This window comes from Amblyomma americanum, chromosome 4, assembly GCF_052857255.1.
Source record: "Amblyomma americanum isolate KBUSLIRL-KWMA chromosome 4, ASM5285725v1, whole genome shotgun sequence".
NCBI lineage: Eukaryota > Metazoa > Arthropoda > Arachnida > Ixodida > Ixodidae > Amblyomma > Amblyomma americanum.
Window position 1 is genome coordinate 54,736,123 of NC_135500.1, and position 144,179 is coordinate 54,880,301.

The window sequence follows — 144,179 nt, forward strand, 5'->3', positions numbered from 1 at the left end:
GCGACTTTATGCAGCTGTAGAGGCGGCAGCGCCGTTGTCTGTTGTTTTGACACGGCACCCTGTCTGTTGTTTGACACGCCGCGCAGCAAATAATATGAAGTTCCGAACACCGACGGAGCATGTCGATCCGGGGTGACGCACTCGATATGGACGATTATTGCCTTCGTTGCAGCCTATAGGACTACAGCGTTTTCACATTTATTTCGCAAGAGACAGTAAAATACATAGAAACGCACTGAAACTACGAAATAACAACAGTCGTTAGAAATGCGTGCCGTGCCCGCACGCGAGAACACTGCTCGCTAACAGATGACGCGCGCACGCATCCAAACTCAGTGTCAGCCGCCGCGCAAGTGTTAAAAGATTTAAGGGCGCTGTGCGCTCAGAAGGGAGGCCCTTGGCTTGTTCCTGCATCAAACACCACCAACAAGCCGCTCTTCGAAGTTTCGCCACTTTAGCTGAACGGAGCGAGTGGCAGTGACAAATTGCTTAGGCATATGGGGGTCTGAATGGGCCGTTCTATTTTAAATATCCCGCCCCTGGGCATATTTTAAAAATTGTCTACTTTGTGTGCTGAGACTGTGTAGGCACGAGATTTACATGCGGTGCGCCTTTCTCGCAATGCAGCCTACATTTTGTTTGTATCAGGTGGCGCGCTCGTGAAAAAATTAATAACGCTTCTATGCAACATAGCTTATGAACTCCCGTAATTTTTAGACGGACACTGAGTACAAGCAGAAGTTGTCCGGTCATCATCATCATCAGCCTACTAGCGCCAACTGCAGGACATGTGCCTCTCCAATATCTCTCCAATTAACCCTATCCTGTGGAGCTGCGACCACACATGCCGACGAACGTCTTAAACTTTTCCGCCAACCTTTCCGCCAACTTTCTGCCACCCCCGCTACGCTAGCCTTCCCTTGGAATTCGGTCTGTTACCATTAAGGACCATCAGCATGAAAGAAGGAAACCTAAGGAGAGGCCGGCCCTCGCTATCTCAGCTTTATGACAAAAAAGTGTGCGGGAAGCCACGCGAATTCGCAAGGACTATTGGGAGTCTTTGGCCGACGGCGTAGCCAATAGTAACCTTGGGCGCAGCGTCGTCGTCTCCTTCAGTGCCTGCTGCACTTGAGCAAGCGCGCTGGTGTGGCCGCCAAGTAAATTTTTTATTTTATTTATTTATACATACTGCAGCGCAATTATATGCGCTATGGCAGGAGCGGGAAAACACACAAAAATGCAAGGAAACAAAATGCAGCAAAATGTAAAAAGTGAGCATTACAAAAAGGTAAAATCACAAATGAAATATCAAACAAGAAAGGAACTGTTAACGACAGGGTAAGAATACACAGCTATTATGCGTCTTCAACGGCAGTTACAAAGTTTTGAAATGGACAAGAACGAATGGACCCGGGTAGAGAATTCCAGGCTTCTATTGAACGGGGAAAAAAACTGAATTTGAACAAATTAGCATGCGCAAAATACGGTATCAAATTAACCTCGTGATGACTTCTTGTAGATGATAATGGTGCAAAGTTAATGTAGTGGTTAGCTGACAGCCTTACTGAGGAATTGACGACACAATGTAAGAATTTTAATGATTCAGTGTGGCGACGGACAGACAGCGTGGTTAAATTCAATGAGAGAAGTGTAGAAGAGGGTGAGAAATCGCGATCATAACGATGACATATAAAACGCACAGCTTTCTTCTGGACTGCTTCTAACATGTTAATTTCGAATTGCTTGTACGGGTTCCACACTACAGCTGCGTTATCAAGAACAGGGCGGATTAGAGATTTATACAACAGTAGCTTTGTGTCTTTTGGTGAATTGGGTAGCGTGCGTCGTAGATAACCTAGTTTTTTTAGTGCTTTATTACATACGTAATCAATGTGTTTAGACCAAGACATGTTATGCGTGAATATGACACCAAGATATTTGTACTGCGAGGCCCTATCCACCACACGGCCATTGAAAGAGTAACTAAAATGGGAAACGGAAGATTTGTTACAAAAAGACATGGGGACGGTTTTGTCGAAATTAATTCTCATTTGCCAGGTACTACACCAACTACAAAACATAGCAAATGACTCTTGGAGGTGACGATGATCATTAGGGCCATTAATTACTTTGTATAAAACGCAGTCATCAGCGTAAAGACGAATGTTAGAAGAAATGTTATGCGGCAAGTCATTTATATATATTAAAAAGAGTAGTGGTCCAAGGACGGAGCCTTGAGGCACACCTGACGTTACATCAACAGCAGTAGAATGAGAAGAGTTATAGGATACGAACTGGGAACGAGATGAGAGAAAGCTAGAAATCCAATCAACCAAGTGAGGATTGTTTAGTAGAGCATTTAGTTTAGCAAGAAGCTTGGAATGTAGAACACTATCGAATGCTTTCGAGAAGTCTATAAAAATGGCATCAACTTGGTTACCGACATCGAGGTTATGTAATATATCATGAGCAAATTCTGTTAATTGTGTTACCGTACTAAAACCACGCCTAAACCCATGCTGAAAGTTAGATAGCAAATTATTGGATTCAAGAAAAAGCATGATGTGTTTATGAATGATGTGTTCCAACATTTTGCATGACTGTGATGTCAATGAAATCGGTCTGTAGTTCGACAAGCACTGTCTATCACCAGATTTGAAAAGAGGGAGCACTTTGGCTAATTTCCAAAAAGAAGGAACTGTAGCGGATGATAAGGACTTGTTGAATATGATGGTCAGATATTTCGAACACCACATGGAGTAACGAACCAGGAACGCATTATGTATTCCATCTGGGCCAGTACATTTCTTAACGTCGAGGTTTAATACAAGATTTAGGATGCCATCAGTGTTTATGACAGTATCACTGATTGCTGGACAAGAAATTATATTAGTGAGTGGCGGAATGACGTTGTTATCCGGAACGAACACCGAGTTAAAATATTTGTTGAAAGCATCAGATATTACAGCAGGCTCACTGATGACGTCATTATCTAATCTGAACGAAGTGGATGAAGTGTCACGAGGTAAGATGGATGACCAAAATTTTCGGGGGTTAGTTCTTAACAGATCGCGCAGGTGGACACGAAAAAAGAAATCCTTGGCCATGCGCAACTTAAGATTAAGTTCTTTTTTTGCCTTGTGAAATCTGTCTAAGGTTATGGGATCGCTGCTTCTTCTCGAACGCCTTAGCCTACGAAGGCGACGAGATAAATGCAAAATGTCTCGAGTCATCCAAGGAACATTAGTATTTCTTTTCTTAGTTTTAATAGGAACAAAGCGTTGGACACAATTCTTGACAAGACATTCAAAGTAATTAGTAAGAAAATTTACGTCGTGGCTTGCTGAGAAAGCAGAGAATGTATCGAAACGATCAGCTAAAACCTCAATAATGGAATGGTCGTCAGCACGAGTGAAGTCAGGAAAAGTAGTAAACAAATAGGGTGATTTGGAGACTGGACAAGAGAGTGAAACTAACACGCCTTTATGGTCTGAGAGCCCATCAATTACTTCACAAGAGAAGTCAAGGGGACGTCAGTTTCAAAAATTGTGACGTACCCGCCTCTACTCAGTTCTTTCCTTCCTCCATGACCATCGGTTATTTTGCCTTCGCAATACATGCCCTGCCAAAACCCATTTCTTCCTCTTGATTTCGACTAGAACGTCGTTAGCCCCGTTTGTTCCCTCACCCACTCCGCCCGCTTCCGGTCTCTTATTGTTACACCGATCATTTTTCTTTCCATGGCTCACTGCGTTGTCCTGAACTTAAGCTGAACTCTTTTCGTTAGGCTCAACGTTTCTGCCCCGTAGATGAGTACCGGTAAGATAGAGCTGTTGTACCCATTTCTATTGAGGAAAATTGGTAAACTGCCTTTAATGATCTGAGAGAACCTGCCATATGCGCACACCCGATTCTTATGCTTCTAATTATTTCCCTTCCACGATCCGGATCAGCTGTCACTACCTGCCCTTGTATTCCTTTGCAATTTCCAGGCACTCACTGCCAATTGGGAACTGCTGTTCCCTTGGTAGACTGTTGAACATTGCTTTGGTTTTCTGCATCATAATTTTTAGACCCAGCATTCTTCTCTGCCTGTCTAACTCATTGATCATGATTTGCAGTTCATCTCCTGAGTGACTCAGCAAAGCAATGTCATCTGCGAACCGCAGATTATTTAGGTATTCTTCATTAACTCTTATCCCCAACTGTTCCCAATTCGGGCCTCGGAATACCTTCAGTAAGTAATTCCTCTTATCAGTAACTCCTGTCTGTAATTGGCCAGCACTTATCGACGTATACCCGTTTGACAAACTTTTACGAAGGGAGCCAACAGTCACCGAAATCAAGCTGCATAGGGGAATGTTTCATTTTTTTAATGTGTAGTGCTGATCAGTGGGATAATAATACATTTATCGTTTAAAGAAAAATACTTATAAAGCAGCAGAAAAAACAACCATGCCGCCGGTGGGGTCCGAACCCACGACCTCCGAATATTGAGTCCGGTGCTCTACCAACTGAGCTACGGCAATGGCTGTCCAATCTGCTGCTCTAGTGGGTATTTATGTATAGTGGGTGTAAACGAACCTTGAGAGTGTTCACCAGCAGCACCCTCCTTCATAGCGGCGGACGTAGCACGTCCTGTATTACCGCGAGTGTGACGTGTAACGTCATCTAAGGGCGAAGGTTGAAACTGTGCGAAGCCCTCTTATGCTACCTATGGCATAAAGACTGCCAGAACCGAGACCCTCGTTAAGCTATTAGCAGTCAAGGTAAATGAAATGAGGGGCTGGTTTGACAAACTTATGAAGGAAGCCAACAGTCACCGAAACCAAGGTGCATACGGGAATGTTAATTTTTTTTAATGTGTAGTGCCTACCAATGGGATAATAATACTTAAATTTACCTATCGCTTAAAGAAAATTACGTATAAAGCAGCAGAAAAAACAACCAAGGCGCCGGTGGGATACGAACCCACGACCTCCGAATATCGTGTCCGGTGTTCTCTCTATATATATGTTGAAAGGGGGTTTGTGCACAAATATGTCAGGGGAAAGAATTCACGACGGGCGACACAAAACGACGAGCAGGACGGCGGGCAGCGCCGATGGCCAGTCCATAAACAAACCGATCTCGTGCAGCGCGGCGACGCTTTGTCTTTCATCGGCGCCTCGTCTTCATCGGCACTTGGTCAGGGATCTGCCTATGCGCCATCAGGTGTGGCCGTCATGGTTCGCTACAACTGCCCCGGGAACGAAGAGGAGCCACCATTGCGACCTACGGTGAGGACAAGAGGAGCGGGTCGTAGTAGGTCTTCAGGCGGCTGGCGTGGACGGTTTCTCTGCCGTGATGGCGCAAGTCCGAAGAGGGATGCAGCGGCTCCACGATGTAATTCACAGGCGACGTCTGCTGGACGACGCGATAAGGGCCGTGGTATTCTTTACGGAATTTTGACGACAATCCTGGTGGTGTGCATGGAACCCAGAGCCAAACTAGGAATGCTATCGGAAAAACGTGTTGCCTGTTATCGTTATCGTGACGATGCTTTTGGCGGCCTTGGGATGCCGAGGTAAAAGAGCGCGCCAACTGGCGGCATTCCTCCGCATGCTTTAGGACTTCGGAGAGTGGCGTCCTCTAGGAGGCGTCAGGAGTATATGGCAAGATGGTATCCATCGTGGACGACGGCTCACGCCCATACAGCAGGAAGAAAGGGGTAAAACCGGTGGTTGACTGCGTGGTGGTGTTGTACGCTTACGTCACGAAAGGAAGGACAGCGTCCCAGTTGGTCTGATCTGCTGCGACGTACATTGTGAGCATGTCTCCGAAAGTACGATTGAAGCGCTCGGTTAGCCAGTCAGTTTGGGGATGGTAGGCAGTGGTGGTGCGATGTACGATGCGACATTCGGTAAGCAGAGCTTCAATGACGTGGGAAAGGATGACGCGGCCTCCGACACTTAGGATCTCGCGCGGCGCGCCATGGCGAAGAACAAAATAATGCAGCACGAACATCGCAACTTCGCGGGCAGTAGCAGCAGGAAGGGCGGCTGTCTCGGCATACCGGGTGAGGTGGTCGACGCCGACGATAATCCTGCGGTTCCCGGAGACCGTACAGGGAAGCGGGCCGTAAAGGTCAACGCCAACACGATCGAAGGGACGTGCCGGGCAAGAGAGTGGTTGCAATGGGCCGGTCACACGAGAAGCCGAGGTCTTCCGTCACTGACAGGCGACGCACGATCGGACGTATTTCCGAGCATAGGCGTACAGGCCGCGCCAATAGTAGCGTTGAGAAAGTCTTTTGAATGTTTTCAGAACACCAGTGTGCGCACACTGAGGGTCGGTGTGGTAAGAGGCGCAAATTTGAGGTCGTAAATGGCGGAGAATCGCGAGAAGCCACCGCCGACCTTCAGGCATGTAATTGCGGTGGTATAAAATTCCTTCCCGGAGAGCAAAGTGCGGAGCTTGATGCCGCAATTTTCTTGAAGGCGCAGCGTTTGTGACGAAGACACGGCGTCTATTAGGCAAGCAACCCACGGGTCTTTCCGCTGGTCCGCAGGCATATCAACGATGGCAAGAGACGAAAGCACGTTATCTGTCGCCGAGGAGCAGGCAGCGTCGCTGGGAATGGGAGACTGACCGAGACAAAATCGGCGTCCATGTGCTTACACCCGGAACGGTAGATGACGCGGATGTCAAACTCTTGAAGGCGAAGAGGCCATCGAGCGAGGCGACCGGATGGATCTTTAATTGACGATAACCAGCAAAGCGCATGGTGGTCCGCGATGACGTCAAACCGGCGACCGTACAGACAGGGCCAGAATTTCGTTAATGCCCATACAATAGCTAGACATTCCTTCTCCGCGACGGAATAGTTGAATTCAGCTTGGTGAGCACGCTACTCGCATAGGCAACTATGTATTCTTCGAACCCATCTTTTCGCTGAGCCAAGGTACGGGATCGATACCCCGCACCTCCACCAAGTGAAAGGGGGTTTGAGCACAAATAGGACAGGGGAAAGAGTTCACGGCGGGCGACACAAAACGGCGAGCAGGACAGCGGGCAGCGCCGACGGCCAGTCCAAAAACCAAGCGATCTCGTGGAGCGCGGCGACACTTCGTCTTTCATCGGTGCCTCGTCTTCATCGGCACTTGGTCGGTGATCTGCCTATGCGGTATGAGGCGCGGCCGTCATTGTTCGCTATATATATATATATATATATATATATATATATATATATATATATATATATATATATATATATATATATATATATATATATATTGATACGGGAATAAAAGAAGAGGCGGAGAGCGAGCGCGAGCGGCGAGCGCGCGGCTCTAGCACGAGGGAGATAGAACAAGAAAGCTTGGCCGCCGCCGGTCGTGCTTCGCCGGCTCTCCTCCGTACTGCTGCTATATTTCTCTGGGCGGGCCCGTGGCCACCCCGTGGCATCCCACACCGTAACATTTTGGTGGCAGCGGTGGGATCATGCCGCTCACCCGCTCCCGGAATCAAGCACCCGACGTGCCAGACGACAGGAGTCCACCACCAGCCGATAGCGCCGACGACGCGGCGGCCGGCGCCGCTAGACCTAGGCGCTCGGAGGGGCTCGGCTCTTCGCAGCAGCCGGACGCCGGTGTTGAGCGCCTCCTGGATACAGTCACCCAACGGATGGACGCATGGGAGGCCCGTCTGACTGCCCAGGCTGGGGAGATGGAAGCTCTCCGCCGCGAACTCCGTCGCCTGGTGCCAGCCGAGCCGAGCACAGGTCAGGTGCATTTGGGCGTCCCCGCCGCCGCTGTTTACGGCTCTGCCGTCGCTGGGCCTGCGGTCGTGGCCGCCAATGGCGGGCTCGGCGCGGGTGCGTCCTCGCCGCAGTGTTCGTTGGACGTTGTGGAATTGCCCACATTTGACGGCACCATCTCGTGGGATGCTTACCGCATCCAGCTGGACGGTATTGCGGCGGCGAGAGGCTGGGACGAGCAAATGAAGGCATGGATGCTCGTTGCAAAACTGAGGGGCCGCGCCACCGAGCTGCTGCAGAACGTGCCGCCCGACCAGCTGGGCTCTTACACTGTTCTGGCGGGCCTCCTCGCCGACCACTATGGTGCCTCAGGTCAACCCCGTGTGCAGTACCACCGCCTGCGAGCCCGCCGTCAAGAGCCCGGGGAGACGTACCAGGACCTCGCCGCCGCCATTGAGCGCCTGGCTCTGCAGTCGCTGCCGGGAGCGCCTCAGAACGCCGTGGCCCTGGTCGGCACCGAGGCGTTTGTCGACGCCATCCGACTCCCCGAGGTGCAGCGCTTGGTCCGCTCTGGCCGTCCTGATTCCGTCCGCGCCGCCATGGCGCTCGCCATCGAGGCGGAATTGACTTTGCTGGCCACGCGGGGGTCGCCACCGTCTGCCGAGCGCAGCGTCCGGGTGCAGGCTCCTCGGTCCGCAGCCCCAACTGCGGCCTCTATCCGACGCCTGCGTAACGACGTCCGCATGACCTGCTTCCGCTGCGGCCTGCGGGGACACTACGCGAGGGACTGTGCCGGCCCTCCAACGTCGGGAAACGATTTGGCGGAACTCCGGGGGCACCGTTCCGTCCCCACACTCCTTCGTTCTCCGCGTCCCCTCCTTTCGTCGGCTCCGATTACCACTGATGCTCCTTACGTGCTCGTCGACGTCGCCCTGCTTGACCGGCACGTAAAGGCCTTGGTTGACACTGGAGCGGCTGTCAATGTACTGCACAAATCGTTTGTTGCTAACGCGCCCCACCTGCTTCTGCCAGCCGCCAAAACCCGGCTCTTAGCTTTTAACGGCACACCTGTGGAGCAAGTCGGACGTGTCGTCGTCAACCTGACAGCACTCGGAAATACCATCTCCATCGAGTTTGTTGTCGCAGACAGCCCTTTTTGGCCAGTGGTCCTCGGGTGCGGGTGGTGCCAGCAAGCCGGAGTCGTCCTTAATTTTACTAGAACCAAACCACGGGCGAGCCGAACTCTCTGTAGGCCGGGCTGGCTTAGCCGGGTTTCCAGCCTCGGTGTCGCCCTGTGGCAGTCCCTGGTGTCGGCGACCAAGCGTGCCTCAGCATCTCTGCGTGACCTCGCGACGAAGTGGCCGTGTCGAGTCAAGCCGTTCGACGTCACTACAGTGACTGTGGCGTCCGCCGTGACCCTGCCACCGGGTGCGGCAACGTGGGTGTATGCCAAGCTTGACAGTCCGGTCACAGCAGACGTGCTGTTCGAACCCATCCGGTGTTCAGCTCCAGCCCGTCAGATGACCTCCCCTCGAAGCCTTCTGCCTGTGCTCAAAGGAGAGGCCCACGTATTTATACTCAACATCAGCAGCGTACCTCTCGCGCTGACTCCCGGCACGCAATTGGGTACAGCCTCAGTTTTGGACCCCGGGTCACCAGTGGCGTCTCTGCAACCTGAAGCCCCGCCTCGCCACCCTCCAGCGCCGGCGATCCTATCATGGGAAGAATTTAACTTTGGACCCAGCCTGACCTGCGCGGAGCTCGCCTCTCTGAAGACCTTGCTGCTCGAGCATCGCAGTTGCCTTGCTCTCAGCGCCGGTGAACTCGGGTGCACTTCCTGGGCTCAACACCGGATCAACACCGAAAACCGCGGGCCCGTTCATCACCTACCTCGCCGTGTAGCGCCAGCCGAACGGAGAGTCATCCAGCAGCACGTGTGCGACATGCTTGACCAGGGAATCATTGCCCCTTCTTGTAGCCCTTGGTCCTCCCCTGTCGTCCTTGTGCGCAAGAAGGATGGAACACTCCACTTCTGCGTTGACTATCGGAAGCTAAATGCTATTACTAATTGCGACGTGTACCCGCTGCCTCGCCTCGACGATGCGCTTGACCGCCTGAAGGGGGCCCGTTATTTTTCCACGCTAGATCTGCTCTCGGGCTACTGGCAGGTGCCTGTTCACCCCGATGATGCGGAAAAGACGGCTTTCGTGACTCCCGACGGCCTTTACCAGTTCAACCGTATGCCCTTCGGTCTCTCGAACGCTCCAGCCACCTTCCAGCGTCTCATGGACCGAGTCTTAGGCCATTTGAAGTGGACTATGGCGTTGGTCTACCTGGATGACGTAATTGTCTACGCGGCTACAGTTGAAGAACACCAGAGACGCCTCAAACTCGTCCTCGAAGCCCTTACCTCTGCTGGGCTTCGCTTAAAACCAAAAAAATGTTTCTTCGGTTTCGCGGAGGTGACGTACTTGGGTCACGTTGTGAGCCGGCATGGCATCCGTCCCGACCCTGAAAAGCTAAAAGCGCTTACAGCTTACGAAGCTCCCACCACCGCCAAGGAGCTCAAAAGTTTCCTTGGATTTGCTTCGTATTTCCGTCGTTTCATTCCGGACTTTGCCAAGCGCAGCGCTCCGTTGACCGCCCTGCTGAAGAAGAATGCACCGTCGAGTTGGACGCAGGCCCAACAGCTCGCGTTTCTTGACGTTGAGAACGCCCTCCTCGAGCCTCCTACATTGGCCCATTACGACGAATCGGCCCCCATCGTCCTCCACACGGATGCCAGCCAAGATGGGCTCGGCGCTGTCCTCCTGCAAGAAGACGAGTCTGGTGACCACAAAGTCCTAGCTTATGCCAGCCGCCAGCTTTCCGACGTTGAGCGCCGCCGCCACTCTTCAGAACTCGAGTGCCTCGCCGTTGTCTGGGCCGTCGAGAAGTTCCGTCCCTACCTGTACGGCCGTCACTTCACCATAGTCACGGACAGTAGCGCTATCACTTGGCTGCAGTCCGCCAAACATTTGAATGCCAAGATTGCACGCTGGTCCCTGCAACTTCAAGAGTACAATTTCACAATAGTGCATCGGCGCGGCTCTGCCCATCAAGATGCCGATTTCCTTTCTCGCCACCCTTGTTCCGTGACGGCTTTTACGGACCTGAGGACTGCACAAACGCAAGATCCCGCCATTGCTGCCATAATCCACTCCCTTGGCACCGCCGCCGGCGCAGGCCTCCGCCAACTACGCCGGGTCTATCGAATGAAGGACGACCTCTTGTGTCATGTGAAGCGGCTCCGTGGTCGACCACCCGTCTGGTTGCCAGTTGTGCCGGCAACACTGCGGTCGCAAATCTTGCGCGGCTTACACGACGCTCCCACGGCTGGTCACCTTGGTCGCGGCAAGACCTACGCACGAGTGTCGGAACGGTTTTGGTGGCCTAATATGTCCAGAGATGTCAAGGAACACGTGGCGTCCTGCCAGACATGCCAGTACAGAAAACCGTCCACAGGTGTACCCAAGCCACCCCCGCAGGCTTTTTCGCCACCAAGTTCACCTTTCGAGCTGGTTGGACTGGATCATTTGGGCCCGTTTCCGAAGACGCGTGCCGGCAACCGGTATGTTCTGGTTGCGATCGACTACTTCTCCAAGTGGGTCGAAGCACTGCCCGTTCCAGACACGTCGTCCGCTCATGCCGTCGCGTTTGTGGAACAGCATCTCGTTCTTCTGCACGGTGTTCCCCGGCGCCTCATCACGGACCGTGGGAGCTGCTTTATGTCCCATGAATTCGAGCGAGCCCTCCGCTCCTTCGGCATTGCGCATTCCACTACATCCGTCAATCATCCGCAGTGCAATGGCCTCGTGGAGCGTGTTAACCGTACCCTCACGGATATACTCGCATCCTACGTCGCTCCGTCCCACACAAACTGGGATCGTTTTGTTTCTGCTGCAGCTTTTGCAGTCAACACTGCAGCGCAAGAAACAACGCATGTGACGCCGTTCTCAGTCGTCTATGGCAGAACGCCCTCCATCCCTCTTGACGCGCAGTTGGGCCTTCCCCATCCTACTGCGTCACCAACTGAATCTGCTCAACGACTTCATTCCGCCCGCCTCGACGCCCAGCGCAACCTCCTCACGGCTCACGCGCGTGTGCAAGCGGCCAACGCGGCAGCACCACCACATCCCCCCTTCCGGCCCGGTGACTTGGTCCTCGTTCGCCGCACCATCCGTGCGACTGGCCGTGCCGCAAAACTCTTGCCCCGATACCGCGGCCTTTACCGTGTCGTTGCCCGACTCGGCCCCGTGACATACCGCCTCGAAGACCTGCCAGAGCATCGACCATGCTATATATATATATATATGTCGCGGGTGCAGAGCTACTATAGTCGTCCAAAAAAATCAGCAATAAGATTCCAAGGCACGGTGTCGCAATATTCAGTCTCCCTGCACAATAGGAGCGCTATCGCGTGCAGGATTAAAGGAATACACTAAACAGGAAAACAAACGCAGCCGTTTTATACAGAAACCACCAGTTAGGATATGGGTCAAATTGAGATAAAGAAAACAATAACCAATTCACACACAACACACAGAATAGCCAACATGGAAAATTTTCGCATATTCTTGAGCGTCTCGGGTACGGTGAAGGCGGTCGGCGGCCAGGGTGGAACGCAGGTCGGAGAGACGTGGCGTTGCAAAATCGACGGGGACGGTGTCAAGCCACGGTGGTGGTGGTAGTGGTTTTATTAAAAATAATAGTAAAAAGGAAGGAAAAGATTTTTGCTAGCCCCGGCATCTGCCATCGATACTGAAGCACCTGAGCTGGGGCAGCGGAAATAAAGGACAGCAGGCAGAATGAAGAAATGAAATGAAAGAGGTGAGGGGACAGGAATAGAGGACAGGGGGCAGGAAAAGCATGGAGGAATACAGGCCAGCACCTGTGCATCCCGCAGTTGGGCGCCGAAGGGAAGTGCCTCCAAGGGAAGAGACGGGCCACGACGACCACGAGCTGGGCACCGTGACACGAGAAGCAAGAGGCTTGCATCGGTGATGCAAGGGAGGTCAATGGCAGCACGGAGCCAACGCCCGACGTCTGACACCTCCACGCTTGAATGACCGTCCTTCCTTCCGCTTCTTTCCTCTTCACCTCGGATTTCAGCCAAGCGAGCTCTCCTCCCCGCGTGCTGTGCAACCTTTCCTTTACTTCGTCTCGCAGCTACCACATTCTCGTCCATTCGCTGAGCAACGCTGACCCGGCCTTGCGACACTCCACCGTCAAAGATCTTTGGTGCCAATCTGTCTAAGTAGAACACCACATTTCCTGAATGTGTTTCTGACACCGACCGGCAAGAGCAGCGTGCTGAGTCTGGCTTGCTGACAATGCAGCGTATAGTTTCAGGAAAATCAATACCTTTACCTTCCCACTGTCAGAACCCATAAATAACGTAGCGTCCCCGTTCACCAGTCAATGAGAAAACATAGCCAAATTAGCAGTCCCGTGACACCGGCAGGCTCGGCTTCCGTGCTCATCCCAAGCAGCCTGAAATGCAGCGAAAAAGTGGCTGTAGTTTAGTTCTGGTTAAAGCTGGAGTGACGCAATAGCTACAGCTTGCCGAGTGGAACTCGCTCAGTCGATTGCAAAGTCAGCCTTTCGCCGCTGTGTTTCGCTGAGCGTACCTTCTTCATCTTCATCCCTGGACGTGGATTCTCTCTCTCCCCCTCTCCGCTCTTTCCCCACTCGGTTACGCAGGCACGCCGCGCCGCCGGCAGCTGCCATGGTGGCCACGGCGCCGCCACGCTGAAGGCTCGAAATCCTTGAGTATTGCAGGCGCGCGGCGCGCAAACCAGCTTCGTGCTCTGACGTCACTGCGCGCATGCGCAGAACTGACGATGCGGGCGGCGTCTGCTTCGCCTTCGGCGCAGCGGCGAGGCGCGCACACCAGCTGCGGGTTATGACGTCACTCCGCGCATGCGCACAGCTGGCGGAGCGGTGGTGCCACGGCTCAGCACGCAGCCAAGCTGACCTCGCGAAGTGGCTGGTGTTGTATAGCTATCGCTACAAAACAACAGTTCTCAACTTGCCGCATTCAGAAACCGCAGGAGCACCACGCACCGCGCGACAACAACCGGCAGGCCACAATGTGTGCGTGCCCCTTCAGGAACTGTGCATTTCAAGACAACGGCCGGCATGGACAGCCTAAACTGCTTGCAATGCAGTATAGTTAGGCAAAAAACATTTCCCGCCTTGCTGTTGCCAGAAACCGCAGGAGTTCATCGTCGAAGAACAACATAGGCCCAAAAGAACCCAGGGTCTTCGGGATTCAACACCCACGCTGTACGCTCACTCGCGCCGACGACCACCTCCTAGCTTTGTGGTCGCTTCGTTGGGGTGGGTAATGGCTCTTTCTAGTGCTACCCTCTGCGGGGATCGCTGCTCAGAGCCAAGGATACTAGGAGGTGGATGTGGGAGGGAATGGAGAAGTCATGGAACGAATCCACGGCAGGCACCAAACACACAGCATGCGCTAAAGTTCAGGCGGCGTGTCATCCATCACAGGGCAAGGCCGGTTGGTATCCATCGTGTAAGGTAGGGCTCTTCTGTTCGGACACATTCTACGGGACCAGTAGATAATCCAAAGGAAGGAGCACTCGCGCACGCTCACAACAGCACAACTCCATGGAAGGTAATGAGAGGAACACGAATGCGAACGTAATACGCACGCTTGGAAAGGTTAGGATATTCAGTGGGGGAGAGCGTTGAACTGGCACGGTAAAAGCAACGGGAGGGCTGGCGGAAACGTGGCGCACGCAGGAGTGAGCGCAAGCGGCAGGAGCGAGTAGCCCAATGTGTTCCTCCAATGAACACTGCGATGCAGTCCCACCAGGAGCATGGCCAAAGCTGCGGCTTACCACGGAACGCACACGCCACCACGAAAATCACCCACAGCCAGCGCCAAGCCGCCTAGCACCCGCTCGAAAGTAATAGAGTGCAGAGTGAGATAGGAGCTCCTATGAGGGGGATACACTCAAGCGTCGTTGAGAAAGGCGATAGGGAGAGCAAGGGCATGAGGGAACGACGGCAGTAAGCGCTGGCGACAACAGGAGAAAAGTCCGAGGAAGCACTCAAGCGAACAATACTAGGAAGATTACTGCCACAAATTGCGCAGCATGCGTCCAAACGACCTCGAGTCCACCCGCCTTTGCTGCCAACCCCAGGGACCACTCCAACCACGGCAGCACTCGCTGTCGACGCCAAGGAGCCTGCTTCCCGAAAAAAGAAACGCCTAGAGAACCCCCCCCCCCCCAGCACTGTGGAAAAGGCGGACACAAAACTGCGGAGAAATGTACAGAGGATAGGGATGTTAGCGGAGGAAGAGGGACGGTGCGCACAAGAAAACAGAGAGAAGTTCGCCCTGAAGTAATCTAGGTGTTGACGTAGTCTAACGGTGGTGAGGAATATCTAGAGGCTGAACGTCTAGGAGGTAACACGAGTAAATAGGAATCCAGTCGGCAACACAAAAAGCACTGCTCCGGGGCAGGGAACTTCGCGTTGATTAGAAAAATTTTGGGTGCGAAAAAGTATGGGAGGCTCAGGAGGTTGAAGCTTACCCCTTAGGCGATGCACAGATGTTGCTGAGCTTGAATGGTTTTAGAGCGCGGCCTAGGAACAGCTTTTCACCGTAGAAAAAAGTCCAGCAGGTGCTGAACAGGTAGGTCTGGTGAAGCGATGGAGTGATGAGGAGGACTGCATGTAGATGGGAGGGCAGAGTGTGGCCGCCTGAGCGACCGGTGACGGCCCGGAAAGGCCTGTTCTTCAAGGTTCAGGAAAGCGCTGGTGTCAGCGGGCGAAGGTCCTCAGCAGGCGGGACCGCGCTTAGGGGCCGCAGTTCTTAGAAGTGGTCCAAAGCAATCAGGAAGGCGTGAGGGAAGCGGAGCGCCGGAGCGATGCGGCGACGCGCGCGCACTGGTGGGGAGCTGGCGAGCAAACGAGTGTTCGGTACGAAGCCCGAGAAACCGGATGAGCTAGCGACGAAGGTCCGCTCTGGTCGGAAAGCAGGAGAAGAAAAGAATCCTCGTAGCTATCGTCATAGTTTGGTTCTTCCCTCCTATGCCGGGTCGCCAGCGCTCGTGGCCCGCGATGTTCAAACTTGAGCGCGCATCCGCCTTCTCGCGCATGCCTACGCTGATGCGCCGCTAAACGGAGGAAAAAAAGCTCAGCTGTGAGCTTGTGAGCTTTAACCTGAGTTGAGCGTTCACCTTGTGTTTGGCGCTCTTTCGACCGAGATGTTGCGCCATTAAAACCCACAATCATGATCATCAAACTCACCCGTGACGAATTTCCTGGCGTCCTGAAGGCCAATTTTCGCCGAGTGTCTTTTCTTTATGAAATTTTTTCCTCTATGATTGCACCGTCACCAGTGTAGGCGTCTCTGTGCTCGGACTCTCTTAAAAGGAAGTCGGCTGAAATCGGCGAAGTGGCTTTATAGGGATACCTGCTGCACTGTCTCTTCTAGTACATTGCACCTCGGGCGAAACCATCGCCGCCGTTAAGGATAGGAGGAGTAGGTGTGCGAACTGCTGGAGCCTAATAGGAGCCAACCACGACCCATGCACGACGCAGTGACGACGCGACATGTTAGTGAACGGCGGCCTGTTTTTTGCACTGTTAAAGCGGTAGCGTTACGGAGATCATGTCGCGGAAACTCGGGCGTTATAGTCTTTGGCTGGGAGCGAAAAATTCACGAAAAATCTCCATAAAACTAACCTAGCTGGCAGATCGGACACCTAGGTCGCGCAACATTCAGGCGTCATTAAAAGCTGCCCACCGGATTGTGAGCAAACTGGAGTAGGCAAGGTGGCTGTTAAATTAGTGATTAATACTAGAGGTTGCTCATCAAGTGAAACCTGCAGGCCGCGCTATCCACGCCGGTGCCAGCGCCTGTCATCGGAGGGCAGTGGCGCATCGCTTTACTGCTCCACAACTGCGCTAGGAATTGTACGTGGACTCCCGAGTATCGATGAATGGTAAGTATAAAATGACTAATAAACATATATGCTGAATAACCCATTAAACTATCGCGTCATAACCATTAGGAGGGAGCATAAGTCTCCCCTCCAATTTTTTATTATCAATTTTCTCCGCATTACTTTCAGCTGCGCTTGACTAAACTGTTAGGTTATTTAAAGGCTGGGTTTGGATATCCTGGTCGCTTATTAACACCATAATCAGTAAAAGCAAAAACGTTGTTTTACGCAGATTTCTGCCTCGGAAATAGAGAACAAGCTCTCTAATTTCTTATCACACATGCAGTGTTCTAGATCTTGCCACTTTCGTGAAGCATCAGTTCCAAATAGCTGGAAAGCGATTTTTGTGAAACGCGTGAGGCGGAATATGATACACTGAAGCTAATTTCCCATCGCATGAATACGTCGTACTCGGGAGTTTTATTTTTCGGTCGGGACGCAGAGAGGAATGCGTGCTTGCTTATACGGAGGTTGCAGGAAAGGGTCCTGGTGGAGATCACGCACTGAGGACTTCCCGACTTCGGACTTTATTGTTGCTTTTGTTTGGTTTAAGGGGGTTTAACATCCCAAAGCAACTCTGGTTATGACGGGCGCCGTAGTGAAGGGCTCCGGAAATTTTGACCTCCTGGGTGCTCTAACGTCCACTGACTTACACAGTACACGGGCCTATAGAATTTCGCCTCCATCGAAATGTGACAGCCCCGGCCGGGATGGAACCTTAGTCTTTCGGGTGAGCAACTGAGAGCCATAACCACTGAGACACCTTGGCGGACAGACATTATTGCATACATCTATCGCCCATCTAAGACACCATTTTTAGAAAGGAGATGCGGCCGTTCAGTCACATGTTTAAAAGCTTAGGGGAAGCAGCAATCGGGGGCGTGACCAGACGTGTCAACCCCAGCTCCTATGCACCTCGCGTCTTCGTGCCTAACTCCAAAGTAAGATCCCCTTCACTGCGCCATACAACGCACGGTTTAGCTTGTTCAGGCTAGAATTTTGCAAACAGACCACATTTGCCGGCCAGCTTTGTTTTATATTACGTTTGGGTGGAGTGCTTGCCTAATTCGACCAAAATTAATTGCAAATATTCATTGTCTGCTGCGACGGAAAACAAAAACAGCAAACTTTCTCAGCAATGATGCCGGCAACTTCTTGACATGCTCTCCAGACGAATGAGGGCTCTATCCTGTAGGGAGGCTTTGGAGAAACGCATGGAAGGAAGGCAAGGTTCTTGGAAGGGGAAAATCGTGTGCACACAATGTTTTCTACGCCCAATGTTGATGCAGTCGTCGATGAAGCACGCTCAAACCAACTGCAACCGTCTTCACCGCATTGAGTTTCGGCGCAGCTTAAGACGGCAGGTAACGACAGAGCACTCGTTCCACCGATGGACGCAGATGGCGCTGCCAGTACCACTGGTGTGGGAGCTTGCTGTTTTCTTGCGGCGTCAGCGCAGAAGATTGATATTTTCTATTAATCCTAACCCAGTCTGGCATGTACCCCCCCCCCCCCCCGACGCAATAAAAAACGATCGAAACTGACTGCCAAATGCCACATTGTGCGAAATGTGCGACCGAACAAGCGGGCGGATAGGCACAGAGAATTGTTTTTGATTTTTCTTCTTAGACGCGGCATTCAGTACGATGAGCGCTAGCAGGTCTTCAGTGTGCTTTTTCAATCGCTGCCTATCCTTTGAATGCGGCTGGTGCGAATGGCGAATGCAGTTTAGTTTTAGCAGGGATACCATGACGGTTTATGTTTTTTGTTTTACTGTGGTCGGACTTTTAAAAATACTTTTAAATAGCAGAAAATACAAATAACAATCATCAAAGTGGAACAGTAGGTTATGGGAGACAAATGAAGAAGAGGGAATGGGACTGAAAGGGAACAGGTAAGAAAATTGTATGCAGTAGTCGTGTACAACTCAAAAACAAAGTGGCGTTTCTCCGTCAAAAGACTCCCTTCCAGCCAATGGCGTCGACTGATTATCATGAGCCTACTAGCACGACAATGCAGGGAGTAACAGATGAAAAGGTAATAGTTATCTTCATCCACGGTTGTGGTAAGTCCCCACCTTGCATTGTCACACCGCTGCTTGCATTGTGACGCAGTAGGCTTGTGAAAATCAGCCGACGGCATTGGCTGGAAGGGGTTCCTTTTGTGGGAAAAGTCTCTTGTTTGAGTTGTATCCGCCTATAGTGAATGATAACTGAATTCTTCCTGGGCTGTGTTACGTTGTTTACAGCATGCAAGAGTTGCTGCGGACATGTATTCCGGATGTCTGCACTTGTTTGGTTATTTCTCGTTCCGCTTGTTGCATTGGCCTGAGATCAAAATTCTTTGAACAGAATCTATGAAGAAAATCACATCCCTCTGCCATAAATTTTTTTTTGCGGGTGCTGTTTAAATGCAGCGTAAAAAGGATAATAAATTTAGACTGACAAATATGGTGCCACAGGCTTGAGCGTATTTATCGCACGCATCGCTCCCGGACTCGAGGGCGTTCGTCTTCTTCCAACTCAATGCAGGCTTATGGTTCTTGCCTTCCACCACATGTGCAGCATTCAGGAGACGACGCTCTGTCGGCTACATCCAAGGCACTCCCACAACGTGACTAAGTGCTGCGTCGATGCTGCAGAGTACCACCACAAGTGCAGCTGCTATTGCGCACGATGACGAGCCATGATGTCCATAAAGTTTCTTACTATACACTAGAGGCAAAGCTGGCGGCTCTTCACTTCATCCACCATGGGTGCCCGAGGCATGCCGGGAAGACAGCACATCGGACTGACTGGCTCGCTGGCTGTGCTGCAGACTGGCGATTTTTGGTTGTTCAGTTTCGTTTTCATCATTGTCTTTTTGCTTATGTTTTGTGCGCTTTGTGTTCGCGTAGTGCCGCTACGCAAACAGTTCATTTGAGATCCGAAGCATCCGAAGGCGCATGACCCGAAGTGATCTCAGGAGAATATTTGGTGCCTGCTAGGAATAAATTCTATTTGCCCCCTCACTGAGAGCCATTTACGCAGCTAGCTGGGTTTTGCCTAGCGAGAACTTGTGCTACCTGTACATTGAAATGTGAAAGAAGGGAAAAAGTATTTTTTTGTGTGTGAACTGAGAACTCAGCATTCTGCTTCTGTGACCATTCTGCATATTTCTCGTAGGAGTCTCGGAGACACGTTAAAAATGCTAACTAATTCGACAAGAACCACTTATGTGAACCGTGCTCGCCGAGTCTTGCGTTTGGTTCATTTCGGCGATTGGCGTTGGACGCTCATTGCATGCAGGAATGACTTCCACTTCATGAATTAACTGACGCAAATACCCGCATATTACATTGATAGCATGAACATGGCCGTCAATTACCTGTCGTAGGAGAGGTTTTCCTTCCTAATTCATGTTTCTGTTGGCAAAATCTGTAAACGCCTCGCCAGGACATGCCGGGAGCCGGTATATAGTGTGCGAAAACTATTTCTCATAGAAGAGCAGGGCCTCGGGCAAGTTTCGCACGGCACGAACATATCCTGTGCACGGACATAGGGTGCGTCCTGCAATAACAGTGTACACTAATGAAACATTTATTGTTGATAATGCGAAAGCGGAAGCTTCTAATGTGCGGTATCTTAAGAACTAACATTTTTGCAAGAATATTTGCTCTAAAGACTGTGCCTTATAAACGCAAAAAAATATTTCTCATAGTTCGCTATATTTGGTGGTAAGAAGAGAAAGCCCTCTTTTGCAATGGGGAAATTTGGTGGTCGTTCAGTTCAGTTCAGTTATTACCTTGACGGCCCCTTTGTCCGGGGGTGTTACATAAGGGCTTGAATTTCATTGAAATGAGGAAACGAACAGCGAATATTATTTAGTAGTTAAGGCGACCGGTTACACGTTCTTGAAAAGTAGACGATAAAGCGATGTTGACGATGTTGCGAGGTAGGCCATTCAACATAAGGCATGATCATAATCATCATCCTTTCCAGTCCGTTGCTGCTCAAGAGCGAAATCCGGAATTTACGCCAGGAACTCACTGAGGTGAAGAAGCGGAGACGATACAGTCCAGAAGGTGGCCAAGTGCCTAAAATTGGATCTCTCTGCTTTTGATATAGATGTCGCGCATAGAGTTCCGGTTAAAGGATCAGGGCTGCGAAACATAATCGTGAAGTTCAACTCAAGGTGTGCGAGGGACAAATTCTTTCAAGCAGCCAAGAAAAACCGATTGAACACAAAAATGCTAGGCTTTGAGGATAACGATCTAATCTTTGTGAATGACCACCTCTGCCCTGAAAACCAAATCTTGCTAGGCAAGACCATCCAATTGAAAAAAGAAAAAGGTTGAAAATTTGCCTGTGTTTCAAATCGCAAAGTCCTGGCGAGGAATGCAGACAATTCGAAAGTCGTCCATGTGACATGTGAAGATGATCTTTCAAAAATTGTCCAGTAATTTATTCCTAGCCGCAGCTACCTCATGGCAGCGACATGGCGTTCACGAAGAATGACAATAGTAGCTTGCACATATTCCACAGCAATATACGCAGTATAAGAAGAAACTTGAACTTGCTTCTTGCTTATCTTTCTCGGTACCAAAAACATTATGATGTCATTGCAATATCTGAAACTTGGCTCAGAAAAGGTGAAGATGTTGTTATTCCTGATTATCACAGTTTGTCATCCACGTGATTCACTCTCGCGCGGTGGTGGTGTAGCCCTTTTTGATCATAACAGTAGCACATACTCAGCATTGCCCAATGTCTCCTGCAGCGCATCTATCGAAGCCTTATTTATCAGACTGGACAACTCTGTTATCATTGGTGTCGTGTATCGACCACCTTATCCAGCCGTAGTTGTATTTCATCAAAAACTTGAATCTATATTTTTAGCGTAGTATCACGACACAAAGGTCTGGTTAAAATTAGTGGCGACGTTAACATAGACACAAGTCATACAAACCATAGTGACTACACGTATCTGCTAGAATCCTTTAATCTTCAAAATCTAATCACTGTCCACACTAGAATAACAACTACTTCCGCAACTCTCATTGATCATGTTCTAACTAATATAACCTCGACTATTATTGCTGGGGTATGCAACCAACCCATCTCAGATCATCTCCCCACCTACGTAACGGTCAAAAACGTCATAAAACCGAAATTAAAGCATGCCAAAGTAAGTACGAGGATTGAATACGCATTGCTGAGATCAAAAATCCAGTTAATCGACACTAGCATCATACACCACGATGACGTCGACATTGAATTCTCTAATCTAATTGGCACTCTGACTTGCGTTAAAGCTAGCAGCAGTACTAAGATGTCGGTTCGCTCATATCAGGTGCCCGTCTCACCATGGATGACGGAGAAGATTTTAGCAGTATTGCAGCAGAAAGACTTTTGGTAGCATAAATGAAAACAGCATAAAGATAGCAGCTATTACTTGGGTCAGTACAAAAAGATAAGCAATAAATCCGTGGCAGTTATGCGTACACGAAAAAAAAAGAATACTATACACGTTTATACCAACAGAGCTCCGGTAACTCTAAAAAACTATTGGAAATCGTGAACAATGTAATAGGCAAGCCACACAAACAGACGTTTCCTGAAGTGGTTGATCAGAATGTTGTAAACAGCTTTAATTCATATTTTACTACCATTTGAATATCTTCACGTACCAACGTAAATAACACAGATATAAACTCTTTGCTACCAAGCCCACTATAAAACTCATTTCGTATGGATGACATTGAACTTAACGAAATACACTCAGCATTAGCAACTATGGATAATAATAAAGCTGCAGGTATGGATGAAATTACAGTATGTATGTTGAAAGAAAATATTGATATTCTAGGTCCAATATTATGACATGTCTTGAATCACTCACTTCAAACCGCTACGTACCCAACGTCGCTAAGAACCGCCCGAGTTAACCCAATATACAAGGACGGTGGTCGCTCAAGCCGTTCTAGTTATCGACCGATATCCGTGCTCAGTGCCATTAATATACTTTTAGAGAAAATTCTTGCGAATAGAATCAATAGCTTTACACAGAAATACAACATAATTTGCCCACAGCAACATGGTTTTCGGCTAAACCATTCAACGTCATCAGCTGTGCAGTCTTCAGCTCACATAATAAACTGCTTTAAATGATAACAAACTTGTAGCTGTAGTCTTTCTCGATTTAAAAAAGGCTTTCGATACGGTCGACCATTCCATCCTTTTGTACGAGCTAAAGCACTACGGCTTTAGCGAACGGATTTTCGATTTGTTTTCTAGTTACTTCAATCAACGACACCAGATAGTTGTCATAAATAAGGTCTCATCGTCACCACAACGCATTCATACAGGCGTGCCCCAAGGGTCTGTTTTGTGACCAATGCTTTTTTCTATACACTTTCTCACCTTCCACGTGTATTAAAATTTGGAGAAATGCTGATGTATGTAGATGACACCGCTATAATAATTACAGGTAATAGCATCGAGGAAATACAGTACAAAGCAAACGTAGATTTGGCAAACGTCTCTAAATGGTTTTTAGCTAACAAGCCCACTGTAAATGTCAAGAAAACAAAATATACTTGTCAAGGCGTTTACTTGAAGTACAGGTCGGTTGGTCTTGGCTGACCGGCGACACGACGGGCACACTCACAGGCGTCGTTCGAAAAAACCCAGCTGCACTTCGTCTGCTTCTTCGTTGTCCCGCTTGAACTCGTCCGCTTCTTCGCTGCGCTGCGCCTGTCGGTCCCATTACAATTACTCTCCCTCCGAAAAAGGAGCCATCCTGGCGACTTACGGAGAGGAGAGGATGGGTGGGTCATAGTAAGGCTTGAGGCGATCAACGTGCACAGTTTCGCGCCCCCGGCGACGGTGGTCCGAAGAAGGAACGAGCGGCTCAACGATATAAGTCACCGGAGAAGTCAGCGACGGCGCGAAGTTTGGCAGGGTCAGGAAGAACGCCGTCTTTGGAGATGACATGGCCTAATATTGTGAGCTGCGTTGCACCGAAGTAACATTTTTTCAAGTTTAGTTGGAGGCCGGCGTCAGTAAGGCTAGTGAGTACGCGCTGAAGGCGGTGCAGATGGGAAGGAAAATCTTTGGAAAAAACGACAATGTCATCTAGGTAACACAGACAAGTTTCCCATTTGAGGCCACTGAGAATAGTGTCCATCATCCTTTCGAATGTGGCTGGAGCATTGCAGAGGCCGAATGGCATCACATTGAACTCATACAAGCCGTCTGGGGTGACGAAAGCGGTTTTCGGCCTGTCGTTCGCTGCCATCGGGACCTGCCAGTAACCGGAGCGTAAGTCGAGGGATGAAAAATACTCCGCTCCCTGCAAGCAATCCAGTGCGTCGTCGATTCGGGGTAGAGGATAAACATCCTTGCGTGTGATCTTGTTGAGACGGCGGTAGTCCACACAGAACCTGATGGAGCCATCTTTTTTCGTCACCAAGACAACAGGAGAGGCCCAAGGGCTGTGAGAAGGCTGTATTATGCCGCGCCGAAGCATGTCGTCAACATTGTCACGGATGACGCGGCGCTCGCTCGGCGAGACTCGGTACGGTCGCTGACGCAAGGGAGCGTGGGTACCAGTGTCAATTGTGTGAGAGACGGCCAATGCGCGCCCCAAGGAGGGCTGGGAAAGGTCGAAAGAGTTGCGGAAGCGGCAGAGAAGTTCCAAGATTTGGTCGCGGTAAGCGGACGGAAGGTCGGGAGCGATGTTACGACGAAAGACGTCGATGGAAATCGGATCGGGCGCTGTCGCACAACAGGCTAAGGCAGTAACTGGGGAACAGGCACGGGCATCGGAGAACTCGGAAGCAAGAGCAGGGTCCAGTTCTTCAATAGAGCCGAGGCATTCGCCGCGAAGAACAAACGACGGGCAAGAAGATGGGTTGGTGACATAGATGGCGCAGTGACCATCGGAAATCGAGACAACGGCGAATGGAATGAGGAGGCGCTGATGGCGAGTGGCCGCTGCGGTAGGTGTGAAAAGAACAGGGCCGCTGAGGAAAGAGTCGGGGCGGAGCGGAACGAGGGCTGAAGAGGAGGGAGGTATGTCGGTGTCGGCAGCTACAAGAAGCTTAGCGGAGCGCACAGGTAGGTCACACAACGAAACATCACACAGGGGAAAAAGCTCAAGTTCCGCACGGGCACAATCAATCACTGCACGGTGGGTCGAGAGGAAATCGCAGCCGAGGATGACATCGTGAGAGCAGGCGGTCAGCACAACAAACTCGATGGTATAGGCGATGTCGTTGATAGAAACGCGGACCGTGCAGGCTGCGATGGGGTGAATGCGCTGAGAGGTGGCCGTACGTAGTTAAAAGTCAGACAGCGGCGTTGTCACCTTACGAAGTTTGCGGCGAAGAGCATCATTAATTACTGACACGGCAGCACCCGTGTCGACGAGCGCGAGAACGGGGACGCCTTCAACAGACACCTCAATCACGTTAGCAGGAGAACACGGAGGACTTAAAAAGTTCGCAAAACACGCAGTTCTTGCCTCCTGAACTGCGGCAGTCAGTTTTCCTCTGGGAGAGGGTCCGGGCGGCGGAGCATCGGAGAAATGGAACGTCGACGAGGGGAAGGCGAGCGGCGAGCAGGGTACTGGGAGCGATGTGTAGAGGAGGCAGAAGAGACATTAGGCAAGGGCGGCCCGGAATCGTAGCGGAAATTGCGCATGAAATCGCCAGAACGAGGAGATCGCTGACGGCAAAAGCGTGCGACATGGCCCGGAAGACCGCAGGAATAGCATATCGGTCGATTGTCCTCCGTACGCCAGGGGTTCGTAGGGTTTCGGCGGGGTCGACGAACCGGGACCTGCGGCGGGGGTATAGATGGCGGTGGAGCATAAAAGGCCGGGCTGCTAGGGTAGGCGGCAGAGGTGGGCGAGCGCCGTGTACCGGTGACTGCTTCAGCATAGGTGAGTGGCGCTGCCACAGGAGGAGGTGGGGGACTGGATGGCAGAACTGCAGCGACCTGCTCCTGAATAGCACGACGGATAGTGGGCGTGAGAGATGGCGGCAGGTCGTGCGGAGGGCAGACGGGGTCGGGAACGTGATGCAGCAGAGAAAGCTGGCGAGCGATCTCTTCGCGGATGAAGTCTTTAACCTGCTGCATGAACAGGGACTGCTCAGCAGACGAGCCACCAAGGGCCAAGCCAGCAAGACCCCCCGCAGGCGCCCCGGACTGCCGCGTAGATGCGCGTTGCTTGCGGAGTTCGTCGAAGCTTTGGCACAGCTGGATGACGGTAGCGACGGAGGTGGGGTTCTTCGCCAGCAGCATCTGGAAAGCGTCATCGGCTATGCCTTTAAGTATGTGGTTGACTTTATCCCCTTCGGACATGGAGGGGTTGACACGCTTGCACAGGTCAACGATGTCCTCGATGTAGCTTGTGAAAGTCTCGGAAGGGAGCTGAGATCGAGCACGAAGACGTTGCTCGGCGCGAAGCTTCCGGACGGCGGGGCGGCCGAAAACGTCGGCGAAGCTCGTTTTAAAGGACGACCAGGTGGGAAGGTCGGCCTCATGGTTGCGAAACCATAGATTGGCAACGTCCGTCAGGTAGAAGAGGACGTTGCTGAGTTTCACGGAATCGTCCCACCGATTGTAAGTGCTGATGCGCTCATAGGAGGCCAGCCAATCGTCGACGTCTTGGTCATCGGTGCCACTAAAAGGAGAAGGGTCACGCTGGCGCTGCACCCCGTGACAGAGTACGGTGGCAGGGATGGGCTGCGATGGTTCACTCGGACCTTCCGGCATGGTGGCGGAGACGAGGAGCGTTCCACTTCGAAGTTCCAGGATGAGGACCGGGACGGGAACCGAGGCACCTCCACCAAGTGTCAAGGCGTTTACTTGAAGTACAGGTCGGTTGGTCTTGGCTGACCGGCGACACGACGTGCACACTCACAGGCGTCGTTCGAAAAAACCCAGCTGCACTTCGTCTGCTTCCTCGTTGTCCCGCTTGAACTCGTCCGCTTCTTCGCTGCGCTGCGCCTGTCGGTCCCATTACATACTATATTTCACTCCCGTAGAAAACAAGTAGATGCTAACAATGTAAACATTAGTATTGACAACTGCCTACTAGAATATACAGCTTGTTTTGAATATCTTGGCGTAATCTTTGATAGGCTGCTGCACTGGCAAAACCATTTATTCGCAGTGTTGGCAAAGGTGGCATCGCTTGAAACACGAGACTATTTTGACACAAGTATATTATGTATTTTATATTTCTCTTTTATCCTCAGTCATCTCTCATACTGTCTGGAATCATGGGGATGGACTTACAATAGTTATCTCCAGCCAATCAGAATATTGCTGAAACGGTCATTAGGAATCATAACACATTCTAAACAAGATCACCCCAGCAGCCCATTATTCAACGACTTACAGATATTACCCTTCGATTCATTAGGCCTCCTAAAAACAGCAACTGTGGTAAACAGTATCGTTAGAAACAACCACCCCTTCCATATGTCCCTCTTCCATACGTCATCGCGTACTACCCGAAATGTAACAATAGGCAACTTTAATCTACCGCCCACGCACAACCTTTATGGAGAATGACGGTTCTCTTTCATTGGCGTTCCGACCTGGAATACTGTTCCACAAGAAATAAAATACGCTCAAAATTTTGCACTTAGAGCTAAAAAATTCTTTCAGCGCATGCATTAAATGTGGTAAAGTATATATATCTGCTGTTGGCACCCCATTTGTTATTGTAATTGAACTTGCGCCATGTTTTTGTATTGTAGCCACTGTTTCTTATTATGCTCTTTTGTGATTTATATTATGTATATATCCCACATTCCGCTCTTTCCATTTTTTATTGTGCATGTCACGGTGTGTCTGCATTATAGAATTTCAATTTTTTGCACCCATAACAAGCCTACGGCTACGGGCCCAAACAGTGCTTGACACACTTTTATTGTGTTTTATTGGATTAATAAAGAATTTAAATTAAATTGAAAAAACAATCTTGACGTCATATGAGTATGAAGTGTGGGTAAATCTAGTGGCACGATCATTGCCTGTTTCTAATGCATCGATTATGTACTCTTGGCGAGGGGCTCCATATGGCCGAGGCATATTCTAATTCTGGTCTAAGTTATTTATATACGAATAATTTCACGTCTGGAGGGGCAAGGCGGAGATGGCGCCTGAGAAAACCGAGTTTTTTTATTTGGTGCTGAAATGATGTTGCCTATATGAGTGCGCTAAGATAAATCATAAGACAAGGTGATTCCTAGATAATTATAAGATGATACTATAAGATAATGATGATGAAGATGATACTATAAGATGATGAAGTGACGCAGGCTGTGGCGACGAGAGAATAAGAGTTTACATTCATTAGGATTGAGGGTCATTAGACAGTTGTTACACCAATTAAGCACGCTGTTAAGATCTGTCTGAAGACCAAGTTGATCATGAGAGTTATTAATACTGCGGTAAATTACACAATCGCCAGCGAACAATCGAATACTGCCGGAAACATGGTCAGGTAAGTCATTATTATATATATAGAACAGTAAGGGACCGAGTACATATCCTTGCGGAACGCCTGATGTAACCAGGAGGCTGTTAGACAGGTTGCAGTTAGCAAAGACTGATTGAGAACGATTAGTGAGGAACTGGTCAATTCATTTTAGTGTGTAAGGATGTAAGTTCAGCTGTGCAGGTTTTGCTAAGAAACGACGGGGAGGAAAATTATCAAAAGCTTTCGCAGAATCTACAAAGATGGGGTCAGTCTGTAGGTTACGATCAAGATTATTGGGTAAGTCGTGAAGGAACAGCACTAATTTGGTTTCGCAAGACAGGCCCTTACAAAACCCATGTTGTGAAGAATGGAAGAAATAGTTTGAGTGTACGAAATTTATAATTTGAAAGTAGATGACACGTTCCATAGCTCTGCAGGATGATATGACGGATATCTGCTTTTCTGCTTATTTACTGCGATGTACAGAGGACATATTTTATTACAAGGCATACCGATCGCAAAAAAACACTTCCCTGCAACATATAATTTGCAAAGATTTGTATTTCTGTCGCAGTTATGTTTTATGGCCAAGCCAAGTGCGCAATGCTGTCTTCCAGGCATTCCCACGGTGGATTAAGTGCCTTTAAAGAAACTCGCATAGACGATGGCGCCAGCTTTCCTTCTAGGTAGTATTTAAAAGCTCTATGGTGCTGTCATTTCAGGACGTTACCGTGGCCGGCGCTGCAAGCCGTTTGGAGGCGTTTCAAAGCGACTACGCGCCCCTCGAGATAATCATGAAATGGCCTCACGGTACGGGCTACGTGCACGGGGTAGTCACGTGATATCTGACGCTCAACATCAATACGTGGATGCCGGGAGCGTTCACGTTCAGAGCTTGAGCTTCCAAAGGCCTGCGTCTATCTGCGTAGGAATGTAGTGCTAACAAACCACGCCAAAGGTATAGAATACGTGACTCAGACATGAGGGCCCGGGAGAAGTGCAGCGTCCTCAGCCCACGTTCTTCAGCTGTGCGCTTCCTAGCGGTACTGTTCGCACCCTTCGTTATTACGGGACCGCGTATAAGGCTCGTGCAGTAGAAAAGCCGTCGGCGCAGTAGTAGTCGGCACCGCTTGTCGGAACTAACCGAGGGCTGCGTAAAAAGAAATCGCATCATGGTGTCTTGTGGTTCTAGTGATTGATGATTGATTGGTGTGTGATAGGTTATGACGAGATAATAAGATCTGTATTTTTTCATTAATTCAGGAAAAGAAAGAAAAATGGAAGAAAGTGGTTTCAAGGGCATCAAGATGCTCGAAATAAAAAGATAATGCCTGATGATGCTAATTTCGAAAGTTCAGTGTGTGTAATTGACCTATTTGAGAGGCCTCCTTATCATTCCGAGCAGTTTGTTCAATGTCCAAGGCATCGCAACGAACGGGCGATGGCGTTCCGTGGACTCCCTGCAGCGCTGTCATACGCCGTCGCGTTCCATTCTTAAAAGGTGAAGCTTAGGCGTTATCTGATTATGCTGATTAAACAACATATCGATGCCTTATTCACTGCAACAACCAGCTCTTCCACCGAACTCGGGGCAATTGTTTCAACTATCCGTCGACTACACTGGCGTTCTTTAATAGGCTCCGCTTAAGTTGCGGAAGACTTCCATTCGATTCCGTAAAAAAAATACGTTTCGCAATAAGTTGCTTCTTCACCTACACCTGCATGCCACCCAATTCCCAAACAGCCGGTGAGAGACATCCCTCCCTAGGAATAAAGGCTTTATTCGTTCATTGTGATGTGGAGGTGACGACACCCCAGACTAACACATGAATAGGCTGGGGTATACATAGGAAACAAAAACAAGCTTATTATTGGGCTGAGTTCCGCTCACAAAGAACTTACACTTATAGTGTAGATTGCAGAATATTAAAATTGGAGGACACTTAAGCTTCGCCTTTAAGTGTGGAACGTGACAGCGTGTTGCATCGTTGCCAGGGAGTCCATGGAACTGTACCGCCCCACAGAACTCCATCGCGTTGCCTGTTGAAAACAAGTCCAGCTTTTTCGGGCAAAAAGTTTGAAAATTGAAAAATTGTAAGACGCTGTTATCGAAATCTTGAAAGTAATGCTCCATTTTTCTGATATGTAGCAAAATTTTCATTAAAATGTTACCAGCGATCACATCGAAAAGTTAACACTGCCATAGAAAACCAATGGGGAACGCTTTTGACCATAGCAATAACGTGAACAGAAAAAAAAACAAGATGGCGTTGGGTGCTCTGCGGATATATTGATTGTTATAGAAAATTGAAAACAGGTTTTTGAGGAAAGGAATTGGCGCAGTATCTCTCTCGTATCTGGGCGGACACCGGAACCCCGCCGTAAGGAAGGGGATAAAAGAGGGAGACGTGGGGCTCTTTAACGTGCACTGACATCGCACAGCACACGGGCGCCTTTGCGTTTCGGCTCCATCGAAATGTGACCTCCGCGGTCGAGTTCGAACCAGGGTACTCAAATCTTTATGAATAAATTGCGTTCATAAACGGCTTCCCGGTCTAAAATGCTTCTGTCCAGAATTCCTGGGTATGAATCGCTCGGAGTCTTTCGGAGTCGAGATCAGGAACGGGCTGCAGTGAGGCGGCTCCCTGAATTGGCCGTTGTGCGTCTCCGTTGTGATTGTGATTTCAGAGGAAAAGAAAGACGCTGTAACATTCTCACATTTCAGTGAATACCTCAACCACGCCACAATGAAAGCAGGCAGTCTGGTGTGAAAGAAAAAATGCAGAAAGAGAGACAATAATAGAGTCTGCCTCTCCGTTGGCGCCGCATTCGTTGACCACAACAGCACACGCATGCCTACATCACAGGCGCTCGGGCGGCACATGTTCTGTACCTCAATAGTGGACACCAGCACAGCAATTGAAGCACACAGGTTCGATCACCGCTGCCTGCCCGTCGGAAGCCCGAACAGGTCGCGAAGGGTTGCACCCATGCGGCGCCTGCAGGGGCGAAATCGTCGTGTTAATACCGGGCTCCGCTTTCGGACCAGTTGACGTCTTCAAAGGAGAAGTTTGCTGGTCATCAAAATTCAAATCCGCAACCGCTGTGCAATGTCAGTGCGCGTTAAAGAACTCCAGATAGCCGAAATTATCGAAGCTCTCTCAGAACCTGAGTCGTTTTGTAACGCACGCCTTCGTGAACCCAAACTCCAACCAGAGACGTTCATAAGACCAGCGCAAGCTAATCGCATTTACTTTCATCTCTAAAACATAGATGGCGCTGCGTGGCCACAGGTCATGGAAATGCTTTATAGGGTAGAAGACGATTGCTCTCGGGTCCCGTTAAAAAATTTGAATACTCATATTGCTCATGTACTATCGGGGACAAACGTGGTATACTTCACGCAGCGGGAACCGAAGCAACGAAAAACTGCATCGTAGCGCCATCTACAGGCGGCATCTGGGATCGAGACAGCCAATGGGAGCCCTTTATTATCTGCAAGCATGCCTCTTGACTCGTTTCAATGTTTCGTGCTTTAGATGCCGTTGCGATGCAGTTTTCCGCTGCTCCGGCTGCCGGTGCGTGGTGTATACCACTTTTTTCCCCGATAGTAGGCATCTCTACATGAAGACACTAAGTCAAAGACTAGAACGCTCAGTGGTCATGGCGCTCGGCTGCTGGCCCGAACGAGGCGAGTTCTGTCCCGGACGCGGCTGTCGAATTTCGATGAAAGCGAAATTCTTGGGGATGGAGGGAAGTGCTAAAGGAAGGAATGAGAGAAGAGGGGAAGAAATAGGTGCCGGTGTGTATTGCTCCGGATTAATATCGACCACCTGGGCATCTTTGACGTGCACTGACATCGCAAAGCACACGGGTGCATTTAGGTTTCGCCTCCATCGAAACGCGACTGCTGCGGTCGAGTTCGAAACCGGGTAATTTAGTAGGGCAGATTTCGAATCTGTAGTAATGTAACGGGCTTCCGTGCGGACAATCGCAATGAGTATGGCTGCCTCATGAGCCACTTCTGAAGAGGAAACTGAGGGGAGATAGAGAGCAGCAAGGGGTTGAAGGGTATGACCGACCACAGCAGCCGCCGCTTCCTCGCCCGAGCATGCGGCGTCCACCTACGCGGCGTACTCCTCGGAGCCGTAATATTTGTGGAGAGCCTTCGCACTGGCTCGGCGGCGTGGCCCGTGGTGTTGCGGATGGTTGTTTCCCGGAAAGTGTTTGACGATGAGGTTGGAGTTTGCAGGCTGTGGGATAGGCAGGAATGAGTGGTCCTTAGTCAGGATGTGAATGGCGCGAGTGTTGAGGATGTGGCGTCCGGCGGTAGTCTGTGTTAATCGTATATAGTGAGTCTATCTATGGGCTTCCGGAAGCTCCCTAACAGTATTGTGAAGACCCAGCTGGAGTAGTTTGTTCTGTAGAAGTATACAGGGGTAGGCGGAGGGGTGTCTTGAACGCGGTGCGAAGCATAGCGTCCAAGGTGGAGACCTCCTCACCTCTAAGTCTTAGGTACGGCAGCGTGTGTAGGAATCGGCTGAGGATAAAGGCGTGAATGAGACGACGTAGGTCGTGCTCCTTCATGCTCTTATGGTGGCCCGGAACACTGGGGATTAGGTGCAAGATCGCAATTGTCAGCAGCCTAAGTTCCTTTATGGTAAGTCTGTTTATACCGTTGTTTTGGATACGAAGGCCCAGAACCTATAGACTTTCCACTTTCGGCATGGGGCGATCGTCCAGAGAAAGTTACGGGCATGGTGGGACAATTACGGTGCTGGGACGTAGGATGGGGAGCTCGGACTTCAGTGGAGAGCACGAGAGTACGATGCTTCGGGCGTGTTCTTGTGTGAATGTGGCGGCGGTTCGTAGTGTGTCCCCTGTGCCACCATCACTGCCGTGGGCGGCCGACAGCATGATCTCATTGGCACAGAGGGCGTGCCGGAGGTGTGGTATTGTGAGTTTACAGGCGAGGGAGATCATGGTCGCGTTGAATAGGAACGGGTTCTGACTCATCTGAGGGAGTAAGGAGGTGATGTATGTAAGGCAAAGCAGACCTCAGTCGTGCGGTTGGTAAGGAAAGCTACAATATAGGTATAGGTACGTACACATATTGAAGCGAGGAGAGGACCGTTATGATTGCCTGATGGCAGCGGGATAAAAGTGTTTGGGTAAATCCAAAGCCAGCACGGCTTTTGTGTGACCTGAATTGACAATGCCAAAGAGGTCGGTTTTGAGCTGCGGCATGGCATCCTGCGCGATAAATGTGGACAGAAGCCCACCTTGCTGCGGGGGTAGATGTCTTTGTCGATCATGTGTTAAGTGAGCCTGGCCAACAAGACGTGTTTGAAAAGTTTCTCGAGACATGACGAGAGAGTTCGGGTGGAGGTTTGGTAGTATGAGTGGTTTGTCTGGTTTGGAGATAAATATAACATTGGCGTGACGCCAAGATTGGGGGAGGGTGCCCTCCGCCCAGCATTTGTTGAAACAGTCAGTCTATAAACTGGGTGATCGACTGATCACCCACGTTGCGGAGCATAGAGTGTGAGACTGTCAACATCAGTAGCGGGGAAGGTACGGAGAGTCAGGAGGGCCGCTCTTACTACCGCTGCCTAATCTCGGCATAGAGAGTTGTGTGTGGTTGGCTTATGTAGAGAGGAAGAGGGTCGGATATGACAGACGATAAATGTGTTTGCTTGAGGTTGTCCAGGAGGGGGTCTGGGGATATGTGGGAACTCTACTAGGACGTGGAGCTGTACGCACGTGCCTCGCATTGGCTTCGTGCTTCTGGACACAATTTCACCGGAATTCCTCGTTCTGTCTTCAAGAAACTAAACCAATGCATCCGTGAAGGTCAAAGGATCCGTTCGACACCTTCGGAGCAAGATTCCGTCTACTTCTGACAATTTTGAACAATTTTCTGCTGCACCCCACCGCCGACGAGCAAGCAAACCTCCAAGCAGCAAAAATGCCATATCAATGCGAAGCCGTCTCCATCATCCCTGCCGAGCTGGCAGCCGACTCACACTGGGCACCTGGCATGAAGGCACGCCGTGAAGCCGTGGCACACAAGCCCACCGTCTAGCCACCGCCTGCCCCGAACGCATCCACATCTCCTCTACCACCCAACACCACCTCCTGTACTCCCACTCTAAGTCGTCACGCTCCCTTCCCTCACCTCCCAGTGGAGGAGTTTAAAATCGTCTTAAGACCGGGAGGGGGCTTGACCTCCGCAATACCACCAACGGGGGGCCCTGCTATGGAGTACATATTGCAACCGCGCAAAACGACGAGGGTCTAAGAGAAGAAAGCACAGTACAAAACGTACAGTACAAAGTTCCGCTTTTTGTTTTGTCCTTTTTCTCTTTGTCTCTCGTCGTTTTGCGCAGTTGCAATATGCACTTCATTGTTAACTACCAACTAGCCCGCCTTTGCCTGTTACAGGAGCCCTGCTACAAAGCCACTGCACCCTTGCCAACATCGCCCCGAGTTCCTACTGTGTGCAGATAAATCTGTACACAAACTCCCTCACTGTGAGAACCCCATCTCAGCCGCCCGCTCGTCTCTTCTTCCGGGTCGCAGAACTTCTGGGTCCCATTTCTTACCCTCTGCGCGCCTGCACAGCTGCACCCGACAGCGCCCTCGGCAACATTATATACAACGCCGTGGACTCAAACTCGGGAAGAAATTCAATCAATCAATCAATCAATCAATCAATCATGTTTATTTAACATCATGACGATGTTGGGTGCGCCGACAAAAAGCCATTGGGAAGGCTTGACGAGGCCGACGCACCCCACAAGGGCATTGCAGTGGTACACAACATGTTAGCACTTCGAGGGATAAAAAAAGGAAATGAACAAAAGTAACATATTTGGCATTAGCTGTACATCAATTCGGACTTCTTATTTAGTTGATGTGGGAGAGTGTAGCTCAACATTTGATAACCAATTATCCAAGAACTCTAATCCATGAATTTCAACACCCCGTACGCCATCGCTGACGTGCCCCAGACAGGGCGTCACAAATCTATCCTCATCACCTTTGTCGGCACCACCGCGATACCCAGAAACATCATCTTCAACTGGGGGATTTACCGATGCCACCTGTTTCGCCCGAAAGCCGAGGCCGGGACGAACTGCTTGGCCGCCGCGCGGACGTCTGTACGAAACCGAAGTCTGCCCTCTGCCACCGCTGCGGTCACGCCCACAAGGCAGTCCAGCCATTGACCTGTGCCCCCGCTGCGTCGTTTGCAAGAGGACCCGCGTCACGGGTTCGTGCCTGCGCAGTCTCAGGTTCGATCGGAACGGCCTGTCGTCAGCGCCAGCTACCTCCAAGCCCCAACCTCCCCCACTACAGCCTTCCACCAAGCCCATGCTCAAGACCTCCCGGTTTTCTTTCCCGCCACCGTAGCCGCTGTACCTCCCGTGTTGCCCGGTCTGCCAGCCGCCACCGCTCCGTCTCCTTCCCGCTTCTGCCCAAGTCCGAGGCGTCCACCGCCCCCGCCACTACCACCAACTCAACCGTCATAACATCAACGGTAAGCCGTAAATCGGAGCTTCCCACGGCCCTCGAGGCCGCTATCGCTGCCCAGCACCTCCAAATTTAGGAGATACCGCGTCAGCTGTGGGCCGCGCTATTGCGTCTGTCTCCTCTGCTCCTTCTTCTCCTTCTACAACAGCTCCCGCACCTCTACCACCTCCGCCTCCGGCGCCGCCAGCTGATGAGCTGAAGAGCCGATGAAAACAGGACCCTCGGCTGCGTCATCGCGTTCCTCCTCTCCCACCCGAAGGCTCCCGCACAGACGCCGATCCCCGTCCTCCGTCGCTGTTGCGGCCGAGCATGACGTCGTTTGTCAAACAGCCTCGTTCTTGGAGGCATGTGATCAGCGCATCATGGGCCGCTTCGCGCAACTTGAGGAACGCGTCGCCAGTATCAACACCCGCATGGCAGCCATCGAATCTAAACTCACCGTCCTAGACACCTGGGTCGCGGCACTAGAAGCCCACCAGGGTACGAGTGCCCACCTGTCGCTTCCCATCTATCCCACCCCTGCACTTTTTGCAACTCCGTCCGAGGACGGCGCCATCCATCATGGCCAGTCATCCGCCCCCCCCCCCGCATTTTTATCTCTGGCAGTGGAACTGTCAGGCGTTCCGTGGCAAACAGAGCACCCGAGCACCCTGCAGCTCCAACTTCACAGCCTCCCTCCTGACACTCCTGCGTAACAGCACTCCAGGAACTCCACCTCCCGTGAAGCTGCGCAACTGCGTCTCCTTCTGAGGCCTGCCCTAACATTGCCACGTTGACGTTGGTGCATCGCAACCTTTCTGACGCGCTGCACCAGCTAAACGTTTCGGACTGTGCCCATCTCTCGGAAATCCTTCCCAGCCGTTGCAGTGAGGGAAGCCTCTTCTTTCTCAACATGTACAGCTCTCCCAAAGCCCCTTCAAACCCTGTCCTCCTCGTCTTCCACAAAGTGCTCTCCTGCCAGTGCCCATCGAGACACCAATCCAAGCCTTGCCCTCGCCAAAAATGCTGACGATCTAACATAGACTAATACTGGGGTCTCCCTCGGTAGCGATCGGTACTTCTTATGCACCACTTTCCCTCTCCCGTCTCTTGACAGTAGCTCTACTCGCCTCACCCAGAGAGTTGACTGGGACCGCTTCTGCTCCACTCGTCCCTCTACTTCTTCTTCTGCTCCTATCACCGATCTCTCTACCTAGACTAAAACCCTATTGGCGGACGTCCGTAATGCCGCATCCACACTCCATGCAGCACCACACTCCACTACGGAAGAGAGGCGTCTGCTGCACCTTCGGAGGCTTATCACGCTCTCGACCGCCGTTTGCAGGCCCAGAAACACAATCTCCGCCTCCGTTTGTACCACCTTGCATCGGACAAGGAGGAGCACGGCTCCTTTCTTCTTCGGCAACAGTGGGGACAGACGTACGGTCGCATGGCCGGCAACCGGGGCCTCCGCGACACGTGGTCGCTTCTCAGGGTGCTTGACCCTACACACAAGAGAGCATCCCAGCGCAAGGATATCGCCCATCTCCTTCTCTCCGCCGCACTTACTAATACCTACTTCCGGTGGCCCTTTGGAACTATTACCTCTGCACTGACCTCCTACTACTCTTCGCACCTACTCCGGATCTCTCAACCCCGATCTTGATAAGAATATCTCTCTAGGCGAGGTTCATGCGGCGCTATAGAGGTTCGTACTACTAACTAGAGGAAAAGCTGGCGGCGCTGCACCTCGGCCACCATGGGCGCTCAAAGCATCAAAGGGCGATGAGCTACTTGGTGCTGGACAGTCAGTTTTTTTTTCTGGAACACAGAGTGGCGTTACTGAGCAGTCCCATTCTGTCCACGGTGCAGACGAATTTGGCGCGAAAGTAGTGGGCAAAAGCCATAGTGGCGAAAACGCAACAACACACGACGCCGATGAAAGGTTTTTGGTTTCTGAAGTGTCATTAAAAACCTTAAATTGTTCAACCAACGCGATTAGCTACTTGGTGCGGGACAGATGGTTTTTATTTTCAGGAACACAGAGTGGCTTTACTGAGCAGTCCCATTCCGTCCTCAGTGCAGACGGCTTTGGCGCGAAAGTAGTGGGCAAATGCCATAGTGGCGAAAACGCAACAGTACATGACGCCGATGAAAGGTTTTTGGTTTCTGAAGTGCCTTTAAAAACCTCTTAAATTGTTGAAACAACGTTTTTTTTCAAACATATCTCTGTTTGAAAGTGCGCTTGTTAAGCACGAAACATTGGCTTTTGTGGTCTGCACTACTTGGCCAATAGCAGAGCAAGCCATCGCTTATTTTGGGCAAACTGTACTTTTACATGCTTTTCGGCCATTTGTGCCATATATAGACAGGATATTGAACATTAAGACATTCTTGATTATCGAACAACGTTTGTTTTTACATTATTTTTTGCCCAAAATTTGTGGTTCTGCAGTCGGTAGCTATTCGCCCCAGGATGCTTAGAGCGCCCATGGTGCCGGAGGCGGTCTTCACTTCACTTCACTTTAATACCTTAAAAACCCTCGTTAGAGGGTATTACATAAGGGGTGGGGCATACAGAAATGAAAAACAGAAAGACTAACAGATAAGTTGAAAGTTATACAAATATAAGATTATCACTAAGCAAGTACACGCGTGATTTCTTCGATGAACAATGATTGGCATGTGATAGCAGCAAGTTCACGGGGAAGGCCGTTCCAGTCGTTCGCGGTCCGGGGGAAGAATGATGAAGAAAATTTAGTGGTGCGGGCGCGAGGTCGTGACACTTGCTGCTGATGGCCGGTGCGGAGGGAGATGCGTGGTGGTGGTGCGCAGATGTAGGGTTCCTGTCGTAGCTCAGAGTAAGAAAACTTGTGAAACAAACATAAACTAGCAATGTAGCGGCGATGAGCAAGGGTAGGTAGGCTGGACTGTGATTTGAGGGATGATATGCTGATATCAAAAGAATACGATGAATGAATGAATCTAGTTGCTCGGTTTTGAACTGCTTCAATTGAATTACAGAGATATGCTTGCTTTGGAGACCAGATGGGAGATGCGTATTGTAGTTTTGATCGGACTAATGATTTGTATGCGAGGAGCTTGACATGCTGAGGAGCAGAGCGTAGGTGACGCTTTAAGAATCCTAGTGTTCTGTTGGCGGATGATATGATGTTTGAAATATGCGTATTCCATGTAAGATCATGACAAATATGAACACCAAGGTATTTGTATGATTGGACAAGATCGAGAGGAACGTTAGATATGCTGTATTGGAACAGAAGAGGGTAACGGCGACGATGGAACGACATATATTTGCATTCACTTGTGTTAAGTGTCATTAGCCATTCACTGCACCAGTCTTGTACATGAGTTAAATTATTTTGAAGAGATTGTTGGTCAAAGGTGTTAGTGACTGTTCTGTAAATAACACAATCATCAGCAAACATCCGAATATGGCAATCTAATTTCTCAGGTAGGTCGTTAATATAAATTAGAAACAAGAGTGGCCCAAGGACGGATCCTTGGGGCACGCCTGAGGAGACTGGTAGGAGGTCAGACATTTGGTTATTGACAACGACTGATTGGAAGCGGTGAGTTAAGAATTCTTTTATCCATGCTAGTATGTCGGGATGCAAGTTTAGGCGAGAGAGTTTCAGAAATAAGTGGTTATGAGGTACCTTGTCAAATGCTTTAGCGAAGTCGAGAAAAATTGCGTCAGTTTGGAGGTTAGCATCAAGATTGGCATGCAAGTCATGAACGTAAAGTGATAGTTGACTTTCACATGAGTATCCTTTGCGAAATCCGTGCTGCGATGGGTGAAAAAAGTTATTTGAATCCAGAAAATGCATTGTTAAAGAATAAATGACGTGTTCCATGAGTTTACATGGTATGCTGGTGAGTGATATGGGTCGGTAATTAAGTAGTGAATCTTTGTTACCCGACTTGTGGACCGGAACGACCTTCCCCACTTTCCAGTCATGGGGTATGACACCTGTAGAAAGAGACTGTGAGAACAGCAGGCATAAAAATTTGGCAGAAGTATGGTTAACGTTTTTTAGTACCTTGGTGTTGATTTCGTCAAAGCCGGCAGATGATGACAGTTTTAGTTTATCTATGAGACATGATATGCTGGCCTCAGAGAAAGTAACGGCTGGCATTAAACTTCTTTGGTCATTTGCTGTCATGAGGGGGGGCGGTTCCTGTTCATGAGTGAATACAGATGCGAAGGCAGAATTAAATATGTTAGCACACTCGACATCAGAAACAGCACGCCCGGAATCATCAGTTAAGGTAATAGTGCGTATAGATTGCGGATTTAAAAGCTGCCAGAATTTAGTCGGGTTATCTTTAAGTATGTTAGGAAGGTCAGTATGATAAAATGAGCGTTTAGCGTTTTTTACTGCGACCAGGTATGTCTTTTCGGCAGCGTAATATTTTTCCCATGCGTAGTCATTGCCAGTCTGTTTAGCACTGCGGAACAAGCGTTTCTTTTTGTTTTCTAGTCTTCCTAGAGCCTTGATAAACCATGGTTTCTGTTTGGTTGCGCGGAAGCTGCATTTGGGAACATATTTGTTAGTAAGTTCGTTGATTTTATGAATAAACATCGACCAATTTTCGTGGATGGTTTGTTCCGGGAAAGAGTGCTGAAAAGATGGGAAATAAGCTTCCAACGCCCTGTTTATAGCCTCATAGTTACCTTTGTTATAAAGGAAGCTCCATGCAAACTCCGAAAGGCGGGGCGCCAGCTTTCCCTCCAGTTAATAGTAAGAAACTCTATGTGCCGCGCTGCTCACGCTCCTCAACACTTCGGGCCCTGGGGTGAACCGCGTCATTAACAAAGCACTCTGGAACCTAGACACGTACCCCTTGCCTCGAAGCCCTTACTAGCCTTATCAATACACATTGGCAAGCTGGCACTCTTCCACCTCGTGGACCCATGCACGTGTCTCTTTGATTCCCAAACCCGGCAAACCTATTGCCCTAGAACAGCTTTGCCCCATCTCTCTCACCTCCTGTCTTGGCAAGCTGTTCGAGCACGTCATCCTGGCCCCCCTGCAGACCTATCCGAATGACCACATGTATCCGGACTCCTTGTTCAGCTTTCGTCCCCAATTGTCCACCCAGGATGTCATGCTCCAGCTTTCCGAGGGTGTCACACAACAAATGCACTCGAGCAATCCTGGCACTGGACCTTACCAAAGCATCCGACAATGTACATGACACCGCAATTTTGGACTCTCTCTCTCTCCTCTCTAAGCCGTATCCCGTATCCATTCTTACGTCACCGCATTCCTCGCCCGCCGCACTGCCGAAATCTCCTACCGCCCGCTTCCTCTTTTTTCTCCCTTGGCAACAAGGGTACCCCCCAAGGTTCTGTATTGTCCCCTCTCCGTTTCAACACAACCCTCTTCCCGCTGGCACGTGCTCTGCGCACTATCCCAACTCTGTCTCATGCCTTCTGTGCCCATGACATCACCCTCTGGGTCACCACCGGGAATCTTGTCGACATGGAGACCACCCTCTTAGCGGGTCTGGACGCGGTGGTGACTCACGCCCGTGCTATCGGGTTGAGCTGCGCTGAGAGAAAATCGGAGCTTTTGCTCGTTTTGCGTCAGGGGTGGCCCCCTTTTCGCCCTCTCCACTCACTGTCCACCTGGAAGGCACACCCATCCCTCTCGTCTCTACCCTTCGCATCCTTCGACTATTTCTTCAGCCCAATGGCAGCACACCGCCCTCATCACTCGACTCACATACACTGTACGTCAGACCATCCGCCTCATATGCCGCATGGCCATTCGCTATCACGGCATGCGTGAACACGGACTCCGCTGCCTGGTCCAGGCATTTGTTCCAATCTGCTTCATGTATTCTCTTCCGTATCTCTTCCTTTCTCGCACCGAGGAGGACAAAGTCAATAGAATCATTCACCAGGCGTATAAGTCGGCGCTATTCTTCTCACATCTACCTCGACGGCTCGGCCACCGTCCATGGGTGTCCACAATTACCTTACGGAGCTGATACAGGCCCATCGAACGGCTAGCTCCTCCATCTCTCCCGCACACTCCTGGGTCGCTCAATGGTCTTCCCTCTTACCCCCTTCGCACTTCACTGCCCTTCCTTCCCTTACCTCCTAACCGTTCATCCCCTCCCTAAGAATATGCATCCTGAACACCATCCCTCCCGTAGAGCAGTGCGAGCCTCCGCACTCTAGTCTGAGCACGCACGGAAACTCCCCGTGGCTCACGTGGATGTCGCCTCTTACCGCCGCTGCCCAGACCACACCCTTGCAGTCACTGACAACACTCTTCGACCCACTCTTACTGCCTAAGTCTACACTTCGACTTCTGTAGACGCAGAGGAGGCTGCCATTCCACTTGCCATCACGCAAAACTCCGCGGAATACATTTTCACTGACTACGAACCTGCGGTCTACATCTCCGCGGTTGAACGCCGGCAATCGATACGTGCGACGCGCTCCTCACGTACCATGATATTACCATGATAATACCGTACCATGATAGTACCATATATTGCCGCCTCTCTCAGCTCACTTGACCCCTCTCTGCACTAATTTCTTACCCATCACCAACGCTTGCGGCGCCAACTAACGGCCCACACTTTTCTTACTCCCGCACGTTTTGTCCTCCTCCACCCCGGAACTTACTCGACGGCCTGACGCTTATGTGACAACCCAAGAGCCGACTACGCTCATAGCTTATTCTTCCGCCCTGCATATTCGCCCCCTGCCTCTTGGCATCTAGCCAGTCCACAGCAGTGGGAGGCTGCATTGTCCAACACAGAGCTGGATATCCAACTTCGGCTGGTGAACTGCGCAGACGCTACATGCACATTTGTGATGGCGGCACAGATATCTGTGATTGTCATCTCTGTGAAGCTGTAAGCTGCGGTGTCCATCCGCATCCCAATTTGTAAACTTGTGTGTGAAGTGTTTCTTGCGAGGTTGTTTAAACGGGACAGAGACAAAGTAGTGGTCGCTGCCTAATGTTTGATTTGTCCTGTTCCAGATGATGTCCACGAGGTTGCGGCTGAGCATCAGGTCTGAACTGGTGTCCAGACAGATGCTATAGGCGATTCTGGTGGAAGTGTGGAAGTTATTGTGCACGGTGAGTAGGAGGTCCCACAAAAATGAACACAGGCGTTTCCCCATGCCCGGGGTGGCTCGGTAGCACCAATCAGTATCTTCACAATTGCACATCAGCCGGAGCTTTCCACGGCGGGCGTTGCATCAAACAAACCAGCTTTCCTTTGAACGCATCAAAGTGCAGCTGTGTTCTAAGCAGAACACGCCTTCATGCACCCCGCGTGCGACGCCGTGCATGTAAGACTGAACTTTTAGGGGCAAAAAACAATGAAAAATATGCGTTAGTCTATGACTAACCTGGTTTAAATTACAACACAACCAAGCATAGCAAAACCTTTCGCTTTGCATAACCACGCTTACATGAGCAAAACTGCAACCATTTTTGTTTCAAATTTTGTACTCCTTCAATTGTATCACACTGCACTATTTGTCAGCTGAGAAGTTAGAGTTGCTTTTGCCCTTTGTTAGGTGTCTTCACTGCTTCCCATTCTAATACGGAAGTGTGAAGTAACAAAGCAATCACCATTAGCAAATTAGTTATTGCGGAGAAGACGAAGACACTTTGGTGTGCGCCGGCTGTCGAGAGGTGTGTGAGTTGGAAATACCTTAAGCATATTATCTTGTGTCTAAGTAATTTAGCTCTTGCTTGCCTTGACATGAAGGGTTTAGCGGTCCGATGTTAACCGCAGTGTACGGAAAATGTCACTTTATCGAGCTCCGGAATGAAAAAGGTGCAGCGGGCGTTACAAAAGTACAAACTCATCAGACTTGTGACTGCTTACGTGTGTGAATGCGAGAGAATTATATTTCCACGCGTGAACGTTTTAGAGTTATGCGTCGCTTGCCACTGCGCCGGAGGCCGAGAGAGAGGGAAAGAGAGGAACGTTATTGTGCAGACGAATTCGGGCCCCTGGGTCATCGAACGACCCCACCACACTCTAAGGTTCATGCCTAAAATGTCCATGACGCTGGCAGCGCGGCTGGCGACGACCTTTTGTCTTGCCGGGTCCAAGGAGCGTAGTGAGGTCTCCCAGTCTTCCCATGTCTGGAGCAGCACCGGCCCCCCGGGTGGAGGCGAAGCCGGGTAGGCCAGGAGGACAATCTGAGTACCGCTCGAGCCGGAGCCCGAGCTTCCTGTTCGCGCCCCTGTCGCACTGCTGCCTTTTCACATTGTCGCAGCTCAACGTCGGCTGCACGCTTCTACCGTTTGATGTTCTCTTCGCGGTTGTGGAGTGCAACGTGTCCTTGACGCCGCAACCGTTTGAGACTAACTTGGCGCGCTCGTACCTTATTGGTGGTCGTCGGCCGCGCTGTTCGCCTCTACAGCCGTCGTGCAACGTTCCTCTTCTTCCTTGTTTCAACGGTGGCAGCGTACTTTCGTGGGTGCCCTCGTCTTCATGTCGATGTAGACGCGGTTGCCTGGCAGGCCGCAGACGTTGACGTCGACACAACGTCGACGAGGGAGTGTGAGAGACAGTGACTCGCGTGCGGCCGCGCAACCCTTCTCAGAGGTTTCTTCAGGCTGTTGCCGCATGAGTGCTGGCACGACCTGGTCAGGCGGCAGGTGGTCTGATGCCGACACCTGCTCAGATCTCTGCTAAGTTTTCAGATCTCTGCCCTGAATTTGGCTACGATCAGTGATTGCTTCTCTAGACCGCAAAAACGTTTCCTTCATTAACCTTCTGAATAAAAACCTTATTTAACTTCTCATGCAATCACAAACATCCACTAACTTTCTACTCGCATTCACGCAATTGTGTGCAAAACCGCCTTTATCGTCGCAGATTTGTGACCAGTGCGAGTAAGTAAGGTGTATTTATTCGACCGCACTTTATTCTTAATTATCGCTGTTTGTGTCACTTGGCTATGCCGGCCTGTAAGTTAAAATGAGGGAGTGGCGGTCCTGGCACGGATTTTACAACTAATAGATTCAGTTGAATAATATTGCTAATTATTTTTGACATGCTTTCGGCGAGGTAAGCGGGCAAGAACAGTTGCCTCTTCCATTTGGTAGGCTAATGGCTTCCTTCTAAAGCGGTTGAGTTTTCATTTAGAAAACTTAAATTCTGCGACAAGCAGCCTCTGCTTTGTATTATGTATATTAGCACCAGGATGCAGCATGCATGGCTTCCACTGACAACGGAGTGAATACTAGCGGACGTGTCAGTCAATTGGGCATTGTCCGGATTTCTAGTGTAGAAGCGTTGTCCCAACGGCCCCTATTTTTATTTTTTCACTCACGTGTTGACAGACCACTAAAGCGTAATTGTTGCCGTCTGTTAACCTGTTGTCTTCTTTGGCGTCAACCAAGCCGCCGCGGTGGCCCAGTGGTTATGGCGCTAGGCTGCTGACCCCAAAGACGCGGGTTTGAACCCGGCCACAGTGGTCGAATTTCGATATAGGCGAAATTATAGAGGTCGGAGTACTGCGCTATGTCAGTGCACATTTAAGATCTCCAGGTGGTCGAAATTTCCGGTGCCCTTCACTACAGCGTCCCTCATAGCCTGTTTCGCTTCGGGACGTTAACCCCGTAAAAAATCTTCAGCGTTAACCTGCGGTCTGCTGTCTGGACTGGTATAATATTGGAGTGGGCATGTATTTCTTCCGCGCCATGGATATTTTTGCAACAAGAAAAGCAGGCACGGAAGCATTCCGGACAAAGAAGCTAGTGACTCCCAAATACGCCCAAGGGGAAAGCATAAAGTTCAGTGTTACCAAACCTCTTTATATACATCGCTGTACAAGCACAATTTTGGGTGGTGAATTATTACTGCTCGCTGTCGATCGATGACATTTCTGGAATGGAAAAAATTTAGGAAGGCGCACTTGACTCTATAATTATAAAATCAAATGGCAATGTCATCGAGCCTTCATCTAAACGTTTAAGCCAGAGCGGCTGAGTTCGTAGTTTTGTGAATTATAATTTACTGCGCTGGCCACATAATTTAAAATAGACGAAAGTTGATATATGAATGTTTCTATATTCCTTTACAACAAAGAAATTAAAGTTACGGTTTAAAAAACACCCACAGAACGCTTAGGCTTGCAATGTACACAGTGCTGTACAAAAAGCATAAACTTTTTAATGGATAAGCTATTGTTTATCGCACTGTCTCGTTTCTTCCTCATCATTAGTGAAGTACACACATTTTTAAAAAAAATGTGCACCATTTTCTTGAAATAAAAGAACGTCCGTGGAGCTCAACTACATTTTTTTCATCAATTCTTGACTCCTAAAAAATATCGTGCGCACACAAGGAGCCGTATCTTAAGTAGAGCGGCCTTACCAAGCACCTGCAACTGATTTTGGGTGGAAGTAAGATTTTCTCAAAGCGATGCAAAAGTATAGCATGACGCGAGCTTCGTATTTTCGCAAATCGTTAGTGACCAGGTGTGCTGCGATATCTCACCTTAAAGTATCGTATTTATTCGCATACCGAGCAGCCCGTTTTTTTTAACCGACACTCTCTGAATTCGGCGGTTGATCAATACGTGAATCGCAACCAGGACCAGGCGCAAACTCGTCTCCAAATTCGAGAAAGTAGAGGACAACGACACCACAGACGATACTGTAGAAAGGCGTGCTTTGCAGTGGCCTTTGAGCCTTCGCAAATGTCGGCGAAAAGTGCTTCAGATATACGCAGGGGTGTGGCATGGCATATCTCGTGTTTCACACGCCGCCGCCATGCTGCGGAATTTGTTCCACTGTGCCGGTCAGCGTAATTGCTCATTGAGAGCTTGGAAACTGCCGATGGTTGAGCACTACCACAGTGAATTTTATACCGGAAGCTGTGCTTCAATAATGCAAAACCTCAAGGGCACGTCGCTACGAAGAATGACCTTCGAGCGGCGGAGCGGGTTTGTGGCTGAGACGTAATAACATGTGACTTGCCCCGCCTCGGCGCAGTTACGTCGCGCGGAGCCTGTGGAGTTCGCTTGCCTTCACAAGTGATTCGACACTCACTTTGCACTTCGCATGTGACTAGCCATTCCTCTGATAAGACAATAAAAAGCGCGAAGCGTTGCTTGACTTTCGCAGATAGCCACGGAGGATTCGCGCGCAGGAGCCAGTACTTCGGCTGTGTATCGTAGATGACTGATTGAATCTGACGATTCTTATGATCAAGAACGTCGACAGGGTGCGTTGGCGAAGGATAGAACTACGAAATGTTAAACCACAGTAAACCGTCTATGGCCATGCTCAATCGAGCTTCCGCTCTGTACATTAGGTTCAGCCGCGTTCAACCCAGCCAGCTTTTTTTTAAGGCAAAAGCGTTACTACCCCTATTAGACGAAATTGCGCAGCCGACCGTCGTTTCAGCCGACAGATGGTCCCAAAAAGATGGCGTCCCAACGGCCATTGTCTGGACGCCTAAGCGGCGAGTGCGACGACGGCATGCACAATTAAAACACAGCAGTAGACACATCCCCCCCTTTTGCCTCCGACGCGCCATTTACTCGTATAGCATAACTAGCAGGTGGTGGTGGAAACTTTAATAGGCACAGCGGGGCGTTTAGGACACGCAGGTCCTTGGGCCCCCGCACGGGCCCACTGCACTGAAACGTTCATATCCAGGAGGCTCATGACGCTGGCAGCCCGGCCTGTGGCGATGGCTTGCTGCGCGGGGCCTCGGAGCGCAGTAGGGTCTCCCAGGCCTCCCAAGTGGTGAGGTGCTCCAGGCCCCGCGGGGGAGGATCCGCCGGGCAGAGGAAAAGGATATGATCGAGAGTGGCTTTGGGGTGGTGGCAGAGGGTACAGGAGGGGTTTGTGTGGGCTTGGTGATAGCGCGAGCGTATACCAGGGAAGGGTAAGGTGCATGTTTGGAGCCGCCTCCAAAGTGTCTAGTGATAATTGTCGAGGGAGGGATGAGGTGGGGGTAGAGCCGACGTTTGGCTTTGCAGGCCTGCGTTAGTTCACTGAATGAATGCGTTCGCTCCCGTGAGGACCCCTGATCGGAGGCCGCAGGTCCCCGGTTGAGAGAACCTCGGGCTAAAGCGTTGGCTGCCTCATTTTCATGATTCCTGGCGTGGGCATGCACCCATATGAGCTCCATGTGGCGGGGCGAGTGTGCAGCGAGGGAGTTCAGTATGCAAAATGCAGGGACGTGAACTCTCCCGCGGGAAAAAATTAATATGGCAGTTTTAGAGTCCAATAGCATATACCAGGCCTCCATGCACGTGAGTGCTAGGGCAATGGCGGCCTTTTCAGCCTACTCTGAAGTGGCAGTGGGGGCTATGTGAAGGGTGGCAATCGGTTGTAGGGAGGGGTTCGTGATGGCTACAACCACGTCCTCGCCTGTGCATGCGGCATCCACCCACACAGCATCCGGTTCCGTGCCATATTGTTTGTGGAGCGCCCATGCGCGAGCTCTGCGGTGGGGCTCATGGTAGGTGGGGCGCATGTTTTTGGGGAGGAGTTTAATAAGTAGTTCGGGGTGAATGTGTTGGGGGACCTGGAGGCGGGAGAGATCCGTGGCTGGTATCCTTATACTGAGGGTGTGTAGGATGTGTCTGCCGATGGTGGTTCTCGCGAGACGTATGTATCGTGTCTGTCGGTGGGCCTGCATAACTGGCAGGCCTCCTTGTGGTCCGGTTTTCCGAACATTCATACCAAAGCTGTGTTCTACCATTTCCGTTGGTCACATAACGCTCCAGGTCTTGTCATAGGATTTCTTGTTGCATATACCTTACATGTGCTAGTCGAGTTGGAAGCTAGGTGGCGAGAGAGGTTCGAACTGAAGACATAAGTACCTTCAATTCTTTACCTTCTCAGACTCTTTACCTCTTCCCTTAAAGCACTGTTGAGGTGTCCACCGAGATGTGAGGCATTTATTGCGGGATTTGGTTTCCTCAAATACCAATTTTCGTATAAAAATTGTGACGCAACCGTTTGTAGTACAACGATCCGGGTGGTGTCATAAGAGTTTTCATTACACGCAACATAGACGTTTACGGTGATACGGTGGCTACAGTGGGCAAAGGACACGGTTAATTAGAGAGACATGAGAGAGGGCTGTGCCCTACAGTGGGCGTAGTCGGGCTGATGATGATGACATGCTCTAGTCAAGTTAAAGGCTTATTCGCGACAGGTATTCGAGCCGTGTGCCCGAATGTTCCACTCTGACCTTTGTGGAGTCAGCGTTCGGAGCCATGTCTTCATTTCATTTAGGAGTGCGCAACTCGCGTCGAGATCGAACGGTGACGACGACACACTAATGCTTTCGCCTTCACAGCATGTAAGCAGGTATAAGTGCCGGCTAGTGTTTTGTTTTTCTTCCTGAGCTTAGTGAGTCGACCTGTACGAGGTATCGAATGGTACGCGAAAAAACGCGCAACTTCGTTTTCTTATGCAATGCTCACAGCTCAGATCCAAGTACATGTATACATCAGCTTTATATTGTCATCGCACATCATACGGGTGGGCGTTGCACCGATGTATTAGTGTGTATTGCTACTCCATATCGCGTAATCTGAAATCGAGTGATGGCTATATTACTTTGAGCAGTCTAAACGATGGACCAAAGACGAAGAGAGAAATTGCACTCCAATGAACTTGCTGAACGCAGTCTAGTTTGGCGGACGCACCTGATGGTAAATACTGAGGACAGTGTCGTGCATGCGAGCAATAAACTACACAGTCAGGCTGACAGTTTTTACGGATAAGAATAAATAGTATATAAAAGCAGCTCTGAGAAACTCAATGTTAAGTAGTTCACGCAGATGTATTTACCTGCATAGAATTTAACTGGGCTAATTCACCTATAATTATTAAAAAAGTTCGCAGAAACTTTGCAAATGTGAAAAAAAAACACTAAGGTGCACATAAATGATGAGAATGTGCGCTGTCGACTGGTTGTTGTTCATCCCCACTAAAAAGCTGAACAAACTCTGCGGTAGCGATATTCAAAGGTACTGTGCGCTGTAATTTACTTGCTGTGATGCCTGATGGCTTCCGCTGTAACGAGTATTAAGTTGGCTTTCTGCGAGAATCAAATGATGCGAATATAATCAGCTGAACTAATACAACCGCAATGCCTGATTCTCTGTGCGCTGTGCATTTGAAGCACGCACAAGTCTGCCATAGACAACAGAGGGTGCAAGTAGTTAATTTAAAGAAGTTAAACATAAAAAATTAAACTTTCAAAGGCAGCCGATCTGTCCTATTTTGCTACATCGCCACATTCAAGCACTTCGCTGATCTTGCAGCGAAGTCGAAACCAAGCCTGCTCCCCTGCTGCTCAGGTCACATGGTCGAAGGCCACCAATGGCATTTGCAAGCCGCTGCTAACAACCTGCCGCGAAAGCCCTGCAACCAGGGGCGTAAGGAAATCGTATGATAATCTTCAACCTCTCAGCGGAGACACCATAGTGTTGCCAAAATACCTCCCGAAAACTACTCAACAGCTACAATTTTCTCCTTCGTGAAGCGTTGAAATTGCTTAGAGGGGATGTTATAGTACCTCTCAGGCTATCAATCATAAAAAACAATGTTGCTATAATGCTTTTTGTAGCGACCATTAAGCACCCGTTAGAACCACGCAATCTCAGATTTGGATTTGGGCCTTTCCGCTTTATGACCTCAGGGTTTCCAGACTCCCCATGTTTCGCAAGAATGTTGTAAGGTGACATTATGCGCCTACGGATCTGGCACGCCCCAATTTTTTTTCTGTGCTATCACGCGTGATTTAGATTTTTTTGGTGGCACCAGCCACGCCAATTCACCCTCCGACGTCCACAGTATGATTAGCCAGCCGGCGGGAATCCCAATGCCTGCTCCAGAGTATTTCCAATTTCATGTGGCTGGAGCGTCGCACATGTCAGAACAATGTGTTTTGCCGTCTCTTCTTGTTTATGCATCGGTGTCACATGCACACTGATCGTGTGTAGTTCCAGACACCGTTAGAGCGTTAGGAAATAGCTGTTCTGATCTCTCAGCAGATTCCCTCGACTTAGCGTGACAAGCTCAGTCGAAATCCCGCTACGAAGTGACAGAGAGGGAGGGGAGGGTCGTTTGGTGCGCAAAGTTTACTATTAGCAAGCCAGGTAATGTGTCGTAGTCATCCCCACCACCCTGACTACACCCAGTGCAGGTCAAAGGCCTCTACCATGTATTTTCAATTCATCATCATCATCATCATCATCATCATCAGCCTTACTACACCCACTGCAGGGCAAAGGCCTCTTCCATGTCTCTCCAATTAACCCTATCCTTTGCCAGCTGCATCCACCCTTTGCCTGCAAACTTCTTAATCTCATCCGCCCACCTCACCTTCTGCCGCCCACTGCTACGCTTGCTTTCTCTTGGAATCCACTCCGTTAACCTTAAAGACCAGCGGTTATCTTGCCTTCGCATTACATGCCCTGCCCAAGCCCATTTCTTTCTCTTGATTTCGACTAGGATGTCATTAACCCGTGTTTGTTCCCTCACCCACTCTGCCCGCTTCCGATCTCTTAACGTTACACCTATCATTTTTCTTTCCATGGCTCGCTGCGTTGTTCTTAACTTAAGCTGAACTCTTTTCGTTAGCCTCCACGTTTCTGCCCCGTAGGTGAGTACCGGTAAGATTATGCTGTTGTACACTTTCCTCTTGAAGGAAATTGGTAAACTGCCACTCATGATCTGCGAGAATTTGCCATATGCGCTCCATCCCATTCTTATCCTTCTAGTTATCTCCCTCTCATGATCCGGATCAGCTGTCACTACCTGCCCTAAGTAGACGTTTTCCGGCACAATTTCTAGGCTCTCGCTGCCAATTGTGAACTGTTGTTTCCTTGCTAGGCTGTTGAACATTACCTTTGTTTTCTGCATGTTAATTTTTAGACCCATCGATCTGCTCTGCCTGTCTCACTCGTTGATAATGATTTGCAGTTCACCTCCTGAGTGACTCAGCAAGGCAATGTCATCAGCAAATCGCAGATTATTTAGGTATTCTCCATTTATTCTTATTCCCAACTGTTCCCAATTCAGGCCTCGAAAAACCTCCTGCAAACATGCGGTGAACAGTATTGGCGAGATCGTGTCTCCTTGCCTGACGCCCTTCATTATTGGAATTTTATTGCTGACTTCATGGAGGACTATAGTAGCTGTGCAGTTGCTATATATATCTTCCAGTATTTTGACATAAGGCTCTTCTACCCCCTGTTTACGCAATGCCTGTATGACTGCTGAGGTTTCGACTGAGTCGAATGCTTTCTCGTAATCAATGAAAGCTATATAGAGAGGTTGGTTATATTCTGCGCATTTCTCTATCACCTGATTGATAGTGTGAATATGATCTATTGTGGAATATCCTTTACGAAAGCCTGCCTGATCATTTGGTTGATTAAAGTCTAACGTTGCCCTGACTCTATTAGCGATTACCTTAGTAAATACTTTGTAGGCAACGGATAGTAAGCTGATCGGCCTGTAATTTTTCAAGTCCTTGGCGTCTCCCTTCTTATGAATTAAGATAATGTTTGCATTCTTCCAAGCTTCTGGTACAGTCGAGGGCATAAGGCATTGCGTATACAGGGTGGCTAGTTTTTCTAGCACGATGTCCCCTCCATTCTTCAACAGATCTGCTGTTACCTGATCCTCCCCAGCTGCTTTTCCCCTTTTCATTGCTTCTAAGGCTTTCTTTACTTCATCTTTCGTTATTGGCGGGGTGACGCATTGCTGTGCACTGCTGTCTTTCTCATTAGCGCTCTGATTACATTTGATACTGTACAGGTCTGTGTAGAACTCTTCGGCTACGTTAACTATCTTATCCATATTGCTAATGACATTGCCCTGCTTGTCTCCTAATGCATACATCTGGTTTTTACCTATGCCTAGTTTCATCTTCACTGTTTTTAGGCTACCTCCGTTCTTTATAGCATGCTCGATTCTCTCCATATTAAACTTCCTTATGTCGGCTACCTTGCGCTTATTTATTAACTTTGATAGCTCTGTTAGCTCTATTCTATCGGTAGTGTTAGATGCCTTCATGTTTTGGCGCTTCTTAATCAGATCTTTCGTCACCTGAGATAGCTTCCCGGTATCTTTTCGAACTGTCCTACCGCCTACTTCTACTGCGCACTCCGTAATTATTGATGTCAGGTTATCGTGCATTGAATGAACATCAAGATCATCTTCCTCAGTTAAAGCCGAATATCTGTTTTGCAGCGCTATCCTAAACTCCTCTGCTTTCCCTCTTACGGCTAACTCGTTAATGTTCTTCTTCTTCGCTAGCTTCTTCCGTTCCCTCTTCAAGTCTAAGCTAATTCTAGACCTTACCATTCTATGGTCGCTGCAACGCACCCTCCGAGGACGGCCACATCCTGAATGATGTAAGGTTTAGCGCATAGTATGAAGTCGATTTCATTTTTAATCTCACCATTGGGGCTCTTCCAGGTCCACTTCCTGTTTTCTTGTTTGCGGAAGAAGGTATTCATGATCCGTAAATTATTTCTATCCGCGAATTCGGCTAATAACTCTCCCCTGCTATTTCTAGAGCCTATCCCATAGTCACCTACCGCGTGGTCGTCAGCCTGCTTCTTGCCCACCTTCGCATTGAAGTCGTCCATCAGTACAGTGTACTGCGATTTTGCTTTATTCATTGCTGATTCTACGTCCTCATAGAAGCTTTCAACGGTCTGGTTATCATGGCTGGATGTGGGTGCGTAGGCCTGCACCAGTTTCAGATTGTACCTCCTATTCAGCCTAATTACTATAGCTGCTACCCTCTCGTTAATACTGTAGAGCTCTTCTACGTTGCCAGCTATATCCTTATTAATGAGGAAACCCACACCTAGTTCTCGTCTATCCTCTAACCCGCGATAGCACAGTATGTGTCCGTCCTTTAGTACTGTATACGCCTCTCCTGTCCTCCTAACTTCGCTAAGCCCTATCACATCCCATGTAATTCCCGCTAGTTCCTCAAACAGCACTGCTAGGCTAGCCTCACTAGCTAAAGTTCTAGCGTTAAACGTTGCCAGGTTCAGATTCCAATGGCGGCCTGTCCGGAGCCAGAGATTCTTAGCACCCTCCGCTGCGTCACAGGTCTGACCGCCGCCGTGGTCAGTTGCTCTGCAGCCGCTGGGGACTGAGGGCCGAGGGTTAATTGGTTTGATCATAGAAGGTTGTGGCCAAGTACTACACCAGGGTGGCCAAATCCTGCTCTGGTGAGGGAGTGCGTTGTCGGTTTTGGTCCCCGAGATCAGGCCGCACTCCAGGCCTGGTTATGCAATTCCATCGACACGCGGATTTTTTTTTAAACCCGGTGGAGAATTGCGCGGCACCAGGATTTGAACCCCGGTCCTCTTTAAAATACCCCGGTATTTTCAATTAACCTTGTCCTTTGCCAGCTGCCGCCATGATATCCGCTTAGACTTCATAATCTCATCCGCGCACCTAACTTTCTGCCGCCCCCGCCTAGGCTTGCCTTCTCTTGAAATTCACTTTGTTACCCTTAAGGACCTGCGTTTCTTTTGCCTTCACGTTATATGCCCTGCCCAAGCCCCTTTCTTTCTCTTGATTTCGATTAGGATGTCATTAACCCGCGTTTGTTCCCTCATGCCCGCTTCCGGTATCTAAAAGTTACACCTTTGATTTTTCTTTCGATAACTGGCTGCGTTGTCCTTAACTTTGGATGAATCCTTTTCGTTATCCTCCGCGTTTTTGCCCCATAGGTTACTAGCGGTAAGATACTGATGTTGTGTAGTTTTCTCTTGATGGATACTGGCAATTTGCCATTCATGATCTAAGAGAACCTGCCATAAGCGCCGCACCCCATTCTTATTTCACTCTCATGATCCGGATGAGCGGTCACTGCCTGGCCCAAGTAGACGTATTGCCTTAACAGTTCCAGCGCCTCGCTACCAATTGTGAACTGCTGCTTCCATGCGAGACTGTTGAACATTAGTTTGGTTGTCGAAGTGAAAGGTAAACAAACAAGCTTTGTACAGCAAAGAGATGATAGAGAAGAATCTCTAATCACACTCGAGAAAAGATACAAAGTTGTCTATAAAAGAAGGCAGGAATGCAGATATAATAAACATATGCTAAAATACAAAGATCTTGCAGAACAGTGCACTATTACGCGGGAGATGCATCAAAAAGAATATGCTCTTTGTACCATTGAAAAATGCGAGGCACTGCGACAGTCCTACTTTCGGAAGATTATGGTGAGGCCATCCAGAGCACTAGCATGCTCTCCCTCGTTCTTCCGTGGCTGTTCGGTTGGTGCTGACCCGGGAGTGGTGCTTAAGCGCTAGTACCACAAATACGTCGCCACGGACTGACTGATGACGCTAAAGGGCTAAATGTCCTCAATTCATAGCGCGTACCTCGTCTCTTATTCACTTCACGCCAAGGCGCTTCCCTCACCCTCCTGCCAAGGCACGTGTCGTTATTGGTGAGGCGAAGACAGGGTCCAGGACATTCGAATCTCTTCTTACGGGCATCTCTTCTTCTGGCTGCTCTCCGCTGTTCAAGCTTGTCCCTTCTAGGCCGCACAACGTCGGCAGGGGGACGTCGAAGATTGCCGGCAGTCTACGCATCCTTTAACACGTATTCAGTGAATGGCGTGTACAGTAGTCACCCAGCGCTGTGGTCCCGGAGCCAAAGATCACTTTTCAAAGCCGTGTTTCACAAACGCCTCTCGGGCCTGAACCAGGGCAGTCCGGTGTCCCCTAGGTGTGCTTATCGTACCCCTTATTTAAACTCCGCATCTGATCCCGTAGACGCTTAAAGGGAATCTCTTCTTGGCTCACGATGGTGTGAGTAGTCAGACGAGCGTAATTCAAATCGCAATGCAAGCCAGAAAAAAAAAACAAGAACAAGCTCAGGCAGGGGATCTAACTGACTGTTCCGCCTGAACATTCCGTTGACTGCACCACGGCGCTAGAAACAAAAGTCGCTCTTTGCGTAGCGTTCCATGTTCGAATTTCCGGTCGCAGCAGAGTACTCTAAATATGTTTTATAGTCGTAGATTCATGTGTAAGAAACTGCTTCAATCCCAACCTCACATGAAAGCTAGAAATTTGTTATGATTTTCAGAAAAAGTGAAATAGGTACTGCATGCTTATTTAGGCACTACCACAGGCGCACTAACTGGTTTGGTGAGACCGGCCTAATGGAAGATTTCAGCGCTTAACAGCACTGATGACGACGCCTGGCGCTGGGCGCGTAGCTTACTGCACGTGCATGTTATTTTCTTCAAGCGCGCGCTTTGTGACATGCATCACAAAAAGCCCAAGCGTTCGTTTGTTTTCCCGTGGAACGTCGGGCGTCGTAATGTTTTTCTCTGCAGCGCTGAATATGCGGAAAAAATGTTAGCAATAACCAATTACGAAGGTCAAACATGCAGACATTATCATTTTTTTTAATTTGATACTGTAAGTCCCATCAAGGACTGTAACAGGAAGGGCTCTGAATGATACAGTTGTAGTGTACATTTTGGTAGTAAACAATTTAACAATAAAATATGGCAAAAATAGTTACAAAACCGGTTAGAGAATTCAAGTTGTGGTACAAATAATAGGCGGCAAACATGATGACAAGCATACCAAAAAAAAAGGAAATCGGCTGCAGTTAGTGTTGTAATTTCAATCTAGGCACAAACAAAACCGTAAAAATAAACAGGGCAGAAAAGTCTGGAAAATGAGAATAACCACTGGGAAACAAACAGGTGATCTATAACCAGGGCACTGAACGCATCTAATGATGAGCTGTTAGTAATACGTATGTCTAGATTGTTCCATTCTCGTGTAGCTCGAGGAAAAAATGAGTATTTGAATATGTCAGTACGGAATGGAAACTCGTTTACTTTGTGTGTGAGGTTGTGGCGGGTCGATCTAGATTTTGTGGTCGTTATGTATTTTGTAGCGGGCACTTTTAGTTGGTTGTGTATTAGCTGATACATAAGTTTAAGTCTTGCGAATTTTGCTCTGTTCTCCAGGGTTAGGAGTTCTGCACGTTTTAGTAATTGTGTTGGTGAGTCTGTAAGGGAGTGTTTATTATATACACATCGTAGTGCCTTTCTCTGCACTCCTTCAAGTCTTTTAATGAGCTTGTTAGTAAAGGGAAACCAAACGGTGTTGCCGTATTCTAGAATTGGTCTGACAATAGTTTTATATGCTAGTAATTTTGTTTCAGAGGGTGCTAGTTTAAGGCGTCTGTTAATGAAGAAGACTTGTTTTAGTGCAGTAGATGTGATGATGTTAACGTGCGAATCCCATCTGAAATCAGAGGTTAGTGTCACACCAAGGTACTTATGCTCAAGGACAGATGCAAGATGAATATTATTAAGCGTGTACTGAAAAGGTGATATGTGTTTTTTCCTAGTTATAGATAAAAGAACAGATTAATTTAAATTTATGTCCATCTGCCAGTCCTGACACCACTGGTACACTGCTGTTAAGGCGTTATTTAAAACTAAATGGTCACCAAAGAGTTAATTTCCTTGTAGAGGACGCAGTCATCTGCGAAAAGTTTATTATTCTGTGAAACACAAGCTGGTAGGTCATTTATAAATATTAGGAACAGTACTGGTGCTAGGACACTTCCTTGAGGCACTCCTGATGTAACATTAGTTGTCGATGATTTCTCATTGTTAATTTCAACGAATTGCATGCGATTACTAAGATAGTCTTTAATCCAGTTTAGAATAGGGCCAGTTCCTAAAACAAGTTGAAGTTTTGCAATAAGTTTAGTAGGCGACACACGGTCAAATGCTTTCGAGAAGTCTAAAAATATAAGGTCAACTTGTTTCTGGTTATCAATGCTCACGGATATGTTATGTGTTAATTCAATTTATTGAGTAATAGTAGAAAGACCCTTAAGAAAACCGTGCTGACACGGGGTTAAAATGTCATTTACTTGAAGATAAGCGTTTATGTGTTTTAAAATAATATGTTCTAATAACTTGCAAACTGTGCTCGCTAGTGATATAGGTCTGAAGTTGGAAGGGTCGGAATTATTTCCTGATTTGTGTATCTGTGTTATCTTGGCTGTTTTCCAATCCCTAGGGAGGGTGCAAGTGGATAATGATTTGTTAAAAAGTAGTACCAGGAATTTAGCTATCCACTCGGCATATCTATGTAGGAATATGTTAGAGATGTTATCAGGCCCCGGTGCTTTCTTAGTGTCCAGATTTAGTAAAAGGTTTAACACTCCTGGTTCAGTTACCGTTAGTGGTTCGATTGTCACGCCTGTGCTAGAGTTCATTCCTGGTAGCTCTCCGTTATCCGTTGTGAAGATGGAACAGAAGTAGTTATTTAAAGTAGTTGCTGCATTTCTGTCATCCTCCGGCGATGCCTGTCTTTCACCTTGTTTTTAGGGTTTATATAACGCCAGAATTTTTTGGGAGAATTTTTCAGAAATTTAGGAAGTGTTTGTGTAAAATTATATGTCTTGGCCCTCTTCATTTTTGATTTCAAATCATAAACAGCAGAAATAAGGTTTAGAAGTGTTCGTTGTGACGGATGGTCTTTCTGTCTCTTTCTGAGTCGTCGAAATTTGCTTTTTGCGTGGATTACGGTTCGAGTTATTCAGGGGTTATGTTTGTGGGTCTTTTTAGTTTTCAATGGTACGTAGTTAGTGACACAGTATGACACAACTGTTTTAAATTTATGCCATAGGGATTCGATGTTTGTGTTTGTATCGTGTGCAAGTTGATGGAAGGATGAGAGTTCGAGTGAGAGTGTATCAATGATGCCTGTATCATCGGCTCTGCTGTAATCTTTATACATTATTGTTGATCGTGAAGACGGTAGAGAACCATTATATGGGATATCACAATAGACCAGTTTGTGGTCTGACAGGCCGGCTGACACTTCGAATTTTGCCTCATGGATAGGCAAATGAATACTAAGAAATACTAGGTCTAAAATGTTTGAGCTATATCCTTGTACATGCGTAGGCTCGTTTATTATCTGGGTTAGATCAAAAGAAAGCATGATATCGAAAAGAACATGGGCGCAAGGTGATCGATGGTGTAGTGTGTGCCAGTTAATGTCAGGTAGATTGAAATCGCCCAGTAATATCACCTTGTTTCCCTTCACATGCTGCTGCATATACGCGTACAAACATTGCATTGTAATCAGATCGGAAGAAGGTCAGCGATAGATGCATCCCACAGTGATGGTAGTATCTACAAGGCAAAGTTTACAAAAAACTGCTTCAATACAAAAAACTGCTTCAACTCCTTCAAAGTCCGGCAAGGTAATGAACGGTATTTCTTTTTTTATCAACAAAGTAACGCCTCCGCCTCGTGTTTGCCGATCTTTGCGAATAATGACGTAGTTTGGGGGAGTTATTTCAAAGTCTTTGATGTCTTTGGTTAGCCAAGTTTCTGTTATGGCGATGAATTCTGGCTCAAAGTTTAATATTATCGATTCGAGGGGATCAAGCTTGTTAATTATACTTAGAGCGTTAACATTAACGAAGGTTATTTTGGACACTGGAGGCGGCGCGGACGCAGGTTCCGCGTATCGGGGTCCTAGATTTTTTGTTTATTTGAAGTGGATACTACGGGGGACACCGCGTTTTTTTCTTCATCACAAAAATAAAGGCGACCGTTGATCTTTAGTGTGTCATAAACCAAAGCCACTTTATCACCAGAGTCCTTCTTTGGTTTCCCATATTCCCATAGCCTCCGCCTAATGTCTCGAATACAGGGTGAAAAATCTTCGCTGATGACGTAGTCGCTCCCCTTCAGTTTGTGACAGCTTCGCAAAATTTTTGTTTTCTCTCGGAAATCTAACAGCTTTAAAATTATTGACCTTGTTTTGTTTACCTCCGGTTTGCCTAATCGATCGATCCTTTCGATTGAGACCTCATCTAACTTTAAAGTATCCTTAATGACCTTTTCGTTCACTGCCTGTTCCTGGGATTTGGAGTTTTCTTCTTCATCTTCTGGCATACCATACACGATGAGGTTAGATCTTCTGGATCGATTTTCTAGGTCATCTATTCTTAACTCCAGGGATGACACTTGTTTTTGTAGGCTAGCGATTTGTTTAGTGCAGGCTGATACATTATTTTCAAGGCATGTTAGACGTTCTAGCTTTTCTTCGATCGACGTCAGTCGTTCTTCTTTTATAGACTTTATGTCGGCAGCGATTTGTTTTAGCTGTTCTGAAAGTTCCGACATCCCGGGCCCGGGATTTGTCTCGACATCACCGGCAAGCAATAGCAACTTTGCAAGGCACACTATGTCATACAAAGCATCCAGAAGTACCGCAGGGCACGGCAGCATGACAAGACCGCGCTCGCTAGAGCGAAAACATTTAAACGTGTTCTTACCTGCACGTAGAAGACAAACGGATGAGCCATCTGCGTGTAAGCCGTGCTGCCGTGCCCTTTGGGATGCGGTGGCGCGTTGGCGGGTTTTATCCTCGGGAAGGGGGGTGGCGCTGCGCTGAACGGCTTGAAGAATTCACTTCCACTGGAAGTAGACGATGATGGCGTCCCATTCGCAGGTTCCAGGATAGTAAGCGGCAAAATGCTGGCGTTCTGTAGCACATGCGCGTGGTGAATCACGAAAGGCCGGTTGAACTCTTGTTGTCCCGCTGGTATCAGCAGCAGGCTGGCGACGATCTGCACGTAGAAGACAAACGGATGAGCCATCTGCGTGTAAGCCCTGCTGCCGTGCCCTTCACAATCTCACAATATATGCCCAACATTCTCGGACAACAATTATGTCTACTGGAAAAATGTAAGGTACAGATATGAGAATATTGAAGATAATGGTTCACTCTTCTGATATGTAGCCAAATCGTTGTTTTGTGATGTCTCCATTGGTCGCATCAAGCAGTTAAGGCTGCCACAAAAAAACGAATGGGGGAATACTTGACGATAGCAAAAACGTTAATAGCGAAAAATGGAAGCCTGCCGCCAGGAGATTTTTGCAGAAATTAATTGTTATAGTGGAATCCTATAACATATGAAAACAAAGCGTTCATTCAATTTTTGCCGTTCCAAGAACGCTTTCGTCCAGAATTGTTATTAATGATCGCCTAAATATTGGAACTACAGCAACAGCGAGCGGGTTGCGGATTGCGCATTCTCTGTGCCCCCTCCCCCCCCCCCCTCTTTTGACACAGCAGTCCTAGCACATCGGCGCCAGTGAATAATAGTCAAGATCACAGAAACGACTCGGAGAAAGCGATATTATTCACTGTACATTAAAGTATGCGCATAGAACAGCGAACTGGTTGGGTTGTTGCGCATACATTATTAGGCAATAGAGTGCGAAACAGGGTGTAAAAGCTTACGAAATGTACGCCAATGGCTAATCGCGTCTAGTTTCCATAGGGAACACACACAAATACAGCGTGTGACAAGGAGCACGAACTGCCACCTTGTATCCTTATATTCCTGTAATTTCGTCAGCATTTAGTCACACTACATCTCAAATCCTGCAGGAAGCCATAGTCAGTAGCCAGTGTGCCTCAAAGTTTCTGATACCATTCTGAGCATGGTGGTTGCGCAGCCGAGGGCGACTGCGGCGTTGTGAACCTGTTTACAGCCTGCAAAGGGTCTGTCTATAAATTTCGGATGTAGTATGCTAAACCCTACTGAAAATAGTGCAAGAACTTTTCTCTTCGCGTGCTCTAGGTGGAAGGAAAATCATGCAAAACATTTTATTTCGCATAACATTGATTCAATTTTTTATTTGCCTCTCTAAGGCCCCGCTATTGAGTATTCCATCGGGAGATGGCGTAAAGTACGGCGACAACAGTTAGAGATGAATTTCGATTGCGGTCTTGAATTGGGGAAGGCCTGCCAACAATGCTATGTAGGCGGGAAGGTTGCTGGTGTCCAAGGCTGTGCTTAGAAAAATGACTTCTGAAACCTTTTATGGACTTGCAAAAGGTTAATAGATTTAAGGCGGCTAGAATGAGAGGAACGATAGACTGGACGGATGGAGATATTGTCCGACGGCAAGGTACGAAAAAAACCTGTGGTGGAGGCAGACTCGTGCTAATTTACGCACGTACGTCCAAAGCAGCAATATAATATAGAATAGTTACAAGGAGAGTTGTTTAGCCAACCAATTTCACTAAAATCTCACGTTCCTTGGTTTACTCTCTGAAATATAAAATTGCGTATTTCACGTCTACCTTGCCTCGAAAGGCAACTCCGTTGTTTTAATGCCAAGCACGCATTTTAATGCAACCGGTTTGGTGCAGACTTATAACCAAGGCCACCGGCGAAAATAAGTTTCGTTATACTTCGAATTCGAAAGCTAAAGTTTACCAGAAAGGACCGTGAAGAAAGCCGTTTTGCTCTGTGGAGTATACCTTTAATTAAAATCTTTCCTCAGGTTGCATCGAACAGCCGTCCATGTATATAAAAGACATCAATGTGGCGTACGATACAGTGCAGTAGAATAAGTACTTTCCAAGCTGTACAACTCTCTGAATAGTTTAAGGCTCTCAGCTCGGTTTAGGCTCATCTAAGGCCTACCGTTGGCAAATATTTTCCAGGTCATGAGAAGGCCCTCAGCGGAAAAGCGGCAGGCCGGCGCTGTCGTCCAGCCCACGCAGCTCCAGCAAAATGCAGCCGCAGGTAACAGGTTGCTCTTCAGTGTATACATGCGAAAGGTTCCAGGTGAGCTGGGATCCGTGGTTACCATACTGTTCGACCATAAATGTCATAGAATCAGAAGATTGTCTGCTGAAGTGCATGTGTGGCCGCTGAGTTCATGCCGTGACTATTTTCGAGCCTAATCATAGCCTTGCTCACGATAACGCTCACGAGTTCCAACGAAACACTGCTGTGATCCCCGCCTCTGCAATTCAAAGCGAAATTTATGGTACTCCTTGATTCAACGTGATGCTTCTTGCGCACCATGATGTACAAAGCAAGAAATGTAACTCGAACAAGACAACCGAGTCACCACACGCAAAATAAGTATATCTAAGCCAGCGGAATCTGAATACTAGCTACCTTCTTTCAACATTGAAGACTCTTCTTCACAAGTATTAATCAGCCTCGCTTGTATTTCCTCTTCATGAGCTAAACATGCCGGTGCTTTTGTTCTACCGCCATAGTTTCCTTGTTCGCGTTTCATTCATTGCTAATAACACATAGGACGCAAAAAATAGCGCATGAAATAGTAGGAGAGCAGAAAAGAATATATTTTGAAAGCGAAAGATTCACTACTCCCTTCCGTAGCTTCTTCGCCGTGTGCATCACTTGACCTTCAATCGATGAAAACCCACGTGACCGCAATGACGTCACTTAGCTGCCGTCGCCGCCGAAACCGAGCGTTCGCCTCTGTTTCTATAGGCCGTCGGCGTTCATTGTGTTCATTGGCGTTGGCGTTGACAACATTCTATACTCCGATGAATGAGTAACGGAAGTGCGCATAACTGGCTCCCTCGGACATTGGACGACTCAATCGTGCCTTTAGGTACGTAGCGGTGCTGAGAGAAAGATCTTGGCTGCATGCATTAACGCTTACAACGTTGCGACAAACACGCGGCACTGCCGCAGTAGGCCGCAGCGTTCATCGGGTGGCCAATCTCTCGCGATCAACTTTTAACTGCCACCTGTCAGGAAGGAAGGGTGGTCGCGATGCCTACCCAGTGTGCGCAACGCACTCAACGTTAGAGACGCCAAGCCGCATCTACTTGCCCGATACAACACACCTTTCGCTCTCTAACCAGATTCAACAGTAGTTATACCGCAGCTAATTTTTGTTGGCCACAAGCCCAGCATGCGACATGAAAATCACGCCATTCATTTTGTACGAAATAACAAGAAAACTGGGTGATATCTAGCCACCAAATTTCATTTCCGGTTTGTCATTCAAACCTATGATAAAGCTGCGTGCTTTAGTCTAAACGTTTTCGGCAGTAGTACCCACTGCCCAACGCTGAAATCGACATAGGCGTAACTGTGCGTTTACGTTTCATTCGATGTTCACATATGTTCGAGGTCCGTGCTCACATTTGCATGTCACACACAAACAAAAATATTGTAGAGAGGGACGTACATGGGTTTCTTGCATACAGGAAGTGAAGAGGGAGGAGGAATTTTCAGGGAGCTTGCCAACGTTTCGACAAGAGGACTTCTCTTCGTGTGGGCACAGCGTTCATCATCTGCGCGGTGGAGGAAGGTCTGGTGTGGGGGAGGGCGTGACGGGAGAACGGTGTCAGGATGGAGAGCGTGAATCTTGTCCATGCATGGCGGCTGGTAAAGCGGATAGAATAGGTGACCAGGAAAACTATGAAAAGAAATAAGCCAGTTGAGCAGCAAGCAATCCTTGTGTGAGGAGGGTGGAGAGTAGCGAACGTGGCCTTACACTGAAATGCTGCCTGTCCACACATGAGGTAAATACCCTTTAGCGGTCGCCATGCCTGGACAAGATTGACGCTGCCCATCGTAACACTATTCACGCTTCAAACCATCCTCCCCCTCACCGGGGCTTCCTCCTCGTATTGAGGGCCCTGCTTATACCTTGCTAGAGATGGCTTGCCCCGACTAAAAAAAAACACCAGGCTCACACAAGCGGAGCGCGAGAGCTGCTCTGTGATTTTAGGGCTGCTTTTTCAGGCAAAACACCAAACCGGGAGAAAGTATTTCCCACTAATGCATTGGAACAAAAATGCCTTTCTTAGTGGTCTCCTTTTTTTACCTTGGCATGAATCGACTGATTCCTCTTCATGGCTCAGGATTGGCCACCTCCTGGGGAACGGCTCCATCTGCTCAAGCTGCCGGTCCTGCTGTTCCACCCGTGACTGCCATCTCTGCCACTCCGCCTGCTGCTCCTCTCGAAGGCGCAGACTTCATCTACGGCCTTCCTGGGTGCATCTACCCACCTCAGTGGCACTTCCTGCCGCCAGCCCGCAATGTCGGATGGAATGCGCCCCCTCCAGAAAACTTCCTCGCCCTTCCGCCGTCACAGTTTGGCGCTACGTTTCCAGCTGCTCTTGCTCCCACGCTGCCGAGATCCGAGCTGCCAGCTCCAGCCGGTATTACAGCTGCGGCCCCATGCGACACGTTACCGAGGCCCCAGCTCCCTGCTCCAGCTCCTCTTATAGGAACAGCCCCTAACGGACAACTACCCAGACCCCAGCTCACTTGTCTAGCTCCTGTGGCAGCAGCAGCAGCGTCTCATGCCACGCTACCGAGACCCCAGCCCGCTCGTCTTGCTGATGCTGCAGCGGTGGCCCCTCGGCGAAGAAAACGCGCAAAAGGTACTGCCGCTTAGTTCCTAAATTTTTAGTCAAGAAGCGAATAGAGCTAATTTTCGTCGGGTCGCTGAAAAATCTCGGCACTGCCCAAATACAAGCGCTTTAAGTAACGAGCGGCAAGCTTAAGCTGAAGGTGGCCCACCCCTCTCTTCCAACTTCTACCACGCATCAGGCATTAGGAGAAAGGCAGCGGCGTTTGAACAGATTTTCACCGCAATCGCACTAACCTGCTGGTTTCGGCTAAATCATGCAAACATTGGCGTACCTTCAAGCAAGAACGCTTCCTCGGAAGCGAAACGGTTTATTTTCGGCTTCAGAGTAAGTTATTATGGCTTGATTGCCTTAAACAATATCGTAAGCCGCCTGATGTGTTTGCTGAAGCTTTCAGCAAATACTACTCAGTTGTTCCGGAAAACTAGGCAGGTTTACCTATTAATGCCCACCAACACTTTGTCTGCACCCTGCTGGGTTGTTGCTCTTCCCAGCGAAGCCTGAAGAGTATTCCATTACATATAAACAAGCTATCAGCCTGACGAAGGACGTCTTGGTCTCCAAGACCAGATGTGCTTGGCATTGCATAGCCTGTCCACGGCGTCCACTTGTGCTAGACGCTGGCATCTTTCTTCATTATTTTGCGCAGTAGCAGGTAATCAATAAATAAAATTAGCGGTCTAATCCGTGGTACGCCTAGATTATTCCAATGCAGGATTGCACGCGTGCTGACTCACGTTCGGTTGGCATAAAAGAAGTGCAGTTTTCGGGGAGATTTACTTTTATTCACGTGTGTGCTGTGTGCCGTCGCGCAGGACAGCGAATAGCGGCATGTTGTAACCGAAGCAAGACACATAGTTGATGCTGGTTACATCGAGGTGTAATGCAAAGATGTAATCTACTACCACAACTACTACTTCTGGTAGTGACTTGAAGTTGGTTTTTAACAACTGTGACCCTGAGTAGTTCGCGCATGAACACTGGCATCTGCTGTGATTTCTTAGCATCGACGTTATTTCCGGGCACGGTGAAAGGCCCCGAGATGCACGATTTTCGGCCACCTCGCGGACAGGTGCCGCCATCTGGCGCCACCAGCGCGATTCATGTTTGAACGGTTGTGTACCGCGCGGCGGCGGCAATCTCCCAAACTATTAAATTAATTTTACGTCTTCGCAATTCCTTTATTGTAGGTAGTAATTAAAAAAATGTTGCAGTTATTTCTGCTGTACTGCTGTTATTGACGATATTTGAAGTAATACTTCCGACAACAACACAGGAGAATTCTTGAATCTGCTTTGAGCCTCAGTTGAGCACCTGTGAATGTCGTGTAGCCTTGGTGGAGGGAACGTGACAGTCAATGGGAGCTGAAAATCTAGCCGTTAACAGAATTCCTGCATTAATAATCGTGATGTACGTTCTTTATGTACACCACCGGCGACTCGTTGATCTCTCTCACGGCTTCATAGCGATCTCGCGCACATTATAATCACTTTGTTCCTGATGGCTTCGGTACCGCAACAAGCCTCGGTTGCGGATTTGTTGTTCGTATGGCAGGCTGCTCTTAAAAGTTCGTTCTTTCTGCGGTCAGGAACTATAGGCAATGCTTATGAACCTCGAAGCGTGATTGCAGACTGTAAGCGGTGCTGTCCCGCAGGAGGGAGAGAGAGATGTTATGGAATACAGGAGAGGGGCCTGGCTGGTTTTTAGCGCAAAGGTTGGATGGATGGTCTAAACATCCCCTCTGCAACACGACGCTGGCGGGCTTCGCAAGGTTTAGAAATAATTTATATTTAACCAGGAGCATTAGTGGCTCCACGTGGAAAAATATTATCCGGCGTTGGCGACTGGTTGAAGCTTCGCCACCGCAACCCGACCGCGGCGGCTGCGTTTTTATGGAGGAAAAACGCTAAGGCGTCCGTGTGCTGTGCGATGTCAGTGCACGTTAAAGATCCCCAGGTGGTCGAAATTATTCCGGAGCCCTCCACTACGGACCTATTTGTTCCTCTCTTCTTTCACTCCCTCCTTTATCCCTTCCCTTACGGCGCGGTTCAGGTGTCCAACGATATATGAGACAGATACTGCGCCATTTCCTTTCCACCAAAAACCAATTATAATTATATAATCCCCGGAGAAGCACCTAGGTGGGCAAGCTATGTAGCGAAACATTGCGGCGTGTCACATGAATTCCTGGCCACCAGATTGTGAGCAAACTGACTGCCGCCAAACGGGGTAGTTTATTTAATGATTCGTAGCGAGGAGTCCCTCGGGAAGAGCAACCTGGGTCGTTCCGCCCAGTAGGTAGCAGCACCTGCTGGCGACGGGCAATGGCGCATCGCTTAACCGCTGTATCATTGCGCCATCAGCGGCATGATCACTTCTAGTGACATATGAGTGCAAAGCAGAGAATGACGAATTCCGCTATCACGCCATACCGTCAAAGTGGAGCATAGGTGCACCCTCCTATTTTTCTAACGGTTGTAAGCTCAATCACTATAAAACAATTAACCGTTTCTGAAAGTACAAGTTCTAGTTCCTTTCGGGATATACTGATTTTTACTGCTAAATATCCCGTCCCTGATACCCTGCTTTTAGTGTCCTCTACCGTGTACACACGCACGTTACCTTCGTTATGAGTGAACCCTAGTGCCCCACTCATTTGGCTGGCATCGACAGTGGGATGGATACTACGACATCAATAAAAACGTCTTGCTTCTTCCGGCTTACCACACACTCTACATAAATTATTCTCCTCTCTATAGTTTGTGTTTCTCCTGGTTGTAAGGAACCCTGATCGGGCTACAAACAACAAGGTACACAAAAGATAACAGGGCGCAGGAACAATAGGGTATTAATTCATGAATGGATTTGTTAGCAGCGTCTGCTTTGAAACGGAATAGTTGCAGTTTAACGCTATGGCATTAAAGCTCCTGTTCGGATAACCCGGTGTGAGCGCTGTGACCAAAAAGCACTAATTTGGCAGGTGGCGCCTGGAGGAGGCAGGAGGGCCACCTAGGTCACGTGATGGCATCATCGCAGCCTGCCCACCGGATAGTGAGCAAACCGCCCACCGTGGCAGTTAAATTAATCTTTGGCCGTTCGTGAGGAGCAACCTGAGTTTCACAAAGTCCACTGCTGGGATGACCTCCCATTGCAGGGCAGTGGTGCATCGCTTAACCGCTGCAGCACTTCGCCAGAAGGAATACGAGGACTCCCAGGGATCTATGAATGTAAAGTAGAAATTTTTCTCTGGATATATTGGGATTAGAACATTACAATACCCACGTCCTCTCCCCCCCCCCCCCTTTCTGTGAACAAAAGCAAATAGAAATGGTATTTACTTTTACATGCTAGCAATATTTGACCTGAACACGTATCCTTACGTGACTAGTAGGCTTCGGAGCTGCCAGATGGATTGGTGGATTCAAGATAGGAGCGTGCCCTTTTAAAGAGGGTGGTTGCTGTTGCCTAGTGCCCAGGTTTCTTTTTTAAAGCCAAAGCATTAGTACCCCCCCCCCCTGCACCCCCCCCCCCCCCCGTCGAAAAAAATCCTCTGGCGTCAGCGCTGTCGACACTTTGAGATATCACAACCGAAGCAGCCGAAGCAACCGGCTTCTCTGGCAACCTCGTTAACGTGCCCTTCTGGCGTCATCACAACCTGCTCACGGGATTGGGAGCAAAGCGCGCACCGTGGGAGGTGGCAGGTAAATTATTTATCGGCCGCGAGAGGTTGCTCGGGCAGAGCAACCTCGGTCGCACAAGCCTCGCAGGTGGCAGCATCTATCATTACAAGGCAGTGATGCGTCGCTTAACCGCTGCACCACTGCGGAAGGAGTGATATGCAAACTCCCAGCGACCTAGGAATGTAGAGTCGAGAATGACTAGTTCTGCATATATGAACACTCATCCTATAACGCTGTCGCGTCCTACCCTTGCGCCGGAGAAGTGTCTTCTCCAGTTTTCCTTTGCCTATAGTTCCCGAAGCATCCTTTAAATTTCATGGTGTTGTTTCAAATTCGCCATGCCCTTTAAATACAGTTTTTAATCTTGAACTTTTACCCTTACGACACCGCTCTGCTTTTGAGCCGCCATTATCCGGGTCGCTTTTTGCGAACATCTATCGCAGATTGATTCACATAAACATTGTTATCTCTAATCCCTAGAGCATCAAGCAGTCACTATGCCTGCTTTGATATCTGAATGGGTACCACCACATTGCAGTATTAAGTGTTCTGTCTGCAAAACTGATTAACACAGCGCAACGAACGAGGAATCTATGAACCAACTAGCCCACACCAGAATTTACTTAGAATAAAATGTTCATTTGTTTGTAGAGATTTACGACGGAATGTACATGTGTCATCTACTTGGTTAATTTTTGTACCTTCGCACTGTAAGCAGATTACTTGTTATTAATTACGTGGTTGTGTAATTTTGCAATCAACTGATTACTTTTTCAAACGCCAACGTCTCGTGTTTTTCTGTGATAGATTGCAGGTAATCAATTACATGCACGCAGAAACGGGTACTGGGCGAAGCTTCCGTGGCGATGTGTTTGCGTCAAATAGTTCAGCCGCGCACGAATGTGCTCATGGCTGCCTGATGTGTAGCGCTTCCCGGGGTATTCGTTCCAGTGTAGCTGACGCCATATATGGATGCTTCTTGCAATACGTCTTGCCTAGCTGATTCGATGCAATCAGAAAAAATGTTTTTTCCTTCAACTGTTCTTGACCCGCCGCGGTGGCTCAGTGGTTAGGGCGCTCGACTACTGATCCGGAGTTCCCGGGTTCGAACCCGACCGCGGCGGCTGCGTTTTTATGGAGGAAAAACGCTAAGGCGCCCGTGTGCTGTGCGATGTCAGTGCACGTTAAAGATCCCCAGGTGGTCGAAATTATGCCGGAGCCCTCCACTACGGTACCTAATTCTTCCTTTCTTCTTTCACTCCCTCTCTTATCCCTTCCCTTACGGCGCGGTTCAGGTGTCCAACGATATATGAGACAGATACTGCGCCATTTCGTTTCCCCAAAAAACCAACCAACCAACCAACTGTTCGAAACAGGGCAAAGAAGGCGTGGTCGACGATAAGGAATACTAACAAGACGGGCGCTCACTACCAACTAATTCACTTAGCTTCAAAGAGACATATTTAATGGGTACAGCCATCGCCCATGCAAATCGATCACACGATCATGCCATAAACTTATATTTCTCTGTGTAGTCATTGCTTACTAACGTCACACGCTACAGTTCAACACAGCCAAAAAATCAAGAAAGTCTGTATATTTCCGTAAAACCTCGAATAAGCAAAAATCCTGTGTTCACCAACGCAGAATCATATGTCTTAGCCAGGCTTCGTCAAAACAGAAAAAAAACAAAAGGACAGAAACAAGGAACCAGTGTAGACAGTTAAAACCATTCGTAGCAAAGCATTGTCAAAAATTAAAAACAAAGTGATCACTGTCTTAGGGTAATGAAGACATAAAAACCGAAGAAAAGACAACAGGAATCAGCTTCCATCAGAAAGAAACAAATTTTTATTTATTTATTTGAAATACTGCCAGTCTCTAGTTGAGACCTTAGCAGGTGGGCATAACACGTATCACAGCAGAGGATAACATTTCTAAAAGCGGCTGTGCGAAAGACAGCTATAAATTAGACAGTTCATATCACAGAAAAAAACTCAAAAGAAGTTGACACATTTGCCCAAGTAACTGAAGAAAAAACGTGCTCGCTCGAAAAATGAACATTAACATGGGCACAACACGTCGTGTACAAAAATGCAGAAAAATATTTCTAACCACTCCTCTAGTTTTAAAACACGGCTTCTAGTTCGGTACAAAAATTTGAAAATGAATCGGCGTTAGTTATGGATTCGTCTAGACGGTTCCATTCTCTTGTTACGTTACTAGCGGGAAGAAAGAATTTTTGAAGATGTCACTGTGATAAGGATATTCGGTTAGCGTATACGCGTGCTGGTGTCTTATTGCACGTTTTAGTGACAGTGAAATGTACTTTGATGAATCGATCTTAAAAGTGTTATTAAGGAGCCGATAAAGAAATTTTAGTCGCGCGCGCTTTGCCCTTGTTGACAGCGTTTCAAGCCTGGAGATTTCAGCTAGTTGTGTTGGTGAGTCGTTTTTTTTGTATCTGTTGTGAGTAACCTCACTGCTTTACGTTGAATTCTTTCAAGTCGCGAAATATTGGTTACAGACTGAGGAAACCAAACAGTGTTAGCATATTCTAGTACAGGCCTAATAAACGTTTTATAAGCTAAAATTTTAGTTTCTGTTGGCGCAAGACGAAGACACCTCTTAAGAAAGAACAGTTTTCGTAATGCAGTTGAAGTAATGTTGGCAATGTGTTTGCCCCATCTAAGATCGTTAGTTAATGTAACTCCTAAGTATTTGTTTTCATTGACGAAGGCCAGTGGAGTACCATTGATTTTTTACAAGAAATTTGATGGTTGCTTTTTTCTAGTTACAGCAATAGCTACAGATTTCACTTTTTTAATTGACATTTGCCAAGCACTACACCAATCCGAAAGTTTTGGCAATGATCTGTTAAGTATGGCATGATATTGATGGCTTCTGATTTCTCTGTAAATTATGCAATCGTCTGCAAAGAGTTTGATGTTACAGGTAATGGCGGTGGTAATGTCATTAATAAATATAAGAAACAGCAGTGGCCCAAGGACAGACCCTTGAGGAACTCCGGATGTGACTGGTACCGTTTCAGATTAAATGTCATTATACAAAACGAGTTGGGAACGTTGCCACAAGAAATCTGTAATCCAAGCCAAAAGTTCCCCATCACCGATGTAACCCCGTAGTTTTACGATTAGTTTGGAATGGCATACGCAGTCGAAGGCTTTAGCAAAGTCGAGTAATATGATGTCAGTTTGGCTGTTTTTGTCAATACTTAAAACTAAGTCATGCACAACTTCTGTTAATTGAGTAACTGTTGATAAGCCGCGGCGAAATCTATGCTGATGAGGCGATAATAAGTTATTGCACTCTATAGACTCTGTTAGGTGCTTTGAAATTATATGTTCTAGTGTTTTACATGCGGTACTATTGAGTGATATCGGCCTGAAGATGGAATCCAAAGAAGTATTGCCTGATTTATGGATCGGCAATACCTTGGCGATTTTCCAGTCGTCTGGTAGTCTGCAAGTGGCAAGGGATTTACGGTAGATTAGAACTAGGTACCTGCTGCAGAGTTCGACATATCGTTTTAAAAAGGCGTTTGGAATTTCATCTGGGCCACTTGCTTTTTTACTGTCCAGACCGAGCAGAAGATTGAAAACACCAGCGTCGGTAATGCTAAGAAACCAATTTCCGAGCCACTGCATAATTCTGCTCTGTGTATAACACAGTTATCTACAGTAAAAACTGAACGAAAGTAATCATTGTAAGCATTTGCTTTTTTAATTTTTTCTTCAAGTAGCAAGTGTGAAGTATTATTTCTGTTGGTGCTAAAATGTTTCCAGAACCGTCGCGGATTATTCGTGAGGAAATTAGGAAGTGTAACCTGAAAGTAGCGTTGTTTGGCCATTTTTGCTTTTTGCTTAAAGTCTGAGGTAGCATGCGCCAGTTTACTTGTTTCAAGGGCGGTTATCCTTTGGATTTCATGTTCTGCCTGAGCCGTTTAACTCGTCGTTTTGCATGAATAACCTCACGTGTAATCCAAGGATTTTTTGTTCGAGGGCGTTTTCTTAACAGCGGTACAAAATGAGATATACAGTGACCTACAATGTTCTTAAACTTCAGCCAGAGAGCATTAATATCTGTATCTGTATTGCATGAAAGTGCGGAAAAGGAATGAAATTCATGTTCGAGATAAGTGAGTATGCTAGCATCGTCAGCTTTGTCAAAGTTACGCACCGTTGTTAATTCAGTTCGAGGCGTGATAGTGATCTCCAGGGGTAGTTCGCATTTGGGAATATCATGGTCAGACATCCCATGAGTATAACTCGAGTATTGGGATTGCGAATGTGACGTTGCATGAACTCTTGAATGATTTTTATGCTCTCGTGCCCTGAAGATGGGCTACGATAAACACAACCTATGACAATATGAGCACCATGGGCTTCTAGCTTACAATATATGGCCTCGGCTTCTTCTACATCTGGGAGGATGACAAAAGAAAAGTGTTTTTTTATTAGTAGCGCTACGCCCCCGCCACGTGTCTGGCGATCTTTGCGTATTACTGAATAGTTTGGAGCGCCGATTTCATCATTCGAAATGTTTGCCGTCAGCAACGTTTCGGTGATGCCTACTATAGCGGGATCGTGCTCTAGTAGTAAGTACTCAAGGTGATCAGTTTTGTTGAGGATACTTCGGGCATTTATGTTTAGTATTGTTAAGTCCTTGATTGCACCCTGCGTGCATCACGCTGCACCCTGCGTGCAAATGACGTGCATCTCAGAGCATGATTCGTGCTTTCGATCACTAAGCTTTGCACAGACCTTGCGAAGTTTGTATGGGCAGAGAAGCCCACGACACCCAGCGCCTGTTTAAATTCCTGGCCGTGCGACACTGTCTTCAGTGGGCACCGGAGTCGCAACAGCAACATGGCATAAATTCCGTCTCTCTGCACTTCGCAGGCGTTCCTGACGTCTTTTCTGCTCTGGTCAGCGTTTGCTACTGCGCCTTCACCAAGCCGTTCATATTGTGTGGCATCGCCGAATCACCCCGCCTGTCCCAATATCTACGCCCCGCTGCATCCACCCAGACAGATGCGTCCATCCTACGGCGCATATACGTCCCTTTCGATGACGTCGACACCCAGCGCCTATTTAAATTCCTGGCCGTGCGACACCGTCTTCAGTGGGCACCGGAGTAGCAACAGCAACATGGCCTACATTCCGTCTCTCTGCACTTCGCAGGCGTTCCTGACGTCTTTTCTGCTCTGGGCAGCGTTTGCTACCGCGCCTTCACCAAGCCGTTCAGATTGTGTGGCATCGCCGAATCACCCCGCCGGTCCCGATATCTACGCCCCGCTGCATCCACCCAGACAGATGCATCCATCCTACGGCGCATATACGTCACCTACGATGACGTCGACACGCAACGCCTATTTAAATTCCTGGCCGTGTGATTCCGTCTTCAGTGGGCACCGGAGTAGCAACAGCAACATGGCCTACATTCCGTCTCTCTGCACTTCGCAGGCGTGTAAGCCCTTTTCCTTGTATGCTAAAAGAAGCGATGATATCTTCTTGTTGCTGCTCTCGTGCCCACAAGTGTTTTCTGAAATTATCTGCGAGTGTTTTCATATGTCCGTGCTCTTACTTTGCTGTGGCGACATCGAATCCAATCCAGGACCGAACACCCGCTCAGAATCTCACCTTGAAACACAAACATTACCCGATGAAACCTAGGAACAGATGGCCGTTGTTTTCAAAATTCTTAAGGATATTCAAATGCGATCTGTTCAGTCCTCTAAGGGTCAAACAGAATTAGTTGCCCATGTTAAAGCAATCAAGGGTAGCCAAAAAAACATCGAAACTAAGATTGGCTGCATCCAAGAAGGACTTGAGACCCTTGAAGAAAAAAACAAAGTGATTTGACGACTTCGAAGAGCAGGTTGCAGGTTTCCAAAAAACTTTGGAATCCTGCAACACTCAACTTGATTCTGCAAAATCTCGCTTTATTGACCTGGAGGACAGATCGCTAAGAAATAATGTAATTTTTCATGGTTTCCCTAATTCTCGGGAATCATGGGAGGAATCTGATGCCCTTATCGTCAACACGCTAACACGTCTTCACGTCAACTTACCTGATATGGCGATTGAATGCGCTGATCATCTCGGTTCGTACTCGCCTAACAAATGCCGCCCCATCATTGCAAAATTTAGCCACAACAAAATAAAAGAAAAATGTTTTCCGTACGTAATTAACTAAAAGGACATGACATCGCAATATCTGATGACTACTCATCCGACACCCGATATGCTCGAAGTAAACTGATAGCATTTGCAATGAGTTTGCCGGGAACACCCTTCTTTCATCTGCGCTACAAGAAATTATCCGCGAACAAGAAACTGTATATGTACGATCATGTGAACGACAGCGTGACAGAATGTGCCTCTCAAACAATACATGTTGATGCGCAGCAGTGCACCTCATCCCCTGGCAGTGCGTAGCGAGGGGCGAGGGGCAGTGGTAGTCGTTTATCCCCCGTGTCAGTCCTGTTTACTAACATTCAAAGCATTAAAAACAAACACGACTCGTGCACTTCTTCAGTAGACACCTGTAACACAGATATCGTTGTACTTACTGAAACGTGGCTGCATGCGCATGTTCGTGACCACGACATTTTCTTAACCGCTCATCACTTCTCTGTTTATCGCTTCGACCGCACGATAAAAGAAGGTGTGGTGTTCTTCTGGCTATTAACAAACACTTGCACTCTCAGCATATTAGTATTACTACTAACTTGGAGATAGTATGGGCAGTTATTGAAATAAATTTTCAAGAAAATATAATTGGTGCATGTTATCGTTCTCCTACTCACTCTGCCTCCATTGTTGACGAATTACAAGATGCGATCAACATCGTCATAACACGCCATCCTTTTTTGCCCCTGTTTTTGCTTGGCGATTTCAATATTCTAAACATCCCATGGAATAACGAACCCATTATCATGCACCCTTTTTCTACGTTGGCAAAAGATTTTCTCGACTTGTGTGCGTTATTCTCTTTCAGTCAACTCATAACACAGCCTACCAGAACCGCACCACATGCTGCTAATACTCTTGACCTACTGCTAACAACTCGGCCCGAATTTATTTCCAACATTAATTATTTACCTCCCCTGAGCGACCATTCTCTTATTAATTTCAACATCAATATTTCACGGCCAAAAATTATAAAGAAAACCAAGACCATTCGGGACTACAAGAAAGCAGATTTTGATTCCATTAACAAAGAGCTGTGTATATTTCTTGACGCTTTCCTCATAGATTTCGACGACCGCAGTGTGCAAAAGAACTGGGACATGTTTGTTACTAAAACCAGTGAATTAATAGAAAAGATTATCCCTACATACACTGTTTCTACTAACGGTCATGCTCCCTGGTACAACACTCACATCAAGCGCTTATCTAACAGAAAAAAAACGTTCATATAAATTAGCTGAAACATCCGCTAACAGTGCAAAATGGGCAGCCTACAAACGTGCATCTAACGACAACATCACAGCCCCTAAAAATGCAAAAGATAAATTTTTAAGAAACACATTGCCATCTATGCTATCTACCAACACGAAAAAGTTTTGTCGCACCATAAACCCAAAGAATGACGACATAATAACTCTTGTCGATGGCGATGAAAACGTCATCCCGCCGGCCGATTCTGCATCCATGTTTAATGAAGTTTTTACATGCAACTTTTCGAAACATGCCCATGCCACTCATCCGACTACACATTCTTGCGATTTTGATGTTATGTACCCTTTATCCATTGAACCAGTCGGCGTAGAAAAAGTAATCACATCACTGAAACTTTCATCTGCTCCTGGCTGCAACCTAGTCAATCCAAAGTTTCTGAAGAACACGAACTCATATTGTTCTGTTACAGTGTCAAATAATTTTCAGCAATCACTTGACAAAAGTTCACTGCCTGCTGAACAGAAGGTTGGCCAGGTGGTTCCACTTCACAAATCAGGTACGAAACATTGCCCACTTAACTATCGGCCCATTTCTTTAACCAGTATACCATGCAAAATTTTTGAACATATACTCTTTTCTCAGATTGCCAACTTTTTAGAAGCGAATTCATTTTTTTCACAATTTCAGCATGGCTTTCGCAGAACATACTCATGTGAAACCCAACTAGTATCGTTCACACATAAACTGCACCTAATACTTGATCACTCATCAGTAGCTGACTTAATCTTTTTAGATTTTTGAAAAGCATTTGATAAGTTGTGTAATTGCTTATTAATCTACAAACTGCATCAGCTAAAACTTGATGCCAAAATTCTGTACTGGCTTGAGGTTTTCCTTACTAACCGCTCACAGTTTGTCTCAGTTAAAGACGTAACCTCGAAGAAATGTCGTCTAATCGGGTGTAGCATAAGGCTCAGTGCTTGAGCCTCTTTTATTTCTAATTTACATTAACGACTTAGCTTCCTGTGTCTCCTCGCACATTCACTTATTTGCTGATGATTGCGCATTTTTCACCGAAATAACTTGTGATGACGACATAACAAGGCTCCAATCAGACCTTAATGCTGTTTCTACATGGTGTAAATTATGGTTAATGGAACTGAATGTTAATAAATGAAAATTTATGCGGATGTCAAGAAACGCTAACGAACTTCCTGTGTATTGTCTTAATAACGCACCGTTAGATCCGGTAACTAGTTACAATTATCTCGGCCTTCACATCACCTCTGATCTAACTTGGAACGTTCACATCGCGCATATAACATCCAGCGCTCACTGAATGCTTGGATACTTACGACGCAACTTTTCCAAAGCGCCTTCCTTTTTAAAATTACTCCTTTATAAAACTCTAATACGGCCCAAGCTTGAGTACGCCACGTCAATTTGGGATCCAGGCCAATCAAACCTAACGCAGGCATTGGAAATGGTTCAAAATAATTCTACTCGATTCATTCTTTCTAACTATACCTGAACAGCAAGTATCAGTGCCATGATATTTAGCCTTAACTTTTCATCCCTGTTATCACATCGCAAAATTTTTCGTCTCTGCCTTTTTCACAAATTATTCTATCACCCGCAGCTTCGTACCGAATTTTTCTCACCACCTGAGTACGTATCGCCGAGACTTGACCACATTCATAAGGTTGGCATCTCTTTCTACAGAACAAAAACTTCTTTTCAGTCATTCGTGCCACGCACATCGAATGAGTGGAATCACCTTTCTTCTTCGACGGCCATCATCACCGATCATCAGTTATTCAAGAACGTTCTCGCTGACATTGTATAACTAGGCTACATTTTTATATATTGTTATTTTATTTTCTCCTTAACGTCTTAGCTAACTATGTGTATGTAGAAGTCATGTTTGTACCTTGTCTGCTTCATTAACTCTAGTTTGCTAAATTTATTTCACTTTTTGTAACCACTCCCCTCTATAATGCCGTAGTGGCCCTGAGGGTATAATAAATAAATAAATAAATAAATAAATAAATAAATAAATAAATAAATAAATAAATAAATAAATAAATAAATAAATAAATAAATAAATGAGATATCTATTTGACATCTTCTTAATGTTGAGCAGGTTTTCACAAATGCTGGAAATAAATGCACTGGAGTAAGCAGCACTAATCAGGCTAGCCACTTTGGCATCAAAGCTTTGACTCAAAAGGTGGGGCCAAGATTTATTGAGAGCCGCCTGAGGATTATTGCTAGCTACAGCCCGTTTTACCAGCTTAATGAACCCTTTGGAAAGGTCGCGCACTTTTATTGGATCTGGGGTGGTACATCCCGAACACATGCGGCTCAGAGAACTTATAAAAACTGCATCGCGTTCAGGAGCAAACTCACAGGTGAACGCGATTCTATTTGGGTATGTGATGTAGATGCGTAAGATTTCATTAGTGCTAGACACCATGTTGTCAGGTTGCACCTCTTGTACGAAGGCAAGGTAGGTAATCGTCTGCGCAGCGGTACACCTTTCTCCCATGTAGGCCAAAAATGTTTTCTTGAATTCTCGGTCCATCACTGACGGGTACATCTCGCACAGTACTGGAAAAACTGAGAAACCTATACATATTCCGCACTTCCGTACACAAAACTGATCACCGAAGCTAATTGTTGTTAATTGTATGTAGAATTAAAGCACTAAAGTAAAGAATTAAAGTGAACTCTAGTAGAATTAAAGTACTGACCATAACGAAGCACGGCGCTTAATAGAGGGCGTAGCAACTAGCATCGAAGAATTGCGCAAATACGCGCTGGTGCGCAAGGTGTTTATATGAACGGTATAACACCGCCTTACCCTCGAGCGTTTACATTGAAGCGTTCAGTGTAGCGGTCGATGTCTTCACGAGGAAACTCCAAATAATCAGCGACGAATATTTTGAAAACAACTGGTACTGGAATTTAACGCGTATAAAAATATCAAGCAAGCCGCACCAGTTTAACGCAGTTTAAGTTTGTGTAATAGCAATAAAGTTCAACGAAAAGTTACACGATAATGATCGATTACTGTAACTATTCACTTACTTTTTTGGGGCAGTAGTTGACCCCTGTAATCAGATACGTACATTTCAGATGTAGTAATTGTGATTGTAATCAGTTACTTATTTTCTGTAACGTGTACAAGACTGATTGTAGGACTGCGTGATTGAGCGCCAAGCAGTCGGGCGATGCTTCTTGAGTTAGCCTATAACGGTGACTTCCTTCTTTGCCTATTTCAATTTCTATATAGTTCTACAGTCTGCTTCTTTTCCACAGAACTAATTCATTTTGTACCGTTTGCGTTTTTTACCTTGCGCTTGAATCTCTTCATTTCTCTATCTGCATTTCCTGCATACTTAGTGGTTAGCTTCCTAGTCCTTTGCCGCCTCTTTTTGTGAACACGTTTTCTGGAATAGTATATAAATACCTTAGCTGGCCACCTGCTATACTCGAATTTCCTCGGGCGTTCTTGACATAATATTTTACTCTGAGCTTTCCGTCCCAACCCGTGTCGTCCTATACTACCTAATTTGTGGATTTGCCGTGGACGCCTAGTGCTAATCACCCAACGGCTCTCTGATTTATTTCTGCTGCCGACTGAACTCCTGCCCCAAAGCACAAAACCGTATTCCAAAACGTAAGCCCTGAAACTAATATTCCTTTCCAAATTCCTCTCAGTTCTTCATACTTATTCTAAAATAATATATACTGCCCAATGTCTTATTATCGCGGCATCTGCTCGCTCTATAGCCTGAATACTCTGTTTCTTCCTTTTATGTCTATATCTATCGTTCGTTTACCTACGCCCCGAGATATCTGAATTCTGCCAGTCCGGGTACTCCATGGCGTTGTATCGTAAGCACGTGATGAATAGAATTGTTGGCAATCATCAGACCTGACTTAACTGCGCTAAACGTGGACCCAACAGCGTCTCCTTCGTCTGCTTAACAATAAACCAGTCTGCAAATGTAGAGTGCTAATTCACGGATGGATGGATAGATGGATACGCCTGAACCGTTTAAATCGGGCGGTGGCTCAAGCCACCTAGCCATGACTTATGAAATTTTACTCTTCTCTTGATTTTAGCCACAAATCAAATAGCTTTCGCTTGGTTACTCCTACCCGCCTAAAATATACTTTCCCTTCACTGTCCTTAAACCCAAATGCCTTGGATAAATCAGCCCCGCTGCTTTCCACTGTAGGGTGAGGCCCTTTACAGGAAAGTATCAAGTGTTCAGCCGTTTCCTCCTTCTCTCCGCACGCAACGCACAACGTGTCTATTTCAAGGTACCTGACTCTATGTGTCTTAGTCCGCAAAACTCCCGTCCTGGCCTCAAACAACAAGGAGCTTCTCCTACAATTATCATAGATATTTTCTTTGGCAATTTCCTGCTTAAAAATCCTGTATGTTCCCAGTGCTGATTTAGTCAGCATCCATGTTTTCCACAAACCTCTCTCTGTTTTTTTAACATTTTTCTTAAATGATAACTGCTGATTTGCCCCCCGACTGCTGTCCAGATATTTGCTTGTCAATGTTCTAGTCCACTTTCTCCATTTCGTATCAACAATCCTTATATACAGGTATCTGAAAACTTTCCTAGCCCACTGCTTTTCCCCAATTTTTCTCAATCGCTCCTCAAATGCTATCTTACTGCTAGGTTCTCTGCTCTCGAACGACGCCCATCCATATCGCCTTGTGCCCCCTGATTTAGTGTATTCCTATGTGCTCCCAAAGCTAGCCTCCCTACGCCACGTTGTTTAATTTCTAACCTTGCTTGAACATCTGGTCGCATGCACAGGACCGCATTACCGAAAGTCAGGCTAGGAACCATCACCCGTTTGCAGATCCCTCTTACCACTTCATACCTATTGTAATTCCACAGTGCCCTATTTTTCATGACACCTGCATTCCTACAACCTTTATTCATTACATATTTTTCATGCTCTGTCAGATACTCAGCGCCTTTATTTATCCACACCTCAAGATACTTGTACTCATCCACTATTTCTAGCGTGAACTCCTGTATTCTATGCTCGCCGATCTCATCATTAAATATCATGACTGCAGATTTTTCCTTAATAAACTTGAAACCTAATCTATCTCCCTTTGTACCACATATGTCTATCAACTGCAAATCTTCCTTGCTGTCAGCCATTAGCACTATATCATCGGCGTATATTCGTCCCAGTAATGACTGTTTCATCAATTCTCCTTGCTTGAGAAAAGAAAGGTTGAAGCCTAGTCCACTTCTCTTTAGCTTGGTCTCCAACCGTTGCAGGTACAACATCAACAACAAAGGAGACAGAGGACATCCTTGCCTAAGCCCCCGCTGCATATCTACAGGCTCTGATACCTTTTTCCCATTTTCTAAGCACTCTGGTACCTTTATATATATTAATTACACCATCTTCCACATCCAATGTGCCCATTATGTCCCAAAGATACTCTTGAATAACGTTGTCGTAGGCTCCCTTAATATCCAGAATGGTAGCCATAGGGGCCTGTGTGCCTTTTCAGGAACCTAAATACACTGCGTCAATGAAAACAGATTGTCCTCCAACCTCCTTTGTTTCCGCAACCCATTTTGTAACTCCCCTAGCACCTCCTCGTTCTCCACCCAAGCCTGCAATCTGTCCTTTATAATCTGCATCACCACCCTGTACACCACAGATGTCACTGTTATGGGACGGTAGTTACTTTCGTCAGCTTTGTCCCCCTTTCCCTTATAGATCATGTTCATTCTACTTAATCGCCCTTCATCGGGGACTTTCTCGTCTACTATCATTTTATTCACTACCTGTATTAATGTTTGCTTGGATTTTGGTCCTAGCTGCTTTATTAACATAACCGGAATATGGTTTCCGTTTGGGCAGCGCTACGTGGCGGTAAATAGGAGAAAGTTCAGAACCGATAAGAGCAAAATTAGGAAACAAGTTTTACTTCCTTCTGTAATAGAATGTTTAGTGCTACGGTTTTGAAAACGTAAAATAACGTTTGAAGTCCGCTTGGCGATGGGAAATTTTTTATTCGAGTATAAAGTAATTCACAATAGTTAAGGTCGTTTACCATTTCTCCTAAGTAATTTCTATACTTTAAGTTGCATTCAGAAATGTTCTTGAACAAATTACCCTTTTAAAGAGCTGTGAGAGACAACACAGCGAGCCATGGAAAGGAAAATGATAGGTGTAACGCTAAGAGGCCGGAAGGGGCAGAGTGGGTGAGGGAACAAACGCGTGTTAATGACGTCCTAGTCGAGATCAAGAGGAAGAAATGGGCTTGGACCGGAATTACCACACTTGGAATTTTTCTACCTAATATAAGGATCCTGGACGAATTAACAATGCAACTCCATAATCACCTTAAGAACTAAATATTCAAGGGAGCCAACATCAACCGAAACCGACGAGCATAGGGGAATGCTTCTAATTTTTTAAGACTTGTGGCCTCTATCAATGAATAATAGCGTAATTGTTTTCTGGACGAAAGACAATCGACAAGAAAGTAGTATAAAGAACAACTAATTCCACTGGTAGGATACGAACCCACGACCCTTGAATTTCCCGTACAGTGCTTTGCCAAGGCAACTGGCGCTGGATGTTCATTTTTCTCCTTTAGGAAGTATTTATATAGCGTGTAACCTAACCATGAGAATGTTCACCAGTGCCATCCTTTTCCATAGCCGCGGACGAAGTGCGCCCTGTTTTTTCGTGAGTCTGACATGGAACGTAATCAAACGGTGAGGATGGAACCTGTGCGATAACCCTCCTACGCTTCCTTTGGCATCACAACTGCCAGCGCCGAGGCCCTCGTTAAACTACTGAGCAAACACTGGACGCTAAATGACGAGCTGATTATGATATAATAAAGGAAGCCAACAGTCACCGAAATCCGGGAGCATAGCGGATTGGTCCTAAATTTAACGCGACAGCTCGATAAGCAGGAATTTTCGTCAGTGTGTTTGACCGTGATCAAAAAATCGAAGGAAAATACCCGGAGAAGCACCTAAGAGGCAGTTGGTCACCTAGGTCACGTGACCTTGTGGAGTCACCGTACACTGCCTACTGTAATGTCAGCAAACTGGCCACCATGGAAGGTGGCAGTTAAAGATTGATCGCGACAAGTTGCTCGAGCAAAGCAACCCGAGTCCACGAGCCTCACCGGTGATGGCGCCTACCATTGTAGGGCAGGGGTACAGCGTTTAACCGCTGCGCCAGGGATGGTATTAGGACTCCCTGGGATGTATGCATGTAAAGTAGGAAATGACCAATGCCACATATACTCTCCATTTTAACCCATTAACGCTGTCGCGTCATAACCTTATTGCAGATCTTAATTGCCCGATGCATTTAAAAAAAATTGCCGTCTTCATCAATAGGAAATGAATAGTGTAATTATTTTCCGGCTGAAAGATAAGTGACAGGAAAGAAGGAAAAAACTGGCTGTGGTTTAGCTCTGGTTAACCCTAGTTGAATTGCGAAAGGTTCGTTTCCTCGCCACGTCGTCTACGCAGCGTCGCATTCTGACGCTCTCGAGAACTCAAACCGGCCTCTTCCGCAGTTGAAGAGTCACTCCGGAACGTGGCACGACTTCTTCTAGCGACATCTTCGTTTCGACGCTTCTCAAGTCGTGCGGTGCGTTCTTCTGCCGTCTCTTGAGCGCGTTGTCTCTTCCTCGCTTCGTTCTTTCGTTGTTGCCTCTCTTTCTCGCTTTCGATAAAGACTGGAATCCACCGAGGCGAAGCGCATACATATATACCGCCGCACGGTGACACCTCCTCTACCTCTACCGCAGCAGAGCACATCTGGTGGAGCGAGCGTCGACGGCATCGGCGTCGACGGGGGCGCCATCTGTTGGAGCGCGGCTGCGGTGTTGCTTGGCAACGCCACGGCTTACGGCTCCAGTGCGACCACGCGACGAGCCGAGCTGGCAGCCTGGCTGGCGTAGTCTTGCTTTCGCAAAAAAAACAACCACGTCAGCCGCTTCTGTGGGCGATGGTGCCACTGGTGAAGAGTCCTTTTCTGGAAACATTGAAAAACACCCTCAGAAACACCCTGAAACTTTCTCCTCCATTGTTCACTTTTTTGGCTATCAAGGTTAGGTCACACGCTACATCATTACCGCCGAAAGAAGATTGAGAAACCGTCGCTTTAGTTCAGTTTGCAGCCCATCATAAGCGAAATTTGGAGCTTGTGCGTCGAGATGCAACCGGCGCATGCGGTTGTTTTTTGTGCTTTCTCATCGATTATCTTTCAGCCAGAAAATCATCACATATTGATTTCCAACTGAAGAACACGGCAAAAAAACGAATTAGAAACATTCCCCTATGCTCCTTGGTTTCGGTGAACGTTGGATTGCTTCACTATTATGCAGTAACGATCCCTTTATTTCTCTTCCTTTGACTGCTTAAAAGCACACTTAGCATCTGTTGCTGGCAGGTGCCGGCTACGTTTGCAGTGGTCTAGGAAAAACGGAGTCTATCCAGTTTACATCATGGCTGCGCGGCACTCTCTGAGAAAGTCGTTCGGACTAGAGTTTGATTACCTGAACGGTGGAAGAGTCGTAAAACCGGGAAGAGTCATACGATATTTAAGACCGTCCACGTTAGCAGGAAGGCAAATTGGTGTGTTAGCATTCCATGAATTACATCGCTAAAGTATATAAAAAACATTCTGGACAAGCGCATTTTCCATTTGGAAGGTGTTTATTAGCACGATTCTTTCATATATCTTAAATCTGCACAATAACAGTATGTCCTGAGATAATCCCCTCTTCAGGCTTGCATTTGTTTCCTAGTGACATTTTGCTGTTGTAAAAAACGTTCCCCATTGGGCTTCTGTGGCAATCTCAACTTCGCAATGCGAGCAATGAAGATTTAAAAGAAAGATTTTGCGATGCATGAGAATTAAGCATTAACTTCAACATTTTATAACAGTGCCTTAGGTATTCCACAATTGCTCACAATTATAATTGATGACGAGAAATCCTGGGCTTTTATTCTTGACCAGGAGCTTTCGACAAGCCTGAAAAACAAATGTGATATTTTTTTTGAACGGATGGGAAATTCTTATCCTCCCATGCCGCGGGATACCCAATAAATCGCTCACGCCCAGGGGACGTATGCCTGCAAAATTCCTCTCGGCCACGTTTATTTCAAAACCGCTCGCTCTTCAGTATTTACACCGCTTGCATCAAATAATGACCAAGACCTATGTTAACGCAAGCGTTCAGTGAAGTTATAAAGAACGAGGGAATAAGAAACTGAGAGTACGCCTAGTCCATAAAATGAGGTCTTATTTGTCGAACCACTTGCTATCTGTATTCGTGCACGCAGTAAATGTGAGCGAGAAAACTTTCAAATGTTTTTAAAGAACTACTCTGTATTTAGGTGAGAAAGCTACCAAAGGAGAAGCAGCATTCGTTGGTGCCGCCAGGGGCAAACTAGTCAAAGAAAAGGCAGCCACCGGCGCTGCCAGTTGCAAGGCCGGAACTACCACCGTCGAGACCGGTGCTGCCAGAGTCAAGACAGTTGCGGCAACCGCGGGGACAGGCAGGGCCACTTACATGGCCGGCGCGGCCACGGTGGGGACAGGCGCGGCAACCACAGGGACATGCAGGGCCACTTCTAGGACTGGCGGAGCAATGGCGGGGACAGGCGCTGCAACCACAGGGACAGGCAGGGCCACTTCCAAGACTGGGGCGGCCACGGCGGGGACAGGCGTCGCAACCACATCGACAGGCAGGGCCACTTCCAAGGCCGGCGCGGCTACGGCGGGGACAGGCGCGGCAACCACAGTGACAGGCAGGGCCACTTGCAGGACTGGCGCGGCTACGGGCGAGACTGGCGCTGCCATTTCTAAGACCGGCGCGGATACCGGCGCGGAGACCTGTGCGCAGACAGCCAGAACCGGCACCGCGGCCACCAGCACCGCAGGTGAGGCCTCGGCATTGACGGAATCGACAGAAAGCAGCGAGACTCCAGAGAAGCTCGTCAGAAGGAAACCAGATCCACTGAAGTTGATGCAGACGTGGAACCTGCCGCAACCGCCTCCGGAGCACGGCGCCAGCAGGAAACGATTCCTTACTTCTCTGGTGTCTGTCGGGCTGCTCGTGTCTGTCGTGTGCTTCCTGGCAGTCCTACTGGTCGTGCTGAGGACTGACTCGGACGATGGATTTCACGGTACCGACGACCAAACGTACGCACTTGAGGAAGAAATAGTTAATTTTGTAACGAAGTTTGGCTGTCCTTCATGGATAGGTGTCAAGAAGTTCTGCAGTTGTAGGACACGCTTTTCTATAAGGGCGTTCCCAAAGCTGGCGTCAATGCGTTAAACAGATTCGCTGAAGGAATGATGCACCAAAAGGAGGAGGCTAGAATGCACTCTTGAAACCTAGGTACTACTGAATTGGGTTGCTGAACTGCTCAGCCCCAGCGCATTATCCTCTAAAGACACACGATATCATTGGCTGCTGTACACTGTAAGGCTCCTTTACCGGTGAATGTTGCGCGAAGAAGGAGCCAATGATCTATAGTCGGATACAACGCACGAACTAAATGGCCTTTCAGCGTCAAAAGACCCCCTTCCAGCCAATGGCGTCGGCGATTCTCATGACCCTACTAGAGTGAAAATGCAGGGAGGGGCCCGAAACACGCAAGGAGTGGACGATCACCGGCTATGGAGAGAGGGATTATCCCCTCTCATCTGTCACTGCCTGGATTGTCACGCTAGCAGAGTCGTGGGAATTGGCCGACGCCATTGTGTGGAAGGGCGTCATTTGACGGTATTTCACGGTGGAAAATTGCGCAAAAGGAACACGAGGACCGGAAAAGGAACGATGCGGACAAGCGCTAAGGCGTTCTTGACTTGTAACCGACTATAGAAGATCTTTCTCTTTTTAAAAACATGCAGAAGTATCCTTACATCTAACTCTAGATAGACAAGAATGCCCACCTGTTTTGCGTTTCCGCTTGCGTCACGCTACTATATTCTCATTTTTTTTAGCCCAGATTGGAGTCTATTTTCCGATCGCGATTTCTGCGGCCTCATTAAAAACACATCAGTGGTTGATCGATATCAAGTGCCCTAAATAGTTTCGATCGGTGTAGTGAAACCCAAATTGATAGCTTACATCAATACGTTGCAAACTCTGTTTGTGCACAACAGCGACTATATTCTTTATTCCAGTGGGCCAAGTATATTATCGCTTTAACGCCATAAAGCTAATAAATATAAAGCAGACTATGATCTTCAAATAGGCACAGGTATTACGTGATCGATAAGACCAGTTGTAAGATGTATTAAAAGCGCGGTCTTCTTGACGGTATATAGTATTTCTATGTGAGCCCGAGCAATTCAAGTTTTCACGCAAAGCGATAAAAAGATGCTGAGTAATGACCCTGCTGTTTTTAGGACACACCAATAGTAGATGAGCATTAGGTTCTTGGCGTTACTTTTAATTCCCACCTAAACTGGGATCACCACATTAATCACATCTGCAAGAAGCTGTCTACAGTTGCAGGCACTCTGTCCTGCTACAGAAACCTCATTCCCGAAAGAGTTAAACTCCAGTTGTACCAAGCATTATATGTACCCCACGTAAATTATTGCAGTCTTGTCTGGAGCTCAACAACAAAAAAATATTGATAAAGTTAATGTGCTCCAGAAGAAAGTCTTGCGCTATGTGGCAAATGTTGAAACGCGCACATCTACAAACAAATTATTTCCGAAGTATGGGATCATTAGTTTTCGGCACAGTTATGAATATGAACTCTTATACCGGCTTTATTTCTCGTCCGTTGAATCTGCAAATTTCCTTAAAACTGTTCCAACATTACAACAGCGAACAACAGATGCATTCACTAGAACCCCCCCCCCCCCCCCCCCCCCACTGGCTAGTTCCTTATTTCCGCACCCAAAACCAGTTTCAGCCATTAAAGCATATTGTTCCATCACTTCTAAACAAATATCCAAAGGAATTTTTTTCATCTAAGAAAGAATGCAAAAATTATTTTTGTAACCTCCACTGAATTCTTACGCGTCACCCTGATTTGATTTAACTTGCCTTGGTTTTAAACTGACTAATTGTACTTTGACCGTATGTTTCCATATCATCTAATGCTTTTTTTCTTTTTGTCCCACTGTTTGTTCGTGTATATATACGCGTTTATGACCTGCTTTATTGGCCATATATTTTCAATGTGACCTTTGAGGAGTGCGGTTTTCTTTCTTTCGTTGATAATCTGCGTCGACTACTGTCTTGTAAGGTGGCCCCCTGGCCGTCGTCAAGTTGCTTAGTGCAACATTTAGTCCAGGGCAAAATTCAGAGTTTGTGTTTGTACCACTCTGAAAAATAAACGATTTGAATTAAATTGCCGCTATTTTCAAAAGTCATGATAAATTATGACAATCATAATTCAGCATATCGTAGTCATAATAATTTGCTTTTAATGAAAAAGCGAAGTTACGCTATGCGCAGGTTTACTGAGACGCAAACTCAGCACAAAAATAAATTTTGACACTGCCTTTTACAAACGATTAAATTTGTCATAGTCTCTAAATTGATTTTCCGAAGCCATTTGATCTGGTCAGTCCCTGCATCCTTCTTTTATAACCAGATAAATAAAGAATCTATGGAATAGCTGACGCTTTACTTGAGCCTTACGTCTCCTTCTGCACAAAATAGGTAGAGCTGTGAACGATCATCAGTCATTAATTAAACCTGCTAGGTTCGGAGTCGTTGAAGGAAGCAACCTTTGGCATTTATTGTGTTAATATTACTCGCTGCTATCCACATTATCCTTTTGTTTCTGAGGTGTACGATACAGCTTGTTTTAATGAGTGCACGGGAAATAGAAGAGAGGATTGGAAATTATAAATTTCCAATTAACAATGCGGGTGGATGCAAATTTCTTGCAAGGAAAACTTTGCGAAACAACGATATTACTTGTTGCCTTATAGTGGCAATGAAAGCCCTGATTAACGATCATTTCCACTTTGAACTAAGAAAAATGGCTCTGATTTAGCCGTGGTTAAATCTGGAGTGACGCGATAGCTACAGCTGGCCGAGTGGAACTTGCTCAGTCGAATTGCAAAGTCGGTCTTTCGCTGCTCCGTTTCGCTGGACTGGACGTTCCTCCTTCATCTTCGTCCCACTTGACACGGCGCATGCGCACAGCTGTTGCAGCTCGATTAGGCGTGCGCCGCGCCGCCGCGCAGCAGAAGCTGCTCCGCACCACGTGACTAGCCACGTGACCGTGGCGGCGCCGCCACGCTGGAGGCTCGGAATGCTACCGTAATGTCGGTATTGTTACAAAACTGTCTGCTCTGTATACAGTAAATTTCAAACCATATGATATGGTACGGGCACGTATATTACCTTTGATCCAAATTGTTCACTGCTTTCCGCGTGAATTTCTCTCCCGCAGAAGACCATGCATGTCCAAATTATAACGTTGTTTAATATCATTGTATTACGACGTGTACTCCAGCCAACCTTAAATAAACTTCAGAATTGCACACTGTCCTTGTCGATCTCTTTGTTTGCAAAAAATAATAGACAGTTTTAGCAGAGCGTATTTGCGCCTCCGCTCCGCTCACGGTTCCCGCTCACCCTAACCGGAGCGTTGGCCATTAGATTTCTTTGTAGCTGAGCGGGAACGAGGCGAACTGCACAAAGAGCCCCCTGGCGTTGAAATGTGACACTGGGGAAAAGAAAAAAAGAATAGCTTTATTTTCCTTCGCACTATAAAGGCATATTTTTGCACGCAAAGATTTTATAACATGTAAGGTGAAATGCGCATGCTGTTTTTTAGCAGACATTTATTATTTTTGTTAACGAGCACAGCTGCGAGCGAACGCCAGGTCAAAAGTAGTCGTGATGAGGCGAGCCTCCTGTTCGTTCCTCTGTTGTCTATGCGCGATACGTGCAGCGCTCGTCTGGTACCGCTAGCCAGTTCATTGCTTGCGTGGTATTTAGCCGGCATCATGGCACAGATGAGGAGTGGGCTGCAAGACCCACTCTTTTTGAGCCTGCTCACCTGGCACGGTATTGAAGACCTTTTAGTATTGGAATTGTTTTTTGTTACTCGGTGGGATCCGCTTCCGGCGACCGGGTATCTTAATATCAACGCTATGGAAAGTGGACTTTTCCCCTCGTATTTTCACTTCGAAAAAGCCAAGATTAGAAGACTGAAAACTGCTCTGCTCATTCCCGACACCATCTCGACGCCGCAAAGTGTGGTCGTCCCTGGAGATGAAGCCATATGCATCACTTTGTGTCGCCTGTCATACCCAAACAGGCTCTGCGAATTAGAGCAAGTTTTCGGCCGGCACTACTCCGTAATATCGTCGGTGACCAGCACTCTGCTCTCACACATAGAGGTGAACTTCGTTCATCTCATAAAGAATGTGAAATATCGCAGCTGGCTTGATTTGCCTACAATTGAAGCGTTGTCCCAGGTGAGCAATTCATTCGAATTTCTTAAACCACCATAACAGTAACTCAGTTTGCAGACTGCATTTCAAAGCGGCTTCCCTCCACAAATGGTGGGGGTTGATAAACGGAACCGCCAGAGCTATCAGCAGGCCGTCAACTAGCCAAAAGCTGTTCTTCTCTGGACACAAACGCATACACGTGGTCAAGTACCAGTCCATCATGTGCCCGGACGGCATCATATGCCAGCTCAGCCGTCCATTCTTCGGTAGCCGGCACGACGCTGGTGAGTTACTTGTTCAGCTTTTTTGGCGTGGCTTGAGCACAAATGTCTTATGTAGTGGAAGGAAACAGCAATTTAACCCGCTTACTTGTTTACATGTCTTTCAGGTATCCTGCGGAAAAGGAAGACGTACGAAAAACTGCAAAAGCTAGTGCAAGGGCACAGCTACTGCTTGTATGGAGACCCTGCCTACCCATTGAGGCCACTGTTGTTAAAGCCCTATGGTGGAGTGAGGCTAAAAGCACGACGGGAATCGTTCAATAGGGAAATGAGCAAAGTGAGGCAAGCTGTCGAGTGAGGCTTCGGAAAATCGCAGGATTGTTTTCATTTCTCGATTTCAGAAAAATTCAGAAGCTCCACTGGCAGATCTTGCCTCTCATGTGCAGGGTGAGTGCAATTCTCGCAAATTGCCACACATGAGTCTATGGCTCTCAAGTATCTCAATACTTCGGCTTTGAGCCGACAAGCTTGGAAACATACCTCACCCCACAGCACTATTAATGGCTGCGTGAAGAGCGCATAAGATAAATACCATGAAACTTGACCTGATACATTCAAAGCAATGCGGATTGCTGTAGTGGCATTACTTCAGTTTGTACATTTTTGATGGATTATAAATTGAACTTCAAAAGTATTTTAAATGAACACTTTCAACCCTGTAGAGGGGGCCTGTGGGCCTTTGTGAAGCTGCAGTTTACGAGCAGCTTTTACCCACAACCTCCTCCTTCATCCCGATGGAAATAAAGAATATTATTATTATTATTATTATAATAAGCAGCACAAGATCAATTTAAGCCATAGCAGCTTTTCCTTCCAAGCTCTGGCTGAACATTTCGATGCATTTTTCTTGGTTTCAGATTTTCATGTACTAGCTTTTTATTCTTCCTCTCTTTATTTAACCGGGAAAAGGTTCGCGCAATTGGCATGTTGCTTGAACTGTGCATGCTAGTACTTCGAGACAGCCATTTCTATATAGCTGCCTGTTGTACAAAAAGAAGTCTTGTACATTGAGGAGGTCACTGCAATCCTGTCAAGGCAATGTTTTCATTATTGTGCAAGTAATTCATAGCGAACGCAGACAAAACTTTCCTTACAGTCCCAACGTACAGCACCACTTTAAGAGCTCCCTGCACCGTGTACCACTTGCTTGTACTGTTAATGATCATGCATGCTTACCACCGAAGACATATAATGTAATTTATAGTGTGGAATTTTATAAACGTAGGGTAAAATGCATTCTATACACTTCTGGATACCAAAGCGCAAGGTTTCAGGTACGCATGACAACACAGCCATTATTTCTGGCAGGACGAAACGTGATGCACTGCAGTATTTTATTTTTAGTTGTCCCTGCCTGTTGTCGTCTGCTCTTGCAACAAATGCTCAATGCGCTGCATCCGCTCCGACAGCTGATCGTATTGATCTTTTGCAGGAATTAATTTGTAATGCATGCTTCTCCTCCTCGATGTTCACTTTCATCTTTTCCAAAGCTAGTTTTCTTTCATAGAGACACAATTGGCGTTTTGCTAAGGCGAGCTTTTCCTTCGTGAGCAGAAATTCGTATTCATCTCTTCGGGCCAGGAGCTCTAGGCCCATGCTTTGGAGTCCTTGTATTCCTGTCAGGAAAACAAAGAGCAAACATTTTTAGTGTCCCCTAGAGTGTGAATGATACTAAACTATTGAACCAGTCAAAGTCATGTTAAAAATATACTCATGAAACAAATGTTGCATTCAGAGCACACTACATTTGTTACGCTTCGATCTGTTGCAAACCAGCAGGGTAAAAACGGCTTGCATCTCTGTAAACATGATGTACAGGATTTGTCAATCCGGCCGACAGGGTACGCCCTAGAGTGGTATACATTCTCAATGGTGCCTTTTGAGCAGCGAAGCAACATTCCAGAAGATTTAGAGCTTTAAGATTAAGGATGAGAAGCGTGTTTACCCTGCCCGGCAATAGCAGGAGTCTCGCACAGCTCAAAAGCTACTCCTTTGATCTGGACACAGGTGACAAAGGCTGTACGCTGTGTTTGCAAACACTTTTATGCCCCTGCTTGGAAGTAAGCACGCATGAAACAAAGTGAAAATACATGTAAAGCTGAGTGATGTCATGGTGATAACTATTATAATGTTGTGCAAATGGCTTGTGGACCAGGTTGCTAGGTCCAGTTGTCTGAATTTGCATGCTAGAGTAAGGTCAGAGATACTAAGTTTTATGCTGCAAGTTGTGAAGCTGTATTTGTATTGTGAAGTTGGAGCTGTTAACTTGAGTGCAACTGTGTACTATTACATGTTCAACAGTGTACAGAAGTTGTTGTTTTATGTTATTGTAACCTGCTGTATGCCATGTGCCCAGTGGGTGTGAAGGGTTCAAGCTGCAAATGACAGCTGTTTTCTTTTAATCTCCACTTGTGCAGTGTATACTGCCAGATAAAAATAAACCAATTGTAAGTTTAGCATTCGCCTGTCAATGACAGATGTCGTACCTGAAAAAAGACCCTGTATTCTAATTACAAATATGCTGGTCACGTAAAAGTCGTAGATAGTTCGACATAATGGATAACACTGCTATGATGGCAGCTGAGCACTTTCTGCAAAAGCTTCCATTTGAAAAAGAAAATTGGTGCACACATGATCCATCAACCCCTTCTCCCTAGCTTAAGTATACCTTTAGAAAGTGGCCTAGAGTGCGAAGTTACAACTCCTCATAACAGTGCACTTGCCACTCTCAAAATACAGCCTCTACACAACAAGCCATCCAGTTATGGCAGCTTAGATATTGGGGCGCTCCACTAAATGGTAGTGGAAGCACTGTAGTGCTTCACAGTGAATTTTACTGAAGCATGAGTAAATTGTGGATACGCAGTTAAAAAATTACCAACCAGAGAAAAAGTATGGCGAATAAAGCAGAGTCCTATTTATCTACCTTTACTAACTGAATGCTTTTATCTACAGCTGAAAATATCTACCAATTAACTGCGTACATGTTCGTGTTGCTTTGCCACTGTTATAATTTTTCTCTTGCTTTTATTGTGTTTGTATACTTCAGAGCATTTCAGCAGGAAGCAGCGTGTTCACAGGTGGGCAGCGCGCTCATGTGTGCACACATACCACTTTACTTGCACATGTGAGGAACTTGAAAGAGTAAGCCCTTTTCAGTGTCAACCATCATCAGTACAAGTTGACTGTGGTTGACAAGTAGAAGTAGTGGTTCAAAAGGAGAAGCTGCATGCGTGCTATTAGAGACTCTAGTTGAGGGCTCTAAGTTATTTGGGCCACTTGGGATACTTCCGCATCCACCGTCACACAGCTTGTGCGCATTGTTTCATTTTTACTCCAAAATGCAGTGGTCATGACCATAATTCAATCCGACATCCTTAAATGAATGACAAATATTCCTGACTTGAGCAAACTATCGCCACGTTTCTGTCAACATAGCCGTCTGCGCCCTGTTATTCTGACACTGCCAACTTAAAAAAAAAATTGAACGCCAAATTGCCCCAGCCTTAACACTTCTGCCTGAAACTCCATCTGCTGTGATGCACAACAAAGTAATTTTGAATGCAATAATGTGGTCAAACTCTACTCACCGCTGCACACAAAAGCACCAACCAAGGAATTGCTTAGGCTGCGTGCAGTACTGTGTTAGTTTCACCTTTGGGCATGTTTTGAGCTCGCTGCCTCTTTCGCTTATGCCGAGGCTGTGCTTCTGGCTGGCGCGCCATTGCAGCAGCATCATCACTTGCAGAGTCATGGCTCTCTTCAGGGACATGTTCTGTGCGGACAGAGCGTGGGCTCTGTGAGAACAGCGGGGCCTCCTCCTCAATGTGGCATAGCGACATCAGATCCGGGAGGCTGCTAACCCACAGCAGTCTGCAAAAAAGCAGCAGTACAGGAATGCCACTATTATGATTAACTTTTGCCAACACCACTTCTGAATACAAATAAAGGAAGACAATGCTCCTAGTGTGCACATTGTTGCTGGCATGGCTACATCAGTGTGGGAAAAGAAAAACAGCACCGGAATGACATGATAGAAATTATCAGCTTTCTCTTCCGCTGCATCTTGTTGTGCTCTGTGGGGCTGACAGGCCGTGCAGGCCGTGTTAACTGCAGTACTTGGACATTGATGTATAGTGTGGAAGAATGACGTATTACTGCAAATGCAAGAAAATAGACCAAGATGAGTAATGTTTGCAAACCACCGACTTATCATGCGGCGCTATTGTATAACAAGAGAGAATCATGCAAATATATGCATTTACAAACCCCGCGGTAAACACTGGGCGGCTTGCTTGTGAATATTTTCTCCTCTCAGTACCCGCGGAAGCAGTATTTTTATAGCCAGTTTTAGAAACGTCAACCCCGCGCTATTGGATCCAGAGAAATTGCTGAGTTCAATATACACTCTGTCTTCACGACTTCGAAGGGTCTGTACTGGATTATTAGGAAGCATGATTACAAAACTTGCCGCTCATCACTCCGTCGTCGGCTTGGTCCTTTTCCGTGTCCACCGACAGCACAGCACCGCGTCCCTCAAGCTCTGCGCGGCATGCATTTCGGCAGCAGCCGAAAACGGCGCCGCCAGCGCCCTTTTGCGCGGTGCCGCCGCGCTTCCTTGTCTCGGCACTGTCCTGGGCGTGCATCCGAATTCCTGGGCTATATCGGATATTTCTTGTAGAAGCTGATCCAGCTCGTTGTGTTGCTCCTCTGTCCCGGATCTCGGGAGAGCGCAGGTTAGACTGTGTGATAACGCACGCAACGTATATGTCACATGCACAGCGCAAGGCAAAATACGTACATAAACACTTACTTTCGTAGGTTCGCTTTGTCTTGCTGCCGAAAATACCCAGGCAACAGGACCAGACGGTCGCGCACTCCGCGGAGGGCACGGAGCATAGTCTTCCTCCGTGGCGGACGGTGAGATAGCGCCCCGCTGCATCGGCCACGTTTCGGCGCACTTCGCCCCAACCCCAGGGTTGCTGAACGGATTTGATGCGACTACTTCGCGCAAAAGGCACATATCTTTATCTACGCGAAACCTTTTTCTTGGTTTGCGGTTGGATACGCCAATGCGTTGCGCGGAGGCCGAGGCACATTCGCTGTCAGCTGCACAACAGCCGGCTGCCATGTTGACTCTGCGTGCGTGAGAGTGAGTCCAGAAGGCCTAGCGTGAGCCGCGCTCGTCTCGCCGTTCCGCACTCCGCTGGGACTGCGCGCGGGCGGAACGGAAGAGCCGGTCCGCTCGTGCGGTCCCGTCTGACAGTTCGGCGCATGCGCAGTAACGCTCCCGCCAGCCGGATTACCGGAGCGGAGGCGCAAATACGGTCTGCTAAAACTGTCTAATAGGGATATGGCTGTTTCTTGTACGAGAACTACAAAACACGTCTAACAAGGCAAACGAGTTCGCGGTAAGCGTCACGCAGTGTCGTTAGCATCTAAGCACTTCAGGCGAACTATCGCACAGATTTTAGTAGCGATAGCTACATTACGGTAGTATTTTGAGCCTTCGTCGTGGCGGCGCCGCGACGGCCACGTGGTGCGAAGCAGCTGCCGGCGGCGTGGCCCCGTGGCAGGTCACGTGGTGCGGAGCAGCTGCTGCTGCCGGCGGCGCGGCGCGCTAGTAGCAGCGGCGAAACCGAGCTGCAACTGGTGTGCGCATGCGCCGTGTCAAGTTGGACAAAGATGAAGGAGGAATGCCCAGCAAAACGTTGCGGCGAAAGACCGACTTTGCAATTCGAATGAGGAAGTTCCACTCGCCCAGCTGTAGCTATCGCGTGACTCCAGGTTTAACCAGAGCTAAACCGCCGCCATTCTTTAAGAGCGTTAGCTGCTACTCATCACGTTTCGAGATTTTGTGGGGTCTGCTACCACCCTGAGATCAAAGCGCCATCTGTGGCTGTAACTAGAAAACAGCGCATCTCGCATTGAGACTTGTAGCGCCATTTACAATAGCACTGTAAAAACAACCACCTACAGCGTGCCAATGAGGACGTCACGGTCCAGTATGGTGGATAGAGGTGGAACTATGGGTGCGCTCCAATTCTCTAGAGGTCCGACAAGACTTCTATGTGACGTGTAGGAAGCCGTCTACATGTCCACATATTGGAATTTGTCTTCAGCTCATGCCGCCTCGCGGCATAAAAATGTAATTAAAGCTTATGGACAGTTACACTGTATTTTTCTTAAACTTCGCAATGAAGATAGTTAAAAACGCGTTTTCGACAGTTGGCACATTTTTTGCTGCAATCATTTTGTGCGTAAATCAGACTGGTGGCAGCGCCTATCGGTTAGTCTACTTGTAGCATACAGTAGTGTCCGCTCTCCGAAGATGACGCTAAAATCATTTGCCGTATTCTTTTATTATTGACACTATTGTTGTCGTTGTCCTCAAAAGGATAATTCCCCTCGAACGTGCTCGTCCAGACGACCCTGTAAACATGAAAAATACGAAAGACTGTAAACACAAAATTATTATGCGCGAAAGGTGATAGGGCAAAAGAAAAACACATATGTGCCTTAAACCTGCTGTAGGCCGTACGTGGTACTCGGCGGAGGCCAAAAACCTAAATACAGTAGCGAGCTTTAATCCTGCACAGAGTAAAATCAATTCGCAACATGCCGATGTGTTTGTTACGAGACTGTAGAGGTAAAAAGGAATGTGCACGAAAGAGTTGATGCGGCTAATATAGCAACAGAAAAACACATATGTAAACCGTTACGCCAGCCGTATTAACGGCGGCTAAGAATCCAACAACAGCGACGAGTTTTAATTCATAAAATCAAGTTGCTAAGAGCTGGCATCGTCAGATTATAAACAGACCACGTAAACAGACTTACAGCGTCCGCTGCTGTAGCAAATCTCTCAACGGCACGATTCTCTCCTGCGTGAATAACTGCTAGGAATCGCACGTCCACGAAGACTGTTTAATTAGCCACTAGTCTGCGTACGAATTAAGCTAAAGGACGACTCACACTAGAAGGACGGTGCCTATTCATACTCCGGCTTCAGTCGGACGCCCGCGAAGAGCATGACTCGCTCCGCGTGCGTCAGCTACGCCAGCCTTAGACACGAAGTAAGCCTGCATCGATGACGACTTCGGTGAAGCAGTAATCTTGGACTGCTTCGTGAGAAATGGAAAGCGTCCAAAGATTGCGGCTGTGCGGCTAAACGTCTAAGTAGCCGTCTACATGGAGGTATTGGAACATACCCTATGTGAGTATGACGGCAGGGGACGAAATGGCGGCATAATTTCGGTTTCTCGAATCCAGAATGGCGGCCATTAAAATTGATTGTGCCTTCTTATCTCATCCCTCCCCCTCATACCAAAAATAACACAAAGCGAGTAGGAAAACTGTCCCGTTACGGGACCGCTATACACGTATACATTCGTTCCGCTATATATAATCCAACAACGGGCATCCATCCGGGGACCGTTGTATACCGAATTTGGTCGGCAAATAAAACCCTATGGGTTGTGGTATAAAAATAAAATCACAACAAAATTATACGTAAATATTATATAGATGCAAATAATAATTGAAGCATTACCATATCGCACCGCAAGCCGATGTCTATGGCCAACCTGACCCCCAAACAAAACACATTCCGTTTGGGACATTTCTTGAGGGGGTGCAACTCGACAATGGGTAGACGTGCATCTTAATTTCTCTGATAGATGGCGCTAGGCGGCGATCCTTCCGCTAGGCGGCGTGCGAGCACGCGTAGCCGAGCATGGTGGCAATTTACCACGTTTCAAAGGGTATTACATTACGTTTCTCGAGACAAGCGGCGCGTTCTTCGCTTTCTTCATCTAGTAAACAAAACAGCTAACGCTCGTTCAACGTCTTGCAGACAGTGGCGGCCTTTTTTCGCAGCAGTTCGTCTGGCGGAGGTAGTCACTTTGCGTGTTTTACTAAACAGCTTAAAGCAAAGAAAAGTCAACTCAGTTTTTCGTTGCCTTCACGTAGTCAAGATGTCTTTACCGAAAGCCTCACTCAAGTACTGCTCACTCTGCACTTCTGATATGTGCTGAGCTTTATCCTCGTAAACGCGAATTGTAAAACAATCATTTAATTTTTTGGTCTATCACTTCAGGAAAAGAATTTTAGGTGGATGCTTAAATGACCATAAACGCCTGTTTAAGTCGCTCAAGTTGAATCTTGTTATTAATATGGTTATATTTCTTTCTGTGCTGCAGAGCTGGAGTTTGAACGTTGAAGACTTTCTTTTCTACGGTTTTGTTTATTCAGAAATTTTAAATGCACTACTACAAAAATGAAAGGAAGCAAACAGAAATGAACTGATTTGATGGGTTTTTGTTGTTTCATATTCCTTGAGGGAATTAAAGCAGGAAAATAATCTGTCCAATTGTAATACCAACAGTACATTTTCAAATGTAGACACAACTGCATCAGTAGACATGGCTAGGTAAATGATCCGTTTAAAGTAGGTCAATTTCTCATTTTTTCAGTTCTAATCTGAACCTGAAACATTGCAAGTACACCCATAATGCATTACACATTATGAAAAGGAACACGTTCCCTAATGCGAACTTGCTGTTTTTTTCTTTGCTTCATTTTAGAGACAGCAGCTCGGTACAAAGCAACCCGCATCACCCACAGGAAACTGCGGCCGACAACAGCACTGACCAAAATGAGATGCTACGCAGCTGATCCGAGCCATTTCCTGACCTGCAAATGGACGTTGCGGTTTTAGAGGCAGAATTTTAAGCCTATGTGGAAAACGATAAGGGCGTAATATAGTTCTACCTTGTATAATCCGGATGAAAAGCGTAATTATGTTCTAAACATGTCTTGAACCAAAGGACTATTTTCCTTTTCAATAATTTTTTAGGATTCTTTAACAATGTGTAATGCTTGTGTTCGCCCTTTGCATTCCTAATATGCCGTAACATACTTTTCTTTTATATTATTGATAAGTCTCCTCTAGGTTGTATGTTTCAACAACACGGAAATATACCCCAACCTAATACGCCCGGGTGTCTGCAGCGTTGCCAACCTGGCCGAAGACACTTCTCATGGGCAGCTGCCATTGTGCACGGCACTGAGGTAAAATATCCTTCATTGCTATTGTAACGGAGGCTTGCGACAGTTGCACTGCCACAAGATGAGAAGCACAGTGAAGAATGCATAGGATGGATGAATCGCCAACAGGGTCACTTTGTCCTCGTGTCTGCTATCCCATGGGCATGCGGCATTACTCCCTCCTACAAAGCGGCGGCCCGACGCCCGCAACGAACAGAAGATCAAGGTGGTAAAGCGATGTTCACCGTGGGGATCAGAGGGCATAGAGAGCTAAGCTGGTAACACAGCGGGTTGCAGCCGGTCGTGATAAGGTTTCATGCGCACTACGTAGACAGTTTCAGTGGGTTGGCGCCGCCGTGATAAGGATCTCAGTTACCGTGGTGCAACTTCGTAGGTGACGTCACTGAGATGTCGAAATACCTCGTATGGACCGAAGAAGCGGAGGAGTAGCTTCTCGGAGAGCCCGCGGCGGCGCAGAGCTGTCCAAACCCACGCAGAATATCAGGGTTCATACCAGACGTCTCGGCGTCGCAGACTGTAGCGACCAGCATCGATGTGTTGCTGGCGTTCAATTCGGCATGTGGCGGGCAGGCGGGATTCTTCAGCCCACTGGATGAATGTGTCGAGGTCAGCATACGCCTCGTTGCCATCTTCGCCATGACCAGTGAGTAGCATGGCGTCCAGCGTAGTTGTGACACGACGTTCGTAGACCAGCTGGAAAGTGGAAAGACTGGTCGTCTCCTGTTCTAGCGTTTTGTAGGCAAAGGTTGCAGACGGGACAACATCGTCCCATGTGCGATGTTCAACATCGACGTACTCGAGAGCCTGTCTGCGCGCGTTCGGTTCGGGCGTTCAGTCAGTCCGTTTGTTTGCAGATGATAGGCCATCGTCATTCTGTGACTGGTGTGAGTAAGCTCGAAGAGATCCCGCATTATTTCAGCCGTAAAGGCTGTTTCACGGTCCGTGATCACGAGCGATGGTGTGCCGTGACTCAAGTCTGGATGTTGCAAAAAACAGCAACTTCGGTCGTAGTAGAGCGGGGCAGCGGCTGTGCCTCAGCGTACCGGTTAAAATATTCTGTTGAACAACGATCCTTTGGTTCCCCGATGACGATACTGGGATGGGCACAGCAGGACCATGCCCACTTGTTGGAAAGGTGCTGTAGACTGCGGTATGGGTTGGAGAAGCCCCGCAGGTTTCACGGGTGGCATCTTTCGCCCCTGGTAGTCGCGGCCCGTCATCAAGTATTGCTGGACTGAAGACAGCAATTTGGGCAAGGAGTACTTCGCGCGGATGCGTCCGAATGTTTGGGTGACGGCCAAATAGACGGACAACGGTTCGTCGCGGCTGGCGTTCAAGATTTGTGGACGTAGTTCGGATAGCACAACCAGAAGAAAGGTTTCCTTGATATTTGCGAAGTTCCTCTTCTACAGGACGTGATCTCGGAGGCTGTTCGAGCACAAACGGTGGACTAAAGCCCGTGGAACATCGACGTCAAGGCCCTCGAGATGCTCGATGAGCGGGCGTATCTCAGCGTCAGCCTTTGACGCTGGTCAATATCGGACGACGTCACGAGAGCAAAGAGCGCGAAGTTGTCCTCGGTGTCAGGCGAGGCAAGGTCAGCAGGTGCAGGCGACAAACAATCGCATCGTAGTGGTTACGACCGGACTTGTAGACTACTGTCATGTTGTATTCTTGAAGCCGGAGGCTCCACCTCGCAAGCCAATCGAGGGGTCTTTGAGGTTGGCAACCAAGCATAACGAATGATGATCACTCAGCTCGAAACGTGCGACCATACAGATAAGGTCGAAACTTGCTGATCGGCTAAACTCCCGCGCGCGGGCTTAAAGCAGTCTCTCGCGCGGCCACGCTGGCGCCCTGTGTTGCCAGTTAATGTAACTGACAAGGGAATGCGTTCCTCCTCGAGGTGAGGCTGCTGCTGCACGGTGCCTCGCGGGAAAGCAAACACAGGGGGCTGCAGGGCAGGTTTCCACATCCCCTAACCTTATATAGACCCACGCACCTGAAAGTACATGCTATGGAGGAGTCTCCTGGCCTACATGTCCTTGAGGCACGTCTTGCAGCTGAGGTCACGCCGACAGCGTCCACGCAGATATCCGTGGTGTGCCGAAGGCGGCGTGAAGGTCTCCACTGCGGCGACTCGCATGGACCGCGGACTACCGTGTCCGCAGGCCCGCGAATAGAAGGCCGGTGGGAAAACTGCAGGCCAAGATTCTGGAGTAGTCGCCAGGGCAGCAGCAGCCGGAGGTGACTGCTGACTGGTCTCGCCACAACTGCCCCGGAATGATGCGGCGAACAGGACACGGGCCGCTCCGTCGCCGCAGGTGGGAGCGAGACAATGTGCAGCGGACAGCAAGCCCGTGGGTCTCCACCTTATCTGCAAAAATTGCCGAAACGCTCTCGGCGTGCCTTTAAAGTAGGTCACGGGAGAGGAAACGGCGTCCGCAGGGGCCTCGTGGCACAATGCGTACCTAGCTAGCAAAACGTGTTGGGCGGCTGTGCAAACGCAAAGTTCGAGTGAACAAAGCCCTTTCTTGAGTTGAACGAGACTGCTCAGTTCGTGCGAGGCTTCAAAAAAACTGGCGGGTAGCAAAGTGCGCCCCCTCTCGACAACACGGTCTGGTGGTCGTGTCTCTTCTGGCGTGGTTCAGGCAGCTCCGAAAAGCCTCAGGCCTGACTACCACTGACCACGACCGTGACCACAACAAAGACCCGAAATGGGTTATGTGCGCGCAGCCGCGATGAGACATCAACTTTTTGGGGTGGTCCTACACCACTCACTGCACAAAGCAGCTTCTGAGCGGTCGGCGCCCACCGTATCGGACGGTGTCGGAGCGCACAGTGCCGAGCTGCAATACCAGCGAACTCGTAGAGGCACCCGTGGCCCCAGGCCACCCGGTTGCCGGAGAGACCGTAGAGAAAATATATGCAGAAACTCGGACCACCCACGCGGCTTTCGTACTCACTCGCTTCGGGCTCGGCAACTCTGCTGGCACTAGGCCTCGCTCTCCCTCGATAGGACCAAGTAATTATCTTGAAGAATTTCCAGGGAAAAATGTGCTGAGCATGTCGAAAAGTTCAAACATGCCGCAGCGCATTAGTCCTCGCACTCAAGAAAGCATGCCGCAGGTCCTAGCGATCAAAATTCCCTCTAGGCCTAGCACTTGTCAAGTGCGGACAGAGCGTTCCTCGAAACGACCCGACAGTCGTCCAGTGCTCCAATAGCGGGCCCGACGTTGGGCGCAGATGTGGGGTTTACTTTTGCAGGTTGTGTCTGGTGTTCCCCAGGGCTCCGTGTTGGGACCACTATTGTTCCTGCTCTACGTGAATGACATTGGTGACGGAATAGTATCTCAAATGCGGTTATTTGCGGATGACTGCGTTCTTTATAGTGTTGTCACTGGTGAACGAGATGTGGTAATGTTCCAAGAAGATTTGAACAGAATCTCAGAGTGGTGCGTTAAATGGAATATGAATTTGAATTTGTCCAAGACTGTCCATATGAAGTTTACAAGAAAGAAAAACCCTGATGTGTATTCATATGTTGTTAGGAACACAATGTTACAACAGGTATTTGAATTTAAATATCTAGGCGTTTATATTACTCCTGATTTGAGCTGGCGCCGTCACGTCGATTATATCTCTGCTAAAGCATGCAGAAATTTGGGATTTTTTCGCCGAAATGCAAGCACTTTTCCATTGTCATGTCGTGACATTTTATTCAAGACTTATGTCAGGTCGGCTCTGGACTACGCGTGCACTGTCTGGGACCCGCCTACTGCTAGAGATAAAAATAAGTTGGAGAGGGTGCAGAACATTGCCTCTCGTTTCGTGTCTGGCACACGCGGGGCTCGTTACAGTGCATCGCGTACGAAGGATGCACTCAACTGGGAATTGCTTGAAACGCGCCGAAAGAAGTTGCGTCTGAAGCTATTTCATGCTGTTTATTATTCAACTGCTCGGGTTGAACGCGAAAGGTATGTGCAGGAGACTTTTTATAGATCCAACCGTGTTGACCATGTTTTTAAAGTCCGCGAATTCGGGGCAAAAACTGAATTGTTTAAAATGTCTTTTTTTCCGAAAACCATTAGAGAATAGAACAGACTACCGAGCGATGTTGTGAGTGCGACATCAAATGATGCGTTCTTTCGTTCTTTAATGATGTGATGCGATTGTGATGTGTTCTTTTGAAGTGAGATGTACATGGAGAGCGCTTTATGCTTGTAACTCTGCCTGCGAGTGGAGGTGTCATGTGTGCTTTTTTTGTACATTGCCCCTCCCCCCCCCTCCCCCACTGTAATGCCACGGCGCTGTTGGTTCCTTACTAAATTAAAAAAATAAGTACGTTCTCCCCACTCAATCGCTGCTGACACGGTTCAAAGCCGCCCGGATCCCACCTCGTGATCGCGTACGCTACCAAGCGCACGCATACCACGGCGGGCCTTGCTCTGAGGGAACAAAGGAACGAAACATTGGCTGATGCAAATAGGCATTTATTGCTACAGCAACAATAACGCCAGCTTGCAACAAGGTACGCTAATGAATCAAGGCCGTTCGACTCATCAGCAAGGTTCCGAGCGAATATTCGCCCGCGTTAGGGCAAGGGATACTCCACGGCCTGGACGGGACGAGAATAACGGAGCGGATATACCCGTCGCTACCTCGCCCCGTTGGCGAAGAGTGGAGCGATACATCTGTTCGCGCCGACGATCCCCGCCCAACAGCCTCATGCCCTCTCCCACGCGCGGGCTTCAAGCAGTCTCTCGCGCAGCGACGCAGGCGCTCTCTCTTGCCAGTTAATGTAACCGACAAGGTAATGCGTTCCTCCTCGAGGTGAGGCGGCGGCTGTACGGTGCCTCGCGGGAAAGCAAACACAGGGGGCTGCAGGGCAGGCCCCCACAGCGTATACGCTATAGCTCTTTCAGTGCCATCTTGCCACTGAACGAGAATAGCGCCGAGGCTAAGATTACTGGCATCGGTATGAATTTCGCTGGCGGCGTGTTCATCGAAATGGGCGAATATCGGGATAGTTTGAAGCCGCATGCGTAGCTCGGTGATGGCGGCCTCTTGATCCCCGTGCCATGCAAAATTTACATTATCTTTTCTAAGTAGTGTAAGGGGCTCGGCAACTGTTCAAAAGTTTTCGGCGGAACGCCTGTAGTAGTCACAGAGGCTCAAAAGCCTTCCCACGGGCTTATTGGCGGTCAGGCGTGGGAACTGTGCCACAGCAGTGGTATTCTCGGGGTCTGGACGAACCCCTTCAGCACTGGGCACGTGACCAATAAACCGGAGCTCTTGGAGACCGAAGTCGCATATCTGTGGTTTTACCGTCAACTGCGCCGAACGGAGGGCCTGTAGCACCATTCTCAGCCGGTTGAGGTGTTCCTCAAAGCTAGGAGCAAAAATGACGACATCGTCAAGGTACACTAGGCACGACTACAATTTCAATCCAGAGAGAACGCTGTCCATAGGTTGCTGGCGCGGAACGGAGGTCGAAGGGCTGCACTTTATTTCATGAAAGACGTCAGGGTTCACGAACGCTGCCTTCTCTCTGTCCTCTTCGTTTACTTCGTTCTGCCAGTAGCCATTTTTAAGGTGGAGTGAGGAGGAATAACTAGTGTTGCGCAGTTGATCCAAGGCGTCATCGATACGTGGAAGTTGGCATACGTCGCGTTTCTTGGCTCGATTTAACTTCCAATAATCGACGCAGAATCTGTGTCTTTTTCTTCACCAATACCACAGGCGAAGCCCAGGGGCTGATGAACGGTTGGACCTCGTCGTCGATAAGCATTTCTTGCACTTTGCTTCGTATAGCCTCTCATTCCATCGGCGGCACTCGGTATGTGTTCTGGGACATCGGGCTTATCTCCTCATTGACGATAATGCGATGCTTGGTACTGGGGTGCGCCCTACCTTTGAAGACGTGGCAAATCATCAGGCAAAGTCCTTGAGGAGCTATAACAGGCGCCGCCACTGACCCGCCGACAAGCCGCAATTGATGTTCACAGTAGGCAGAACGTTGGCGGCCTCTCGTCCTGCTGCTGATAGCCATTCCAGAGCACATATTTTTGCGGCGTCAGCAGTTTGTAACATACGCGAGAGCCGTTCGTTTCGCAATGGGCTCTAACTCGGTTCTGAAAGTGGTAAGCAAGAGTGTCGCACAGCGATCTTGTAAGTGAACAGGCCCTCTTGCAGCGCCGATCCTCTTCTCGAGTATATGGCCCACGTTTCTTTCCGCCAGAACATCGCAGTCACCGGTACTGGTACCATCATGGTACCATCATGCTGCACCACGGCGGCACCATCTCGTCGTAAGTAGCAACACGCAAGGCTGCCACCCCGGATTCGTCTGGGCCTGTTTGCGCAATGCCTTGTCTCAACGAAAGCGTTTAGAGCGGCTCTTGTAGACTGATAACGGCGCTATCAGCTTGCAAGAAGTCCAGGCCGAGTAAGACGTCGCGCGAACAGTGAGGTACGTAGGACCACAAAGTCACAAACGTAGACGGATCCGTGGATTGCTATCCTCGCAGTACACCGGCCAGCAGGGCAATGAGGTGCCCCCCACCCGTGCGAATCTGAGGCCCAGTCCACGCGGTTAAAACTTCCTTGAGTACCGTTGCCAGCGCTTTTCTCATTACCGAATAGTCCACTCCCGTATCGACCAAAGCGGTAACTGCGACATCGTCGACAGCGAGCGGTAAGTCCGAAGCTGCGTATGCGTTGTCAGTATCACGTGTCCTCTTTCGAAAGCCGTCATGTGGTCGTAAACGCGATGTAGGGTGTTCGACTGATCGCTCGTCAGCGGCTTCACCTCCGCAGGCCGCTCGTTCAAGTTTTCCCCAACGGGGGCTTGGTGACCGGCTAGAACGGCTTGTCGAGGGACGGGGGCTCGGGAACGGTAGCGGGTAGAGGTTGGTGCGCGGTATTTGGGACGAGGAAGATAACGGTAGGTCCGGCAGATCGACAGGTAATCCTCAATTTCGCGTGGGAGTACACCATTGCGCTGGGACGGGGCCCTCGGATGAAAACCACGAAGGCCAGCCCGGCGGTAAGAAAACAGCGGGAACATATGGCCAGTCTCGCCGCAGTGGTAACGAGCGGGCCGGTGGTCAGGCGCCCGCAACACGTCAGTCTTCCGGAGTCGTGCTTCGGCCAGCAGAGGGGCACGAGAGGGGCTCCGATGGAACGGAGGTGAGTTGGCAGTGGAAGAGCTAAGGCCGCCGTTCTATTTATTTATTTATTTATTTATTTATTTATTCATATCGCCTTACAGACTCCAAGAACGGAGTATTGTGTCGGTGGGGCATTACGAGAGGTGTCTGCGCGATGCGTGCCGGTGGTAGGAATGAAGGAAGGAAAGAAGGAAAACATTTATTGAGCTCTAGAGAGCAGGTGAGGAATTTGGCGGAGTCAGATGGTGTCTTCCATCTTCTTAGCAATGGTCGTCTGCCCCTAGATGCCGGCTCCGCTGGATGCCGCTTCCAGCTGGGCTCGCCGGATGAGCCCAAGTTGGACGTCCTGACGGTCACTGGAGAGCATTCCTTCCCATTGCTCCGCACTCGTGTTTTTTGTGCCACCTCTATTTTCTGGCAGGCTAACGTTATGTGATAGAGCGTGGGTATTTCATGGCACCATGGGCATTTGTCTGTTTATTGTGTGGGTTGTATTTTGTTGAGTGTATTTAGATTCGAGTATGAGCCCATCTGTAGCAGCCTCCAGGCGACGGCGTCTTCTCTGGAGATATTTGTGTGGTGGGGGGTACCGTTTCCTGCAGCCCTTGTAGTTGTTTAAGATTGCCGAGTAATCTCTAGGGGCAGGCTCGGCTTCCTCGAGGTTGCTTGTGGGGGGAGCTCAGTAAAAAGTGTGCCCTCGAGCTACCCTGTCGACCGCTTGGTTGCCTAGCACTCCCGCGTGTCCCGGCGTCCATACTATCGTATGTTTTATTGGGTGTTGTTCTTCTGTGCTTTGTTTGGGTCGGTCCCCAGAGCGGAGTATGCGGAGCGCACTGTGATCTATTCTGCCTAACACGAAGTTTCGGCATGCCGTTTGATAGTCGGTTAGTATTGTTAAGGATCGCTTAGTCCGGTAGCCCTCCGCTGCCGCTAGTTCGACGGCTACTTCTTCAGCCTCGACTACCGTGCAGTCCCGTAACGACGCGCGGATGATTTCCCGCATGTCCGAGTTTATCGCAGCCGCTACCGTGTTGAGGTTGTTTTGTCCCGTCCTTGTGGAGTATGTGGCTGCGTTCACATACACCGTTGTTGCCTGGGGGCTAGTGATTTTTGGGTTTACTCGCCTCTCGCCTTTCTGCGTTCTTCGCGTTGGTTGAGGTCCATGTTCTTGGGGATGGGGGTCACTCTAATTGTGCCCCGTATGCCGTCCGGGATAGTCGCGGCTCACTGGATTTCTTGTATTTGTTCGTTGCATCCAAACTTGTGCAGAAGGTCCATGCCGGACATAGTCTGCTGTAGTCTCTGCAACAGGGCGACGTGTTGTGCCTGTCTCGGTTCTTCAAAGTTGTTATGAAGTCCTATATTGCTAAAAGCTTCTCTATGGATGTGCATTGTGGTAGATGAGGTGCTGTTTTGTATGCTTTGAGTATAATCGCATCAATCTGTTGGATTTCTCTATTGATTGCGTTGCAGAATGGGAGACTGTAGGTGACTCGGCTGATCACCAGACTCCTGACCAGGTTTAGCGTGTCTTCTCGCATGCCCGAGCGTTTACGGGAGACGCGCGTGATCATGCGGGCAACTTGTAGGGTAGAAGCTTTGAGTAGAGCAGGGACATGTGTACACCGTTGGTTTGAATGTATCCACATGCCGAAGATTCTTATGAGTGGTTTTTCTGGTATGGGTTTTCCCTCTAGGTAGACGTTGAACCTGAGCTCGTCGCTGTTCCGCAATTTGCGGTTTGGTTTCTGCAGACTGAGCTGTTCTGATTTTTCGGTGGAGCATGCTAGCCCTCTCGTTTTACGTAGTTCTCTACGCAGGTCGCGGCCTCCTGTAGTCTTTCTTCCTTTTCTTTTAGTGAGCCCGTATTTGTCCAGATGGTGATGTCGTCGGCATACATGGCATGGTGTATTCCTTCGACTTTCTTAAGTTGTTCTGCAAGGCTGATCATTGCAACGTTAAAAAGCGTAGGTGAGATGACCGAGTCCTGGGGAGTTCCCTTTAAGGGGTGTGGAACTTCTCCGAACGACGTTCGCAGAGCCTTATCGTCGCTGTTTTATCTCAGAGGAAACTTTTGACGTAATCGAAGACCCTGCTGCCGCAGTTCGGGTCGTCCAGGCCTGTCAGGATTGCTTCGTGGCTTACGTTGTGAAAAGCTCCTTTGATATCCAGTGCCATTATTACGTTCTCTTCCTCCCTAGGAACGTTACTTAGAACTCCTTCTTTGATTTGTAGAAGTACGTCTTGGGTCGACAGTTTCACCCTGAAATCGAACATACTGTGGGGATAGAGTTCGTTGGTAGGGCAGCATGCGCAACCGCTTGGGAGATCACCTGCATCACATCGTCTCGAATAACTTCCGCTAACGACGGAAACTGCGTCGTCGGTGGCTTTGCAGAGAGATGCATCTGGCGCAGCTCTTCTCGTACGGCAGACAGGATGAGCTCCCCCAGGGTGTCGGTGAAGCGGCTGCATCGGACGCAAAAAGACTGCTGGGGAGAAGCTGTTCACGTCATGGTTGTAGCAGCGAGCGCGCTGTTGACGGGTGTTTTCGACGGTGATGGTCTCCGCTAGAAATTCTGCAGTGGTGCCAGGAGGGTTACTCACAAGTCCGGCGAATAGTTCCTGTTTGAAGCCACGCATCGGGTGGCGCACTTCCTTGTCCTCAGCATGTTCGGATCCGCCATTTTGAACAGGCGGGTCATGTCTCATAGTACATCGGGACGCTCTCATTCGGTCTTTGGTTCCTAGACTTCAGCGCAGACTCGGCTCGTTCCCGACGATAATTGTTGGCGTAGGTCGCCAGCAGCTGGCTTCGAAACCGGTCCCAAGAGGGTAGCGTTACCTCGTGGTTCTCATACCACGCCTGCGCCGAGTCGCCGAGAGCAAAGTGAACATTGTAGAGCTTCGGCTGCGCATCCCAGCCGTTGCACCTGGCGAAGCGTTCGAATTTATTGAGCCAGTCCTCCGCGTCCTCGAAGACCTAGCCATGGAAAGTCAGTGGCGTTCGCGGTTGGAGGACCAGGAACTGAGCAGGTGAGCTTCCGTTGCTAGCCCTATAGTAGCCGCGTTCGCCCTGTGCATGCCGGCTGGAGGTCTGGTCGTAGGAGATAAGGGATCGAACTCTGGTGACTGACTTTGGAGTCGGCTGCTCGCAGTGCGATATCGATGGACCGAAGTCAAATCCACGTTCATGGACTGCCTTCGAGGGAGTAAAAAGTGGAATACGCACAGCACATCGACCAGATAGTGTAACGAAGGCCTCCGACAGTTGCATTGGCGCAAGATGAGAGCACAGCAGAGAAGAATGCACAATATTTCTGACTTGCCTACAAGACCGTTTTGTCCTCGTCGTCTGCTATCCCATGGGCTCGCGGCACTATTATTACTATAATAGCGAAATTAATTTTGAACCACGGAATTAGTACATGCTATGCATTTCGTATTCGTCGGATGAAAAAGTGATTTCATTTAAATTGTAGATCACTCAACGTTGTGTTGAAAAAAAACTCATTCAGCGCCTAAAAGTTCCTGCTTGGCACAATCGCAAAACGTGCTTAGTCGACTCCTGTTGTTTATTCATTCTCAAGAATCAAATGCTTGGTCGATTCCTGTTGTTTATTCATTTTCAAGAATCAAATTCGTTATTTCATTCAGCGCAGCGCTGCATGTAACCACGTTTTCAAAGCCGATTTCGGCTGGTGCGGGATTCCGGCGCTTCAATACCAAAACACTTGTACCGAAGTGTTTGATCTAGGTTATGCTGGGTGATCTGGACGCCGACCTCAAAAGACCGAACATTTTTTATCAATTCCGCATTCCTAGATGATGCCGACAGAAGGTCATTTTTATTTTTGCACGGGTTACTGATAAGAATGTTCGCCGCTGAATGAAGCAATAGGTCCATTACTTGCAGATCTATGGCCATTTAGGCGTGTGTCAGTCTTGAAAGTTGGGAACAGGAGCTAGCGTTTCAGTAATGTCCACTGACAGGTTTCAATCTGCGTTCCCAGACGTGAATCTCGAACAATCTAGCTTTTTATTGAGAAACTTTTCGGGTAATTTAGAGCCAGTGAAAGGAAAAGCAAAAGCCGCAGTACTTTACCGAGGCTTTAAGGAAGTAGTGCCCCTTTTGATCACTTCAGGAGCTACGCCAAGACTTTTCGGGCGCAATTGGTTTCAGGCATTGGGCATGAACATCAAAGGAATAGGACCATTAAATAAAGTGACTGACGTGGGAAGCTTCATTAGCCAATACACAAAGTTATTCAGGCACCGACGCATTTTCGCAGTGCCAGATGGAGTCAGTCAACAGTTTCAGAGATTGTAACCTGAGAGTGTGCTTGAAGCGATGAAGACATCGAACTGGGCTGCACCTATTGTGCCAATCCTGAAGACGATCAAGCGGGTGTGCATTTGCGGAGATTTTAAGGAGACCGTGAACCACGTTGCCCTACTGGAGGCCTATTTAGTTCCTCGTGGTGATGAGTTATGGGCAACTTTATCCGGAGGAGAATGTTTACGAAGTTGGATTTGCGAGATGCATATCAACAAATTCCTCTTGATCTGTAGAGCCTCATGTTTTTAACAAAAATACATATATGAGACTTTTTAAGTATACAAGGCTACCGTTTAGAGCTTTTTTGCTTCTGCCATATTTCGGTGCGAGATAACCTGTTTTGAGTGGCGTACTTTGATATTTTTGTGACAGGCGTCGATGACCGGGATCACATAAATTATTCCAAGAGAGTTCTTGAGAAACCCTAGAGTCTGGTCTCAAGGTTAAGCTTGAGAAATGTCAGTTCTTTGCAACTCGAGTGGATTTCCTTGGTGATACCATTAGTAAACAAGGCCTTGCACCTATACCGAAGAAAGTGGAGGGAATCATCAAACCACTAGCCCCAGAAAATGCCAATCAGCTACAAACTACCTTGGTCTGCTCAACTTTGACAGAAAGCTTTTGCCCAACATCTCATCATGCTACGGCCCATTCATCAAATAATGTTGTTCGGCAAGACATGCATATGAGGGAATGGCCTCCACAGACCTTTCAAAGCAAGAAGCTACCAAACGCTGCTCCCATATTGATGAATTACTATTCGAGGAAATAACTTATTCTCTGCTGTGATGCGTCGCCATATAGTCTAGGGGCAGTCCTAGCACACATCAAAAGTGATGGAACTTGAGAGACCAGAAACATTTACTTTAAGATATTTGCTTCCTGCTCAGAAAAACTACAGCCAAAATGACGGGGAAGCATTAGGCTTGATTTTTGGCGTCAGCAAGTTCCATCAGTACCTGTGGGGAAGACCATTTATTTCTGTTAACGACCACAAACCATTGCTGGGAATGTACACTTTTAACAGTGCAGGGCCCAGCCAAGCATCTCCTCGAGTCATCAGGTGGGCCCTGACTCATTCAAGTTATCAGTTCCAGTTTATATATAGGCCAGGAAGTATGTTGGGTCATGGAGATGACCTCGGCAGATTGCCACTTATAGTGAGCTCTGAAAGTGCCTGAATACACAACAGCTGATTCCTTCATTCTGGAACAAACTCATCCTGATCTATTTTGCTGAACATTCATTGCTCGGACTTAAACTGCCAAGATTTTGCAACAACTCCCCAAGAGAAAAACTGTCACCACTTTTAATTAAAAGTTTTTTTTCTTAGAATGCATGCCGCTCCTATTATCATTATTCATAATCCTTTTGTGTCCAACCACCGTGCCTTAGTAATGGCACACAGATCTCCACTAGGTGGCTGGATACCACATTATCGCTTTCCGAAGTGGTTGCTTGTGAAGCCACCGGAAGTTGGGCGGCATCTCCCAGAAGCTCGCTGCCTGCCATGTATTTGATTTTAAAAAGTCGTGTCTTTCGCCCTTCCGTCCTCAATTTTTCGCGTTGTTTTCGTGTGAGGGCTACTGTAATATGAAAAGAACAAGCAAGCTCAACGCGAGAAATGTCAGCATTCTGAAGGGAACCCTGTAGTTTCAGAGAAAGCAAAGAAAACAGGCATGAAGTTCTCACTCTGCCGCGCCAAAAGGGTACGTGCACTAAACACTATGTTCTTGCACGGTTCTTATCTTCCGAGCGTACTAAGGAGAGGAAGATAAATGACAATGAGGCTAGGACATCTTAAAACCCAATTTTCTTGTAGAAAATAAAAGGTGAACGATGGTGCGAAAAACCTGACACTCGAAGAGCCGCTCGTTGTACAGCTGGAGCATTTTAAGTTTTGAGTTGGTGGCGAACGATGGCTCTTCTCATCGATGCTAGGTGATGTGTATCACTTTAGGGCGTAATTTATCATCCAGATGTGCTTTTCACCTAACTTCATAGCGCAATCACGTTTCAGAAGCACAGCGAGAGAAACGACTGACGAGAAAGACGAGTGCTGCAGCGCGCGTGAAAAGCGATATTAGAAGTCAACTGCACAAAGCATCAAGCATATGCAAGCATAATTTGCTACAGTATAAAAAAGCACATGATACACACCGTCCAAAAAACAGCACCATACATACCTTTTGGAGGCGGTAATGTGAAGCAGCAGAACACCGTCCGCCCCTCACCAGATATAGCCTCGCCCTCGCTCCGGTTCGGTGTAAACATAATTCGGTAAAATGATCACTACAAATTCGGCTGCCTGGTGAAGCTTTCCACCTATTCTTTCTTAAATTTATTTTTAATTGATGGAATAACTTGTGCTTGGAGCGCGACCACGAGCACCACAACAAAGAGCTATGTTGGCGACGCAAGTGCAAAGGGACGACACAGAGCTGAGCAGACGAGTCTATATACCTGTTGTGTGTAGCGACGTCCTATCGTCTGCTAGTGTCGTCAAATTGTGATGCATGGGATCCTTATTTTTGAAACGACTTTCCTGAAGACTTCGCTGCTCTCGTGCAGTTGACGGCGCAACAGGTAGGCATTGTCGTGGAAAAAGACGAGTTCGGCAAAAGGACTTAATGCTAAGTTTAAAACAAACACTGAAATGAAAAACCGTGCTAAGTCCAATTTCGTGCACTGCCAAAGGCTAATACCCCTGTCACACGGCCGGTTTCAATGACCATCGAGTCAAGGGCATTCGAAATTCTCAATCGCCATCAAACTCGAAGGAGTTTGTCACGGATATCCCCGGTAAGCACTGGGAGCGAAAGAATGGACTAGGCGTCAGGTGTACACACACACAAGCGCATTTATTACACCCTACATGACACAAACACTAGCACACAAAAGTAACACAAAACACAAAGATTATCTATACACACGACCCGGGCACCCGGCTACTAGCGCCTACTACTAGCGTTCTAATGTTCGCGGTCGGCGTTCATGTTCACGGTTGGTTCGGTGCGGATGCGGCGTTGCATGGGTCCAGTAGCCGGCGTCGACGTGGCGTACGACGTGCTCAGGCTGGCGTTGTTGGCTGCGTCGTACAAGCTCCCGGTCTCAGCGCCCGTGGAGGTGATGCCGGTGATGTTCGTGTTGGGGGCACCACCCGGATGGGTGGCAACAGAGCTGGAGACACCCCTGGCTGTAGAATGTGGTAGCGTCCTCCGTTGACTCCCCGGAACGGCCTCAGGAACGACAGAAAGTCCGAAGCGCGGCGCCCTAGAACCCGAGCTCACCGGAGCAGTAGCCGGCGTTGCCCTCTTCCAGCCGAAGCGTTCCTGACCTGCCGGAGCCTCCGCTTCTCCGTTCTTCCCCACGTGCCTCACTCTCCCTTGCGCTTTTATAGCCTTGGCGTTACTCCACGTAATCCTTGTCGTCGTACTCTTCTCTTATACACCAATCATCTCTTCCCACCTTACAGAATACTTTATCTTCTTTAATCCACGTCATCCTTATCGCCATCCTCGTCGTCTTCTTCAGAACTCTTTCGTCCATACTTTTCTTTCAGACTCCCCGTTATAGGTGAAAAGGGCCCCCTCTCTCAAGAGTTTTTCCATGAAATACTGCTCACATCATCCTCATCTTCAAGCCTTCCAGCCAATCGACTATCTTCTGTAGCGATTCTGGACCCAGCACCCAACACACTGCAGGTGTCCAGCACACACCAAAAGCTCACCATTAACACAGCAGACCAAACTGCATTGTCAGAACATTAACAAGCCACTGCCGTTGTCCGTATGGTGTCGTTAATGAACATATTAATGTCCACTATGCACTTCTTCGTATCATCACATAACAACAACAATGTACGTCCCAAAGATAGCTAGAGCCGTTTAGTTGGCTCTATCTGTAAAGGTATCTAACTTGCAACGATGACCTCCGTTTTGCACGGCACATCCTGAAACTCATGACCCAAGATTTGGAGTAGGGCTGTGACCGCCTGTCTTCATTCCAATTGGGCTTTATTAATCACTCAGCCAATCCTACACTTCTCTTCCCACTGCACGTGGGCACCTCTGCAACATCATCTGTCGCCTCTGCCACTACCGAGCATGCTACCTTGGGGGTGTACCGCCGTACGGGACCCTGTTCTTCTTATTTCAACATATTTACGTGGAAAACCTTCTTAGTGTCATCTATCAATAACTCATAATTCATGTCATTTTTCTGCGTCTCAAGGTAAGGGCCTTTCCAGTGCATCAGCAACTTATTATGATCCGTGGGTAGCATGATGAGAACCCTGTCGCCCGGATTCAGATTTCATTGGGTGGCTTTCTTGTCATAGCCCTTATAGCGTTCGCGCGCCCTTTGCAGGCCTAGATGTGCAAGCCTGCATATATCCTCCAACATGTCCCGCAACTGAAGAACGTATGTGGATGTCTTGAGATCTGACGCAAACTCTTTATTAGCCCACAGCTCCTTGAATATTGTAAGTGGGCCTCTAACGGTTCTCCGATACAACAGCTCGACAGGCGAGAAACCAAGACTTATTTGCATTTGTTCGCGGCACGCGAACGAAAGAGCTGGGAATTATCTATCGCAATCAGTGGTCTCTCCTCGCACATTTTCCTGATAATATTTTTCAGTGTGCCGTTGAACCGCTCTACAAACTCGTTACACATGGGAGCAACGAGGCAGTGCAAAAACTTGGCACTTGTAAACACAAGGGCGAGACACACCCGCTCAATAGAGTAGTTTTTCTCGGCATTGGAAAGAAGACGCCTGACAAAAACAATGACGCGGAAATGACCGCGATCACGTTCGGCGAGCACGGTGTCGATCCATTGTCCAGAAGCGTCGGGCTAACTTTTGCTGGAGCCGACGGATCGAAATGGCCTAAAATAGGCGACGTGGGGCGCAGGTGGATAAGAGAAGAAATGCCCTCTCTGTAGCAGGGCCCTAGATGAGTGGACAGGGAATTCCAGCTAAACATTTCATGAAACGGTAGAAATACGACCACAGGCTGACAAACATGGGTACACCTTTAGACGGCCGTAGCAGAGGAACATCTGACGGCTCGAATTTTAGCGGGATCTGGGCGTACACCTAAGGTGTCGAGCAGATGTTCGACAATTGTCAGTTGTCAGCGACTAAATTTACATTTTGAGGAGTTGAGCAGCTCCAGATGTACAGAACCTTGCCTGTATGCGCGAGAGCAGATCGAGGTGCAGGCAAAAGAAGCCGAGAAAACCGCAACGTCATGTAGACAACAAAAAACAGGAACACTCCTTACAGCTGAAAAGGGAGTGCATAATGCGTTCGAAGGTAGCCTGCGCGTTGCACAGCCGAACACCAAGACTAAGCTGGTATAAGCAGTCAGGCGTCATGAAGGCGGAATTGTAACGTTCCGTGTCATCGACAACGACTTGCCAGCACACACGCTAGAGATCGATGAAAGAAAAGTACTTGGCGCCGTGTAGCCAATTCAATGCGTCATCGATTCTAAGGTGGAGGAGAGACGTCCTTTTACATGCGGTTGAAGTGCCGGTAATCGAAGCAGAGACGCACTCCCATCCTTCCTCTTAACAAGGACGACAAGTGAGGCCGAAGGGTCCGACGATGGTTCGATGATGTCTTTAGTAGGCATGTTCTGCACCTCCTGCTGTAAGATGTCGCGTTTTGCACTGAACACTCGAAATGAACGTCTGTGTAGAGGAACAGCATCACAGTTGTTTATGCGATGCTTCACAAAAGAGGCTCTAAAAAAGGGGGCGGTAATCAAAGTGGAAGATGTTACGTAAAGAGGATAGCAGATATCGCAGGTCGTGAGCTTCTTATGGTGAGAGATGTGAAGCGGTTATTTTGACGTTCTTGTAGATTGGTGTGACCGTAGGCAAGGGGCGGTGAGAGCGAGACGCAGTTGGCTAGAGCCGATGTAACATATTTGTAGGCAGGGTAGAGCGTGGCGAGCATCATGCCTTGCAGGAGCGGCTGGACATAATGCGCAAAATTGAGGTCCAGAAAATACGCTTGGTTTGCAGTCATTGTGACAAAGGTATTGGCGAGCGCAGTGCTGTGGGTCAGAGGCACGCCAAGGGCTAGAGAGACGATAGAATCACCGCCGAGGACAGGTAGGACACCGTAAGTGGCGGCGTCGGGGGAAGACTGACAAACTTGGCTGAAGAAAGAGGGGGCCATGTGGTGGGCGGCGACTCTGCAGAAAGACGAATATCAAGTTCAACAATACCTGTGGCGCAGCTGATGAGGGCGGAATGATCATAAAAGAAGACAAGGTCAAGCACTGCGTCGTGAGGTCACTGGTCCAGAACGTCGAACACTAGCTTGCAAATGCTCGCCAATTCATGCTCTGCGACATGAGTGAAACATGTTATAGTTTTGACGGCACACAGCCCCTCCTCTATATCCGCGATGCTGATGTGTATTGCTTCCCATTCTGGTTTTTCTTAATTTCATTAACAGGACTGCTTATTTGAGGCAGTTCCTTTTCAATTTTTTTTATTTCATATTTGACACCTTAAAACCGCGAAAACATTTCCCTGAGCTGCTTTTGCTGGGCACTACTGGCATCTTCTCGGTCCTGTGACCACGTATAGATAGGAGAAGGGGTTTTCTCAACATTCCCGCAGAGCAACAGCATTAGGCTAAGAGGCTTAAAGCACAGAGCCAAGAAAAAAACAACAGCGCCGAATCCCAGGCACAGCAGGAGCAATAAACACATATTATGACATCCTATTTATGTTGCAAAATTAAGGTTTCAAGCGATCTAAAACATCTATGCGCCTAGAATAAACATGCCTAGCTCATATTCGGGGAGAGTGGTGCCAACTTTTGACTGGGATCTTACTCACTGTCCGCTGGCTACTATAAAACTATTTATATAAAATCAGTTTAGAGTGCCACATCAGTGTGGGGAGGCTCATAATCGGCGTTAATTTCTTCAAGAGGGAAGCTTTAAGAAAATACAAATAACAAAATTGCAGCACGAAGAAAGCTGTGAATTAGAGCACATCAGCTGGTTTCTAATTTGACAGCTCTCAGATCAGGTGGTCAGCGCTCAGGGTTCCTCTCGGCCCTCGCCGGGCAGAACGTCTGACCACATCTGGTCTCTAGGTCATGCGAGCATATCCGCCCGGCAGCTCATCGACAATCAGCCTACTTGCGTCCAACGACATCCATTGGACCACTCGTCGTCCATCGACACCGATGCGTCGCACTCCACTCGAACCTAAAAAAATCCCTTCGCAGACTCGCCTGAGCGGTCTACTGCTAGCGGTGAAATGTTTTCTTAGAAATGTATTCTTAAACCCCTGATTAGCAAGATGGCTGCTTTTACTGTAATCTATTTGTCCCTTAACATTCTCACGCTGAATGTTCATAGTATTCTCAATCCGGACGAGCACCGTGAGGTTGCTCACTTTTGGCCGATGTCAGAAAACTGACCCTTTTCTGCAGGAGTGCGATTTTCGCAACTGCCGTGATGTACACGAGTTTACTGACCGGTTTTCTATTAAACGTTCTTTTCGTTTAGTTCTCGAAGTCGTGTCGTGGGATTGGTCGTGTTTCAGCGAAGCCTGTTGCTTGGTATTCGCTGTGTGTACGACGCAGAAGGTAGGGTCATTGTGCTGGATTTCTTTTACGGTCAGCGGAGGATACGTGTTATCATTGTATACGCCCCTGGGGACCACTCGGAGACTAACGAATTCTTTGGCTCACCTTCGCCGTTGATTTTAGAAAGTCACCCATTCTTGCTCATCAGAGATTTTAATTGCGTTCTTTATTCCAACAGTGATGTGCGCTCGCTCGTCGAAGTGCGACGGTCTACGACGCCCACTGTCTAGTTGCAGCGCATTATCTTGCAGTTTAGACTGCGTGACGCATGGTGTCATTCGCTTTGAGACTCTTTTAGATACACTAGGCGCGGCAGGCTTAGTTGTAGCAGTCTCGACCAAGTCTATGTTCTTGACGAGCTCTTGAATGCATTCGTGCAATTTTGTGTACTTGACATCCCACCAGACGCTGGCCGCGTGCCGTACCACTACCCTCTATTTGTTGCGCTTCATTTACCAGAACGGCCTGGAGAACGTAGCGATATATTTGGCACCTTGATATCTCGGTCCCGAAGAATCCACAGGATTTACGTTAAATGCAAGAAGCAGTCACAACGTCACTAGCACAAACCATATTGTGACCGTGCGACTATGATGCGCTCAAGGAAGAATGACGTGACACGTGCATCCGAGCAGGCTGTCGGAAGCGCGAACGCGAATCTGTCGTACTCAAGGACTGCTTTCGGCGCATCTGCGTCGTTCGGCTGGGGCGTTCGAAGACGCCGGAAGCTAAGGGCTACTTGCAATTTCAGCATTACCGATATTCGCGCCAACTGTGCCTGCACTCGCGCACAGCGGAACCCATGGTAGCATGTAATCGGCCAATCTACAAACCTGAAGTACTGCGTCTAGCGCGGGATGCGAGCGCGGTGGAGACATTGCGACGCACGCGCAAGGGTGCTTGCGGAGGACGACTGGGAAAGCTCCGAACTCGCGAAATCTAGCGCCTGTTTTCGAGCTACTTTTCCAATCTGTTCACCTTTGAGCAAAAGTTCACAGGGCAGGAATACACAACGCGTGTCAAAGAGTCTGGCTCCCTCCTTCCTCGGCATAGCGATGAAGACGCTGCATACCGCATGCGTCCAACCGCAGCAGCCGAGGTGTTATTCGTCCTGCGGGGCATGTATGCACGCGCTTCTCCGGGTTACTGACGACATACTTGTGGAGTTTTACCGCACATCCTGGTTCAAAATGCATCCTATGCTACTTAGCACTCCCAACAGCAGACTCGTTTGAGAATTCGTTATATGCTCGTTTGGGAGAGGTCAGGTCGTGTTGTCCCCAAAGCCGAACATAGAATGGGGGTGGGCAATGCCATCTATCTAGAGCACAGACTACAGATTATTGCAGCTCTTCTTGTTCAACGCATTACCCACCTTCTCCCTCAACTTATTAGTCCTCAGCGCGGAGGAAGACTATAAGGAGTGGAAACTCCGCTCTCTGCGGTGACCAGAAAAGGTCACAAGCCCGCGGCGCCACTGTCCTGCTGGCGGCACCTGGCGGCCTAGAAAAAAACTACTGAAATACAGCGTCACGGCGTGCCCGCTGAAGCAAACACCCGTCTCGTCTGCTTGTCGTCTGCTGTGAGCGCGCACCGCCGGAGCGCCTGCCCGGGCGCTGAATTTCTTTAATTTTTTTTCTCTGCTGCTTCTACGAGGCGCCGCAAGGTTCCGCCACTGCATGCGCCCCCGTCGGCGCATAGAACTGTGACTTTATCTGGTCGCCTGCGGTCGCTCGCGGAGACGGGAGTTTGACCTCCTGTATAGTCTTGCTCCGTGGTCACCAGCAATCTTGCTGTGTTCCTGGGCGTAGTATTTTTAGCTCACTAACCTTAATTCGGGACCTCAATTTATGCACGAATACGCGTGGGGCAAGTGGCCACTGCCATCAGCAGCAGATCATTTTGTACACGCTAACGCGAAGGCGACGACGAAGTTTTCACTCGTACCATGGCTGAGCAGTCTTCTGGTAAGTATCGATTTTCACAATATATACCTTTTGAAGTCTCGAGTATTTGCGGCTGATATTTTTTATATTTATTTCCTACTGTTAGCGTAGGCGGCATGCGAAAAATTATAGGCATAACCTGAATACTTTTTCTGTAGTGGTCCTTTGTTTACATGTCCACTTTTGACGACATCAGGGCTTAGTGGTCGCAAATCGTGCGTTTGTCGTTTTATCCGCGTTCTCTTTCATGTTTTTTAGGTGCATCGATACCGGCGGCCTTATTTTATTCGAGCCATGGTAAACGCTCACGACGCTTGCAAGAAGGCACGGATAATCTCTCTGAACAACTGGACAAAGGTAATTTATCAGACGTGGAAGACGAGTGCGGCGAGTCAGGCGGCAGCGGTGACGAGGAGGACGACGCGCTTGGAGCCCCGGCGGAGAGCGAGAGTGATAGTTCAGAAGCTGATTCGGAAGATGATAGCACACCAACAACGAAAAGCGGATGGGCGAGAAAACCTTTCAAGGTGCCAGAGACTCTATTCGAAGGGGCAGCTCGCGAAGACCTTCACATCGAAGGGGACATACCCTCACCATTTGGTTATTTTAGCCGTTATGTCCCGAAGAGCGTCTTTACTGAGCTTGCTGAGAGAACAAATCAGTACTCTGTTTTTCAGTATGGCACCTGTGTAAACACTGATGAAGATGAAATCAGCCGACTGGTGGCTCTCCATCTGATAATGGGTGTCCTGAAATATCCAAGGTTGCGCCTATATTGGAAGCCTGCAATGAGAACTGTTCTCATCGCAACATGCGAGATCTCGCGCAACCGCTTCGAGAAGCTTCGCAACGCTCTTCACATCGTTGATGCGAACAAGCCAGACACCAATGACAGGCTCTGGAAGGTGAGACCTCTGCTCAAAAATTTTCAAGCAAAGTGCCACGATCTTGAGGTAGAGGAGCATCTGTGCATTGCTGAGCAGATTGTTCCTTTCAAAGGCCGGTTGGACATAAAGCAATATGTGAAGGGCAAGCCTCACCCTTGGGGTGTGAAGGTATTCACGCTATGCGGGGAGTCCAGCCTGATTTATGATTTCTTGGTATACCAGGCCTCTACAACAAAGCTGAACGAGAGTGAAAAACAGCAATATGGTGTGACAGGTGCAATCGTTTCGCACCTGGCCGAGCGAATCCCGTCGTTTGTTGGCCACAAACTTTTTTTGATAATTACTTTACTTCGTTGCCCATGCTGCGGGCCCTGCGTGAACGAGATATATTTGCAGCTGGTACTGTACGCATGAACAGGTGTGAAAAGTGCCCGCTCATGAGTGAAATTCAACTAAAGAAAGATGGTCGAGGCTCATCTGACAGTTTGGTCAGCAATGACGGCAAGATTGTTGTGACGCGGTGGCTGGACAATCGAGCCGTAAATATGGCCTCGGATTTTATTGGTGTAGAAGAGGAGGGTACAGCACAGCGCTGCAGCAAGGTTGGCAAATGTTTCATTGATGTGAAACGCCCAGCTGTAGTCGGAGCGTACAACCGAAGCATGGGAGGTGTACACAAAACGGACTTCCTTGTAGCCTTGTACAGGACCACAATTCTTTCAAGAAAGTGGACCCTAAGAATGATTTTTCATTTTGTGAATCTTGCTGTTGTGAACTCTTGGTTAGAGTACAGACGTGATGCTGATGTGCGAGGAGTCTCATCGAAAGCACAACTTGACCGCCTGGACTTCACCCTCAGAATCATTGATGCTCTTGCAAAGAAAGACAAAAAATGCAAGATAATGAAGCGTGGTAGGCCATCCTTGTCTCCACTAGAGCCGAGGAAGCAAGCTCGCTTCACGAAGAATAGGCCTATAGAAGATGTGAAGTTCGACCAAGTTAGACATTGGCCATTTCACACCGATGCTGGGGCGCATCGGTGTAAAATGGATGGTTGCAAAGGGAAAGTTCGAGTTTTTTGTGAAAAATGCAAGGTGCATCTGTGCTTGAAGAAGTCGAGGAATTGCTTCAAGGACTTTCACACAAAGAAATAATCAAATTTGTGCTTAGTTTTGTTGTAAGTGTGGCATGAAATAGTGAACATTTTTTTCATTCCTACACCCGCTGAGCCCTGATGTCCTTTTTGAGGACATGAAGCCAAATCGGTAATTACTTCACACACAAGCTTTATATTTTGGAGAGCATGTCATTGTGACCTTCCAAGTGAAGAAAATGAGAGAGAAAATGTTTGCGTTAAAAAATTCCAGGGCTGAAAGGGTTAATTCGGGACCTCATTAACTGCACGAATACGCGTGGGGCAAGTAGCCTCCTGGTCACCGTAGATCAAGAGAAAGCGTACGAGCGCTTAGAACACTCGTACATGGAACGGATCCTTATCTGCTACAACTTCCCGAGAGCCTTCACTGAGCTCTTTTGACTGCTGTACCTAGCATGACTTCCAAAGTTCTCTTAAACGAGGTTGCTACGCCGTCCTTTGTGGTGACACGAGGAGTCGGGCAGCGTTGTCCCCTTTCAGATGTTGGAGAAGAAAGCCACACTCAAGTTTCAGGTATCATTTTGCAGCTTTTATTTGAACTACTTAAACGCGTCGTGCTTCTTCGTAGCACTGGTGCCATATTTGAAAGAGTGATCTCGGCAAGCGGACTGATTTAAGGTGCATGAGCTAGAGCCTGTGCTCGCAGCTTCCATCCAACTGCGACAAGTCACTTCACACTTTGTCGTGATAATGGGTGTTTTGGAGAAGGATAGTTTGATACTTTTTTCGTAATTGCATAGTGCTGGACAACAGTGAAATTTGAAGCATGTGAAACACTAGTAAAAACCAAAGAAAAATGCGAATAGAGCCTGCTGCGCCAATTACAAGCTTCGGATTGGCAGCAGAGCCGGTTAGGCGCGAGCCTTGTAAATAATTAAGGCCCCTCAAACTTCGTAAACTAATGCCAACCTTTGAAGAATGCCACTCTGTAGTCACCCTTCTGTCTTTTATTCTCCCCCGCACGCTTCCCCAGGATGGCGTGGGACCCCCATTTTTATGCATGAATAGCTGTCGGTGGGAAGATTCATGAGTAGATGTCGCTACTTTAGGAGGTTTCAAGGGCTTTATGGATAATCTGTGCACAGTGCCTCCGTGTGGCACTGTGAGCGGCGAAGTGGGCGACCGATGGCCTGAGGAGAGCGTTCTTCCAGACTGGAGCCGGGTGCAGTCCCGATCTGTTTTAATATTTGTAGCAAAAGGTACATTTGCCATGCACTCGCAGTTTCGTGGTGCTTGCAGTCCCACCGTGGTCGCACCGTACGACGTGACCAACCTCGTGAGGAACCACGTGACCAGCCACGGCTAACCAAGCTATGCCTTAGCTTTTGCTACGTATATCCTGGCATAGCCGAACTAACCCACTGCCAATTTTTTGAATGAGTGAATATATATTATGCTCTAATATTCAAGCAGCAAAGATGTAGCAGAAATAGCAAGTGTCCGTGGTTGGCCTTTGATAAGAAGCGTCATTTCTAGAAGATGGAATGAATTTATAAGATTAACGAATGAATCAAATTGTCTCATTTACTTCAGCAACTAAGAGGTTGGCTGTTCTGCACTGGGCTGCGCTGTGTAGCTGCATTACTGCCCTGTTTAGTCTTGGTGAAGTGGGACGACATCTTTGCCGTGCAAGAGGTCTTGATCCATGCATTGCTTTATTTTGTTTTCCGTGTGAGGCAGGCGGCAAAAGATGGCGAAACATGCCAACCAGCGCCAAAACGGTTTTAGAGTTTCATGGTGCATGATGGCCCTAGTTGCCTATGAGGCAAGAAACCCAACACAACATGCTGCAAGCAGCTTTATGGTGTCTTGTGTTTTAGCAAGTGAGGTTATGAATTGCGTTGAGAGCAAGTGCTAAAGGCATTTGAATGATTTATATAGTTATTATGCAGGCAGTCAGTGCTGTTATTTTGCACGACCGTTCATCTTCCAAAGTGTTGCTGAACTGAACTGCAGCTGGCTACAGCAGCATAACAGGTCTCTCTAAAATCGTTTCAACCTCTCTACCTCGTGGTAATGCTGCATGCGTTCGGTTTATAACTTGAAATGTGCTTGTACATTCATTGCAGACGCTTTGTACACTGTTCTGTAGACAGCGAACTCGCAGCTTTTTCTCAGTGGGTGCTGCACATAGGAGTGACTGCCATGTAACACCTCTCGCCGTTCAGTTCAACTGAGGATAAAGAACTATCGTTGAATATATGCGTGTGTATAAGTGGGTACCAGGCACTTTGGCCCTCCACCTGTGTGACCTTCTTGCCTCTCATTGAGGGTTGTCTCAATTGTGGCTGTGTGTGTGAAAAACTTTATTTCAGGGAGGAAGCTTGAGGTAGCCGGAGCAACCTCTCGCAATCTCTAGGTGGGCTCCTCATTACAGGAGCCCATTGGCGACCGCCGCGGCTCGAGCTCGGTGGACCAGGGCCTTCTGGCTTGCTAGGTCCGAGCAGCCGAGCAGGGCTGCCTCCCAGTCCTCCCGGGTGGGGTTGGGTTTGGGGGCGAGGTTCGGGGTTGACTGGCATGCCCACACCATGTGAAAGATGTCCGAAGACTTCTCCGCACAGGCAGGATCAAAGTGTTTTAAAACTGCCGGGCACAGCAGCGTTTTGGTGTAAAGGCGGAGGAGTGTGCGTTCCTCCACCTTTTGTGAGGCCCTTACAAGGCTTGTGATAAATTGCATGGCCGAATTGGAATAATTCAGTAATTTCTAGAAAAGTGAGGGCCGGATTGGGTTCGGGATCCGTATCCAAAGGGTCTGAAGGCGTTGCCCGGAGAGTGAGCGCGCGGGCGGCGGCGTCTGCCGTTTCATTGCCTTCGAGGCCCATATGAGCTGGAGCCCATACAATCGTTCGAGACGCGGGGGCCCCGAGGTAGTTACTGTTTTGAAGGATGCGATGCGCAAAGAGAGGAATGTACCCCTGTTTAATATTTCTGCAGGCCCCTCTCGAGTCGGTGACGATCACTCGCGACTCCTGGTCTGCGGCGGCTAACGCGATGGCAACTTCTTCCGCATGTGTTATGTCTTGAGCTCGGAACGTTAGGCCATTCACCACGATTTTTTGGTGGACGACTGCGGCCGTGTGCCACCCCCCATGGTGAGGGCCTGAGGCGTCCACGTAGAAGATGCCAAGTTTGTTCCCATAGTGACGGGCCAGTGCCTCCGCCCGCGCAAGGCGCCTGCCACTGTGGTCGTCACGTGTCATGTTGGCCGGAAGAGGGCGTACGTGCAGGGCGTATCTCCAGATTTCAGGAATGCGTACGCGCTCTTCCGTAAGCGTTGGGTGGTGGATGTGTAGTCGGGCTAATAGACGGCGACCCGACGGCGTTTTTGAAAGCCTTGTGTATTGATTTGTCGAGTGCGCCTCCCGGAGCTCCGGGAATGTGTTAGCCATCCCCAGGCCCATGCGACGCTGGTTGGATGTGGTGATCGGGAGATCGAGGGCACGCTTGTACATCTTTCTGAGAATCACTTCGAGGACGTTCTCATCAAACTTGCGCAGGTGGAGGTAAGCAGTCGAGTAGAGGACTCGACTGGTCACGAATGCATGCGCCAGCCGCAAAGCGTCTCTGCACCGTAACCCCCCACGTTTGTTGGAAATCCGGTGGACCATCCGGCCCACCTGGTCCCCCACCTTGCGCAGTTTTGCTAGCGTGGTATCAGCCCGTCGATGTTTGTGGATAAGGAGACCAAGTACTCTAATCTCATCGTGTTCGGGTATCGGGCCGCTGGCCAGAGATAGTTCCATTTTGGTGGCGCACTGAAGCGACGGGCGAATGTGCACAAATTCGGATTTTGACGGTGAGCACTGAAGGCCGCAGCGGCGGGCGTAAGCGTCCACGATCTCCGCCGCATGCTGCAGGTTGGCCTCAATGTCTCCAACCGATCCGTGTTTGGCCCAGATGGTTATGTCGTCGGCGTACAGCGCGTGCTGGATGCCTTCGACCTTCGCCAGCTGAGCAGGGAGTTTCATCATGGCCAGATTGAAAAGTAATGGCGAGAGGACCGCACCCTGTGGGGTTCCTCTCGTTCCCAGTTTATATGGGCCGTGTTCTTCGTCTTGTATTCGTTTGAAACTTCGTCGATCCGAGAGAAATTGCTTGATGTACTGAAACGTGTTATGTCCACAGTTCGTTTGGGAGTGATGTTGCAGGATGATTTCGTGTGTGACATTGTCGAAAGCCCCCTTCTAGTCAAGGGCGAGTACTGCCTTATCGTTGAAGGGATATTCGACAGGGTTGAGAATTTCTCGGTCGAATTGAAGCAGAACATCTTGAGCGGACCTCTGCGGGCGGAAACCGAACATGGTGTCTGCGAATGTATGTTCATTTTCCAGAAACCCAGATGGCCTATCCCGCACCATGGTCTCCATCAGCTTTCCCGCGCAAGACGTGAGGGAGATGGGGCGGAGGTTGTCTGCGTTTATGGCTTTGACGGCTTTCGGAATGAAAGTTACCAGGGCGGTCTTCCATTCAATTGGTAGAGGTGCCTCACCAAGCCAGATCGAGTTGATGAAAGGGAGGAGGGTTTCGTAGGCGGGATCGGGAAGATTAGCAAGCATTTTCACAGTTATCTTGTCCCTGCCCGGTGCCGTTCCTCGTTTCATTTTATCTGGGGCCGCCTTGAGGTCATGCAACTGGAACGGTTGATCCAGATTCGCGTTCTCTGAACCTGCATACGAGAACGCGGGTCCTCCGGGGTCCTGCTCAGTGCAAAGATACTGGTCGCGCAGTTTGCATGCTAATTTTGATGTATTTCCATAGAAGCTATGAATAGCTCGTTGGAGATGTTTTTGTGTCTCAGCGCGGGTTTGAGTCGGGTCAATTAGGGCGCGGAAAAGGCGCCACGTGCTCCGGCTCGACATTTGTCTGGCCGCCGTGTTGCAGCGGTCTACCCAGTTCGAGTCGGCGAGTTGGGCCGCGTACTCTGCCGCTCGCTGGGTGAGCTCGGCGATAAGAATTTTGAGCTTTCTGTTACGGTTTTGGCGTCGCCATCTGCGGACGAGGCTGTGCCGCGCCTCCCAGAGGTGCAGAAGGTGGTTGTCCACCTCCGGAGTGGCCTCCGAGAGCTGAATTTGTGTTTCCACCGAACGAAGGTGTGTAACCAATCCTTGTGCCCACGCGTGGTAGCCTTGTTCGTGGATAGACGCCGAATTGATGTAGTTTTGCCGGAACTTATTCCAGTCTGGAAGCCGAGCTTGTGCGTGGGGTCTTGCCATTGGTTTAGACCTTACGGTGGTATTGATAAGGCAGTGGTCACTACCGAGGGTTTCCTCGGTGTTGATCCATTCTGCGTGTACAATGTGTTTGGTAAAGGTGAGATCCGGACAAGTATCCCGAGTCACGGAATTACCCAGCCGCGTTGGATATGCAGGGTCAGTGTGAAGAGTCAGGCCCAGCGTGGACGCGAGTTCCGCTAGCTTGCGTCCCCGCTTCTCTTCACGCACGTATCCCCATAGTGTACTGTGGGCGTTGAAATCGCCCACAATCACCAGGGGGTCCCTGCCCGCAGCCTTTAGAGCGCGGCTAAAGAGTGCTGCGAACGTTACATTTTTGAGTTTGGGGGAACAGTATATGTTGAGTACGTGGAGTGGTGCATCTTGTTTCTTGAGCGGAAGAAGTGTTACCATCGCATAGGAATATTCTGTGTAAAGTTCCAAGTCAACTAGATTAGCCGTATAATTTTTATGCACGCAGACGCAGGAAGAGGGGTCCTGCTGAAAGGGGATGTAATTTGTGAGGGTGACGCCACTCCCTGGCTCCTGGAGGGCAACCACCGCGGGAAGAGAATCGAAAGTTGAAAGGTAAAGTCGGAGATCCGCCCTCTTTGCGCGAGAACGGAAGCCCCGACAGTTCCACTGGACAATTTGGACGGGGATGGCCGAATTGGTTCTTGGGGAGCGCCTGAACTTAGGGCTGCTCGCCATGGTCATTTAGATTGAGGAGGGGTTGTACTGACACTGCTGCGGAGCCAACACTCGCCGGAAGGGGAATATCCTCCATACCAGAGAGCGAGCAGCTGTCGTCGTCGGCTACCTCGGGGGTGCGTCTAGAAGTTGTGTGAGGGCGGCCGGGTAAGGGATCGCCGGGCCTGCGCGAGGAGCGCAAGGAATTCGCAATTTGTTGGGAAATCATCGTAGGGATTGTCTCTTGTAATTTGGAGATGGTGTTTACCATCATTGAAATTTGATTTTCTATAGCGGCGAATCGGGCCTCTGTGGCACCGAGGCGGGCCTCGAATGCGGCCTCCAAACTTGTTACCGCCTTCGGTACCACGAGCTCACTCTCCATTACCTCAGCCGCGGGAGACGAGGGGGGAGAAGAAGACTGGTTGATTTTAGATTCCAATTCGTTAATTTTCTTTAGCAGCATCTCATTTTGGGCCCTGAGTGCTGCTATTTGATCTTGCTCGGCGCTATGCGCCCTTGGAAAGGGAGTGGAAAGGGGGGAGAGAGAAGCAGCCCCACCCGAACCGCTCACCTGGTGGCCATTTTTGACTGCGTTGACCCAGGCCCTGGTATCACCGCGCGTCTCTGTCGACTGTTTCGCCAGTCCGCCGTGTGGTGGCGACACCTTGGATGGTTGTTTTGCAGCACCTCCGGTAGGTGGGTTCTCGGTGTTGGAGATTTCCTGGCCATGCTGATCGCCGGGAGGCCCAAGATAGCGGCTTTTCTTCTTGGACGCCGTTTTTTTCTTTTTCGTCTTGGGTGTGCGGAATTTTGCTGCAAAGTAACGAGACTTGGTGGCATGGGAGCCACCGCACAGAGAACACCGGGGAACACAGTTGTGAGAAGCCCGCACCCCCTCCACTAGCGGAGCTTGGAATCCGCAGAGTCCACACGTGTTCGATCGCAGGTTTGGACACGCATCAGCGTGATGCCCGACGACCCACACTGGCCGCACGCCGGGATAGTTTTGTAGTAGTTTCTCACAGAGACGACCATGTTGTCATAATGTACGTAACAGGGCTTCTCCTTACCCGCGAAAGTGATGCGTGCTTTGTTGGATGTCCTGAACTTCCGGATTTCCAGGATGGTGCCGGCGCGCCAGCACACTCGGTCTTTAAGCGTTTCCGTGGTGTCCGAGTTACGGACCACGATCACGCCGTGGCACATGTTGCCGCCGTCTTGTCTTAGGTAACCCCGAAGCGGGATCGACCCATTGTCGGAATTTACTGCGAAGTCCCCGATAAGCTGGTCGGCCTCCTCGATGTCCGGGGTATGCACAATGATGAGGTTTTGCTCTCGTGAGGGTAGAACGGAGATGGCGCGGGCCCGTTTCAACCCGAGGTACGCTGAAATGGCAGTGCCGTAGCCGGTTTCTGTGAACGCCTCGTGAAGAGAAATGCTTTCTCTAGGCTTTATAACTATGACGTAGTCTTCAGGTGTCGGTTTGGGCATTGGACGCGGCTTCCACTTCGAGAACGCCTTGTCCTTGCTTCCCGTGGCGCGCGTCGCGGAGGCGTTCACGTTTCCCACCGACGAACCGGCGGCCGGGGCGGCGCCGAACGCCGCCATCTGGGCTTTGTCTTGGGAGCGGCGTGCAGCCGCTTGAAGCAAAGCTTGACTCCGAATTTTGGGAGTAACCGTCGAATTTGAATCTCCGGTGGTGGGCACCGAGGTCCACAACATCGCCTCAGAGTCGTAGCCGCGCACTTCTTGCGCGGAAGTCGCCATCTTGTCCTCGGAGGGCCAATTCCACCAGGCCAGGCGTTGGCGACACCGTTAGGCTTAACGACGGCCTACATGGAGAAAATCGGCCTACCTGGATGAATTCGCAGTCCAGGTATTCCGCTTCGTTTTCCGGCTCGTTTGACGCCAGTTTTGCCGGGGTAGAATGATTTGGGACGTGGCCCCAGCCGAAAATCGGCGGAGCCGAAGAGACACACGTCTGCTCACGTCGCGCGCTCGCAGCGCCCCCCTTGTGGCTGCAGGTTGCTGACATCTGGCCAGCTACAGAAGGAGGAGTTCTTTTCCTGCTTCACTGATGGGCAGCGGACGGCCGAGGAGTTATGCAAGCAGGCAAGTGTACCAGCTGCTCTCTTCCCCCACCTGGACCTCACTCAGCGGAAACACTAGGCTGTCATTTAATTTTCTTTATATTGACGAGCTTTGTGTGCGAAACGGACGCCGTCTGGCAACATCAGCATGTTCAGTGTACTGCAGGCCCTGAAATGGGCTTCGCTGTTTGTGACGGTTTGAATTTTGCACCGCGTTATATATAACAGGCCCAGCAAACCCTTCATAGAAGAAATGCAATAAAAGTCAGTGTTTTGCGGTGCATCATTATCCCTTTGCAGCACGGCATCTAGATTGTGCACAGGGCTTGGCTCCAAATTTTTTTTTGACCGAAGGGTTTAGTGCTGCTTTCACTATGTCAGTGATGCTGGCTGCATTTCGGATCCCCGCTGGACAGAATAGCAGTGCCATTTCTTGTAAGAAAAATGAATCTCTTTTCCAAAACTTCTAATGAGATAGACGTCGTGGAGTTCTTAGTGCACCTAGGAAATGCTGTCACTTCTGTCTTCTCTCACGCGGTGGAATGTTTAAGCGTCTTGAAGTTAAGTTTTCACTGCAGACACTGCTTTGGATGATAAGGAGAGTAATTGAGCATAAATGGTTTTGACACAGTAGGGCTGCAATACTGTGAGCTTGAAAAAGTGCGCCGTGCATGACCTATTATTTCTTGAACCATACGTGTTTCTTTTATAAGCTAGGGGTTTGTAAATGCATGCAGAAATTTTCAGAATTTTCTTTTTAGTAGACCATAATGCGCGTCTAATACAGTTCTATCCATGTCTCGTGCAATAGCAAGCTGGAACATTGAAAAATTAAGTTGGTGATGTGCCTTATAGGTAAGAATTACATCACCCCAAGTTTTTCCGCATTGGAATTAGGGTAGAGGAGTGTGTAAAAAACATGGTCAGATGCATCAGCCAAACTATGTTTTTCTGCCTGGGGTGCTTTTAAGCTACAAGATTAAAATGCTAAGAAACGTTTACACAAGTATCATTTTGGCAGCGTGGGAGTGTACTGTCAGTTCTTGTCCTCTTAATTTTGTTGCTTTGAAGTCTCATGGATGGTTGTTCAAAAAAGTGGGCCCTGGGATCTCTGTATGCAAAGTCAGTGCAGCAGGTTTCTTGTAATTGCACAGTATTTTCTGCAAATAAGGACACACATTTTTTATGTGCTCTAAGTACTTGAAAAAGACTGGCTGTTACCACTCAGAATTGCACTAGTTATGCATTGGTGTTTGTGGTGTTGGCCGCTAAATTTTGTGGATTTGGCTACGTTGCTATTAGTGTGGCTCTTTTCTAAAAACTGTCCAACTGCAGGTAGCAGAATCTATGTACAATGAGAGCGACCACATCCACGTGATCTCCATTGACCCGCCACGTGGGCGTGGTTGTGCGCATCCAGTACATGGACCACGGTGTGGGTGGCAAGGTCAACGCCCACGACTTCCCCGAGGACCGCGAGCCCCGCATCCACCTTCTGTAGAGGACAGGCCACTGCGACATCCTGTACCAGTGAATGCATTGTGAATAGGTAAGAGACTGCCCTCACCCCAGTAACCTGCTTTTTTCTTGATATGGGATGGGAGAAAAAATTGAGACTGTGAAAGCATGCTCTCCAGTGCCACCACCTACAAGTTGGTTGGTCACGAGCACTTCGTGAATTTCAGGGGTATACTTTTTTTTGCTGTGTGTGTACAAATCTTTTGTGAGTTCTTGCAGACATTTGGAGGAGCATCTCGAGGCTGTATTTTTTCAATTTGACTGATGCACTTGTGCGTAAATGGCCATTGAAGCTGGAGGCAACGAGGCTTTACTGCAAATTGACTGAGGTGTGTCGCGGTCCGAGACTTTGTCCCTGTAGTGGCACGTAACCTCTAATGCAAGTTTGGAAGCTTGAGGCGAAGTGTATCTGGTCGCAGTTCGCTTTCCTTGACTCACATCTCTTTGCATATGACGACTGTCTTGGAGCCCTGTATGCAGAGCAGGCAGTCGATGTGATTGACTGCCCTTTTTGGCTACATTTTCAATTTCCCAGGGAAGAAAAAAATGAAGCTGACCGTGAGGAAGCGATGCAAGCCGCAGCTCTGACGTAGAGAGGAAGCGTTGGATCATCTACCCCACATGATTTTTTCGTTGCATCTCACGATTGATTGTGCATTTGGTCTTTCAAGCATTTACTTGTCTTTCTTTTGCATTTGCTACTTTTTTTCATTGAGGGGCTTGAGATTCTTTCAGATGTGATGTCATATGCAGGGATGGCTTAAGCATAGTTTGTTCACTCCGGGAAAATGAAGATGGATGATTTCAAAGCTTCGTTAATATCCTCATTAGCACTTCCCAGCAGGGCCTTTCCAAATTTTCCAATTCAGAATTTGAGGTTTGGCTTAGCCGAAGCTGCTGTTGAAGGCTACAAAACAGCTGTTGAGAGAAGTCTATCTGGAAATCAGGTTTTATACTGAGAAAGACTGAGCAGCAAAAATTCATTACTGTGGTTGAGTGTTGCCATTTGAAAGTTTGGACATTGTTAGCAGCAGTCAATGAAAGTCATTTCTGAAAGCATGGTTATTTTTTGGGAGACCGTAGAGGCTATCAGAAACTGGTAGCTTTGAGACCATCCCTACATTTGGCACATTGTGCAGAGCTTATGCCATTCACTTCTTCCATGTTAAGCACTATAGCTTTCATGATGACTGTGCTGTGTCAGTTGAAGCAGCAGGAAGACGGCACATCGGAAGAAGAAACAGTTCTGGTTGTTCGGGCTGTAAAGTTTGCATACAGAGCCTTAACTGATGCCTTGCTAGTTAAGCCCCTGTCTACCGCGAAAGAAACTTGTTCCAGAATCATGTAATGGTTCAGAGCTTTCAAAATTTGCCTCCTTGCAAGTTCAGATTTTGTGTTTTTATAAGTTTTGAGAGTAATAAAATTGGGCAGCCCTGAAAAAAGCGTCCAATGTGTTCATTTTTCTAGTAGCATGCCGAAAGGGTGAAGAGATTGTTGGAATTGAGGACTGTAATCTCTAAGAAACAAGGATTTAGATTTTTAATTTGGCCTTGAAAATTTTGAAACAAGCCGAAGGACTATCCGTGTGGTGAAACCCTGCTGTTATCAGTGTATCCCACCACATGACCATGTCTTAGTAAAATACAATTGGTTAAGGTTTTGTAGCGAAAATGAAATTGGTCTCGAACTCGCAGTTTCACCGTGCTCGCATTCCCGCCGTGGTCGCACGCACCACACCACGTGATCAACCGCGTGACGAACCACGTGACAACTACCCAGAGAACCAGACTAACCTGGACTTGCAATCAAGATTAACCAAAGCGAACCAAGCTATGCCTTAGCTTTTGCTACGCATATCCTTGCATAGCCAAGCTAAGCCACTTCAAATTTTCTTTTAGCTCGGCTAAGCCACTGCCAATTTTCTTTCAGATGTGCCCGTCATGTTTCAGTTGTACTTTACACTCACTCCAGTGTGCCTCTTTTTGGAAAGCAATAAAATTAGTGTTATACAAACTTTCTTAAAGTAGTATAGCACCCTGCCACGGTGTGGGAATAGAGGTGTTTGCACTGCGACAGTGCGTTGCGCGTATCTAGAGGGTCGCTATCTCCGGCGCCATCTTGCCGTTGTGAGACCCCGAGGGCGCTTGAGCAAGAGACTATGGTACCAGGAGTCATCGGGTGTCGGAAAGCCAATGCTTATTAGGAGTCCAAATGCCGGCAGCCTTAACATCTTTATCTGCACGCCAACAAGCATTGAAATGGTAAGCACGCTCCGCAAGAGTGCCAGAGGCGCTGCCAGGAGGAGAAGAGACCCTAGTCGGCGGCGGGAGGGTGACGGGAATGCCGCTGGCGCTGAGAGGAGGGCTAGGGAGACGCTCCAGCATGGAAAGAAGGGCGTGCGAACGCCCGAAGGGACGGGAAAAAAAGGAAAGCGAGTCCGTGGAGAAAGATGCAAGGCCCGAGACACATCTAGGCAGTTTGTCCTCCGGCGCCCGAAATGCCCAAGCCATCGGAAAGAAGCTGACCCCCGGTGAACGAACAAGATCAACTGCTGCGCCCACGCAGCGGCATGTAAGCCTGGGCACCCCAGCCAATTGTGCAGCATGAACTAGATAATATGTGTTTATTGAATATATCTGTTTTGTTCCAACTCAGTCTAGCGGTGTCTATTTGCCTCTTCGACCTGTGTGGAACCGCGCAGTCATGGGGGCATCACGTGTGGTGTCCGAAGTGTGGTCTCAAAAGCAGAGGTCCTGTGAATGCTACGACATTCATCACTTAAATTTTAATTCAAGGGAAATCACTGGACTGATTGCGGGACTTTGACGCTCATTTGAGAGGCCTGAGACACAAAAGGGCTTGAGCGAACAAACTGTACGTATCCGAAGGAGAAACAGAAGGAAATCTCAGACACATGGAGACCTGCCTACAACAGGCAGCGGAGGTATTGGACGCTTATGCTGCATGCTGTGGTCTTCAGTGTGCGACCACTAAATCAGAATTTGTCCACATTCGAACGTCTCCTCGGGACGGCACTTCTCAAACGGGTTCTCACACTCCCTTCAGTCCGATTAGAGAAGGCAAAGCGATCTGTACCCTCGGCCTCTCTATTCACTAAAAACGCAGACCAGACACAACACTTGCAGTACTCCGCATGTGTGGTGACCAGGTGGGCCGTATAGTCCGCCAAGTCTCCAATAAGCGTGAGCGCTTATAAATTAAAGCTGCCTTGCGGTTGGCATATGCTTTCGTAACGAGTAGAATTCTCTACTCAACCCCCTACCTTCTCATGCGCAAACATGAAGAGGTCCAACTCGGAGTCATCGACTTCAAACTCATCACACAGGCTCTTGATCTTCCCATTACCACATCAAACCAGCGTTTTTTAGACCTGGGGGCGGTCGACACCTATCTGGAACTCCGAGACGCCCATCTCGTATACCAATATGCGCGCCTATCACAAACGCCATCCGGTCGCCGTATTCTTGACCGACTCCACATCCAACACACCATCACCTTTAAAGAACGGGTACGAGTGCCAGAACCCCGGATACGCGCCCTCAGGATCCGATCCATTCTCCACAGCATGTCACGCTCTGACCACAATGGAAGTCGCCAGGCGCGTGCGGAAGCACTGGAGCGACATTATAGTCGACAACAACACGTGTATTACGTGGACATTGCCGGTCCCCACCGTGGGGGGTGGTTAAACGCAGCAGTGGTCCACAACACCACCACAGTGGTAGGACTCGCGTTCCGTGCCTACAGCACAACACACGCGGAGGAAATTGCACTTGCACTGTCTTTCCCACAAGTGAAACACATTGTTGCCGAATTGAAGGGGGCCTGTCGGAACTATGAGCTGGGTTGGATCCTCCTCTTGCCTGGCGCACTCTAAAAAATTGCTGTCGGTCCAGTGACCCTCCAAATTGTAACCTTGATGAGGTTACAATTGCTCCCGGCAAATAGGGACTCCAGAGCAATTAGTTAGCCGAGCAGGCAGCCTGCACGCTCTCTCCCCGGGCGCTCACACTTGCTCTGGAAGCCTACTCCAAGCCTACCCAATCTCTGATTACATTGAAAGACATTATCACATATTATAAGGACAGCCATCGTCGCTTCCCGGAACCCTGTAATGGTCTTGGAGAGCAGAAAAACGGGTTTTTATCAGATTTTGTACAAATACAATCCTGTGCCGAGCAGTATCGAAACACTTCAACTCAGAATTTGATGGTGGCTGCAGCCTGTGCGGAGCGATGTTCTCGGACGTTATCCACATGGTCTGGGCCTACCTTTCTAATCCCCACCCTTCCCAGTCCTTCATCTGCCACCCTTCAAGGTAGGCCTGGAAGGCGGCGCTGCTCTGCTGCCATGACCAACAGTCCCAACGGACCTTGGTCGCCAGGGTGCGAGCGGCGCTAGACGCCAGTGGGGTCTCCCGAATAGGAGCTCCACCTAGATTCGTGAGGACCTGGGCCATAGGGCCTGGACCCAAACACCTTCTTGCACACAGCGAATAAATGTTTGCCACCACCACCCACTCCGCAGGCAGCGCTCGCGGATCAAGCATGCTGGCATTAGGAAGCGTTATTCCGACACTAGCAGGCGATAAGACCAGCGTTTTCCATTATCAAAGAAAGTGGGAGAATGGGGGATGATTTGATGCGCAACTGTTGGGATCGGCAAGGTTCAAGATTGCTTGAGCTGCTCACGATTTTGCATGGTGAGATAAGATTTCCCACAAAATCATTTCCGGACCTAAAGATGCTCGCGTTTCAGCACTTCGATAGTGAACCCCGCCATGTGCCTGTACAGAAGTTCCGCGAGGCTGGACAGATGGCAGGGGAGGGCGTGCGAACGTTTGCGTCACGAGTTCAGCGCTTAGCGCATGAAGGAGGGAGACCAGCTAAAGAAACGCGGAGGACCTACTGAAAAAGAAAATGACCGCTTTGTGGCCGGTTCGCGAGACCCCGTGCGTCGGTTCGTGCTCTCACGCGAGCCGAGCGATTTTGATCGAGCTGTGGAGGCCGCACTGATGAGCGAAATGAGCCGCTAACTGTGAACACGGAGTGCGCGTCGAGAGAACGGAGCCAAACAGCGGGGTTCCTCTTTTTACAGAGCGGCTAGAGCGCCTAGAACAGCCGCTATAGCGCTGCAGGTGGAACGCAAGGATGAAGCGCGGACTTTGCAGCACCCATTCGTTGGAAACCGCAGACCGCCTCAAAGCTCTGGAAGTGGCATGAGATGTTTTGAGGAAATCGTGTGCTTCGCTTGCAAAAATCGCGGAAAATTGCAAGGTTCGGCCCAAAGTGTCCGCCGAGGGGAGCCGCAAACGAGCAGGTCGGACCCATCGCAAGCAAGCGTATGGAGAGGTTCCACGTGCTGTGACAAAAACTAGGAAGTACTTCCCAGCCTGAGGAGCGTGGGAAAGAAGGAACAGTAGGGATAACGAAGTGGTGATGGCTTGTGTAGCCGACGAGGCTTGCCCTGTTGTGCGGTGCAAGAAAAATGGTTGCTTCTTGGAATTGCTGTAGACACAGGGTCAGAAGTGACCTTCCTTCAGGAAAGCGGTTTTAACACGCTTCGACAGGGAGTTTTGCAACCAGGTTTGTACGGATAACGAGGAATCCTCTTGGCATAAGCGCTCTCTAACCGGTTACACTTCAAATTCTCGCCGTAATTGCGTTAGACCACCCGATATGCCCGGACATAATGTCTCTGCCAAAAAGAGTGTTGAGTATCTTAGGACAGGATTTCTTGAGACGGGGAAAGGCTGTCTCATTCTTCGAAGTAACGGTCCTTGCGGAGTACACAAAATTTTAGTTTTCAAACAGAAGACGGCTGTGGTTTAGCTCTGGTTAAACCTGGAGTGACGCGATAGCTACTGCTGGCCGGGAGGATTTCGCTGAGTCGAATTGCAAAGTCAGTCTTTCACCTCAGCGTTTCGCTGGGCGTTCCTTCATCTTCGTCCCTGCACGTGGATTCACTCTGTTCCCCCTCTGCACTCCCCCCCTCGGTTTCACCGCTGCAGGTTTGCAATGCTACCGTAATGTAGGCGCGCGGCGCGCACACCAGCTGCGTGCTCTGACGTCACTCCGTGCATGCGCTCAACCAGTGCCTCCTCTATACTTTCAGTGCCTGGGCAGTGCCACTGGCTGAACTGGCGAGGCGGGCGGCGTCTGCTCCGCCGTAGGTGAGGCGTGCCGCGCGCACACCTGCGGCAGGCTATGACGTCACTCCGCGCATGCGCACAGCTGACGGAGCGATGGCGCCACAGCTCAGCGCGCAGCCACGCTGACCTCGCGAATTGGCTGGCGTAATGTAGCTATCGCTACAAAAATGGCTGTGGCTTAACAGTGGGTAAGCCTGGATATACAAGCGAAAGCTTCGCACGCTTGGCTTTCCGTACCCTCTCCAGTGAAGCAGCCCGCCGGGCGATATCCGCGTGGTGGTCAGACAGCGCTTTCCGACGACGCCTCAAAGCATCCCGCTCCCGCGTAACGCCCGGAGAAGACTGCCTGGCCTCGCTTCCATGCATGGCCAAGCCCGCACTGACTAGGCCAGCACGGCGCTCTTCTTAGCCAGACGCGTAGCGAGTGACGCGGTCAGGCGGCGACCCAGCTGCGGGGAGCGCATGCGCCAAGCCGGCGGCGCAGCTCCGGTCAAATGGAGGTCAAACTGCAGCCCACAGTGAAATCGGCGCCGCTAGGCTATATAAGTAAAGCTTTCGCTTTACAATGGCTTAGAATTACATTAGCGATACTGATGCCCAATAGACCGTGTGATCGGTGGAGAAGGTGCTCTCGCGAGTTGCCGTAAAGCTGTTCGATGAGACGATCGTCCTTCCCTGGTCGGAGCACGCTTTTGCGCTTACGTGCCTTCAAATGTAGATAGCGCCACCGTAGGAGTGCTTCTGTCGGTCGATTCTCTTAGCAATGGCCTGAATGCAGCCTCTCGACTGTTAGTGGTGACCAGAGTTCTGCTAATGGTTAACCTCAGCTAGCTGCCACTGACCTTCCCAAAAATAAACCATCAGCTTTATCATTGCGATTTAGAGAAGTGAGTACACAAAAACGGTGCTCGCCGCGGTAGGGCATTCTGATCCTTCGGTCGTGCCGGATGCTTTGTGCGATATTTCTCCTAGTAATGGTCCGATCAGATCAGAATGTCGACGTTGCGATGTTCTAATTCTTGGAGGTCATCGCCTAAACTGCAGCCCAATCGTCTAACTTTTCCATGATACTTTCGTTTCTGCTTGGGAGAACCTGTTCAGAATTGGTTGGTCTTTCGAGAGCGTCGATCTCTTACCGTCTGTTATTTCGCCTACTTTGCAAAGTCAGCTGAACCCTTCGAAAAGTACATTCGTGTTTATCGCCTCCAAACAGGTCGACTGTAAGGATTTCGGCACTGAACAGCTTGCAGTTTAGCTCCTTTGATAGCTGTTCGGTAACAAAGGAGAGCTGGTTACCAGTGTCAAACACAATTCTAGTCCATTTTCTCTTATTCTGACTCTTGGCCCATTCTGTCCCAGTTTGGAGCAAACATTCGGTGTCGCGCCGCACTGCTTTGCTTGCAGGCTGACCAGAACAGCGCTTCCCTTTACGCCGTACAGTGTTTCATGCGATCGAGCGTCTCGCCGGTCGGGAATGAAGGTCGGGCCACACATCGTTGAGGCATGCCAGCCGCAACGCTTGCTACAAGATAGCATGCTCTTGCACATCCACGCCGCATATTTCGGCCTTGTACATCGGATATATCGGCCTTGCTCCCATAACATGCGTTTCTTCTCCGACAGCTCCCTTGCGGCGGTCCAACTCTCCGCTGCATGCCGTTTCTACTTGCACAGAAAGCTTCCACGTCACTCATTGTGCCATGCACCGTTTGTGCGCCGGTTTACGGGACATGGACTTACCGTCTGCGTCACTCGGCTGCTCCCTGCCCATCCTTTCTCGGCTCTTAACTTCGATCCGAAGGAATTCAAGAAGTGCGCTTAGCTCTTTCTTGTGCACCGACTCTGTTCCTGTCTCGGAGCTGGTGTCGCTGGTGGAGGCGTTGCTGTTGCTGGAGCCATCTGCGTCCTTCGAAGCCATCATGTTGTACAGCAGGCTCAGGTCGTTCGGTACAGCCTGGAGCATGAGAGGGTAGAGCATTGCGCTGTATGATTCTTCACCCACACCCGATGCCATAAGACCCGTATGTCAGCCTGGCGACCGTCAGACCAGTGCCGCAGAGCGGGGGCGTTGCCTGCCGATGACACCTCTGCGGCAGCTATGAGGCCCTCCATATGGTCCTGGATGAAGATGGCTTCGAAGGCTGGCGGAGATTGGTCGAGGCTGGTTAGGTGCCGAGCTGAGGGTGGCTTGGTAGGTGCCTAAGGCTGGCTGAGACCGGATCAGGCTGGCTAGGCGGTTATCTGGGTAGATGGAATAGGTTGCCCTGCTGAAGCTGGTTGGCTAGGTGCATTAGGATGGCTGGCTGAAGCTGGCTGCCTGTGTGAGACTGGAGTGGGGGGGGGGGGGGTCGGCTAAGGCTGAGAACGGCCGAGGGTGAATTGATCCATGGCTGTCTGGGTAGATGGCATAGGTTGTCTGGCTGAAGCTGGTTGAGGGCTGGTGGAGGCTGGCTGACTGGCTGACTCCTTCCGTCGCCGCTCTCGCTTCCACATCAGTCTTCTGTTACGTCCCTGTTAGTGGCCCAGATATACCAGCTTGCGACTTCCCTCGAAGCCCTGTGGACGCCCTCCAATGCCAGCATGGTTCCTCCCCACGTCCTGGCTTCTCCATCCCCGAGCGCTCCATGCTCGCGCCAGTCGCCCACCTCAGTTATGTGCTGGTATCATCGTCTTTCCAGCTCCGTGCCCACCAGTGCACTTCCCGATGCGATTGGTCAGAAACGCGATGTGAGATCATTGACGGCAGCATGTGGCCCGGCCATGTTCTCTTAGTCGTGGAGCGCGTTTCCAGCCTGCACTTCCTCGTCGACACGGGTCGGGTGGGGTCATGGGGCGGGGGCTAGGTGTTTTAGAAGTGGTTTAGAAGTCCAGTTGACTTCTAAATCAACTGGACATCCTCTGTGTGCCACTTGTGGTCTGCGGACTCTCACTCTCGACACTGGCTTGCGGTGCATTTTCCTGTGGGTCTTCATCGTAGCCGACGACTATCATCCAATCGTCGCCTCCGGCATTCTCACCCAGTGTGCTTGTGCTCCTAACTTCACTAAGCCCTATGACATTCCAGTTGGTGCCCGCTATTGCCTCTAACAGCATTTCTAGGCTAGCCCCACTAAAGGTTCTAGCGCTAAACGTTGCCAGGTACAGATTCCAATGGCGGCCTGTCCGGAGCCAGATATTCTTAGCACCCTCCTCTGCGTCACAGGCCTGACCGCCGCCGTGGTCAGTTGCTCCGTAGCCGCTGGGGACTGAGGGCTGAGGGTTAATTGGGTGTTTCGTGAAAAGTTGTGGCCAAGTACTACACCACGGCGGCAAAATCTTGTTCTGGTGAGGGAGTGCGTTGTCGGTTCTGGTCACCGAGGTCAGGACGGAACCCAGGCCTGGTAATGCAATTCCGTCGACACGCGGAGATTTTTTTTTGATAGAGGGCGGCAGAAGGTTAGGTGGGCGGGCGCAGCTGGCAAAGGACAGGGTTAATTGGAGAGACATGGGAGAGGCCTTTGCTCTGCCTTAGGTGTAGTCAGGCTGCTGCATCTCATGATGATGGTGTTTGATAGCATAATTATTACCCTTGTCCTATCCATTAGACCAGCCTTTGCATTCCCTGCAGCATTTTGCACTTCTTGAAATCGCCAACGACCCTCTCAGTGATGATTCTGAATGGCAACATGTTCTTCGGGTACGTTACCTCCATTTCTAAAAGCTGCTGCCTTGCAAGTGCGAAAGGAGGCATGATGAATCTCAAAACACTTCATGAAGAAGGAAGCCCCTTTCTGCCAGCACCTGATTTCCTTCCTGAAGCATATCCAGGAGATCTTGAAGTGACAAAACATTGAAAACGTTCAGTGCAATATAGCTGTATGCAAGCGTGCAATGCATCACATGTGAGCTGTAGATGTAGACATTTACTCCGCATGCTTGTTCAGCACATCACAATTGGGAAATTATGCTTTCTTGCACAGCAAGATTTCCTTTTAAGGATACCTGTATCAGTTATAAGCTCTCATACATGCTGTACAACGAAAGGTGAAAACCGCTAGAGTATCGTCGCTGTTGCTTTTTAAAGTGATATGTCACTCTGAGTTGAAGTGGAGATTTAGGGCGATAGCTCTTAGGCGCTATCACTGGCTTGCGCATCGCCGTCGGCGTAAATGGTTGGTGCGTTAGTGACATCCACATACGAGGTGGACGTCGTTAGCGCGTCCACCGGTCTTTAAGGCACTAACTTTATGTCACGGTCAGCCTGGGTCGCAGAAGCCTACGGGCGGCTCTGTTTGGGACAGCCGCCTGCCAATGCAGGGGTGCATCTTATGACTACTGCACCAGCTATCGCTTAATCTCGAGTTACATGGTCGTAACCATGCTGTGAGATTTTTCACATTTGAGTCAGTATGAAAGAAATTACTGTAAATAATTCCTGTAACTCTCTAATGCGATCAGCTTGCCCGTCATCCTCCCACTCCGCACACAGGACCTGAAGAAAGACACTTGCCCCATTTGGGTCCAAAAAACAGGGTACTTTAACGTAACACCTTGCTTGTAATTTCTCCACATTTGCTGCGTGCTCATGCCCGTTGGTCTGCTGCCGAAAACGTATTTCAATCTGAGCATAGAGTTGGCAAAACATCCTAATATAAGAATTTATAATGCAACGAATGCCCAGTCAACATACGGGACACTGCGACCAGGAACGTACGTCAGTCAACGATACCCCGCCATGACAGATGTCGCCGTTTCGGCAGCTGATGTTAGTGATCTCATAGGCCTTTGTGTTGCCTCTGGATTCGGATGCTCGCATAGAGCACAAATGTCTGAACAATAAATTGTTCAGTCCTTAACATCTTTTCACGCAATAGTGACGGGGGTCGAATACACATATTTGCTAGTTTACGACTGCGCGCTGCTGCCGTCGCCATGCGAGAACGGCTGTGACACATAGCCCAAATCGTCCAAGAAAAAACTTGGTGCTCCTCAAGAAAGAAAACGACCGACTTTAGAAAATTCTATAACTTCCACAACATTCTCAAACATTTACCAATAACAAAATGCTCGAAGCAAAGCCTTCGTTGGCGGAGTGCATCGCAGGCAGCCTGTCAGCGGATCGCAACCGGAAACTGTTTTCACCGCTCACTATTTGACGGCACTCGGAACGTGTTGCATTCCTTTGCTTGGAAGCTCCTTGAGGCAGCGCACAGCACCCTTTTCTCAGTGGTGTGAGCGGTAGTAGTGATGAGAAAATGTTCGAAACCGCCCTTCTGACCCACACAAACGAAACCACAAGAACGACCCGGAAGTCTAAATTCACGTTACAAAACTTTCCGTTACGCAATGTCCGCCATAGTTTCAGCACTAACTGTATACAGCAGAGTTGGTCTTGTAAAGTACCTTTAGTATACATATTTTTGCGGGCGACACCTAGCGAAATCTCACGGC

The 144,179-nt window shown here is 48.5% G+C and overlaps 1 protein-coding gene and 1 non-coding gene across 2 annotated transcripts; one reads left to right on the forward strand and one right to left on the reverse strand.

Annotated features, from left to right (window-relative positions):
• Nucleotides 1–4,456: 4,456 nt before the first annotated feature.
• On the reverse strand, nucleotides 4,457–4,532 carry TRNAL-CAA (transfer RNA leucine (anticodon CAA)). Its single transcript has one exon. It is a non-coding gene; the product is annotated as a tRNA-Leu (tRNA).
• Nucleotides 4,533–43,403: 38,871 nt separating this feature from the next.
• Nucleotides 43,404–99,593, forward strand: LOC144129505 (uncharacterized). Its single transcript, XM_077663667.1, has 4 exons — nucleotides 43,404–43,436; nucleotides 62,303–62,384; nucleotides 64,496–65,020; nucleotides 99,460–99,593. Exons 2-4 carry the CDS (start codon nucleotides 62,306–62,308, stop codon nucleotides 99,591–99,593), a joined length of 738 nt encoding a protein of 245 aa, XP_077519793.1. The 5' UTR covers nucleotides 43,404–43,436; nucleotides 62,303–62,305.
• Nucleotides 99,594–144,179: the final 44,586 nt, after the last annotated feature.

Coding starts and splice junctions, on each gene's coding strand:
- LOC144129505 (XM_077663667.1), top strand. CDS start 62,306: ATGAGAAGGCCCTCAGCGGAAAAGCGGCAGGCCGGCGCTGTCGTCCAG. Junction 62,385..64,495: donor CCAGCAAAATGCAGCCGCAG/GTAACAGGTTGC, acceptor TTCATGGCTCAG/GATTGGCCACCTCCTGGGGA. Junction 65,021..99,459: donor GCGAAGAAAACGCGCAAAAG/GTACTGCCGCTT, acceptor GCTTCATTTTAG/AGACAGCAGCTCGGTACAAA.